Below are 141,862 nucleotides of genomic sequence, written 5' to 3' on the forward strand. Positions count from 1 at the left end.
GAGTGAGGTGATGGTGAAGGTGGCAGTTGGTGTGAAACAATAAATGGTGAGATTGGTCGGGTGTTGAGAGTGGTCAAGGGGATAGGAAGTATTGAATATGCAGGTGGAATGAGGGTTATTTGTTGTGTAGTTGGGGGTGTTTGGTGATTCGGTGAGTGAGATTGAAAGACTGGATTGGTAATGTGGAGGAATGAGGTTTGCAATGTTGGGGTGATGGATGACATAAGGCTGGGTGATGATCATGTGGGTGAGACTGAGGGGTTAGGGAGATAGATGAGAGAGGGATGATATTGGGGATATGGAGTAACTTAGTTTGAGAAACTTGGTCAACATGGGTGTATTGTACTGAAGAATTTGTTTCCATGCTGTATGACTATGTTAAACATGTGGATGCCGGGATGTGAGTGCTGTTGGGGTGGATTACGTGAATCAGGTTAAGTGGGTGAGTGTGGGAGGAGGCTGGGATTTGGGATGATGAAAGGGGGCTAAGGTGGCTGTGGTTGAGTTGGGTGATAGAATGAGGTGTGTTTTGGGTTTGGGTGGGCTGTTTGAGGGAAGTGGGCATGTGGGTGGGCTGGATGTAGTGGAGAGGACTTGGGCTGTGTAAGGGGAAATAGAGGGGTAGCTTTGAGGTTGTAGGCATGAAATGATGGTGCTGTGGGGTATGTTGGTTTGTGTAAAGTGGGGAGTGGGATATTTGAGTGATGGGGAGAGGAGAGGCGGTTTAAGGGCCCTGGGTTATTGGGGATGGGTGTGAGTGGATTTAGAAGTCTGTTTGAGGGTGTTAGAGGACATGAGGAGTGGGAGTGTGAGGGGTCTGTGGGGGTTGGTGGGCTATGAGGAGTTAGGACGTGAGTGGTTGGAGTTGGTGGTGTGTGTCTAGGGAGTTTGGTGAAGTTTGAAGGGGTGTGAACTATGTGGGTGTGAGGGCACCAGTGGGTGTGAGGTGATGAAGTAGGTGGGTTGTGAAGAGATTGTTGGCATATGATAATAAGGGATGTGGGGGGACTGGGGTTGGAAGTGTGAGGGGGTGGGATAACAGGGGGTTAGTGGGGTGATAATAGATGTTGCTGTTGGGGTAGGTGTGGGCTGGTGGTAAGGTTGTTGCGGTGGTTAACATTGTGGAGTGGGAGTGCAGGAAGGTGGGTATATGTGAGGGTAGACAGTTACTGGTCTGTGAGGGGGTTGGTGGTAATAGAGTGCTGGATAGTGGATGTAAGGGGGAGGAGGAGGGGTGGAGATGGGGGTTATAAAGGCATTGGGGGTTGGAAGTGGTGATGGTGGGGACGGTGGTTATGATCTGAGGATGTGGTGATGGTGGGTCCAGGGCTGGGGATAATAGAGTGAGTGTGGAAATGGTGATGCTGGGGGTTAAGGGTGAGGATTGGAGATGGTGGGGATGAGGGTGGGGAGGGGACAGGGTGGTGAGAGTGAGGGTTGGCATGGAGCAGGGTGGTGAGGGTGAGGGTGGGCATGGGACAGGGTGGTGGGGTTGAGGATGGGGCAGGGTGGTGGGGGTGAGGATGGGGATTGGACAGGGTGGTGGGGGTGAGGGTGGGGATGGGACAGGGTGGTGGGGATGAGGGTGGGCATGGGGCAGGGTGGTGGGGGTGAGGGTGGGGATGGGACAGGGTGGTAGGGGTGAGGGTGGGCATGGGGATGGGGCAAGATGATGGGGGTGAGGGTGGGGATGGGGCAAGATGGTGGGGGTGAGGGTAGGCATGGGGCAGGGTGGTTGGGGCGAGAGTGGGGATGGGACAGGGTGGTGGGGCTGAGGGTGGGGATGGGGTTGGGGCAGGGCTGAGGATAATAGGGTGAGTGTGGGAATGGTGATGGTGGGGGTTAAGGGTGAGGATTGGGGATGGTGGGGGTGAGGGTGGGGATGGGACAGGGTGATGGGGGTGAAGCGGGGATGGGGCAGGGTTGTGGGGGTGAGGGTGGTGATGGGGCAGGGTGGGGGGGTGAGGGTGGGGATGGGGAAGGGTGGTTATGGGGCAGGGTGGTGAGGGAGAGGGTGGGGATGGGGCAGGGAGGGGGGTGAGGGTGGGGATGGGGCAGGGTGGGGGGGTGAGGGTGGGGATGGGGAAGGGTGGTGATGGGGCAGGGTGGTGAGGGAGAGGGTGGGGATGGGGCAGGGAGGGGGGTGAGGGTGGGGATGGGGCAGGGTGGGGGGGTGAGGGTGGGGATGGGGCAGGGTGGGGGGGTGAGGGTGGGGATGGGGAAGGCTGGTGATGGGGCAGGGTGGTGAGGGAGAGGGTGGGGATGGGGCAGGGAGGGGGGTGAGGGTGGGGATGGGGCAGGGAGGGGGGTGAGGGTGGGGATGGGGCAGGGTGGGGGGGTGAGGGTGGGGATGGGGAAGGCTGGTGATGGGGCAGGGTGGTGAGGGAGAGGGTGGGGATGGGGCAGGGTGGTGGGGTGGGGCTGAGGGTGGGCATACTGCGTGTGGGAGGGAAGATTGGGTTTGTGGGTGTCGGGGTAAATTTCTCCCGCCCACTCACTTAGCGCCGCTCTCCTGTGGATTACGGCATCGCTTCTTGCTGGCGATGACGTCACCACAGGTCCGGGCGCAATGACGTTTCTGCGTGCGTCACGACGCTGTGTGCACTACGTCAGCGCTGCGGGGGAGTTGCGGCTCTCGCTGGGTTTCTCGGGCCGCTGCCGAGCGATCGATTCCCGAACCCGCGCCTACCGGCCCTTTCGCTGCCCGGCTCCCCGCCGAGTAGGCTCAGCCAAGGCCCGGCCTCGCTTCGCTTCTTCTCATCCGCCCGGCGCGTGCTGCGCAGCGGTTGTTCCCAGGGTTTTGAATCGCGCCGGGGGCGAGTGCGCGCTCCCGAGCCGTGGCCGCCATGAGTGTGGACGCGTACGGGCCGAGCTCTCAGACTCTCACCTTCCTAGACACGGAGGAGGCCGAGCTGCTTGGGGCCGATACGCAGGGCTCCGAGTTCGAGTTCACCGACTTCACTTTACCGTCACAAACACAAACACAAGGCCAGAGCCAAGGGCCCATCGAAGGCCAGGTAAGGAGCGACGGGGCTTCCCGCACTTCCCCCCCCCCCCCCGCAAGGAAAACACGCCAGTCCCAGGCCGCGCGGCCTAAACACAGGATGTACGAACTAGCCCCCTTCCCCACTCGAGCCTACTTTTCCGTGCGGGCTCTGAGTGTAGTCCCTCGTTGCTGCTTCAGCTTCGGCTGTCGGGTTTGTCGGCTAGGACCCACATGGAGGGCAGGAAGCGGAGGCGAGAGGTGGCGAAGGCTGGGCCTTCAAAGGCCCGATTTTTTTTGTGGTGGGTGGGTGTGGGGGTAGTCACTCTTGCTGTCTCCCTGTGTCCCTTCCCTTTCCCCCCACCCGAGCCACACTACCTTCACTCCCGACAGACCTGATATGTCCTTCCTCTTCTCCCCACCCTGTGCAGTACCCCGATGGCACTTAATGCTAGTGGAAGCTGTAATAGATACGATGGGAATATACGGAGTGAGGAGCTGTTGAAGTGTTGGTTGGAGGGAGTAGTGCAAGTGGGCTGCTGGTCTGAGAGAAGGTTGTTGGAATTAAGGGAATGAGGCTGGAGCTCCCTGATATGCTAGATCGATTTTTGTGTTTTGTGTGTAAGTGCTGATGTGAAAATACACAGGATTCTCCACATTCTGATTTCCCTGCTGCTGCTTCTCAACTTCATGAAAATAAGCCCCAATTCAACTGAACTCCTGTTGCCAGCTCCATTGGGTTCATTTTAGTTGACATATGCAACCTGAGGCTTTGGGACAATGATAATTTGGTGAAGTGAAGACCCTCCACCTAACCACCCAAAAGCAGATATCAGGTTGCCACTGTTTTGGAAGTGAGAGAAAACTTGCAAAATACCTGTTCTTGTTTAAAAGTGACAGTTGGTTGCATCAGCAGCAGGAATAAGTGCAATAAAATTCCATGTAAAGATTCTGAGTGACCCACCTTTGGTATTAGAGTATTACTACTCTACAGTGGCCTGAGAGAATAGGCATTGTATAATCCAGAGACGATGAAAATTGCAATAAGTGCAGGTAGGAAGACAAGTTAGATGTTTTGACTTCAACAAGAATTATTGGACTTGTGGGTGAATCATGTATTTGTAGTTTAGTTGTTTTGGCCATTAGAACTTGTGAAGTTGTTGAGGTCAGAGTAAGTCCCCATATACTCGGTCCTCAAAACATCAGGGGTAAAACAACTGAGGGAACAGTTGTGTGGATTTCTAGCGTGGGGTATATTTAGAATTCTTAAAGTTCAGTTGAAGTGGTCGTATGTTTCTCAAAGCTCATGAAAACACCACACTACATTTTATAAGCTAAGTATTTATTTGAACATTATAGTTGAGCCAAAATTACAGTTTGAACCATTTCAATATTGTATTGATGTACCGTGATGCTGGGGTAGTAAATAATGGGCTTGGATTTGAGGCAAGTACTGAATGCTGTTTGTTGTTCTGATGTACTGTCATACCTGTCAAACATTTAATCTCACTGGAAAAATAGCATGTTGAAGGAGCTATGACTTGCATTTAACCACACACCTAAGACAGAGGGTAATGACCAGCATTGCAGCTGTGTGTATTTGTATGTAAATGTACAATATAGAACAGTATAACAGAGGAACAGGCTCTCTGGCCCACAATATTCTGCCAACCATGCTGCTGTCATTAACAAATCCCATCTGCCTGCACAAAGTTCATATTCTGTTATTCATGTGACTGCCTAAATGGTGCTTAAATGTTGCTATCGCATATCCTTCTGTTACCTACTTTGGCAGCGCATTTTGGGTACCTGCCACCTTTTTATAAAAACATTTATTTCGCACCTATCCTTTTAAACTTTCCTCCCTCACCTTAAACCTGTGCGTCCCAGTATTTGACATCCGAATCCTGGGGAAAAAAGACTCTGAGGATTCACTCTATCCATGACTTTCTAATTTTTATATACTTTTATCAAGCCATTGTTTTCCCCCTTCCTACAAAAACTTCGATCCTAACAAAAACAGTTTGTCCTGACCCGAAACGTCAACTTTCCTCTTCTCTGATAATGCTTAGCCTGCTGTGTTCCTCCAGCTCCAAACTGTTATCTCTTGACTTCAGTATCTGCAGTTCTTACTATCTCTGAGTTAAGTTTGGCCAGTCTCTCCTTATACCTAATATACACCAGTCCAGGCAACATCCTGGTAAACCCCTTTTTGCATACTTTCCAAATTCTCAACAGCAATCCTTTTGTGTGGTGACTAAAATTGTGCGCAGTACTCTAAATGTGTGTGTAAGAAGCAGTATAATGCTTCATTAGAAACTTTTTAATTTTGATTCTATGGTTGCAGTTTAGGTTAAGGTGTGCTTATGGACATGTTTTATGTTTGACTGGCAATATGGCAGGGGGCACGTAACCATGTCCAATGAATTATTGTGGGGGGAAAAAAAACTCAGGTTGGTTGTGATGCTTCAAGCTGTTTAAGATATATTCTGTCAGCACAGTCCTGACTCAAAACGTCAACGTTTGTACTACTCTTTTGCCTGGCCTGCTGTGTTCCTCCAGTTCTAAACTGTTGTTATCTCTATCCAGTAACATGGTGTTTTTGGTGACCTCTGCTGGTCAAGGTTAAGGATATTAGTGCGAGAGATTAGAACAAACTTTTAAAACTGCCCATTACTCATCAATCTGGATCTCTTGATCCTCCATTCCAATACTTGTGGCTTCTTGGTGATGCTGTCAATTTGTGTTCAGCTATCATGCGTAAGTCCAATGATTTCAACCAACAGACAGACCATCTGTAAAGGCTGGATTCATTCCCGAGAACAAAGAAGTGGAATGTCTGTGGCCAATTCAACCATTTTGCAGGATGAAGTTTGAGTCATTGCACAGTTAGATTTGGTCAGTTGAAGCTGCTAAACTCTTAACTGGCTGAGAAATGGAGAAAGTGGGCAGGCCTCAAATAACTTATTGCAATTCAAGACTTTACTGACTCGTCAGATGCACATTTTCAGGGAGTTGAACAAGAAATATTGTAAGAAATGTTGAATTTGGAGCAAATTGTTATTGAATTTGCTCAAGATCATCTGTAGCAAATGCGATGGATGTAAATGTGCTGATGCCATAACTGGAGGTTTGCTTTACATGTTTTCTCCAATCTGGTTGTTGATCCTGTCCTGAGCTCTTCATCTTAGTGACATAGTGTGCTCCCACTGATCCCAGGTGTCATGGTTTTAATCTCCTCAAGCCAATATGTCAGTATGTAACTGTGCTGTCATGTAGCTTTTTCATGGGGCTTTGGTAACTGATTAGCACTTCTGAATGACATCTGTTAGTCGGAATATTTTGTTGAAATATCGGTCACCCCCGACGTGGCTGATTTGTTCCATAGCACCTTAGTTGGTTCTTGTTAATTTGTACACTGTATAATATATAAAGTCTTCTTTGTAGATCCACTACATATCATTTTAAAATAATGAATCTCAAATCTTACCTTTTTGTTCTTTCAAATACTTGTAAACTGTTCAAGCTGCACTGCTGCAGTTTGACTTTGAACTGTGAGATAAGGCCCCTACTTTCACTGTCCAGTTGTTACTTGTTTCTCTTGTTTCATCTATAAAATACCTAATTTAACACATTTCTTTGCTCTTTCTGTCCATCATGTACAACACTCAATACAAAGAATGTACAGGGCTCCTGTTCACCAATTACATTTGTGAAAAGATATTCTTCAATAACGTTGCATCAGTGCTTCCCCTACCAAATAGCCATGTGCCTAATATCAGTTTGTTTTTTCCAGTTCTCTTCATCTCTCTCCCATCCCCATTGGCTTTCTTGTTCACGTGGATGAAACATTTTTTTGAGGTTTCATTGTGTTTGGAATTCCCTTGCTCAAAAGTTAGTCATATTATATTCAATGTTAACTCTGTTTCTTTCTCCACAGATGTTGCCAGACCTGTTGGTGTTTCTCCAGCATTCTGTGTTTGTAACTGAAATAAAATCTTTCCTTCAAACCCCAAAGACTAGATGGCAAGGTATATTTGAGAACATGTTTGCCAAGATATGCTTAATGTCGTAATATGTAACAGTTTGCAAAATGAAATCTGTAACGTGTATTGCTGGACAGATTCCAAAAGTAAAGTTTCCAAAAAAACTGAAGATGTTTGACAATAGCAATGTTGTAAAAAGACCATCAATCCTATTTAGCAGCTTGTCTGAAGGGTAATCACTACAGATTGTTTACTTCAGAGTTCAGAATAGCAGTGTGGCGAGGCTGATTGACACTTGCCACAAGCACAGTGATATTGTATGGTTTACTTTTGGCATAGTGTGTAGTTGGTGAGAGTCAAATGATTTTAATTATCTAAAGGGACCTAAAGAAATGAATTGTATTACTTGGCTCTGCGATGGATATGGGGAAATTTAGTCAGTGTTTAAAATGGTGAGGACTTTTCATGGGATAAATAACAAGAAACTATTTCTTATGACAGGTGGACAGTAACAAGATTGACAGAATTGACACACAACCAACCAGTGAGATGTATGTTTTTGCACAAGTTGTTATCCTGAATGTGTTGTCTAATAATGATTAAAGCAAATATTTTAGGAACTTTCAAAACTAAATTGAATGTACTTCCAATTGAAATATGTAGGGCTATGGGTGTAGACAGGTGAGTGGGACTCACTTGATAGCGCTTTCAGAGATGCTGCAGGCACAGTGGATTGAATAGCCTTTCACTTATGCTTCATAATTCTGTTTCCTATACTCTTCATCTTAGTCTAGAAATTATAAGGACTGGCAGATGCCATAAAGTTGTAGCCATTTCTACTCCTGATTCTTTACTGGAATGATATTTCAAAAATAACCAAATCCAGATATAGTTTAAAACAATTCAAAATATAATGTATTTCCTCAATTTTGCATGTAAACAATGCCATGAGGTCACAGCAGTTTTCATTTAGTCAAAAACTTCAGTATCTGAGGGGACCTCACTGAGCTAGCCATTCTGCTTTTATTCAGCAGTCATGGTATTTTACCAATTTATATTTGTAAATAGTTGAAGTTTAGAATATGAAGTGGACAATGTAAGGTGTGCATTGTAAAGATTTGCAATCTCATTTAACTTACTTTAGTTCCATTTTAGTTCTCACCTGCTACCATTGTGAGATGATTTCATGTGCTCCATATTCTCCTGTTGAGTAAATCGTTAGCAGTAGGTAGGTTCATTAACCTATCTGTCTGACTTTTATTGATAAGGTAACTATCATTCATTGCTCGTTGCACTGAGAGTGTTGCTTGACTCAACAAGTGTGCTTTGGAGTTGGCTGAAAACAGGGAGTAGCTGAAGCTGAAAGATTGAGTGAGGTGTTCACTCTCAGTTTGGACAGGCCAGAAAGCGTCATGGTCTCAACAGAAACCGCCAATTGGCAAGTGATACCTGCAGAGTATTTTTCTTAGTTTTTAAAGCATAATATGTTAGCTTAAGTAAAGGTAGGGATTTGTGATTTTAATAGAACTCTTTCATGTGAAGGAATTAATTAAATTCTCTTAAAGGGAGTAATTAGATTCTTGTAGAGGGAAGTAAAGACCAACGTTGAGCTCCTCTTGTGCGATGTGGGAAGTAAGGGATGTTTCAGTTGTCCCTGACAACTAAGTGTGCCAGAACTGTGTCCAGCTACAGCTACTGGCTAACTGCGTTTTGGAGCCGAAGCAGCAGGTGGACTCACTCACTGACAGCATTGTGATGTTCAGAATGTTGTGGACACCACATTTAGTGAAGTGGTCACAATGCAGTTGAGGGATTACACAAGCAGAAAGGGAATGGGTGACCATCACACAGTAAAAGGCTTAGGAAGGAAGTGCAGCAGTTCCTGTGGCCATCCCTTCTCAAACAGATATACAACTTCAGATACTGTTTCGGGGGTTGTGGGTGCCCTCTTGGGGAGCGTGGAAAGCAGCATTGGCCAAGTTCATGGTACCACGGGTGGCTCTGTTGCACAGAAGAGGCCGCAAATATCAGGAGGATGATAACGGTAGAGAATTTAACTATAAAGGATACAGGCAGGCACTAATTTGACTGCAGACGTGATTCAGGATGGTATGGTGCCTCCCAGGTGCCAGGGTCGGGGGGGTGTCATAGCAGTTTGCAGTATGTTCTGGATCAGGAGTCTGAACACGCAATGGCTGTGGTACACACAGGTACCAACAGCAAATGTAAGTACAGGGATAAGGACCTGAAAGATGAATGTAAAGGCAGGACCTCAAATGTATTACTCCCAGTGCCACATGCTGGTGAGAGCAGGAATAAGAGAATAGATCAGATGGAATGCATGACTGGAGAAGTGATGTACCAGTGAGGGATTTAGATTCTGGAGGCATTAGGACCATTTCTGGAGAAGATGGAACCTGTACAAGTCTTAACAGGTTGTACCTGGGCAGAGCCCTCAATCTGGCCTGTGCTAGATCTGTTGGTGAAATTTCAAACTAGTATGGTAGGGGAATGGGAATCCATTTAGGGTCTGATTCAGACCAGGAAACAGGAGGTAAAACATCAGTTAGTGGTGTATTCAGCAACTTGGAAACACAAAAGAAACCTGAATTAAAATGTAACAAAGCGTGAAGCTGGATGAACACAGCAGGCCAAGCAGCGTCTCGGTAGCACAAAAGCTGACGTTTCGGGCCTAGACCCTTCATGATGAATTCTGTAATTGTAATTGTAACTGTAATTCCATTAATTAGCCAATACTGCTACCCATCACCTATTTTTAAAATTGCCCATTCAAACCTGCCTGAAAACACTACCTCCAGGGATACTGAGCTGCCAAATCTGTGCCTCCTTTAGCTAGGTTTCTGTTATAGCAAAGACATCATATTGCCAAGTGTCTATCTGTGCCCTTAGTTCATCTGCCTTGCTTGTAATACTTGCTGCATTGAAGCTCAATCCCATCAATTTTCTTTACTGGGCACATTTTAATCCTAGGATAATGGGAACTGCAGATGCTGGAGAATCCAAGATAACAAAGCGTGAAGCTGGATGAACACAGCAGGCCAAGCAGCGTCTCGGTAGCACAAAAGCTGACGTTTCGGGCCTAGACCCTTCATGATGAAGGGTCTAGGCCCGAAATGTCAGCTATTGTGCTTCCGAGACGCTGCTTGGCCTGCTGTGTTCATCCAGCTTCACGCTTTGTTATCTTGGATTCTCCAGCATCTGCAGTTCCCATTATCCTAGGATTAAAATGTGCCCAGTAAAGAAAATTGATGGGATTGAGCTTCAATGCAGCAAGTATTACAAGCAAGGCAGATGAACTAAGGGCACAGATAGACACTTGGCAATATGATGTCTTTGTTATAACAGAAACCTAGCTAAAGGAGGCACAGATTTGGCAGCTCAGTATCCCTGGAGGTAGTGTTTTCAGGCAGGTTTGAATGGGCAATTTTAAAAATAGGTGATGGGTAGCAGTATTGGCTAATTAATGGAATTACAGTTGTAAGAAGGTTTTTGACTTGCTTGCCGAGTTGCCTTGTTTTTGTTCAGATGTATCATCACTGGAGCCTCCGATGAAGCTCCAATGAAATCCTTGCAGAGTAGAATGACATCACTTCACTGAAGGCCTGGCTGATGATGTCACCCAGCTTGGTGATGAAACGTCTGAACGAAAAGAAGCCAACTTGGCGAGCAAATCAAAACCTTCTCACCAGCGATAGGAGGAACTGCAGATGCTGGAGAATCTGAGATAACAAGGCGTAGCGCTGGATGAGCACAGCAGGCCCAGCAACATCAGAGGAGCAGGAAGGCTGACATTTTGGGCCTAGGCCCTTCTTCAGAAAAGAAGGATCTAGGCCCGAAACATCAGCCTTCCTCCTCCTCTGATGCTTCTTGGCCTGCTGTGTTCATCCAGCTCCACGCCTTGTTCTCTCTAACCTTCTCACAACCCAAGCTGCAAGTCTTTGCTAGATCTTTAAAGTTGAGATAACATGATGCACTAAATTGGTTAACAGATGAGGCTTTATGGGTTGAATTTAAGAATTAAAAAAGGTTAATTATACTACTAGAAATGTACTACAGGTCCCCAAACAGTGGGAAAGAGCTAGAAGAATATATATGTGGGCAAATTTCTGCCTGTAGGAATAAAGGAATATTCTTAAGGGGACAGGAAGAAGTTTAAAAAATGACATGAAGGGCAATTTTTTCTTTTAACACAATGGTTCACATGTGGAATGAACTTACGGAGTAAGTGGTGGATGTGAGTATCGTTCGTGATAAAAGATGTTTAAATAAGTACGGGAATAAAATAATCTTTGGAGTGGTATGGGCCAAGTGCAGGCAGAAGGGAGTAGTTTAGTTTGGGATTATGGTTGGCATGGACTTGTTGGACGGAAGGTTCTATTTCTGTGCTATATGACAGAGAGGTCAATAATAGTAGACTTTAACTATCCCAATATCAATTGGGTTTCAAGCAATATAAGAGCCAGTGAGGTTGAAAAATTCAAGAACTGTGTCCAGGTATTTGTTTTTCCAAAAATAAATTGTCAAGCCCAACAAGAAGAGACAGTTTTCAGGATTTAGTTTGGAAAATGAAGATGGCCAAGTGGGTAAAGTGACAGAGGACCAACATATCAGGGATAGTGACCACATTTTGGTTAGATTTTCCATTATTATGGAGAAGGACAGAGATAAATTAGTGCAAAAGCTTTTAACTGAAGAAATATGAATTTTACACTATATTGAAAAGTGGTTTGGATGAGGAGGAACAGAAATAGAAGTTGCCGGAAGCTCAACAGGTCTGGCCGTTCGAGTTAACATTTCAGGCCTGGTGACCCTTTCTCAGAGTTCTGAAAAAGGGCAACTGGACCCAAAACATTAACTCTGATTTTTTTTTTCTCCACAGGAGCTGCCAAACATGCTGAGCTTCCAGCAACATCAGTTTTTTTTCTTGATTTATAGCACCTGCAGTTAGTTATTTTTTCTAATTGGATGAGGTGGATTGGACAGGACTGCTAAAGGATAAATCAGTGGTAAACCAGTGGAAAGCACTTAAAAGTGAGATCCTTGAGCCACAAAGCAGACATGTCCCTTCCAAAAAGAAGGACCACACTCCCAAATCTAGACTCCCATGGTTGTCGAGAAAAATGCAGGAGATGATTTAAACAGAAGAAGAAAGCTTACAATAGTCACAAAAAACTCAACATTGCAGATCTCCTAGAGGAGAACTGAAAATACAGGGATCAAGTTTAAAATGTAGAAATAAGGGAATTAAGAAGAGGGAATGAAAAATGTTAGTAACAAGATAAAGGAAAACCCAAAAAATGTTTTACCAGGAAATAAAGAGCAAAAGAATAGTTAAGGAAAACAAGGGACATAGCAGTGAGGAAGAAGGGAACTCGTGTGAAGATGCACAGGATATGGGAAAAATTTTAAATGACTTTTTTGTTTCCATATTCACAAAGGGAAAGAATGATGTGGATATAGCAGCCACACATAGCAATATGCAATAATGGACAAAATAGCCATAATGAGAGGGGAAGTGTTAGAGAAGACGGAATCCTTGAAATTGGACAAGGTACCAGGGCTGGATGCATTGTTCCCTAGGATGCTGAATAAGGTCAAGGAGGAAATAATACATGCTTTGAGGATTGTTTTCCAGTTTTCAGTAGACCTATGTGTGATATTAGAGGACAGCAAATGTTGTTTTAGAAAGATTACGAAGGAAACAGTTGTAAGCCAGATAGTCGTCTTTCAGTGTTGGGCAAATTGTCGCAGTCAATCCTGAGAGAGAGCGAGGCAGCACAATGGTTAGTATCGTGCCAGGAATGGAGTTTGCATATTTTTGTTCTGTCTGCGTGGGTTTCCTCCTGTAGTCCGATGACGTGCCCATGCTTATTTTCCCTGTACTGTCCAGGGATGTGCAGATTTGCTGGATTACCCATGGTAAATGCCCGATTATGGAAGTGGGTTTGGCTGGGATGCTATTCAGAGGTTTGGTGCAGACCTGTTGGGTCAAATGACCTCCAGGTACACTTTAGGGATTCTGTGAGATTGGATAAACTGTCATTTAGAAAAGCATGTACTAGTGAGAGATAGCCAGCATGGCTTAGTTAAGGGACAGTGCCTTACAAATTTGATTGAGTTCTTTTGAGGAAGTGACGAGAAAGATTGATGTTAGTCCACTGGATATTAGCTGTATGGATTTTAGTAAGGTATTTGACAAGGTCCCACATGGCAGACTGGTCAAAAAAGTAAAAGCCCATTGGATACCAGATAATGCATTGAATTAGGTCCAAAGTTGGCTTAGTAACAGGAAACAAAGGGTAATGGTCAATGATTGTTGCAAATGGAAAGTTGTCTCAAGTGGTGGTCCACAGGACTTGGTTTTGGACCCCTGGTGTTTGCTTTATACTTTAATGATTTGGACTTGAAAATGGGGTGCGCAATTGGAAAATTTGCAGACAACACAAAAATTGGCTCTGTAGAGAATTGCTGTAAGCTCAAAATGATATAGACGCGATGGTAGAATGGGCAGGTAAGTGGAAGGTTGTGTTTAACTATGTGACGTAATGCATTTGGGGAAGTCAAACAGTAGAAGGGAATAAATGCAAATATGCAGAGAGGGGTAGAGGAAGTGAGAGATCTTAGCTTGCAAGTGCACAGGTCCTGAAAAGTAGAAGTAAGGGTAGATAATGTTGTAAAGAATCCTGCCCTTCATTCGCAGAATATAAAAGTAGCGAAAGATATACCGTATCTGACCACAAGACCACAACTGTAGTATTGTGTGCAGCTCTGGTCATCACATTACAGGAAAGGCGTAATTGCTCTGAAGATGATAAATCTCTGCACTGGCGGCAGCCGGGGGCTCAGTGATTAGCACTGCTGCCTCAGCGCCAGGGACGTCGGTTCGATTCCACCCTCAGGCTGTGTGAAGTTTGTGCATTCTCCCTGCGTTTGCATGGGTTTCCACCGGGTGCTCTGGTTTTTCCCCACTGTCCAAAGATGTGCAGGCTAGATGGATTGGCCATGAGAAATGGGCCCATAGTGTTCAGGGAGGTGTGGGTTTTTGGGAGATTGGGTCTGGGTGGGATATCTGAGGGTTGGTGTGGATTTGTTCAGCTGAAGGGCCTGTTTCCACACTGTTGTGAAGGGTAGAGATCAAGTCGACAGGAGGAACTGGTTTTCCTTGGCGGAGAGTTCAAAAACCAGCGGTCACAAATCCAAGCAAGTGGCAGAAGGATTAGTGGGGTCGTGAGGAAAACTTTTTACACAGAGGCTGGTTGATACCTGGAATTCGCTACCTGAGTTGGTTATGCAGGCAGCGACCCTAAAACTCTTATTTTTAAAAAGTACCTGTAATCTACTTCCCAAATGCTGTAAGCTGCAGCACTGTTGGCCCATCCGCAGGATGAGGGGATTAAAATGGCATCTAGGTGTCTTTGTATCATTTTAATTTGAAAACTTTGCTGTAGGCATCAGATTGACATCTTCCCTGGCTGCTTTCTCTAAAGCTATTTCTGCTTGTTTCCCAAATTAATTTTGTGGATTACTTTGATTAGTTGAGCAGACTGGGAATTAATTTCATCTCTATGTTGGCAGTCTTCTGGTTCATCCTGATAAAGCATTACATACTGTCATAAATCTAATCTTTTAACATACCAAAAGCAGCAACAAATCAAGATGCATGTTTACGAAGTCTGAGATAATGGGAACTGCAGATGCTGGAGAACTCCAAGATAATAAAATGTGAGGCTGGATGAACACAGCAGGCCAAGCAGCATCTCAGGAGCACAAAAGCTGACATTTCGGGCCTAGACCCTTCATCAGAGAGCTTTTTTTTTCTGATGAAGGGTCTAGGCCCGAAACGTCAGCTTTTGTGCTCCTGAGATGCTGCTTGGCCTGCTGTGTTATTCTAGTCTCACATTTTATTATCTTGTTTACGAAGTCTATCATGTTACTACTCTCCTATGGTGTTACCTGAGAGGAGTCAAAGCTTCAGTGAAGTTTTCTGGGAAGTTAAGCTAAAAGCTAGGTGGTAAGTAGACTGTGTATGTGGAATTTTGTTCGGACAAGTATTATCTGCTTATTTTTGTCATTCCATGTCACAACCCATTTTGAGGTGTCCTAATACTCCAGTCCAACACCTGGGATCATTACGAAAGTTAGGACCAGACTATTCAGGGGAGATGCTAGGTATGGTAGATGTTTGGAACTCTTCCGCAAATGGCAATTGATGCTAGACCAGTTGTTGGTTTAAAACCTGAGATAAATGTTTGTAAAAGATATGGGGCAAAGACGTGTATCTAGAGTTGAGCTACAAATCAACCATGATTCCATTGAATGAGAGCAGAGCAGGCTCGAGGAATTGAATGGCCTGCACCTGTTTCTATGTTCTCAAGTCACTGGTTAGAAGCAACAGCTTACAGCAAATGATAGGTGTGAAAATAACTCATTATCTCCCAGATTTTGGTTATTTCGTTGCAGAGAGAGAGAGAGATCCTTCAGTTTGGAGGCTTCTGTCTTGTATCATAAACACATCTTCCCGGGAACCAGAGATTTGTTATGCTGATAACTTCTGACATCTGTGGAAGGACAAATGTGCTGACACCAATGTCCTTGAAGCAGCAAATAGCACCAGCATTGAAGCCACGATCACCTGTGCCAGCCACATGCTTTGGATGCTGAAGTTCCTAAGCAAATAATCTTTCACAACTCAAGCAAGGTACTTGAAAGAGAGGAGGCAAAGGAAGTGTTTCAAAGATCCCTTGAGCTTTCCTTGAAATGCAGCATAGATGTCAAAGTGTGGGAGACACTCAGAAGAAACTGACTTAACGGAAGCTGCTGTGTGAAGGTTACAATTGTTCAAGAACACCTGTCAGTAGGAGGAACCAGAAAAAGGAATACCAACAGTTTGATGCCAAGGACTCTTCCACCTCGCAAAAACACTGTGCAAATGTTAGGGGCAGCACGATGGCTCAGTGGTTAGCACTGCAGCCTCACAGCACCAAGGGACCCAGGTTCAATTCCAGCCTCATGCACCTGTCTGTGTGGAGTTTGCACATTCTCCCAGTGTCTGTGTGGGTTTCTTCCGGGTGCTCCGGTTTCCTCCCACAGTCCAAAGATGTGCAGGCTAGGTGGATTAGCCATGCTAAATTGCCCATAGTGTTCAGGGGTATGTGGGTTATAGGGGGATGGGTCTGGGTCTGGGTGGGATGTTTCAAGGGCAGTGTGGACTTGTTGGGCTGAAGGGCCTGTTTCCACACTGTAGGAAATCTTTTTTTAAAAAAAGTGCAGTCAGAATGTGGCTCTAAGATTGAGCTGATGACTACACAAGGACACACTAAACCCAAGTGCGCTGACATGGAATGTTCTAGGTAAACAATCATGCTGTGACTAGTAACACAATCTACACACAAAAACTCATTGTTTTTGCACTGAAGAGATTCTTAGCCAGTAACTTGACAATGTAAATGGAATATAATTAACACTATTCATTGTCTGTTCATGAGTTCTTCAAGAAGGTAGCTCACTGTTCTCAAGGGGTAAGTCAGGACAGACAGTGAATGCAGGTCTCACAGTGACGCATTCATCCCATGACTAATTGAGGGGAAACTATGGAAGGATCATAGGGATTAGGAAACAGGGATCAGCCATTCAGCACTTTGATCCTGCTGCACTATTATATTTTCTTTCTATTCATTCCTGAGATGAGAAGCATCACTGGCTAGCCAGCATTTATTGACCAGAGGGCAGTTGAGAGTTGACCACATTGCTATGAGCCTGGAGTCACACATAGGCCAGACCAGGCAAGTTTGACAGTTTCCTTCCCTAAAGGACGTTAGTGAGCCAGATGAGTTTTCTCCAACAATCAACAATGGAGTCATGGTCATCGTTAGACTCTAAATTCCAGATTTTTATTGAATTCAAATTTCACTATTTTCCTTAGCAGGATTCAAACCTAGGTACACAGAACATTACTTGGGTCTCTGGATTAACAGTCCAGCGATAATACCACTAGACTGTCATCTTCCCTCCTCCAGAATGCTGATCATTCTACTGCATTGAGTTTATAATTGTACAGCACTGAAGGTAGCCATTTGGCATCTCATTCTTTCTGACTCTGAAATGTTATTCTTTGGAGGAATTCTTGTATTTTTTATCCTTATTTTTCCTTCCAGTAAATCTCTCTCCATTTCCCTTTCAGAAACAGTTGGGGATTTTGTCTCCTCTATAGTATCTAGTCAGTTATTCAGTAATCACTTGTATTGTTATAATGTCTTTGCGAAATAAAATCGGTATGTGCTTCACAAAAACTAAATGGAAAAAATGTTCTGATGTGATTCATTTTACCAGTTAAGATAATCTTGAATTTGTGCTCATTGACCAATGCAGATACTGTTCTACTATGGTGGGCAGCTTATTTAAATTGCATTATTTGGGGAGGTATCTAGTGTAGGGCCGCCTGTGATTACACTTTTTTTCACTTTTAAGCTGTGCACTTGCTGTGATAGATTTAATCAAGAGCCTATGTGCTGCTGCACAGACTGTTTTATGTCCATACTGTATGGCCTGACTACATCTACACGGGCAAAATGTATTTTTTATGTTAGAATTATTATCACTATTTGCATTTCTCTCAGGATAAACCCATTTCATGTGTGCTCTGTGACAACAGATGGAAGCTAGTGGATTAAAATTTTTACTACTGATAGTCACAGCTACACCAGGTGTGAGCACTGGATAATGCAGACTCCTGACATTTGCACGTAAGAATAAAAGTGACATAATGTCCTCTCAAAAATAGGAGGAGTTAAACCTACCTTTATTAATAATGGCTTTTACTTCTAAGAAATCTTGTGATGGCATTAGAGTAATTTTTCAGAAAATAACATATTTGTTCCAGATAAGTTGTGCAAGGTATCATTTTTGCCATCATGGCTAAGCTCCAGTGACATCAAAACACCTGCAGATCTGAAACTGTAGCAGTTGAATCGTATCTTGTAGCCTGTTCTCCGTCTATTATTTAAATTCCTATTATTTGAACAACAGGATTTTTTAAACCATATTGGAAAAAGCGATGTCCTTTAGATTTATCAATGTACTCTTGTACATTTGTACAGAAAGCTATTACCTGAACGAACAGTAGTTTTCTTATCTAGGCTACCTCGTTTTGTAGTATTTGACCTTTGGAACCACACTTTACACACATTATTTATGTTGTTATTCCAGCAAGCAGTATGTTTTAAGGTTGGTACTCGGTTGACATTTTGAAGACCAAAACACGCTCCACATAATTCAGATTGTCTTATAGCTCCTTTACATTTGACTGTGTAGTTGCTTTTAGATTTATACTGACTATTTGGTTTGATGATTCGTATCTTGTGTACATACCTTTCAAGTGTGCATTCTTATCATGTGACATGGACCAAATGCAACCAATTCCGACAAAGACTTCTTTGCTCAGAACTCATGAGGGGTGGTGATACTTGTGCAGAACAAGTATTTGCTTTTCATGCACTTGAAGGCTACAGCAAGGAGACTGTGATATTCTGCTGTATTATAACACTCTGAATATTATAGTTTGCTTCTATGTTGTAACGTAAAAAGAGTCTAGACCTTTTAGGTGCTAGGAACATATGAACATATAAGTTGGAAGAATGATAATTAAAATGAATGGGTGTACATCTGATAGGTGTGGGAATGATTTTCAGTTTGGTTGGATTTTACAGATGCCTCAAATATAGACTGGGGATTATACTGCCATTCTGTATGAGCCATGTACAGTAATGAACATGTTCTTGTAAAACAATCTTCAATTTAGTTACAAATTCAAAGGATTTTTCTTTGACCAACATCATCTGCAGTCTTATTACATGAAGCATTGCAACTGACTCACATGTCTATTGACAGAGTAGCACAGGGACAAAATCCCTCTTGTTCGTAATGAACTTTGGATAGTAGCGATGTGCCACGTTTTGGTTGTGCCTGTAGCATTGTTTGGCACTGGAAGAACAGTGTTATTCTATTTAAATGACAGTGCAATGAGAGGTTTCCAGTAAGTGCAAGCAAGCTTGGCTTACATGTTTGCAAGCGATGACCAACCACAGAAATTCAGTGACACAGGAATGAAATGACATTTGTGGGAGAGAGCACAAACCAGTAGAGAGTTATGTCTCTGAAAAAAAATTCATGTTTTTGCCAGTATAAACGTGCACTAATTGTGAGCAATAAATGCAGAATGAATAGTTTTTAAAAATGTTATGATTCCAGTGACAGCTGTCTAACCACTAGGTGACTGATTTGATGACGAAAGTGTGTTAGCTTCCTGTGTGATGTCAGCAACTGCCGTTGGATTTTGATTGAGGTATTGTTAGCTAACAATGCTCCACTAATTCAAGCCACCAATAGAACCTTGGACTGTGACACTGCTTGTATGATTATTGTTTGTTTGGAATTGCCTTCCTTTCTCAAGAACAGTTTCTGGATTTTTTTTTTGTAATGCCCAGGGTTTTGGTGTTTGAGATTTGTGCAAATCAGAAATGTTTTCTTTCTGTGCTGGTAACCGTAGTCATTATGGGCCAGCAGGAAAGATCATCTTTAATGGATTAGTTGGGTTAGAAATAACATAATGCATATAATCATGTGTTGAGGGTTTGATATGAAATAAGCAAGCCCTATTTTGAATTTGTTGTGCTGTTACATCCTTGAGATGTTACATTTTCAAAACATACTGTGTATTGTGGAAATTGAACAACAGAATCTGGTAGCGTGGACTTATTGAAAATCTTTTACTGAAAATATTCCATTGGGTTCATTTGTTTTCGTGTACATTCGACATTGTCCATTTGATTGTAGTAAATGTATAAACACATGAATCAGGAGAAGGCCATTGATCCTTTTATACCTGCTTCACCATTTGATAAGATCATGACTGTGCCCTCGACACACACAGTCAAGGAAATGAAAGGGGATAGAGTAGATAATGAGGAAACTATCTAATTCAGCTTTTTAAAAACATTCGTTAACACTTCCTCCACTAAGACTCTCAACTTGGAGAAAAACCTTCTTTTCACCTGTCTTAAATGGGAGACCCCTATTTTAAAACTGCATCCCTAGTCTTCTCTCCATTTGTGGAAAACCATCTTTTTGGCATCCACGCTGTCAAATCTGTTCCCAATCTTCAATGTTTTAATCAGATAACCACTTGTTCTAAACTGTAAGCGATAAGGGTCCACCCTTTCCTCAAAAAATCAGCCACTTCATTCCCGGGAATCATTGAAGTGAACCTTAGAAAAGTGTTTCTAATGCAGTTAATTATCTTTAGAAGAAGGAGACCAAAACTCTGCACAGAACTAATGGTGTTAAATATGACAACCTAGGTAAAGATAGGCCAGGCTGGACGATATTAAAGGTCACTGGATCTTTTCATGCAGACGGAAATCACTCAGCCTGTCTTTCTCTGCTGGCTTTCTGAAATAAAATTCTGGTAACCTCTTCCTGTAGCACATACATTCTTCCCTTTTTTCGTGTAATCTAATTCCTGCTTGAATACCTCAATGAATCTGCATCTGCTACACACTCCAGTAGTGCATTTAGTCCTTACCAACTCTGTAAAAGAAATGTAATTTCCGCATATCACAATTCCTCCTTGTCCTGTTGTGGGAACAGGTCCTCTGCATTTACTGTCCAGACCATGAAAGATAGGAGTAGAATTAGGCCATTCAAGCCATTGAGTCTACTTTGTTGTTCAATCTCAACCCCATTCTCCTCCCTTCTCCCCATAACCTTTAATCCCTTTACTAATCAATAACTTAATCTGTCTGTATTGAATATACACAATGACTGGCCCCCACAGCTTTCTGCAACAATGAGTTCTATAAATGCGTCACCCTCTGGCTGAAGAAATTGCTCATCTCATTTTGAATAGGTAGTCCCTCCATTCTGAGGTTGTGCCGTCCAGTTCCAAACACTCGTACGAATGGCAACATCATCTCCCATGTACACACTGTCCAGGCCCCTCAGTATTCTAAGTTTCAATCAGACCCTTCCTCGTCCTTCTAAACTCTGTCAAGTACACATCCTGCATCCTCAACTGCTGCTCATGTGACAAGGCCTTCATCTCTGGGATCGCTCTTTATAGACCTCCTCTACTCTCCAACACCATGTCCTTAAACACAGGGTCCAAAATTGCTCTCAGTATTCTGAATGTGGCCTGCCCAGAGTGTCTCTACCTAGGATGTAGAAGGCTGATCTTAAATTCTAGCCCTGTTAAAATGAATACTAACGCTGAAATTTCCTGACTACCAACTGTACCTGCATATTAATATTAAGACAATCCTGAACTAGGACTCCCAAACCCCTGGGCTTCAGATTTCTGAAGGCTTTCCCCATTTAGAAAATAGTCTACATCTCCTCTTCTTCCTACCAAACCACACAGCCTCACACTTGCTCCCATTGTATTCCATCTCCCATTGATTTGCTCACTCTCATAGCCTGCCCAAGTCCTTCTGCAGCCTCCAAACCTCTCAACATTCTTTCTATCCGCCTATGTTTGTGTCATCTGCAAACTTAGCAGCAATGCCCTCAGTTCCTTTGTATAGAATGTTAATATATTAACGTGAACACTTGTGATCCTAACATGATCTCTGCAGACCTCCATAGTCACCAGATGCCATCTGAAAAAGTCTCCTTTATCCCCACACCCTACCTTCTGCCAGTCTGCCAATCCTCGAGCCATGTCAGTACCTTGCCCCTAATGCCATTGGCTCTTGTCTTATTTAGGAGCCTCCTGTGTAGCACTTTTATCAGATACTTTCTGGAAATGCAAATACATCATGCCCACCAGCTCTCCTCTGTCTAATTTGCTCGTTACCTCCTGAAAGAATTGTCATGCATAACCTCTCCTTGATAAAACTGTGCTGACTCATCTCTATTTTACTATGTACCTTAAAAATTGACTCCAAAATCTTAGCAACAATTGAGATTGGGCTAACCAGCCTATAATTTCCTGTCATCTGCCTCCTTTGCTTCTTAAATAGGAATGTTATGTTAACTGTTTTCCATTCCACTGGGGCCCTCGCTGTCAGCAGTGGTCCGTGAAAGATCACTACCAATGCCTCTACAATATCCTCAGCTATCTCCTTCACAACACGTGGATGCTGTCCATCCAGAGCAGGCGATTCACTCACCACCTAGACCTTTCAGCTCCCCTGCACTATCTCCATGGTGATGGCCACTGCACTCACCTCTGCCCCTTTGACCTTATTCCTTTTTTTAGTTTTCCTCTGGCTTTTAAAGGCTTCCTAATCCTCTGGCTTCCCATTAATCGTTACCGTGTTGTGTGCTTTTTCATTTCTGTTAATACTGTCCCTGACTCCTCTTGTGAACCATAATTGCCTTATCCTCCTTTACTATGTTTCTTCTTCATTGGGATGAATTTCTGATATGCCTCCTGGATTAGCCCAAAAACTCCCACCATTTTTGCTCCATCGTCTTTCTTGTTAACCACGCCCCCCGCCCCTGCTTTGAATCAACTCTGTCAAGCTTTTCCAGCATTCCTTTGTAATTACCCTTAATCAATTGTAATATAGTTCATTGGATTTAAACTTCTCCCCTTAAAACTGCAGGGTGATTTCCATTATATTATGGTCACTGCTTCCTAGGGGTTTCTTCACCTCCAGCTCTCTAATCAAGTCTGTTTCATTACAAGACACCAAGTCCAGAATTGTCCGTTCCTTGCTGGGCTCTACAACACAGTGCTCTGCGTGACCATCTCCTTGACATTCCATGAGTTCCTTTTTTTGGGATCTGCGACAAACTTGAGTTTCCTTGTCCACTTGCATATTGAAGTTCCTGATGATTAATGTAATAGTGCCACACTGATATAGTATCCAGCCAATGCATTAATTAGACGAATCAGGCAGAGTCATCATGGCTTCATGAAAGGGAAATCACGTCTGATCAATTTATTGGATTTCTTTTTGAGGGGATCTCAACCCAAGTGGATAGAGGGGAATCCTTTGTCGGTTGTATTGTTTGTATGTAGTGTGTTGCATTTGACAAAGTACCTCACAAAGGTTTAAGTTGAGAGAAAGTAGCCCATAGTATTGGAGGTGCAGAATTGGCAAATAGGCAGGCGATAGCTAGTGGAGATAGAGGGTTCATTTTTGGGTTAGTGGTATGTAACCAGTGACGTTCCTCAGGAATCAGTTGTGGGACTAAATGTATTAGAAGGAAGCAAATGTTGTGCAGCCAGATTTTGCAGATGACACAAATAGCTGGAAAGGCACTCTGGGAGGGATACAAACTATTATCAACAAGATATTGATAGATATATTGAGAGAGGGAGAACAAAAGAAAAATATTATTTAAATGGAGATAAATTGCACCACTAAAGGACATGGGGGTGCTTGTGCACAAAACAAAGTTAGCACACTGGCAACAGGTAATCAGGGAGACAAATTGAATGTTGGCCTTTATTTCAAGGGGGTTGAAATATCAGAGCAAAGTATAAGTCTCTGTGAAACCATACAAGGTGCTGGTGAGACCATACCTGGAGTACTGGGAGCAAAGATTTGTCAAAGATCAGGAACATCAACTAGCAGCAAAACAGCACGAAGCGTTCTCCTCAATATCGGTACACACGGACAGTGAAGGCTGTCAATTTAACTGGGCCAAGGTAACCATAGTAGCCCAAGCCAAACATAGACATGCATGGGAATTCCTAGTTGCATGGTTCTCCACCTGTAATGCAATCAACAAACACATAGAATTGGACCCCATATACAAACCTGTGCAGATCAAAACCAGAAATGACACTACTCACCATAACAGACCAAATAGTATAAATTCCAAGCTGGAGTAGAATAACGTTGCTTCATCAGAGGCTCCACTGATGATATCTAACATGGTGACATGTTCTAAATGAGAACAAGACAGCTTGGTGATCAAATCAACAACCTCACAGTACTGGGAGCAGTTTTGGTCCCCTTATTTAAGGAAAGTTATTTCTTTAGAGGCAGTTCAGAGAAGGTTCGTTAGGATGATCCAAAGTATGGATTGTCTTAATGAGCAAATACCCAACAGATTGGGATGCTACTCATTGACATTTAAAAGAATGAAATTGGCACCCCTTTATTCTGAGTCAGATGAAGAATTTCCTCTGAAGGTTGAGGTTTTTTTGGACCTCTTTGGAATCCGTATATTTAAAATTGGGATATGTTTTTGAGTGGAATCTAGGGCTTCAGAGAAAGGGTAGGAAAGTGGACATGAGCAATGTCGTCCAGATTTGTCCCTATTGAATGTCAGAGCAGTCTCGAATGGCCAAGCAGCCTATTCTTCTTCTGGTTTCTTGTGATTATCTGCTTTTGTGATTTCTGTCAAATACACTCGAATGAAGTGTGTGATTCCTTCCTGTCCAGAGGTTAAAATAAATCCCAGTAGGGACTAATCATTCATGATTTAGGGCAATTGGGTGGTTATGGTATAGATGTTTAAAATAAAAAAAACTGGAAGTGAGAGAAATAAAAGTGAACAATACACTGGAAATGAAACAGGGAAATATTGGGGTTTCAGTGCGAAGCTCTGTTAAACTGATGCCACAGTAATGCAATGTTGAAAAAGGCAAATGAAATCTTAGGATATACAGTTAAAGGATGGAACTGAAGTCTGAGTGTTCTAGTTTGTTTGAATATTAGCTTGACTATTGTGTTCAGTTCTGTGGATAGCGATTTGAAGGAAATATTGTAGCGTTGATGGGAGTACTGACTGGAATAACTAATAGTTAGTGAAAAGCTTGTTTCCTACTGAGCTGCTGACCTTGCCCTGCCTTTTCCTGGCCTTTGTACTCTGTATATTAAATGTTCCCTTGCGTACAAGCCTAACCTTCTTTAAAAAGAGTGCCATCTTCACTCTGGTCTATTTTTTTAAAACTCCTTATCCTGGTGTCCTTACAAGTTACTGCTATTGAATACTGGAATAACTCTAGTCATTCAGCTTCTAGAAGGAGAAGCATTAGTGTTACAAGTATAGACCGTTCACCTGAGGTTTTCTCTGAAATGCATGCCAGATTTGAAATCTTAACTGTTGGTTATCACCCAGGTATTTGCCACATTTTTTTTATTTCACAGAGTCAGTCATTGAATCCAGCAGACTGAGATTTGAACTTGGACCCTTGAGGTTAATGGTCATTCATGCTGTTCCTGTCATTTTTATTTCACAAAAGAACTTTTCTAAAAATGTTCTCACCTTTTCTTTTCATCCCATCTGATCTAGTAAATGTGCTGCTCGGAGGGAATTCCAGAGGCAAACAGCAATTTGTGAACACCTTATGAACTTCAAGGGATTTAGCAGCATCTGCTCAATAACGTTTGGGTCAGGATCTGTATTTCGGGCCCATTCTTCCCCTCCTGCAGTTTTAATTTTTTTTAATCATATAGTCATAGGAAACAGATCTACAAGATTAATGTGATAACAAGAAATAGAGCCAGATGAACACAGCAGGCCAGTCAGCATAGGAGAAGCAGGAAGGCTGCCGTTTTGGACCTAGATCCTCCTTCAGAGAAATTTTTCTGAAGGGCCTCGGCCCGAAATGTCAGCCATCCTACTCCTCTGATGCTGTTTTGGCCTGCGGTGTTCGTCCAACTCTACACCTTGTTGTCTCAGATTCTCTAGCATCTGCAGTTTCTGCTATCTCTGATACAAGATTAATGCTAATAAAATTAGAGCAAGATATGGAAATGTACTGAATCTGTCAGCACATGAAAGAAAAGTATGACCGACACTCTCCTCCGCCTAGCTGAACTCGTCCTCACCCTCAACAACTTCTCTTTTGACTCCTCCCACTTCCTACAGACTAAGGGGGTGGCCATGGGCACCCGCATGGGCCCCAGCTATGCCTGCCTCTTTGTAGGTTACGTGGAACAGTCCCTCTTCCGCACCTACACAGGCCCCAAACCCCACCTCTTCCTCCGGTACATTGATGACTGTATCGGCACCGCCTCCTGCTCCCCAGAGGAGCTTGAACAGTTCATCCACTTCACCAACACCTTCCACCCCAACCTTCAGTTCACCTGGGCCATCTCCAGCACATCCCTCACCTTCCTGGACCTCTCAGTCTCCATCTCAGGCAACCAGCTTGTAACTGATGTCCATTTCAAGCCCACCGACTCCCACAGCTACCTAGAATACACCTCCTCCCACCCACCCTCCTGCAAAAATTCCATTCCCTATTCCCAATTCCTCCGCCTCCGCCGCATCTGCTCCCACGATAAGACATTCCACTCCCGCACATCCCAGATGTCCAAGTTCTTCAAGGATTGCAATTTTCCCCCCACAGTGATCGAGAACGCCCTTGACCGCGTCTCCCGTATTTCCCGCAACACATCCCTCACACCCCGCCCCCGCCACAACCGCCCCAAAAGGATCCCCCTCGTTCTCACACACCACCCTACCAACCTCCGGATACAACGCATCATCCTCCGACACTTTCGCCATTTACAATCCGACCCCACCACCCAAGACATTTTTCCATCCCCACCCCTGTCTGCTTTCCGGAGAGACCACTCTCTCCGTGACTCCCTTGTTCGCTCCACACTGCCCTCCAACCCCACCACACCCGGCACCTTCCCCTGCAACCGCAGGAAATGCTACACTTGCCCCCACACCTCCTCCCTCACCCCTATCCCAGGCCCCAAGATGACATTCCACATTTAGCAGAGGTTCACCTGCACATCTGCCAATGTGGTATACTGCATCCACTGTACCCGGTGTGGCATCCTCTACATTGGGGAAACCAAGCGGAGACTTGGAGACCGCTTTGCAGAACACCTCCGCTCAGTTCGCAACAGACAACTGCACCTCCCAGTCGCAAACAATTTCCACTCCCCCTCCCATTCTCTAGATGACATGTTCAGCATGGGCCTCCTGCACTGCCACAATGATGCCACCCGAAGGTTGCAGGAACAGCAACTCATATTCCGCCTGGGAACCCTGCAGCCATATGGATCCTACTGCATCCCTAAACCAGCCCAGTTCGTCTCGTCCCCTCCCCCCACTGCACCACACAACCAGCCCAGCTCTTTCCCCCCCCCCCCCCCCAACCCACCCAACCCACCCACTGCATCCCAAAACCAGTCCAACCTGTCTCTGCCTCCCTAACCAGTTCTTCCTCTCACCCATCCCTTCCTCCCACCCCAAGCCGCACCCCCATCTACCTACTAACCTCATCCCACCTCCTTGACCTGTCCGTCTTCCCTGGACTGACCTATCCCCTCCCTACCTCCCCACCTATACTCTCTCCACCTATCTTCTTTACTCTCCATCTTCGGTCCGCCCCCCCCCCCCCCCCTCCCTATTTATTCCAGTTCCCTCTCCCCATCCCCCTCTCTGATGAAGGGTCTAGGCCCGAAACGTCAGCTTTTGTGCTCCTGAGATGCTGCTTGGCCTGCTGTGTTCATCCAGCCTCACATTTTATTATCTTGGAATTCTCCAGCATCTGCCATTCCCATTATCTCTGAAAAGTATGATCAGTTTGTATGACAGGTGAGTCCCCATTGTTCGTAAAAAGCTAATTGAAATTTTACATTTCATCTAATAAACTAGACTGACAGGTGAGATGTTGCTTCTGCTATACACAATGCTCTGTGGGTTTCCTCAGTCTTAACTCAAGGCTGCATAATATGTATGTTTCCTATCTTCCATGGTAGTTGGGAGGGAAAAAGTGTAATTTTGATGCAAGACTGTAGGATAGATACAAGTGGAGAAGGTTGATTCCTGCATGTTAACTCATTCACCCTGAGTAAAAAATAAAGTTTCATTTCCTAATTACAACATCCAACTTGATGCTTAAAAGATTCCTGGAATTTGCTTTCACATTTATTTCATTTCAAATATTGATTCCAAATATTCAAACCTTAGTTAGGTTCACAAATTTTTGTTTCTAAAGAAGAAATCTGAAATCTTGTAGTTACTAAAAGAATAAAGCAACATTCCATGGTTGAAAACAAATAATTTTTCATATTCAGTAGTCAAAACAACTATTAGATTCTATCTTGAGTAAGCACCAATACTCTGAAATCCAGAGTCAGTATAAATTCAGCATCAATTGGGAAAATTGTTTATTTTAATAAACAATAAGCAAGTGTCAAGTACAACTAAGATAAGTATTACACATTCCCTCCAAAGTTCGAGCATACGTCACCCATCTCAGCCATAAAGTCCTTCAGAGCTCCTGTCTTCCTCAAATGAATTTCAGCTCCTCTTCTAGAATATATTTTGTAGATGACAGTAGCACCCAAGCTGAGTTGTGCAGCTAGGGTGTTGACTAAAACTGGTAAACACCTGCAAAACCTCCCCAGCTCAGTTTAGAACGGTCTGAATGCATGGATACATCAGAGTTACCTTTTAAGTAATAGTTGTCATGACAGTATATTTGTTTGTTCTTAGAATCTGGATCTGTAATCCTTAACTCATGTGAACTACACCATTGTGATTAGCACTTGAGCTTTTATATAGTTTTAATTTATTTGCCTCAAAGGAGGGTTGGAGGTTGAGGGCTGACATTCTAGAGGTTAATATAATCGTGAGGGGCATGAAAGATCATCACCAATGCATCCATAATCTTAGATATGTGAAAGTTAAGAGAGGCAAGAGTTGACATTGGACTGCTGGAAGATGAGGCAGAAGTAGTAGTAATGGGGAAACAAAGAAATGGTGGAGGAACTGAATGGGCACTTTGCATCAGTCTTCATGGTGGATGACTCCAGTGCCATACTAGAACTTCAAGAGAGTGGGGCAGCATAGGTGAATGCAGTGGCCATCACTAAGGGGTAGGTGCTGTGGAGTCTGAAGGTGGATAAATTGCCTAGAGCAGATGGACCACACCCCAGAGTTGTGAGGGGGATAGCTGAGGAGATTGGAGGCATTGGTGGTGATCTTTGAGAAATCACTGGAGTCAGGGAGAGTCACAGAGAACTGGAAAATAGATAATATGACATTCCTCTTTAAAAAGGAAGTGCAGCAGAAGGCAGGAAACTATAGCCTGACCTAAGTTAGTGGTAATATTTTAGAGTCCATTATTAAGGTTGAGATTGTAGAGTACTTGGAAGTGTGTGGTAAATATGGCTAAGCCAGCACAGCTTTGTAAAGGGTAGTTCATGCCTGATAAATCTGTTACTCTTTAACCTTCTCAAAGAAGGTTAGTTAGATAAAGGACAGCCATTGGCCATGGCTTATTGGATTTCCAGAAGACATTTGACAAGTTGCCACACAGCTGCAAAATAAAATGAGCCCATGGCATTAGTCATGGTAATGGCATGGTTGGGGATTGGTTTACTGGCAGAAGTCAGAGTGTGGATAAAGATATCTTTTCAGGATGGCAACTGGTGACTAGTAGAGTTCCGTAGGGGTCAGTTGTTGGGACCACAACTAAACACGATGTATTTTAATGATGTAGTCGAAGAAGCTAAGGATATTGTTACTAAGTTTGTAGATGACACAAATGTGGTGGGGCTGGTATTGCTGAGGAAGTGGCCAAGTTGCAGAAGGATTTGGACAGGCTCAGAAAGTAAATCACATCAACACTACACTCACCAACATATTTAGTCACCTTTTTAAAATCAATTAGTCAGATAGGATTGCCCACAAACAAATTTGTGGTGACTATTTCTGATTAAACCCCTGCCTTTCCAAGTACAGGTTGATTAATCCTGTCCTGCAGAATTTTTTCCAATAATTTCCCTACCACTGGCATCAAACTGATCTGTAATTACTGGCCTGTCTCTGATACCCTCCTTGATCAAAGAAACCATGTTAGCTGTCCTCCAGTCATTTGGCAGTTCACCTGTGGTTAGTGAAGTATTAAGTACCAGCATCTGCAGTTCCCGTTATCTCTGATCTCTATTAAGTATCTCTGCCAGGGCCCCAGCAATCTCCTTGCACACTGTTGCAGTCTGGAATGCATCTCAAGAAGCCTTTGGGGGGGTTGTGTATCTGTTTGCCCGTTTAAAATATTTAGTGCCGCCTCCTTACCAATCTTAGTGTGTTCTACAACCTTACTGTCCCAAGTGAAATCCTCCCCTGTAAAGCCTTCCTTCTGTGTGAATTAAGATAAGCATTGATCTAAGAGATGACCCATGTTAACTGGCTCCACGCACAAGTTGGTGCTTAGACTCTGACAGGCCCCAACCTTACCCTTGTGATTCCCTTACTCTTAAATATACTTTTAAAAATCCTTGGTTTTTCTTGATTCCATCTGACAAAGATATTTTGTGGACTTATTTGCCCTCCTAATTTCCCTTTAAAGCAACTTCAGATACATTGTGTACTCTTGAAGCACCTGCCCTATTGTTAATACTCTGTACCTGACAGAAGATCCCTCCTTTTTCTTCACAAAACTTTGATATACCTTGATGCCCAGAGTACCCTGAACCGCTGCCTTTCTCCTTTACTCTTTGAGAATTCAGGCCCGGTATGTTTCTCAATGTATTTTTAAAATACATCTTCCAAATGTAGACTTACTTGCAAGTAGCTGCTTTCAGTCTGTTTGTTAGATTCTGATACTATTGAAATTGTCCTTCAAGTTGCCTGTTTAAACACATGATTTCTGCACTAACCTTACTGCTTTCCATAATAACTTTGAAGCAGTATGTTATGGCCAGTACCCCCAAAATGCTCACCCTTTGAAACTTCAATCCCGACTACTGTTCTCTCGAATTAGGTCTTACTTGCTGCATCTCCAGCAGGGCTATCTACATACAGTGGATGTTATTAACTTGTCTGGTATGGGTCCTTCCTGTCCCCTGTATCTAGGTCAATTTGATGATCAAGGCTCAACAGGGAAGTAATACAGACTTTTTTTAAAGAATATTTTTCATGTTTGAAATGTCTTAATGTTTTGCATTCATTCATGGCAAGAGGGCATCGCTGGCTATTTGCATTTGGGCTAGATGAGGTAAGGATGGTAGTTTCCTTCATTAAAGGTCATCAGTGAACCAGATGGGTTTTTACTGACAGTCAACAATGGAGTCATAATCATCATTAGACTTTTTTAATTTCAGATTTATTTTGTGATTTCAGCATTTTGCTTTATAAAAAGCAAAACACTACCTATAAGTTGCCCCAGTTCCAAATACAATAGAGACAGCCCCTGCATCTTCCCTAAATTTGCACTTAGAACATAGAACATAGAAAAATACAGCACAGTACAGGCCCTTCGGCCCACGATGTTGTGCCGTGGAGTAATCCTAATCCAAAAGTAAAATAACCTAACCTACATTCCCCTCAATTCACTGCTGTCCATGTGCATGTCCAGCAGTCGCTTAAATGTCACTAATGACTCCGCTTCCATGACTACCACTGGTAGACTGTTCCACGCGCTCACAACTCTCTGGGTGAAGAACCTCCCTCTGACGTCTCCTCTATACCTTCCTCCTAACACCTTAAAACTATGATCCCTCGTGGCAGTCAATCCTGCCCTGGGGAAAAGTCTCTGGCTATTGACTCTATCCATGCCTCTCATTAACTTGTACACCTCGATCAGGTCACCTCCCTTCCTCCTTCTCTCCAGAGAGAAAAATTCGAGCTCAGTCAACCTCTCCTCGTAAGACAAGCCCTCCAGTCCAGGCAGCATCCTGGTAAACCTCCTTTGCACCCTCTCCAAAGCCTCCCCATCTTTCCTATAATAGGGCGACCAGAACTGGACACAATATTCCAAGTGTGGTCTCACCAGAGTTTTGTACAGCTGCAGCATAACCTCGCAACTCTTAAACTCGATCCCCCTGTTAATGAAAGCCAAAACACCATATGCTTTCTTAACCTTATCCACCTGGGTGGCAACTTTGAGGGAGCTATGCACTTGAAACCCAAGATCCCGCTGTTCCTCCACACTGCCGAGAATCCTGCCTTTAATCCTATATTCAGGATTTAAGTTCGACCTTCCAAAATGCATCACTTCACATTTATCCAGGTTGAACTCCATCTGCCATTTCTCAGCCCAGTTCTGCATTCTGTCAATGTCACTTTTTAACTCATTGCCCAGACGTTAGCATGTGTTTTCTGTATGGATGTTTTTGTTGCTGCTGATGTGTTATCCTGAGAAGATGCATTAGAATGCCCCATATTCGCTGCAGACAGGTGCATAATTCTTAAGTCCCAAATGGTGATTGAATTGCTAATTACAAGTTGGATGGATATCTTTTGAATATTGCATATAAGCAACTGTTTGTTACCATAACCCTGCATGAATAGAATGTCTGAATAAGGTGGTGAATCTGTATAAATTAGTCATTTACCTTTCAGGATCCTTGTGGACCAGCAAAGAGAAATTGGAGCAATTGCTTTCATTGCAATGAGGAACCACCTTCAAATTGTTTCTGATCACTGATTTGCAGAATTGCATCTCAAATCATTTTAGTTATGTTGATAATTTGACTCCCATTCAAATTACCAAAAGCAGTTCATCAGTTACAAATTTTTTTTGCATTTAAATTGACTAAATCACGATATTTAAGGCTCATAAAGTTGTACATGCGCTCTTTTAAAAGGTTATGGGATATTTTTGATTCACCATTTGGTTTCAGGGAGAGACAGTGGTGCAACGTAATGTCAGGTAATGCAGAGCCCAGACTAGAGCCCTAGTGGAGTTAAATTCACTTAATAAATCTGGAAATGAAAGCTAGTCTCAGTAATGTTAATCACTAATGCCCTGTAGGGAAGGAAATCTGCCATCCTTACCCATTCTGGCCAACATCGGACTCTAGACCCACATCAATATGGTTGACTGACTCTTAACTGTCCTCTTTAAGCTCTTCTGTTGTAGGGAATTAGGGAGTTACTCAATTACCAGTGATACTCGTTTCCAAAAAAGAATTTTTGAAAGCTGATTCACTTGGGCTGTCTTGTAAATGTGGTTGGAAAGATCACCGATGTGAAATTAGCTTTTCCAGAGCTGCGAGAGATCCTGATGAGGGAATAGTAGAATGGGTGTTGTTGGCTTAGGCTAGCATTCACTGCCCAACTGTATTACTCAAAGGAAGTTGAGAGTCAAACACATTACTTTGGGTCTGGAGTCAAGTATAATCGAAACCAAGTAAGGACAGCAGCTTAGGGTCATTCGATTGGCAATGGTTTTTAGACATCAATAGACTTTTAATTCCATATTATTTTAATTGAATTCAAATTCTACCATCTGCCATAAAGAGATTCAAATCAGCATCCCAAGAACATTACCTGGGCCTCTTAATTAATAGTCTAGCAACAATACCACTAAGCCATAGCTTCCCTGATGTAGAAATCCCAGGACTGTGACCTAATGATTATACTTCTCCAGAGCTGTGATTTTTACTTGATGTGGTGGAAAAAAAAGCTTGGTTAACTGATGGGCAAAATTAAATACTGCAGAAATAGTGCGCAGGGCCTTGGCTGCTATCATTTTCAATTGCACCTTCTATTTCCTGTTCATAGTATACTGTGTTGGTAGAAACTAATGCTCTTCTTGAACAACTGTTACTACATAAAAGCTGGAAGCACTTACTTCCCATCCTGTTTGGAAGGATCACCAGACCCGAAATATTAACTCTGATTTTCCTTTGCAGATGCTGCCAGACCTGGTTAGCTTTCCCAGCAACTTCTGTTTTTGTTCCTGATTTACAGCATCAGCAGTTTTTCCTACTTCCCACCTATTGACTTCCTCTAATGTGAAAAGACGGAATAATGAAAGCCGTTCCATACTGGTTCACTGTATATTACCCTTGCCTTATCCAAATATTGTTCAGGGAAAGTACTACAAAAGAAAACAGAAAAAAAAGTACAGAAAAAGACAGTGATCCCCTTTTTGCTTTGAATTTAGGAGGGCTGTAGATCATTGTGAACAAATTCTCTATATGATGAGAAGGTAATTACTTTCATTCGTCCTTTTCTGTGTGCTGACAGTAATTCTTGATATTCTCACAGGTGAATGGACCAGATGGAGTTCTCCAGAATGGAACAATTGATGATGCTGTTGCCAAAGCAAGTCAATTATTACCGGAACTTAACTTTGAAGAGGATGAAGAGGATACTTACTACACAAAGGATCTTCCTTTGCATGCCTGCAGGTACCATAGCCTGATTACCCATTTAATCTTGTAAAAAAAAGAAGTTGGAAGAAGCAGGGAAGCTAAATCTCTTGGGGACAAAGTGTAGAAAAAGTGGAAGACCATGGGCTGCATGTCCATTGGTCCTTGAAAGAGGCAGGACAAAGAAAAGCTGGATAGATACCAGGAATTCATTACCCAGTTTGGTGTCTGAAGCAGGAATTCTCAACTCATTTTAAAAGGAACCTGGATTCTCACCTGAATGTCTAACCTGCAAGGCTGCAAACCGGATGCTGCAAGGTTGAATTTAATGGGTGGCTAGTGTTTTTTTTCAACTGGGGAAGAGGTGATAGGTGGAATTGCCTTTTTGCATGCTGGATCTTTCTCTGGTTGTCGGTTTGATCTGCTTTTTGTCCTTTCCTCTGCCATTTAACTCTACAGTTGCAGAAATAGTCAAATTCCAATTCATTGAGCAGTCTGCTCTACTTTCAGAATATGAAGTGTAGAAGGGGCAAATAGCACTTTTGTCTCCTGATTAATCAGGACCTCTAGACTTGACAATTCTAACACCGTTTTTGCTGATCTCCCATATCCTTTTATTCTTAGGCACAAGACCATTCAAACTCTGCCTGTGTATTAACTGACTGCAAATCCCGTTTGCCTGTAATCCATCTGCTCACAAATCTACCTTGGCTCACATTGAAGCAATGTCATGATTCCAAAATTATTCTTGTTTTCTGAAGACTCCAATATCTAGATTATCTTCTAGCCCCACAGCCCTCTTAGGTATACCTGCTTCTCTTGACTCTGGCATCTTGATCCTCACAGATTATAATGGCATCACTGTAGGTCTGACCTTTTGATGTCCTAGGTCATTTGCTTTGAAATTCAGCCCGTACATCTTTGCACCTCTGGATCTCACATTCCTATTTTAGGACATCTTTAAAACATACAGTTTTGAGAAAGCTTTTGGTCTTTTAAACTCATGAACCAAAGTTTGATAGACCTCACCTTCGATACCCACAACTTCCATCAGGGGAGCAAATATATGGGGTCATTACCATTGGAAGTTCCCCTCCAAGCCACTCACTATCCTGTCTTGAAAATATATCACCATTTCTTCAGTGTTGCTGATATTGGCATTGTGGATCAACCTTTGGAATGTGAACCGCAGTGATTCAAGAAAGCAGCTCGCCACCATTTTCTCAAAGGCAACTGACAGCCGATAAATGCTGTCCCAGCCAGTGAGGCCCACATTCTGTAAGTGAATTTGGAAAAAAAAACCCTGCCCCTCTTGCATTAGTCCTCTGGCTTTAAAAGATTGCTCCCCTAAATTAGCACATGATTGCCCATCTTTGCACATCAAAATATTTTTGTAATGTTTTTAGACCAGCACAGAGTACATCATGTGCTGCCTTCAGAGCTTCAAGAGGTCAAAGTAACCAGCATGTATTTCTAGTAATATACCCCCACATATTACATGGTGCAGTGGTTTTGTTTCACATGATGCATGAGTATCTTGTTAACAGGTTTGTGTTCAGTGGCAACATTTGGCCAATAACTAGTAATTGCACTTCAAACCACTTCCATTTCTAATTTTGCTACACTGCAAACCTTAACCATGAATAATGTATTTGTAAATAAGCACCCCCCCCCCCCTCCGTTAAGTATGCTTAAGGTATTGGAGGGCGAATTATATTTGTCCTGCACAAGTCATCTTTGCCTTTTTAACCTGAAATTAATCCCTTGTTGGAAAAAGCTGCTTGAGCGACACCCCTAATGAATGATTTTTATCTGCTGCTGAATTTGTGTTCCTAGTCCTTTCCTCCATTTCCTTTTTGTAGAAAGTATTGTTCCAGTGGGAACTAGTTGGCTAGACCATTGTGCTTAGTAATGCCTCCGCTCAGGTTCATTCCCCATATCAATTGATAGATATAGGGAGCTGCATTGCCTCTTGCCTGTTGCGATCTGATGGCATTGAAAAGTGTGGAGAGCTGTGATTACCAAACATCAGACGACAAGGGTGCTACATGACAAGGTTCTCCCCAAATCTGGTTTTACCTGCCGGAATACAAGTCAGTGAAATTCTGGATCTATTGGTGAAAGTTGTTAGCTCAACTCATTCTATTCGCTTTGCAGTTATTGTGGAATTCATGATCCAGCCTGTGTCGTTTACTGCAACACCAGCAAGAAGTGGTTCTGTAATGGCCGTGGAAACACCTCTGGCAGGTAAGTGAGTGCTGTGATGATCAAATTATGCCCTTTGAACCATTCTAACCCTGAAGAATTTCTCAGTTGGCCACACTCTTAACAGAGTTTGAAGTTTGTGGGATACTTCTGTATGTTGGATGTGAACCTTCAAACTGAAGCTCCACTTGCTTACTCTGATATCAAAGATCCCACATCATCCTTTGTAAAGGAGAATGCAGTTCCCAGGTGCATTTGGTAATATGCGTCTCTAAACATTCACAATCACCCCTACACCCGTGGTGCCTTCCCCTCCAACCTACCCACGGGGTGAATTTGCATTTGCAGAGACATTCTATTTTGTTTCAAAAGCGCACAGTTTGTAGATAGTCAATATGGAATTTTATAAATTCCTACTTTAGAAACAAGACCAGTCCGACTCCAAGTTAAGATACAGACGAATTGTAAACGAGGCCTCACACCTCACCCCTGTCTGCCCTGAGATGTCACCTAAGAAGTACTGATAATGTGTTTAGTTATCTTGGGGCACTGACTTGAAAGAAATTCCGCGACTTGCATGTTAATCTGTTGAACATAAGAACTAGGTGCCGGAGGAGGCCATCTGGTCCCTCGAGCCTGCCCTGCCATTTAATAAGATCATGGCTGATCTTTTTGAGACTCAGCTCCAATTACCCGCCCACTCGCCATAACCCTTAATTCCTTTACTGTTCAAAAATTCACCTAGCCTTGCCTTAAAAAAATTCAGTGAGGTAGCTTCAGCCGCATCACTGGGCAGGGAATTCCACAGATTCACAACCCTTTGGGTGAAGAAGTTCCTCCTGACCTCAGTCCTACATCTACTTCCCTTTATTTTGAGGCAATGCCCTCCAACCCTAGTTTCATCTGTTTGCGGAAACAACCTCCCTGCCTCCACCTTATCTATTCCCTTCATAATCTGATATGTTTCTCTAAGATCGCCTCATATTCTTCTGAATTCCAATGAGTATAAACCCAGTCTACTCAGTCTCTCCTCATAATCCAACCCTCTCAACACTGGCATCAATTGAGTGAATCTCCTTTGTATCCCTTCCAGTGCAATTATATCTCTTCTCAAATAAGGAGACCAAAACTGCTCACAGTACTCCAGGTGTGGCCTCACCAGGACCCTATACAGCTGCAGCATAGCCCCCCTGTTTTTAAACTCCATCCCTCTATCAATGGCAGACAAAATTTCATTTGCCTTTTTAATCACCTGCTGCACCTGCAATCCGACTTCTGGTGATTCATGCAGAAGGACACCCAAGTCCCTCTGCACAGCAGCATGCTACAGTATTTTACCATTTAAAACGTTGTCCATTTTGCTGTTGTTCCTACCAAGATGGGTGACCTTACACTCATCAACATTGTACTCTATCTGCCAGACCTTTGCCCACTCATTTAGACTATCTATATCCCTCTGCAGACCCATGTTTTCTGCACACTTTGGTCTGCCCTCACCTTAGTGTCATCTGCGAATTTTGACACGCCACATTTAGTCCCCAACTCCAAATCATCTTTGTAAATTGTAAACAACTGAGGTCACAACATTGACCCCTGAGGCACACCACTAGCCACTGGCTGCCAACCATGAAAAACACCCATTTACCCCTACTCTTTGCTTTCTACTGGTCAACCATTCCTCTATCTATGCCAATAAATTACCTGTAATACTGTGCAACTTCCCTCTGATGAAGGGTCTAGGCCCGAAACGTCAGCTTTTGTGCTCCTGAGATGCTGCTTGGCCTGCTGTGTTCATCCAGCCTCTCATTTTTTTTATCTTGTGTAGCAGCCTTTGGTATGGCACCTTGTCAAATGCCTTCTGGAAATCCAGATACACCACATCCACAGGTTCCCCATGTGCAAGTAATGTCCTCAAAGAATGCCACCAGATTAGTTAAACATGACCTACCCTTCATGAACCCATGCTGGGTATTCCTAGTGGCACAACTTATATGCAGATGTCTTGCTTTTTCTTCCTTAATGATAAATTCAAGTATTTTCCACTCTACTGAAGTTAAGCTAACTGGCCTATAGTTACCTCCTTTTTGTCTATTCCCTTTTTAAAAAGTGGCGTCACATTAGCTGTTTCCCAATCTGCGGGAACCACCCCAGAGCCCAGTGAATTTTGGTTAAATAACTACTAGCGCATTTGCTATTACCCCCTGCCCCCCCACCACCTCTTTTGGTCCCCTGGGATGCATTTCATCAGAGCCAGGAGACTTGTCTACCTTTTAGCCCCATTAGCTTGCCCAGCACTGCCTCCTTAGTGATAATTTCTAGTTCCTCACCTGCTATAACTTTCTTGCTGTTATTTTTCGGCGTGTTATTTGTGTCTTCCACTGTGAAGACCGACACGAAATAACTGTTTAATGTCTCAGCTATTTCCTCATTCTCAGTTAGTAAATTGGCCTTCTCATCCTCTAAAGGACCAGTGTTTACCTTCGCCACTCTTTTACGATTTACATATTGATAGAAACTTTTGCTGCCTGTTTTTATATTCTGAGCTAGTTTGCTCTCATGATCTACCTTACTTTTCTTTATAACGTTTTTTGTGGCTTTTTGTTGGCCTTTAAAAATTTCCCAGCTTACTAGTTTCCCACTGTGCTTTGCTTTTATTTTGTATGTGTTTTTCTTCAATCCGATAACTAATTGCCTTTATTTCCTTAGACATCCATGGCTGGCTCTCTCTTTTCCTACAGTTCTTCCTTATCCGTGGAATATACTTCTACTGAGCACTGTGAAAAATTGTTTTGAAAGTCCTCCTCTGTTCCTGAATTGACCCACCATAAAGCTTTTGCTTCCATTCTACCTTAGCTAACTCCTCCCTCAAACCTTCATAGTCTCCTTTGTCTAAGCACAGGACACAGGTACTGGATTTAACTTTCTCACACTCCATCTGTATTTTAAATTCAACCGTACTGTGATCGCTCTTTCCGAGAGGATCCCTAACTATGAGATCATTAATTATTCCTGTGTCATTACACAGGACTAGATCTAGGATTGCTTGCTCCCTCGTAGGTTCCATTACACATTGTTCAAAGAAGTTATCGCGGATGCCTTCTATGAGCCCCTCCTCAAGGTTCCCATGACTGACTTGGTTTGACCAATTGATATATCGATTAAAATTCCCTCATGACAGTTTCTGTACCATTTTTTTCACATGCATTAGCTATTTCTATGTTTATTGCCTGCCCCACCACGATGTCGTTATTTGGTGGCCTATAGACCACACCTATCAGTGACGACTTCTCCCTGCTATTCCTAATTTCCACCCAAATGGATTCAAAGTTTTGTTCAGTAGAACCTATATCATCTCTCACTGCCACCCTGATATCATTCCTAAAAATCAGAGCAACCTCCCTTACCATCCTGTCTGTCCTTCTGAACAGTGTGATATACCCCTGGATATGTAACTCCCCGGCATGACCATCCTGTAGCCATGTCTCTGGCCACTAAATCGTACCCGTTTACCACGATTTGCACAGTCGACTGATCCACCTTGTTTTGAATGCTCCGATCAGATAAAGTGCCCGTATGCCAGTTTTTACACCTTTTTGGGTTCTGTTACCTCCATTACTAACAGTTCTTGAGTTCTCCTTCTCTTAACTTTTTTTCCTAATTTTCAATGGAGTTGAAGTTACCTCGCCACCTGCTATCCTGCTGCTTTTCCTTACAGTAATTGTTCTCTCTCTACGCTCACTTCTCTCGGGCATCTCCTTTCTAACTTATTTAAGCAACCACTGTAGGTTTGTTCAATACATTTGCATCAGTCCTATGATCCTTGATCTTTTGTTTATAAATTCTGGGCCTGATGCCATCTCTCTCTCTAACACCTGAGGAATGAGATTTTGAAAGCTTGTGTTTTCAAATAAACCTCTTGGACTTTCACCTGGTGCTGTGACTTCTGACCTAAACTAGAAACAGGTTATGTGGCCACTCCATCCACTGCTGCTTGTGGACAGATTGACTGTTTTGATTGCACTTACCGTAGTAACTGAGAATTAAATTAATAGAAATAGTGCTAGACTTGGTTTCGTGACACCCGTGATGCACTATTGAAATACTTCAACTTAAATCCGTTCTCTCATAGACTTGTTAACCTCACCACACTATTGTCAATTTTTATTCAGCGATATGGGAATTTGGAAGTGAATTTTTGGAACACTAGCCTCGCTGTAAAAACTAGACTCTTCAATGCCATATTTAACACCATCTTTGCATGTTGAATTTTAACGTTTGAGGTTCTATTTATTTGTGTCCCTGCCTCTAATATTCCTTTGCATTGAATAAAGAGTAAACTTAAACGTATTTAACTTCTTTATTTCTAACAAATAAAACTATTCATCTTCAAGTAAATTTTCATTTTGATAAAAGCCCTAGTATTTATATAGTGCCTTACACCAAACTTGCAATGCTTTACACTAATTTAGTCCGTTTTCGTACTGTAGATGCTGTTGTAATATTCAAAGCGAATGCTACCAATTTGTGTAATACACACTCTCTCATAAATAAATGTGTTAAGTCCATTTTTATGATTTTGTATCAGAGAAATATTGACAAGGTCGTTTTAGAACTAACTAAACTGGTACTTTTTTGAAATCATGCATAGAATCTTTTATGCAAAACTGAAAAAGCAAACAGCTTCAGTTTAAATTCTGGTCCAAGAAATGGCACTGTCAGTAATGCATTGGAACGTCGGCCTTGATTTATCTGCCTTGGAAGGGGACTTGAACCGACATCTTGTGACTCTGAGACAAGACCATTACCAACTGAACTGTTGCTAACTCTTCTGGGTGAATTAGCAGCTCAATTTATTTATAATGTGCAGTGCTACTAAAAATGTTGGAAGGTTATTTATTTTGACAGATTCTGAGAATCAGTGAGTTATAGATTGCGGTTGCAAAAGTGGGCATAGTAGAATTAAATATTAAAGACTCACTTTGTTTTCATTAGTCAAAACTTCCTCTTAATGCTAGTGAAATAACAAAGTGAGAAATTAAGTCTTATTCTATACATCCTACAGCTGCAGTATTATTGTCATGCAATGCTGCTAAGCATTGAGTAATTGGCTAAACTCTGTGTCAAGCCTATTATACCAAGTATCATGTATCTTTTTAAATGTTAGTGAAATGTACCTGAAATGTCTTTTCATGTCACTCTGCCTCTGACAGAATTCTTAAGACTTAAAATACGTGAGGTGAAGCTGTCTTCTCAATGGGTATCCAGGCTGACGTTTCAGTGCAGTAATGAGGAATGCTGCTCTGTCTGGGGCGCTGTTACTCTGAAGAGCTGCTAAATATCCTGCCAATTCAGATGAATGTAAATAATACTCTGACTGTCTTGGAAGATAGTTTTCCCTAGTATTCTGAACAATATTTGTCCATCCACATAATCAGAAGTGGTTTTTAACTCATTAAAATATTTATTTGCAATTTGGCCTCAAAACGAAGACCATAAGAATAAAGGACCTGAAATTAGGCCATTCAGCCCATCGAGTCTGCTCTGCCATTCAATCATGGCTGATAAGTTCCTCAACCCCATTCTCCTGATTTCTCCCCATAACCCTTGATCCCCATGACCATCAAGAACCTATCTATCTTAGTCTTAATGACCTGGCCTCCCCAGCCTTCTATGGCAGTGAATCCCATGAACTCACCACTCTCTGGCTGAAGAAGTTTCTCCTTATCTCCGTTCTAAAACGTCTTCCCTTTACTCTAAGGCTATGCCCTCAAATCCTAGTCTTTCATACCAGTGGAAACATTTTCCCTACATCCACTCTGTCCAGGCCAATCAGTATTCTGCAAGTTTCAATTAGATATTCCTTCATCCTTCTAAACTTCAAGTATAGACCCAGACTCCTCAAACATTCCTCATATGTTAAACTTTTCATTCCTGGGGCCATTTTCATTAACCTGGCCCCAGGGCCAGTACAATCTTTCCTGCGATTATGGGGCCCAGAACTATGCACAATACTCCAAATGTGGCCTTTTATAGCCTCAGAATTGCATCCCACCTTTTTATATTCCAAGTCCCCTCAAAATAAATGCTAAAGTTGCATTTGCCTTCCTTACTACTGACTTGACCTGCAATGCTACCAGCCCTCGAGAGAATCATGGACTCCATCTCCCAAGTCTGTTTGCACCTCAGATATCTGAATTTACTCCCAATTTAGAAAATAGTCCATCCCTCTCTTCTTACGAAAGTGCATGACCTCATACTTTCCCATGTCGTACTCCATCTGCCACTTCTTTGCCCACTTTCCTAACCTGTCCAAATCCTTCCGCAGCCTCCCAGCATCCTCGACACTTCCTGTCCCTCTACGTAGCTTTGTATTATCTGCAAACTTGGCCAGAATGCACTCAGTTCCTTCATCAGGATTTTGGTTCCAACAGTGACCCTTATGGAACACCACTTATCACCAGCTGCCATCCTAAGAAAGACCATTTTAATCCTGCTTGCTGTCTTGCACAAAGCAATCTTCTTTCCATGGTAGCACCTTGCCTCTTTAAGCTATGGGCCCTTATCTTACTCAGCAACCTCCTGTGCAGCACCCTTATCAAAGGTCTTCTTGACGTCCAGGTGATAACATCCATTGGCTGTCCATGGTCTAACCTGCTCGCTACTTCCTCAAAGAATTCTAACAGATTTGTCAGGTGTGACCTCCCCTTGATGAAGCCATGTTGACTTCCCTGTTTTACCATGCACTTCCAAGTACTCAAAAATATCATCCTTCACAATGGGCTGTCAGATCTTACCCATGACCGAGGTTAGGCTAACCAGCCTGTAGTTTTCAGTCGTTTGCTTTACTCCCTTTTTAAACAGGGGTGTCACATTCATGATTTTCCAGCCCTCTGGCACTCTCTCTGACTCAACAATTCCTGAAAGATCACCGCTAATACCTTCACTATCTGTTCAGATATCTCCTTAGGAACTCCTAGGGTGTAGTCCATCTGGTCTGGGTAATTTCTCCACCTTCAGGCCATTCAGTTTTTCTAGCACCTTCTCCTTGGTGATGGCCGTCGTACTCAGCTCTGCCCCTGAATCTTGAATTTTTGGGATATTACTTGTGTCTTCCACCGTGAAGACTGACGCAAAGGAATTATTAGTTCCTCAACCGTCTCCTTGTTCCCCACTACTATCTCCATCATTTCCCAGCTGTCCAATGTCCTCTTTTGCCCTTTATATTTCTAAAGAAACTCTTACAGTCCTTCTTTTATAATACTGGCTGGCTTATCCTCATATTTAATCTTAGACTGTAGAGCATTCGGCCCTTCAAGCCAGCACCACCATTCGTTACGATCGTGGCTGATCTCCCTCTATTTTTTTTTGTTGTCCTCTGTTGGTCTTCATAGCTATCGTATATTTCAGAAGTCTTTAGGGATGCCCTGAGACATGAAAGACATGATATTTGTTCAAATTAATTTCCTTTGTCCAGGTTAAGTGCCAGAATTAGCTTTTTTAACTGTCAGCTGGGTGAGGGCTCATCTTTGATTTTCAAGTAGCCTCGATTTCCTTTGGTTTGATCTTGCAGCCATATTGTAAATCACCTGGTGAGAGCCAAGTGCAAGGAAGTGACTCTTCACAAAGATGGGCCATTGGGAGAGACGGTCCTGGAGTGTTACAATTGTGGTTGCAGGAATGTGTTCCTCCTGGGTTTCATCCCTGCCAAGGCTGATTCTGTGGTGGTGCTGCTGTGCAGGTGAGTGAATTTTGTCTGAAGCTGCAAAGACTTATGGCTAAACTACAGAGACAGAGGAAGATTGAGAGAGAGTTGAGTTAGGAATGACATTGGAAGAACATCTTAGAGCAGATATTAACACATTTTAATTTTTTAAAGGAGAAATATGCAAATACCTAATAAAATTGAGGAATAAAACCTTCTTGTCAGGATGATCATATCACAACTGTCAAAATAGTACAAAGGGAAAAAATGAGGCACTCTTGCACATGCTAAATGTAGTAGGAAAATGTGTAATGTTAGAGGACTGGTGTATACCTAATCTATAATTCAAGAGAGAATGTGCCCAGAGAAAGATATGGCCCACAGTTTAGTATTGGCAGTGGAAAAAGTAATGAAATAAATTCTAAAGTTTTTAATTTAGAAAAGGAGCACATGTTAGAAGCCAAAAATGCAATTTGTACTTGCCACGGATTTCGGAAGGGGCAGTATTGCTTAACCAACTTTATTGGATGAGATAGTAGAGAATGGAAGGGCATTTTTTTTTTCAGTAATTCCAAAATGTTTAGGTTACCACATAATAGATTAGTGAATGTGAAGATGTATGCAGTTAGGGATTGAATAGTTAAGTGCATAACTAATTGGCTAATGAGCCAATGTAGAACGTAGAGTGTATTCTGTACCAGAAAGTTAGAGGGTATCCGACAGTATCAGTGCTGAGCCATTGTTAATGAAGAAAACAGTTTCTAAATAGAGGCTAATGGCTAATACTGAGGAGGAATGCAATAAATTTCAAGGCATGAATAGACTTGGCAAATAGGGATTAGCGAATGTGTTTCAATACTTGCTGGTATTTCAAAAGCAAAATTCAGGTGCTAGAAATATGCAGCAGGGCTAGTAAAACGTGCATCTGTTAAAGGAATAACGATAACACTTCAGATTGATGTTATTTTAATCAGATCTAAATCAGTTAAAAGTTTACTGGGTTTTTGAAAAATTCCCAGCTAGGAAAAGGGGAAGAGAACTAAAAAGGTTGTAAACGGGAAGAGAGGTGAAATGATGAAAAGGGGTGAGAGTGAAAAGCAATGAGATCATAATTAGACAAGTACAGAAACAAAATATGCTTCCAATGAATGGGGAAATGGGGGGGAAATAAAATCTCTAGCTGTCCAAAACAAAACAAGACCAAAAAAAAGGGAGACAGATTCTGAAAAAGGGTCCAGACCTGGAACGTCAGCTTTCCTGCTCCTCTGATGCTGCTTGGCCTGCTTTGTTCATAAAGCTTTACAACTTTGTATCCTAAAACAAATAATGGGATAGATGTTATGATGCAAAATTGTTCAGCTTGAATCTGGAAGACCTGCCAAGTCTCTTGTTGATAGATGCCCATGTTGAGTTCCAGTGAAATAGTGTAAGAGGCTGAGGACATAAGTGGGAGTGGGACAGAGGATTAAGATGACAGGCTGCCAGGGCTCAGGGTAGAAGTTGCAGACTGAAAAGAGGTATTTTATAAAACAGTTACACAAACTGTTTGATCTCCCCAGCAGAAACTGCACTGTATGTAATGCTTGCAGTGTGTTAATACTAAATAGCTGTTTCACCTGGCCTCTTCTGCCCTGCCATTCAGTTATGGTTACAAGTCAGTTGTACAATCCACATCTCCAGAATTAAAATCTTTCTGCTGTCAGTTTTTTTTTGTCAAACATGTGCATTTCTGTGACTAGGTTGTGGAAGCTTGTTAGTGGAGGGGAGGAGATACATGCAAAGCAAATTTCCTCATCTTTGGAAATAAACAAACATAACTTCCAACGCAGGATGCAAATACTTTATTCTCCATTTGCAAACAATGAAATTTGAGTGAATTAAGAGACAAACACCATGTTTTAGATTTTGTTTTTTAATCAATCTGTTATGATATATTACCATACATGTCTGGAACATATATCACTTGAATCCAAACATTCTGGTCATGTTGGGATGCTATCACTGCTCCAGAAGAGTATCTACCACTATTGTAATACAGTTGGCTCAAGCAACATTTGATACTGTGGTTACACAAACTCACTATCTCATCTGAACCATTAATGTTGTAATAATTTTGGGAAATAGAGTTCCTTTTAACCCCATTTGTGCAAGAGGAACTAATGGAACAGTAGGTGAAACATGTGCTGTCAACTTAGAATTTGAGCAGTCAGTGAATGTCAAAGCAGTAAAACCAACAACAGTGTTAGTTTAATATTAAAGCAATAAATTTAAATTTTGGCCACAATGAAAATCTGCTTTGATTTAATTCAACCCACTTCTATTGAGAACTGTAATGTGACTCTCCTTCCTCTGTGCCTTTTAATTTTCTCCCACAGACAGCCATGTGCCAGTCAGAGCAGCCTGAAAGATATCAACTGGGATAGCTCTCAGTGGCAACCACTAATCCAGGACCGTTGCTTTCTGTCTTGGTTGGTAAAGATACCTTCAGAGCAGGAGCAACTGCGAGCCCGACAGATCACAGCACAACAGATCAACAAGCTGGAGGAGCTCTGGAAGGTATGTATTGCGTAACGGGCAAGTTAATACCAACTGGCTCCAATCTAGTGCAAGAGGGAATGTAAGATATTAGAACCAGAGCAGTCAGGTGAAATGCTATCACCCCTAGAAAGTTGCTCAGCTGTTAAACTTGTCATTATAGCTTTGGCCCATGGTCTTGCATGTGGGAAGGCCTGACAACCTTCTGGAGACTGGTATGCCTATTTCCAAGTCAGTTGAATGTTAGTGATAGTGTCCCCCCTGTACTGTACACTGTTTAGTAGTAGAACTGTGTCCAAAGGCAGTAACTAGGTCTTCTCTCTTACCGAATTTTGTTAGAATGGCAGAGTAATTTGGATATAGACTGTGCTCGTTGTGCATTGCATTTTTCGCCTCTAGTGCTCAGGGTGAGAATCGAGGAGGATGCGTGTGCATTAATTTTCTGTGCAACAAGCTGATGGTATATGTAACATTCAGGGTTTTTTCCCTTTAATTATTGTAGATCTTGCTGCATTAGAATATTGCTAATAAACATTTTTTTGAAGACTTTCACCTACTTGTTGGGACAGTGTGCAACAAATACCAAAGTAAGTGGTTAGCAGCATTTAAACTGCACGAGAGGAGAATGCTGATTGTATCAGTGATAATGGGAACTGCAGATGCTGGAGAATCCAAGGTAATAAAATGTGAGGCTGGATGAACACAGCAGGCCCAGCAGCATCTCAGGTGCACAAAAGCTGACGTTCTGGGCCAAGACCCTTCATCAGAGAGGGGGACGGGGTGAGGGTTCTGGAATAAATAGGGAGAGAGGGGGAGGCGGACTGAAGGTGGAGAGGAGCGTATAGGTGGGGAGGTAGGGAGGGGATAGGTCAGTCCAGGGAAGACGGACAGGTCAAGGACGTGGGATGAGGTTAGTAGGTAGGAGATGAAGGTGTGGCTTGGGGTGGGAGGAAGAGGTGGGTGAGAAGAAGAACTGGTTAGGGAGGCAGAGACAGGCTGAACTGATTTTGGGATGCAGTGGGTGGAGAGGAAGAGCTGGGATGGTTGTGTGGTGCAGTGGGGGGAGGGGACGAACTGGGCTGGTTTTGGGATGCGGTGGTGGAAGGGGGGATTTTGAAGCTGGTGTTCTTCCTCTCACCCATCCCTTCCTCCCACCCCAAGCCGCACCTCCATCTCCTACCTACTAACCTCATCCCACCTCCTTGACCTGTCCGTCTTCCCTGGACTGACCTATCCCCTCCCTACCTCCCCACCTATACTCTCCTCTCCACCTATCTTCTTTTCTCTCCATCTTCGGTCCGCCTCCCCCTCTCTCCCTATTTACTCCAGAACCCTCACTCTATCCCCCTCTCTGATGAAGGGTCTCGGCCCGAAACGTCAGCTTTTGTGCTCCTGAGATGCTGCTGGGCCTGCTGTGTTCATCGAGCCTCACATTTTATTATCAAGGAGAATGCTGATTAGTTGGCAAATAAACTCTGGTAAAGGCTTTGTCATGAAGAATGCTCCAGTTAATGATGGTTTGAGTTAACTGCCAACCTTTGTTTAAGATTTAAACAAAGCTTGGCATTTAACAATGCAAGTTGACAGTGACTGGTCAAAACGCCACCTTGAGAAATCAATGTGTATGGCTGTCTCACATGTTGAGGTTGAAACTGGTGCAGTGTGTAAGTATTCTTTCATCTGCAAAAAATAGGGCCCTCCAAACCAATATATGTAGCTCTCAATACGCATGATTGCATGCCCGTTATAGATCTGAAATCGGTTGTCAGTATAATTCTTTGAGCAGTCAGGATAACGTAGCAGATGCTCTCCAGTTGTAGAATCGCATCTAAATTTGCATAATGAGTTTTTTGCAAATGCTGGTTGGGTGTGGTCAGTATATTGTTTGTTGCAAACAACCAAAGGGATATGCTATTTGAAATGCCTTGAAGACTAATGGTTGATACAGCTGACACACTAGCATCTTACCAGGACTGAGATTCATATGCTGCTTTATTTTCAGCAATACTCAATTTCTGTACCACTAAACGACTGGGAATATTTTGCAGATCAACACAATATTATGTCAGTGCGCCATTACTCAATGTTGATCACAGATTTATTATGTTTAAAATACTTAGTTTGATTAGAAATTGAAATGCAAAAATCTAAAATGAGGTGGGTAATACTTCCAATCCCCTCAGTATTACGTTGTAATGTAGTTTATGTTAAGGAGACTCCCTGTCTGTTTTAGGATAATCCTTCTGCCACTCTTGAGGACCTGGAGAAACCTGGAGTGGATGAAGAGCCTCAGCACGTACTACTTCGTTACGAGGATGCTTATCAATACCAGAACATCTTCGGTCCACTGGTCAAGCTGGAGGCTGACTATGACAAAAAGCTAAAGGAATCACAGGTATTGTGCAGAGTGAACATCTGCTCTCAGTGTAGCTTTTGCATACGTTTCTGATATCTTTAACAGTACTACACTTCGATCCTTTCAGGACTCTGAGAGAAATCTGGAAAATGCTCCTTTCCATGCACGTTGAATTGACCCAGTGAATTGTTGAACCCAACAGATCAGTGGCTTTTGTGATTTTCTTACTCACAAAACTACCTGCAACTGCTGTGTCCCTTTTGGCCGCGCAGCGTCCCTTAGCTTTGTCCTGCCGTCAAGTGTAACTCATAACGCCCTTGTCTACATGACTGTAGAAATAATAAAGCACAGTAGTCCATTTGGCTCTTCTTGTCCATGCCAATCCAAAGACACCCAGATGCCATTTCTCATCTCCTCTTCCTGCATGCAGCCCATGCCCCTACAACCAACAGCATTCAAGGTGCAGGTTCAGGTACTTTTCTAAAAGAAAAGAGTTTAGGATCACTGTTTCCACCACCATCTCAAGCAGTGAATTCCAGACACCCGTTACCCTTTGCATTTTTAAGAAAAGGTCGCACTACTCTCTACTACAGTCTATTTTTGTCATCTGCAAGTTTCCCAATTGTGCCCCCCCCCCCCAATGTTTGAGTCCAAATTATTAATGTATAAAACAAACAGGATCTGAATGCTGAGCCTTGTAGAACACCACTTGAAACAGCTTTCTATTTGTGAGGAGAGCCATCACCCATTACCCTTTGTTTTCTGTTAATAAACCAACATTCGATCCAATTCTACACATTACTCAGTTTCCCATGGGCTTTACTTTATTATCCAGTCTGCCACATGTGATCTTGTCAAATACTTTTCTGAAATCCATGTAGACAACATCCATTGTACTACCCTCATCGGTCCTCCTGGCCACTTCCTCAAAGAATTCAGTCAAATTTGTAAGTCATAACCTCCCCTTTATAAAACCATGCTGCCTGTTCCTGACTATCCCACGCCTGTCTAAGTGACAGTTAATTCCAATCTCAGGATTGATTTGAACAATTTGTCCACCACTGAAATAACACTAACTGGCCTGCAATTGTTTGGCATTTTCTTTTCATATGCTTTTTAAACAATGGAACCACATTCGCATTTCTCCATTCCTTTGGCACCCCATCCGTGTCCAGTGAAGATTGGAAAATAATCCTTGAAACATCTGCTGTTTCCTCCCTGACCTCCCTTGACATCCTAGGGAACAACCCTCTAGCCCTGGTGACTTATCAGCTTTCAAGGATTCCAAACCCCCCTAGCACTTCACCTCTCGTGTGATTATTTTGACCAAGATTTCACAATGCTACTCTTGGATTACTACACCCACATCATTCCTTTTCTTCGTGAATGCAAAAGCAAAAACTTTATTTAAAATTCTTCCCGTAAGCTCTGGATCTTCACACAAGAACCCTTCTTCATCTCTAATAGGTCCTACTTTTTCCTTAACTATAGTTTTGCTCTTTATTTCCTGATAAAAACATCTTTGGGTTTTTTAAATCTATCTTGTTAATTTTATTTTCATGCCGTCTCTTTGGTTTCCTTTTATTTTTAATTTGATCCCTGTATTTTCAATGCTCCTCTAAGCTATCTGCAATGTTGAGTTTTTTGTGACTGTCATAAGCTTCCTTTTTTCTGTTCAACCGACCCCTGTATTTTTCTCAACAGCCATGGGAGTCTAGATTTGGCAGCATCCTCCCCATTTTTGGAAGGGACACGTCTGCTTTATGCCTCAAGGATCTCACTTTTTTAAGTACCTCCCACTGGTTTACCACTGGTTCACCCTTTAACAGTCCTGTCCAATCCACCTCATCCAAATCACTTCTCAGTTTTGTAAAATTTGCATTTCCACAGTTAAAAGCTTTTACTCCTAATCTATCTTTGTCCTTTTCCATAAAATGCTAAATCTGACCAAATTGTGCTTACTGTCGATGATATGGTCATCCACTGTCACTTGACCCACTTGCCCATCTTCATTTCCCGAAACTAAGCTAGAATTGTGGCTCCTCTTGTTTTTAAAAAGAAAAAAATTCTTAATACGTGAATCTTTCACTGTCATTGTCCCTTATGTTGTTTGAAACCCAGTTGATATTAGGATCGTTAAAGCCGCCTGCTATTAGTGCCCTCTTACTGGGTGGCATGGTGGCTGTGGTTAGCACTGCTGCCTCACAGTGCCAGGGACCCAGGTTTGATTCCAGCCTTGGGTGACTGGGGTTTACATGTTTCTCCATGTCTGCATGGGTTTCTGTCAGGTTCTCTGGGTACCTCCACCACCACCCCCCCAAAAAAAAAAACCAGAGATATGCAGGTTAGATGGATTGGCCATGCTAAATTGTACGTAGTGTTTAGGAATGTGCAGGCTAGGTAGATTAGCCATGATAAAAGCAGGGTTATGGAAATGGGGTAGGGGACCAAGTCTGGTTGGGATACTGTTGGGAGGTAAGTGCAGACTTGATTGGCCCAATTTGTCTACACTTACATTCTTCTGTCTCCGTCCCACTATGGGTATTCATTTCTCTAGATTAATCTCCTTAAACTCCATTGGAGTTTTTGTTTCAATATGATCACCTCTCCATCTAAACCCAAATGATTAAAGGCCCGACCAGCTCAACTTTTTCCAAAAAGACAAACTTCTTCACATCAAATATCAGCCTTGTTAAGCCACTCAAACCACTTTCAATCCAAGTATGTCCTTTTTTTAAAATTCATTCACAGGATGATGGTGACACTGACTAGGCCAGCACTTATTGACCATCCATAACAGTCCAAAGGGCATTTAAGTATCAATCACGTTGCTGTGGGTCTAGATCAGACCAAATAAGGATGGCAGTTTCCTTCCCTTAAGGACATTAGTGAACCAGATGGGTTTTTCTGACAATCGGCAATAAATTCACAGTCATCATTAGACTCTTGGAATTTAATTCAAAAAAGGAATTAAATTCCACTATCTGCTGTGGAGGGATCAGAGATAATGTGAACTGCAGATGCTGGAGAATCAGAGATAACAAAGTGTGGAGCTGGATGAACACAGCAGGCCCAGCAGCATCTCAGGAGCAAAAAGCTGACGTTTCGGGCCCAGACCCTTCGTCTAGTTTTAGTACTCCAGGTGTGGCTCACCAATGCAGTTGTAACTTTTCCCAAATTTTATATTCATTTTTAGGATTCACCTTTGCTCCCTAGTCAGATGGACTGCATTATCTTCACCAGTTTTCTGAGTAACTTGCTAGTAATTAAACAGAACAATATCCATTTGATAGGCTTACCAGCACTTAGAATAGCCACTTCTCTTTTTTCTCTTTCCTATAATCTTGCCCTTTCACCATATTGTTTCAAATAAATTAGTGATATTTTTAGTCTTTTTTTTAAACTAGGAATTTTTTTCATCCCCCTTATTTGTGTGCTCCTGGAACCCAAGAATTCTGATGCACTTTAATTTGAGCTTGTGCAGACGGTGTACACTGTTAATGAGGCCTGAATAGACTTCATTACATTAGTGTTACTGTGCAGGGGGATACTTACGGTTGACCAGTGCAGATGTGATAATACTGAGCTGCTTATAACAGTACTGGTACCAAAATGGAAGCACCAACTTGTGGTGTACTCGGACTTATCCAGTGTATTTAACCTTGCCTTTTTCAAACCAAGACAATTGGTTCTACGTTCATTGTGTGATATTAATTTTCACTTAAGTGGAATAGCGATTACTTCCCTTGTACGTATTTCCCTGCAACCCCGATGCCATTCTGCTTCTATAAAACAATAGCTACAGTGTAGAAACAGGCTCTTTGGCCTAAACAGTCCACACTGCCTTTTGAGGATCCCTCCCAGACCCATCCCCCTAATCTACACATCCCAGGCAATTTAGCATGGCCAGTCCACCTAGCCTGCACACCTTTGGACTGTGGGAGGAAACCAGAGCACCCAGAGGAAGCCCACATAGACATGAGGAAAATGCAAACTCCACACGCAGTCGCCCGTTGGTAGAATAGAACCAGGTCCTAGGTGCTGTGAGGCAGCGGTGCTAGTCACTGAGCCACCACACCACCCTACAATTGTCCCTTGAATCCTGAAATAGCTGACTTCTACAGCCTGTAACCACCCAACTGTGTGTACAAATTTTTAAAAATGTAGTGTGAAAATTAGAGAGCATGTGTTCAGGGCTTTTTGTTGATTTCTTTGTACTTAAGTATAATTGGAGGTCTCTTCATTATCAACTGAGTGAATAATCTAGCTACCTCTTCTTCTGTTTTGTAATCCAGCTAAGTTATCTTGCTTGAGCCAATGAATGTGTTTAATTGTGTTTATAATTTTAGACTCAGGACAATATCACTGTAAGATGGGATCTGGGTCTGAACAAGAAAAGGATTGCATACTTCACTTTGCCTAAGACGGACTCTGGTAAGTGGCACCAGTTTATATTACTTAAAATTAAAAGTGTGGTTTGGTACATTGGCACAACAATGTCAGATTTGATTGAAGGTGGTGAGAAAGGAATGCAAGGTGTAGTGCTATCTACTTCAGGAGTTGGTAAGCCTCAATAGATCAAGTGACAACCTGTTAAATTGGTTATCACTAGCTGGTAAATCTATATCACAATCCAGTTGTCATTCTCTTTGAACAGAAACAAAATACCAGATTCAGTAAACGAAGTGTAGTAGATGTATTGTGGAAAGATTTTTCATTGTGTGCATAAACAGGTTTTACAGCAGACAGCTACAAAGCCTAATCTTTTGTATCCTTTTAAGAGTGACACTGCCTGACAACAAATAGCTCAACCTAAGAACAATGGAAAGGAACAAGTAGGATTTGTAGAATTAGTCACACAGTACCTCATTTTTGATTCACCCAAGAATGCATTCATTATCTGACAAAAATATTTCAGAGAGTAGGTGCCAAGCAGGGTACTGTGAGCACTGTGGACACTACACTATCGACAGTGGCTCACTTGATGTGAACTGTCGGCATGACTGTTTGCAATATGAGTAGTCATTCGCTATTACTTTCAAAGGCAAGTCCACTTTTCCCACAGTCTCCCTGGATAAAGTGAACTGATGCCAGATCTGTACCTTCAAAAGTGTTGCATTTAGTACTTCGGGAGAGAAGTAATTCTGCCCTAAAACCTACTGTTTGTCATTAAAGTTGTATCAGTTGCCCAGATGAATTTCTGATTGTGAAGTCTTTAGTGTTGAGCTTAATTTACTAATTGAGCCGTGCAGACCATAATGATGAGTTGATTAGCTCTGATTTGGAGCAGCATGTGAATAGATTATGGCCAGATTGAAAATCTATTATTGTGCTGTATACCGTGGTCGTCATTTGGCTATTCTTATTCTTGTTCTTCAGACATGCGCCTGATGCAGGGTGATGAGATCTGTCTGCGCTACAAGGGTGACCTGGCACCTCTTTGGAAAGGAATTGGCCACGTGATCAAAGTCCCGGACAGTATCCTTTGTATCTTGCTAATTAAACAAATGGCAGTTGTACAGCTGAAGAGCTTCCAGTGTTTTTATATAAATGATAAGTTTAGCTTTTGCTGTGCAAATGTTGCACTCTTAGATGTTTTCTTCTGCATGTGATGTTAGACAGAGGCCCTGTTACTTCTCATGGGCACAAAAGCTCTATGGTAGTCGAAGCAGATTCAATTTAGAAAAGGAATTTGACGTATACAAGTTCATGAATATTAAAGGCTTTGGCAGATTTGATAAAAGACAGTTTGTAGAGTTTTTAGCAGGAAATGATTAAATGACTTTCAAAGAGCCAGTACAGACGACATTGACTGAATAACCATGTTATGTATCAAAAGACTTCCTGGAGAATGGGGATGTGGAATTTTCCCCTAACTCAAAAGTCTCCTGAATAATACCATTATGACTAAAGCAGCTTTTTTTTAAATATATAATAATGCTATTTTAGGGACCTTTTTGCATAAGTAGCCTGCATTATTTCTCTCTTTTTTTGAAAAGGTCATTTGAATGCTTTAGGCTATAGAAAGGTCTTAAAAATGTACGTTCTTTACTTGCTTTGAATGTCAAGCATCAGTGCTCAACATTACCATCTGTCATGCATGAGGTGATAGGTGACATTTAGTAATTAGTATGAGTTCCTGTCCTAGTTCATTCTAACATTGGAACTGCACACTGGAAATGAACCCACACCAAGCACATTGTGTAGGTGTTTATCAGCTTTGTGAATGCTTTGGTGAATCCTTGTTCCCAAATCCTGTTAGTTTGGTGCATCTAACCTGTTCTTATATGCTAACATGGTCTCAATTTCAGTTAGTAACTCAACAACTCTGATCTTTAAAATCCCATAGCTCATAGGTTTAGTTTCATACGGCTGTCCCTCTGAAGGGTTGGAAATAGTCCTTTTTCTCTCCATTTTATCAAAGATTTTGCCTGATACATGTCGAGACTGACACAAAAATATCACATTTCAGGAGAACTTATTCCTTAGTCACCCTGCCTTTTCTAAATATAAAATACAAGCTTGAAGTGGTAACTTCCCTTGTGCATGCACCATGACAAGGCACTGACTGGTCAGAGTTCACTTAATAAGCACCCTGTTCTCGTGATATAAAATTTGTTCTTTTGGTATTCTTGCATCTGTCCTGATGAGTATAAGATGAATAGATTTGGCAACATGCCTCTGTTTCAAACCATAATTGACTGACATTGCTTGTCATCTGCTTTTTCGCCCAGTCCATCATTTCGTCAGTATTCTCCTTCAGTTTCCTTTGATCAGTTTTAAAAATTCAGTAGAACATTATTTTGGTATTGATTGCAAATTGGCCCACTCCTAGCCCTGTGTCAGAATCTCAGATGTAAACAGAGCACTAAAGTAGCCCCAGAACAGAATTCTTAGGGGACCAAGGCCCACTCTTGATAACCTTGAGGACTGTGCCTCACCTTACTCTTTCCTCCTTTCTAACCTATTCTTTTTCCTTCACTCATGGTACTTAGGTGCCGTAGGCTGGCCAGCATTAATTGCGCTTCCCAGTTGCCTTTGGGAAGGAGATGGTGAGCTTCTTCCTTGAACCGCCACAATCCACATGCTGTCATTTGACCCATAATACCCCTAAGGAGGGAAGTCCAGGATTTTAATCCAGTGACCATGTAAGAACAACAATGTTTCCAGGCCAAGATGAATGGCTTGGCAGGGAACTTGCAGTTGGCAATGCTCCCATTTATCTGCCATTGTCCTTTGAGATGGTTGTAGGCTTGGAAAGTCTTCTGAGGATCCTTGGTGATTTTCTGCATTGTGCCTTAAATATAGCACACACTGCTGCCGCTGCTACTGAGTGGTCAGTAGTGGAGGGTTTTTTAGTGTTTTGTTGATGTAGTGCCAGTCAAGCAGACTGCTTTGCCCTGGATGGTCTAGAAGTTCCTGAGTGGTGTTGGGGTTGCACCTATCCGGGCAGGCAGGAAGTATTCCATAACGCTCCTGACTTGTGCCTTGTTATTGGAGGAGAGGTTTCGGAAGTCAGTTGAGTTAATTAGCCTAGTGTTCCTAGTCTCTAATCTCCTCTTGTAGCTACTGTAGTAATATGGTGAGTCCAGTTGAATTGATAGGTCAATGATAGCCCCAAGGGTGTTTTTATTGAGGGGGTTGGGGAGGAGGTATTCAATGATAGTAACACCACAGAGTGGTGGGGAGTTTTGAGAACCAGATGGATCCAACACACCACGCTTCTACGGACTACCAAAAATTCACAAACCAGAAGCCCCCCTCAGGCCCATAGTGTCGCTACCTAGAACACCAACCTACAGATTAGCCAAGGAACTACACCAAAGACTAAAACAACTAGTAGAAGACTCCCACCACTCCAATCGCTCCACCCAAGAATTCCTGAACGCCATCAAAGACACCAAGATAGAAGAGGATGAAATAATGGTCTCCTTTGACATAACAGCCCTGTTCAGATCCATCAACATCAACCTGGCCAAAGAAACACTGACTACACTATTAGAAGAACCGAAGACACATACACCAGACACCACCAACCTCATCAGCAAGGACAACATCATCAAGCTAGTGGGCCCATGCCTCACCACCCACTTCACTTTCAATAACAAAACCTACAGACAAACCAACAGTACACCCATGGGATCTCCGATATCAGGGTTCTTAGCAGAGGCAGTAATGCAGAGACTCGAACAAACAGCTCTGCCAATCATCCAACCCAAACTTTTGGTCCGCTATGTGGATGACACCTTTGTCATCACTAAACAAAACAAATTAGAGGAAACCTTCAAGACCATCAATAATACCCTTTACTGGCATAACATTCTCAAAAGAGGAGGAAAACAACAGCAAACTGCCATTCCTAGATGTCACAGTAGAGCGAACAGTCAATGGGGAACTTCAAACCAGCGTCTACAGGAAAACAACACATACGGACCAAATACTGAACTACAGGAGCAACCATCCCAACACCCACAAACAAAGCTGCATTAGAACATTATTCCAATGAGCCACCACACACTGCAGCACAGAGGAACTACGCAGCACAGAGGAAAATCACCTATACAGCGTATTCAAAAAGAACGGGTACCCTATGAACACAGACCGTCAATTCCTCAGCAATAAACCCAAACAAACAGACAAAACGGGCCCAGAAACCGTAACCACTCTCCCCTACATCAAAGACATTTCCGAAATGACTGCCAGACTACTCGGACCCCTTGGCTTCAGGGTAGCCCACAAACACACCAACACACTAAAACAGCAGCTAATGAACTTAAAAGACCCTATACAGACAACAAATAAAACGAACGTCATTTACAAAATACCTTGCAAGAACTGTGACAAACACTACATTGGACAAACTGGCAGAAAGCTAGCCACCAGGATACATGAACATCAACTAGCCACAAAACGACATGACCCACTATCACTCGTATCCTTACATACAGATGAGGAAGGACACCACTTTGATTGGGACAACACATCCATCCTAGGATAAGCCAAACAGAGACATGCACGAGAATTCCTAGAAGCATGGCATTCCAACTGGAACTCCATCAACAAACACATTGATTTGGAGCCAATCTACCATCCCCTGAGAAAAAGAACAGGAAATGACATCACCAACGCAGGAAATGACATCACCAACCCAAGGAAACCTAACCAGATAAATAGAAAGCGGGACATAACACCAGCGCTTCGTCGGAGGCTCGCTGATGATGTTACCTAGAATGGTGACGAAACGTCTGAAAACGAACCTTCCAACTCAGCGAGCAAACTCACATCCAGAACCACAGAGTGGTAGTTGGTTGGTTGGTTTGTTTGTTACTGGAGATGGTCATTGTCTGGCAGTTGTATTGAGAATGTTACTTGCCACTTGTCAACCCAAGCTTGTATATTGTCCAGGTCTTCTTGTATTTGAAAGTGATATTTCAATATCTGAGGAGTCACGAATGGTGACTAACATTATGCAATCATCAATGAGCATCCCTACTTCTGGTCTTATGAAGGGAAGATTGAAGCAACTGAAGGTGGTTGGGCCTAGGACGCAACTCAAGAAATCCTGCAAAGATGTCCTGGAGCTGAGATGACTGACCTTCACCAACTTTATTGGGCAGCACAGTGGCTCAGTGGTTAGCACTGCTACCTCACAAAACCAGGAACCCGCTTTCAGTCCCACCCTCGGGCGACTGTGAAGTTTGCACATTCTCTGTTAGTCCAAAGATGTGCAGGCTAGGTGGATTGGCCATGCCAAATTGCCGAGTGTTCGGAGATGTGTCGACTAGGTGGCTTATAGGGGGAATGGGCCTGGGTACAATGCTCAGTCAGTGTAGACTTGTTGGGTCGAAGGGCCTGTTTCCACATGGTAGGGATTCTATGATCTATGATTCTGTAATTTGCGAACCACAGTACTCTTCCTATGTGCCACGTGTAACTCCAACAAATGAAGAGTTTAGCCCCAGGGCTCCCCAGTTTTGCTAGGACTTGTTTATTCCACACTCAGTCAAATGCAGCCTCGATGTCAAGGGCTGTCACTCCCACCTCACTTCTAGAATTAAACTCTTGTCCATGTTTGAACCAAGGCTGTAAGAGGTTAGCAGTTGTATCCTTGGTGGAACTCGAACTTTTTTTATAGAACATTACAGCACAGTACAGGCCCTTTGGCCCTCGATGTTGTGCCGACCTGTCATACCGATCTCAAGCCCATCTAACCTATACTATTCCATGTATGCCCATATGCTTGTCCAATGATAACTTAAATGTACCCAAAGTTGGCGGATCTACTACCGTTGCAGGCAAAGCGTTCCATTCCGTTACTACTCTCTGAGTAAAGAAACTACCTCTGGCATCTGTCCTATATCTTTCACCCCTCAATTTAAAGCTATGCCCCCTCGTGCTCACCGTCACCATCCTAGGAAAAAGGCTGTCCCTATCCACCCTATCTCACCCGCTGATTATTTTATGTGTTTCAATTAAGTCACCTCTCAACCTTCTTCTCTCTAACGAAAACAGCCTCAAGTCCCTCAGCCTTTCCTCGTAAGACCTTCCCTCCATACCAGGCAACATCCTAGTAAATCTCCTCTACACCCTTTCCAAAGCTTCCACATCCTCCTTATAATGCGGTGACCAGAACTGTACGCAATACTCCAAGTTCGGCTGCACCAGAGTTTTGTACAGCTGCAGCATAACCTCTTGGTTCCGGGACTCGATCCCTCTATTAATAAAAGCTAAAACACTGTATGCCTTCTTAACAGCCCTGTCAACCTGGGTGGCAACTTTCAAGGATCTGTGTACATGGACACCGAACTGGGCATCATTTGAGCAGGTGCTGTTTGATAGCATTGTCGATTGCACCTTCCATCATTTTACTGATGATAGAGTAGACTGGGGCTCCAGTTGGCCAGGTTAGATTTGCCCTGCTTTTTTTGTACAAGAGATAGTTGAGCAATTTTCCACATTGTTGGGTAGGTGCCTGGGTTGCAACTGCGCTTGATGTGGAGAGTGGTAAGATCTGAAACATAAGTCTTCGGTACTCCTGAAATGTTATCAGAAACCATGACCGTTGCAGTATTCAGCATCTCCAACCATTTCTTAATACCACATTGAGTGAGTCGAACTGGCTGAGGGTGTATCTGTAATGCTGGGGGTTACTGGAGGAGACAGTTGGATCATCCACTTGGCACTTCTAGTTGAAGATTGCTATGAATTATTCAGTCTTACCTTTTTGCATTGATGTACTGGGCTCTTGCATCGTTGAGGATTGGGATATTTGTGGACCCTGCTCCTCCAGCGAGTTGTTCAATTGTTCACCACCATTTACGACTGGATGTGGCAGGAATGCAGAGCTTAGATCTGTTTGTTGTTGGATCATCTAACTGTCTACCACATGCTGTTTATGCAGTTTGTCTGGAGTGAATGTTGAGGACTTTCTCAGGGCGACTTCCTCCCTGTGTATACCACTGTGTTGCCTAAATCTGCCCTGCCAGCGGGGCAGGACATAACCAGGAATGGTGCTGATGGTGTCTAAGTTTTTAGCCTATTCTTCTAAATAATTCCTTTGTTCTTTCCCCTTAAGCTTGCAATATTTTTCCTTGTCTCAAGTAGTTACTCAATTTTCACTTGAAAGACATAATTGAATCTGCTTCCACTGCCCTTCAAGGCTGCACTGCCCAAATTGTAACACTGGTGGTGGAAATTTCCTCCATGGTTTATGTTGCCACTTTTCTTAAATCTGTGCCGCTTGACTACAGACCTTCGTACCAATAATAACACCACCTTGTTTTTAATTTCCCAACACCTTTTGTATTTATGGTACATATTAGGTCGCTCCTTAACTTTCTTTGCTCCACATTAGCAATCTCAATTTTCCAGTCTCTCAACATAACATTATTTACCAAAGGTAATGCTCTCCCTTTTAAAATCAGATGTTTGGTCACCTTCCAGTCCTTTGGCATACGCTGATTCTTAGCACCTTGAGGTATCATTTTCCGGGCCTTCGTTGTCTCTTCTCCCTATTGCTGTCCTCGTACAGAATCAAAATTGCTGCTTTTTCCTTGGGGAAATATGACTGCATTTGTCCTCATTTAGTTTTACTGACTTCTCTAGTCCATTGATCAATATATTCCATGTTGCATTTAAACAGTTTATAGCATAGCTTCTTAATTTATTTTGCCATCATTGTGTCAGATTGAAGAACAGGCCTGACTATCCTTTAGATAACAAAGTGTGGAGCTGGATGAACACAGCAGGCCAAGCAGCATCTCGGGAGCACAAAAGCTGATGTTTCGGGCCTAGACCCTTCATCAGAGAGGGTCTAGGCCTGAAACGTCAGCTTTTGTGCTCCTGAGATGCTGCTTGGCCTGCTGTGTTCATCCAGCTCCACACTTTGTTATCTTGGATTCTCCAGCATCTGCAGTTCCCATTATCACTGACTATCTTTTAGAACGGGTTTGAGGGATGCAGAGATGAGAGATGACCCTCCTTTCTAAATATACTTAAATTTACAAGTCGTTCTTAAACTTAACACAAGACAAGCTTGAAAATGCAGCTTGAGTGCAGCTAGTTCTCTGTGCTGCTGTGACAGTTTTAGGTGCAGTATATATTTGTTTAAGGCATGATTTAGATACCTCTCGAGTGTTTGAGGTCACCTGTAGTTTGTGTATACAATTGTAGAGCCTGACTCAGTCAGGCTAAGCGTTGTGTCTCTAACTGACCTGTGTAGATTATGGGGATGAGATCGCTATTGAACTACGCAGCAGTGTTGGAGCTCCAGTTGAAGTAACTCACAACTTCCAGGTGGATTTTGTCTGGAAATCAACTTCATTTGACAGGTAAGCTACTAATTTGTCCAACTTTTCCCTTTTTAATTTGTAGCTTTATCAGCCTTTTATTTTCTGTCTAAATAATGTTGGTAGTGTTGACAGTGCCAGGTCCCATCCTTTTTTAGAAAGAAAAGTTCCCAATTGGGAAATCCAGGTTGGTACATATTGATCAATCCACTAATTCCATTTCACGTTCCCAGCAATCCAGGACATTGTAATGTTAGTTGATACAATAATTTCTCCGCATGGGGCTTGTTTCTAGAAAGGGATTTAGCTGTTTGTAACATACGTCAAAATTAAATGTTGCAGGGGACGGTCTTCACCTGAACCAATCTGGAATCAGTGTTTTAGCTAAAAGGATAAATAGGGTGGTCAGTAGGATTTTAAACCTCTGAGTCGGAGGGGGAAAGTGAAAGAGACGGAGTATGGAGTTAAATGGAAAGATAAGCAACAGGATAGCATGTGTACAGGTGGGTTTAAGCTCGAGGCAGACTAGGAATACAGCAAAAAGGAAGGATAGCTTAAGACATCTTAGGATTTCCAATCTCTCTCATAATGATAAGAAAGTCAGCATTAAGGCATTTTATCTAAATGCTCGTATTCGCAACAAAGTAGATGAACTAACAGCACAAATCCTCTTGAATGATTATGATGTGGTAGGCATCACAGACATGGTTGCAGGGAGTTCAGGACTGGCAGTTAAACATCCAAGGATTCACAACATATCGAAAAGACAGGGAGGTGGGCAGAGGGGGCAGGGTTGCCTTGTTAGTTAAGAATGAAATTAAATCTATGGCACTGAATGACATAGGGTCAGAAGATGTGGAGTCTGTGTGGGTGGAGTTGAGGAACCACAAAGGCAAAAAAACCATAATGGGAGTTACGTACAAACCTCTTAACAGTGATCAGGAGCAGGGGCGCAAGATGCACCGAGAAATAGATAGGGCATGTCAGAAAGGCAAGGTCACGGTGATCATGGGGGACTTCAATATGCAAGTGGATTGGGTGAATAATGTTGCTGGCGGATCCAAAGAAAGAGAATTCATGGAATGTTTGCAGGATGGCTTTTTGGAACAGCTTGTGATGGAGCCCACAAGGGAGCAGGCTATTCTGGACTTTGTGCTATGTAATGAGCCAGACTTTATAAAAGACCTCAAAGTAAGGGAACACTTAGGAGGCAGTGATCATAATATGGTAGCGTTCAGTCTGCAGTTTGAAAGAGAGAAGGCAAAATCGGATGTAATGGTGTTACAGTTAAATAAAGGTAATTACAGGGGCGTGAGAGAGGAATTGACGAAAATTGACTGGAAGCAGAGCCCAGCGGGGATGACAATAGAGCAACAATGGCAGGAGTTTCTGGGTGTAATTGAGGACACAGTACAGAGGTTCATCCCAAAGAAAAGAAAGATTATCCGGGGTGGGATTAGACAGCCATGGCTGACAAAGGAAGTCAGGAAATATATCAAAGAAAAAGAGAGAGCCTATAAAGTGGCCAAGAGCACTGGGAAATCAGAAGATTGGGAAGCCTACAAAAACAAACAGAGGATAACAAAAAGAGCAATAAGGAAGGAGAGGATCAAATATGAAGGTAGACTAGCTAGTAATATTAGAAATGACAGTAAAAGCTTCTTTCAATATAAACAAACGAGAGGAAAAAGTAGATATTGGGCCACTCCAAATTGATGCTGGAAGGCTAGTGATGGGAGATAAGGAAGTAGCTGAAGAACTGAATAAGTACTTTTGTGTCAGTCTTCACAGTGGAAGACATGAGTAGTATGCCAACAATTAGGGAGAGTCAGGGGGCAGAGTTGAGTATGGTAGGCATTACAAAAGAGCAAGTGCTAGAAAAGCTAAAAGGTCTAAAAATTGATAAATCTCCTGGCCCCGACGGGCTATATCCTAGAGTTCTGAGGGAAGTGGCTGAGGAAATAGAGGCTTTGGTTGTGATCTTTCAAAAGTCACGAGTCAGGGAAAGTCCCAGATGATTGGAAAGTTGCTGTTGTAACCCACTTGTTTAAGAAAGGATCAAGACAAAAGATGGAAAATTATAGGCCGATTAGCCTAACCTTGGTAGTTGGTAAAAATCTTGAATCCATTGTCAAGGATGAGATTTCTAAATTCCTGGAAGTGCAGGGTCAGATTAGAACAAGTCAGCATGGATTTAGTCAGGGGAGGTCATGCCTGACAAACCTGTTAGAATTCTTTGAAGAGGTAACAAGTAGGTTAGACCAGGGAAACCCAGTAGATGTTATCTATCTCGACTTACAAAAGGCCTTTGATACGGTGCCTCACGGGAGGCTGCTGAGCAAAGTGAGGGCCCATGGTGTTCGAGGTGAGATACTGGCTTGGATTGAGGATTGGCTGTCTGACAGAAGGCAGAGAGTTGGGATAAAAGGCTCTTTTTCGGAATGGCAACTGGTGACGAGTGGTGTCCCGCAGGATTCAGTGTTGGGGCCGCAGCTGTTCACCTTGTATATTAATGATCTGGATGAAGGGACCGGGGGCATTCTGGCGAAGTTTGCCTTTGATACAAAGATAGGTGGACAGGTAGGTAGTACTGAGGAGGTGGGGAAGGTGCAGAAAGATTTAGACAGTTTAGGAGAGTGGTCTAGGAAATGGCTGATGAAATTCAATGTGAGTAAATGTGAGGTTTTGCACTTTGGAAGAAACAATACAGGCATGGACTATTTTCTAAATGGTGAGAAAATTCGCAAAGCAGAAGTACAAAGGGATCTGGGAGTGTTGGTCCAGGATTGTCTGAAGGTTAACTTGCAGGTATAGTCCGTGATTAAGAAAACGAGTGTAATGTTGTCGTTTATCTCAAGAGGGTTGGAATATAAAAGCAGCCATGTGCTTCTGAGGCTTTATAAAGCTCTAGTTAGGCCCCATTTAGAATACTGTATCCAATTTTGGGCCCCACACCTCAGGAAGGACATACTGGCCCTGGAGCGTGTCCAGCGGAGATTCACACGGGTGATCCCTGGAATGATAGGTTTAACATATGAACGGCTAAGGATCCTGGGATTGTATTCATTAGAGTTTAGAAGGTTGAGGGGAGATGTGATAGAAACTTACAACATAATGTATGGCTTAGAAGGGGTGGACACTGGGAAGTTGTTTCCGTTAGGCAGGGAGAATAGGACCCGTGGGCACAGCCTTAAAATTAGAGGGGGTAAATTTAAAACTGAAATGAGACAACATTTCTTCAGCCAGAGAGTGGTGGGCTTGTGGGATTCATTGCCACGGAGTGCAGTGGAGGCCGGGACGTTGGATGCCTTCAAGGCAGAGATCGACAAATTCTTGATCTCTGAAGGAATCAAGGGCTATGGGGAGAGTGCAGGGAAGTGGAGTTGAAATGCCCATCAGCCATGATTTAAATGGCAGAGTGGACTTGATGGGCCGAATGGCCTTACTTCCACCTCTATGTCTTATGGTCTTATCGTCTTATTCTGCAGCATAAGACGAGGCTATTTTACCTATCCAGCTTGTTTGTGAGCTACAAATTGATCTAACTTTTTGTAGGCCTGCAAATTTCCTATTTTTTTTTTTAAGTACTCCAGTGTCCTAATTTTCAAAAGAAGTACAAATAGGAGTGATTCTCAAGAATTCAGGTGCTAATGATTGCAGAAATTGAACGTAATGTCAGTGCTTCTGATATTTTGTGAAAAATGTCTCTAGTTGCACAAATGTAACATTTTGAGTGTATGATAAATTTGAAACTGCTAGCAAAAGTGAACAGAAGTAGAACAATCCAGGGATTAAGCAGTAGTTATGCTCCATGGCATGGCTTAACTGAAATACATGCTGGATCCACACATGGTATCAGAATCTGTAAGCTCAGCTGCGATTTAGAACATAGAACAGTACAGCACAGAACAGGCCCTTCAGCCCACAATGTTGTGCCGACCATTGATCCTCATGTATGCACCCTCAAATTTCTGTGACCATATGCATGTCCAGCAGTCTCTTAAATGACCCCAATGACCTTGCTTCCACAACTGCTGGCAACGCATTCCATGCTCCCTCAACTCTCTGTGTAAAGAACCCGCCTCTGACATCCCCTCTATACTTTCCTCCAACCAGCTTAAAACTATGACCCCTCGTGTTAGCCTTTTCTGCCCTGGGAAATAGCCTCTGGCTATCAACTCTATCTATGCCTCTCATTATCTTGTATACCTCAATTAGGACCCCTCTCCTCCTCCTTTTCTCCAATGAAAAGAGACCGAGCTCAGTCAACCTCTCTTCATAAGATAAGCCCTCCAGTCCAGGCAGCATCCTGGTAAACCTCCTCTGAACCGTCTCCAAAGCATCCACATATTTCCTATAATAGAGCGACCAGAACTGGACGCAGTATTCCAAGTGCGGTCCAACCAAAGTTTTATAGAGCTGCAACAAGATCCTACAACTCTCAAACTCAATCCCCCTGTTAATGAAAGCCAAAACACCGTATGCTTTCTTAACAACCCTGTCCACTTGGGTGGCCATTTTAAGGGATCTATGTATCTGCACACCAAGATCCCTCTGTTCCTCCACACTGCCCAGAATCCTATCCTTAATCCTGTACTCAGCTTTCAAATTCGACCTTCCAAAATGCATCACCTCACATTTATCCAGGTTGAACTCCATCTGCCACCTCTCAGCCCATCTCTGCATCCTGTCAATGTCCCGCTGCAGCCTACAACAGCCCTCTATACTGTCAACGACACCTCCAACCTTTGTGTCGTCTGCAAACTTGCTGACCCATCCTTCAATTCTCTCATCCAAGTCGTTAATAAAAATTACAAACAGTAGAGGCCCAAGGACAGAGCCCTGTGGAACTCCACTCACCACTGACTTCCAGGCAGAATATTTTCCTTCTACGACCACTCGCTGTCTTCTGTTGGCCAGCCAATTCTGTATCCAGACAGCTAAGCTCCCCTGTATCCCATTCCTCCTGACCTTCTGAATGAGCCTACCATGGGGAACTTTATCAAATGCCTTGCTTTTTGAACTCCTTGTTTGGGGTTTATTCCAGTCGCAGGAAAATGTATACATAATAACCCCTAAGATTTTCCAACTTACCAGAATTTAAACAATATCTGTTAGCCATCCTGATCTTTTCCATTGTCTGTGAAAAATATCCTCCCTTTCAGATGCTTACCATCATTTTTGCCTTTCTGTGACCTGAGCAATTCGTCTGTGGTAGAAATGGAATTTCACTAGAATGCCTTCTCCTCTTGCCTCCTTCCAACAACAAATTGCATTCAAAAATATTTACTGTTGTTGAAGAACTGTTAGTGAAGAAATTTTGAAATGTATTGAAAATGAAGATTGTTCAAAGATGTTAGGCACTGACGAGCATTGTGGTGGCCATTCATCTTTTACTTTTGGAAAAACAGACCTTTTATTTTCAGGCAAAATTAACGATTTGAAGTTTTGCAGAAGTGGCATGTGTAGAAAAGTCAAATGCACCAAGAACCTAGGCAATGACACTTCTTTCTCAGAACAGTTCTGTATCACTTTGACATGATCTCCGAAGCATTGTGTGGTGTTTCCACAGGATCTGCAATGATTTGCTTGTGAACCAAGAACCTCCCCTGATTGTTGCTCCACTGTAGAACTCTTGCGTCTGAATCAGGCAGATTCTGTAGGCATTTTAGATATAGAGCATTTTTGCTCTTAGAAATGGCATGAATTTCTTTTGTCCATTTGGGTTATAGAGTCCTATGGCACAAACAGAACATTTGGTCTGACTCATCCGTGCTGACCAGATACCCTAATGCCAGCATTTGGCCCATACCCTTCTAAACCCTTTGTATTCATGTACTCATCCAGACGCCTTTTTAAACGTTGAAATTCTACCAGCCTCCTCCACTTCCTCTGGCAGTTCATTCCATGTACGCACTGCCCTCTGCATGAAAAAGTTGCCCCCTAGGTCCCTTTTAAATGCTGCATAGCTCACTGTAAACCTATGCTGTCCAGTTTTAGATTCCCCTACCCTGGGGGAAAGGCCTTGGCTTTTCACCTATCCATGCTCCTCGTGATTTTAAAGCTTCTATAAGGCCATTCCTTGGCCTCTGCTCCAGGAAAAGTAGCCCCAGTCTATTCTGCCTATTCCTATAGTTCAAACCCTCCAACCCGGAACCCTTTCTAGTTTCACTACAGCCTTCCTATTGCAGGGAAACCAGAATTTAATGCAGTATTCCAAAAGTGGCCTAACCAATGCCCTGTACAGCAGCGGCATGACCTCCCAACTCTTGTACTCAATGCACCGACCAGTAAAGGCAAGCATACCAAATGCAGCCTTCATTCTCCTGTCTGCCTGCAACTCCACTTTCAAGGAACTATTGACACCAATAAAAGCTTATCCTAGTCTATCTGATTAAGATATTCCTGCAGGAGCAGAAATCCTAACTGTTTGTTATCTCCACCCTATGTACTGAGGCCACTCTGAGCAGCCTTGCTGTCCACACGAAGATCTGCTAATTCAACACAAGTTAGGGGTTCAACTTAAAGCATCAGGAGCAGGACTACATGCACACAATGACTGTTCTACTGGTTTCTGTGCACCAAGTGAATGCTAGTGAGGGACTAAAGTGAAACCGGAAGAAATACAATGAATACTTGTTGGCATATCACCATCAGTTCTCTCTTATTAGAGGCAAATAACAGGTTTGTGGTTGGGTGTGCGTGGGCTGATGTAACCAAGGTAGTGCCATGAGACTTGACCAATGTGATATTGACATGGTTGCTCCACTCCTCACTGCAGTGCACATTTTGACCCATTCTGATATGTTAACAAGAAGTTCCTTTTTTCAACTTCCAGAATGCAGAGTGCTTTAAAAACCTTTGCTGTGGATGAGACTTCTGTGTCTGGCTACATATACCACAAACTGCTTGGCCATGAGGTGGAGGATGTGATTATTAAATGCCAGCTGCCCAAACGCTTCACTGCCCATGGTTTGCCTGACCTTAATCACTCTCAGGTAGGCAATTTTGAGCGACATAGTGTGGATGTGAGTTGGCTCACTGAGCTGGAAGGTTCATTTTCAGACGTTTTGTCACCATTCTAGGTAACATCATCAGTGAGCCTCCGATGAAGTGTTGGTGTTATGTCCTGCTTTCTATTTATCTGGTTAGGTTTCCTTGTGTTGGTGATGCCATTTCCTTGTGTTGGTGATGCCATTTCCTTGTGTTGGTGATGCCATTTCCTGTTCCTTTTCTCAGGGGATGGTAAATTGATTTTGGAGCCTATCTACCATCCTCTGAGAAAAAGAACAGGAAATGACATCAACCCAAGGAAACCTAACCAGATAAAGAGAAAGCGGGACATAACACCAGCGCTTCACCGCAGGCTCACCGATGTTACCTAGAATGGTGACGAAACGTCTGAAAACGAACCTTCCAGCTCAGCGAGCAAACACATCCAGAATCTCAACCTGAGCTACAAATCTTCTCAAAACTTGCTAGTGACATAGTGTGTTAACATTTGTCTGATTTTTCACCAGTGACCTTATTCTCAAGTAAGCAGCAACTGTACATATTCTGTCAATGCTGTCTTCAATGCCTTTATCAAATCCAGCCTGTTGGCTTTCACTTGTACTTGGTGCAGGCCGTGCAAGTAAACCTAATCCTCAGTAAGTTACACCATATACAGTTAAGCATAGAGCTATGAGACATAAGAACCCAGGTGCTCATTTCAATCACTCTCTCTTGTAACCTGCTCTGCTGTATTTCGAATACGCTCAGTATTGTATGAGCAACATCCTTTTAAATGCAAAGCAGATCATTAAACAAGGGAAGCAGCAAGTTTTAGGCAAATTGTAATGTTAGTTGCCTGTTGCTGCAGCCTCAGCCTGGATCAAAACAGGGTGCAAAAATGAGACTTTCAAGAGAAACTGCCTTGTTAGTGTCTTAAACCACAAGGTGGCAGCCTGTAGTACTGATATTGTTGCCCCTGCCTCTGTTTGGGCCCTTTCACCTCTGAAGGCAGCAATGGCATATTATTTCATACTTTCACCACAGAAAACTGCTATAATCAATAGTACTGTAGCAAATTGTTGCATTGCCTGGGATTAATAAATCTGCACATCAGTTCAGATCTGCCAGCATTGAAACAGCTGTTTTTTTATATATCTGACTTTTTCATGGATGTGGCAGTTGTATGGCCAAAATGTTGTGCTGATGGGACAATATGGATACAGTGGTTTTCCACACTACTTCACATTACAGACTTTAATCTGTTGATTACTCTGAACCAATTTCGATATTGCTTACAAACTGCTTAGATTCCAAAAGCTTTGAAGCTTTACTTATGTCAACAGAAGTACTGAAAGAAGGGCAGTTGTTGGTTACACTACTGTGAAGTGCATGACATAATTAAAACCATCATAACATCGCTATCCGTGATTGATAAGGTGAGGTTTCAATCTTTCCAATAGGTTTATGCTGTGAAGACTGTCCTCCAGCGTCCCCTCAGTCTGATCCAAGGCCCGCCAGGCACTGGGAAAACTGTCACTTCTGCTACTATAGTTTATCATCTGGCCAGGCAAGGCAATGGGTAAGCAGCTCCTTCTTTCATACTTAAAAGTAGCCCTCCTCATGATTTTATATACTTCTACAAAGTCACCCCCACAGCCACTGATGCTCCAGGGAAAACATTCCCAGCCTGTTCAGCCTCTCCCTGTAGCTCAAACCCTCCAAACCTGGCAACATCTTCAAATCTCTTCTGAATCCTTTTTAGTTTCATAATATCCTCCTCTAGGAGAGAGACCAGAATTGCATGCAGTACTCCACATATGATCAAAACAGCTACAACATGACCTCCCAACTCCTATACTTAATGCACAGACCAAACACCCTCTTCACTATCCCGTCTACCTGCAACTCCACCACTCTTATTTTTTAAAAAGAGATTTGCCCTTCATTTCTCTTTTCGATTTACCTCTCGCACCTTAAATACATGCCCCCCTATATTAGACATTTCAACTCTGAGGACAAAGATTCTGGCAATCAACCACATCTGTGTCTCATAATTTTATCAAGTCTTCTATCACGTCTCCCCTCAATCTCTGTACTTAAGAGAAAACCCAAGTGTTTTGTTTTAAGCCTCTCCTTCTCGCTCATACTCTCTAATCCTGGCAGCATTCTGGTAAGCGTCTTCTGCACCCTCTCCAAAGCCTCCACATTCTTCCTGTAATGTGACCAGAATTGAACGCAATACTCTAAATGTGGCCTAACCAAAGTCGTATAAAGCTGCAATATGATACTCTGACTCTTCGTACTCAATTCGCTGGCCAAAGAGGTAACATGCCATACACCACCTTTACCATACTGTCTACTTGTGTGGCCAGTTCCAGAGGGCTATGGGCTTGAACATCAACGTTATTCAGAGTCCTGCCTCTGTCTACTTTTCAATCACATTTGATCTTCTAAAGTGCAACAACACCTTATATTTAGTTGAATTAATCTCCATCTGCCATTTTTCCATTGATCTAAATCTCGCTGTATCCTTTGACAACCTCCTACATGATCCACAACTCCCCTGATCTTCTTATCATCTGCAAATTTACTAACCCACCCGTTTTCACCTAAATAATTTTATATATCACAAACAGCAGAGATCCCAGTACGGATTCCTGTGGGACACCAATAGTCACGGACTTCCAGCCTGAAAAACACCCTTCCACCACTACCCTCTGTCTTCCTATGGGCAAGCCAATTCTGAAAGCATGTGGCCAAGTCACCGTGGATCCCGTGCATCTGAATCTTCTGGATGAGCCTACCATGAGGACCTTGTAGAAAGCCTTACTAAAATTCATGTAGACAACATCCACTGCTCTACCCTCATGGATCACTTTTGTCACCTCCTCAAAAGATTCAATTAAGTTAGTAAGACATAACCAGCCCCACACAAAGCCATACTGACTAACCCTAATTAGACCATGCTTTTCCAAATGTGCATAAATCCTATCCCTCAATCTCTCCGATAGCTCCATAACCACTGATGTGAGACTCACCAGCCTATAGTTTCCTGGATTAACCCTGTTTCCCTTCTTGAACAAAGTAAAACATTAGGTATTAGCCATTCCTCCAGGACCTCTCCAGTGGCTAGCGAAGCTACAAAGATCTTTGTCAAGGCCCCAGCAATCTCCTCTCTTGCCTCTCTCAGTAAGTTGGTGTAGATACCCTCAGGCCCAGAGGACTTATCCATCTTCATGTTCTTCAAGGGATCCAACACCATTTCTTTCCTGATCTCAATATATTAGCATAGCTACACAAATCTCACTATCGTATCCTCCTGGGTGAATACTGATGCAAGTACTCATTTAGGATCTCACCCACGTCATCTGCTTCCAAGCATAAGTTCCTCAAGACCATCTGCTCATGCCCGGTGACCTTCTGAACTGCTTCCAAAACATTTTTCTGTCCTTAAGTAAGATGAGTATGCATGGTATGACAGATGTAGTCTCACTAATCTACTATATGACTAAAGCAAACCACCTCCTTTTGTATTCCATTCCCACCTCAAAATAATAGTAACATTGTATTAACTTTTCTGATTACTTGCATACAAGCCTTTTACAGTTCATGCACGAGGACACTCAGATTCCTTTGCATCTCTTACTGTTCAGATAGTACAAGGATTCCTGTGACATACTGTACTTGCTATGTTGAAAATATCCCTTTGTACCTATTGTTTCCTGTTAGCTCATCGATATTGTTTCCATCCAAATGTGCTATGCCTTGTGCTATGAGCTTTTATTTTCTGCAGTAGCCTTTGATGTGGACTCTTAGCAAATGCCTTCTAATGATGAGTACAGTATATCCATCTTTAGCCACGGCACATGGTACCTCTTCAAAGAACTCCAGAATGATCAAACGTCAAACTTTGCTGATTCTGCCTGATTACTTTAAACTTATCCAAGTATTCTACTGTAACTTATTTAGTAACTTCTTATGCTAATGCAAGTGTTAAGCTAGCTGACCTATAGTTTTTTTGTTTTCTGTTTCACTTTCTTTGTGAAGAAAGCAATTACACTTGCTGTCTCCCAATCTAATGGGACTCTCCCTGAATCAAGGGACCTTTGAAAAATTAAAACCAATGCATCTACTACCTCACCAGCCATTTCATTTAAGACCCTAGGATGAAGTCCATCAGGAACCTGGCACTTGTCAGCCCATAGCGATTGTGATTTCCAACCCCACCTCCCTTCCATTTCTTGATTTATTAATGCTTCTGGGATGTTACTTGTATGTTCTGTCAAGAAGATCAATCTGAAATACCTGTTCAATTCATCTGCCATTTTGTTACTTTCTGTTATTAATTCTTCAGTCTGACTACTTAGAACCAAGACTCATTTTTCTGCAATTTTTTGAATATTGTTTAAGTAATTCAGAATAATTGTAGAAATTTATACTAGATCCGGGAAATAAAACAGATTAATGTACCATAATCTTTTAATTTACCAACTTGGACACTTGTATGTCTTTTCTGAATCGATTTGATTTATTGTTGTCACATTCACTAAGAACAGTGAAAAGTTTTTTTCTTAAGAGCAGTACCGGCAGATCATAGCAAACAAGGACATACAGAACATAGAATGCTTAGGCAGAGTGAGGCATACGAGGTTATGACTGCATTATAAATTCACAAAATCAAGGTCAGTGTTAGATTTGAAATTAGAGAGGTCCATTCAGCAGCCTGATAACAGGAGGGAGGAAGGTATTGTTCAGCCTCTTGGTGCGTGTGTTCAAGCACTTTAAGTTTGGTACTATCTTTAATGTTTTTAGTTAACCGTGGATGGTGGATTGGTCCTTGGAATGCATTCTGTATAATCTGAACTATTCCCTTAAATATCTGCCACTGTGTGTCTCTATTCACCTATCCTTAACTTGGTTTGCCAGTTCACTTTAACCATGTTGCTTTTATGCTGTCACTAAGGAGGAGGTTCTGCATCACCAATATGATTACATTAGATTAAATTAAAATCTCCTGTACTTCCCTTGTTATGCAGTTAACAAGAATACTGGACCAGGTGGATACCATGTCATTGTTTCAGATTCCACACTCAACTGAATTGCTGCTAAAGCCCCACAAACTGGAATCCATTTCTCCCACACTATTCTTTGAACTATGCATCAATCTCTGGTTTGCCCATTTGCCACTTGCACGTGACTCTGGTTTAAAACCTTTGTTTTGTATAATTTAATGCCAGGTCTTCATACTGGCTATGCAGCACCACCTCATTTTTCTTGCCTACGTTACTCATACCTACATGCTCCATTAGACCTGGCCCCTCCCACTGTAAGTCCATAACCTTGCAACAGGGCAGGTAACACAGCTACCTAACTCTCACTTTATTATCAAGACCAGTGTTTATCCCCTAATTCATTTATACTCAGCCATACAGTGAAATATTCAGACAGGTGACCAAAAGCTTGGTCAGAGGTAGGTTTAAAGAAGCATCGTAAAAGAGGTGGTGACATATAGAGGGGAAATTCCAGAGCTTGGCCACTCAGCAGCTGAATGTTATCAGTTAGAGAGCAATGAATATCAGGATTGTGCAACAGCTGTAAATTGAGTTAGCTCATTTTCTAGCATGGTTGAGGTCCTGTGTTCATACCTCCATACTTAAACCCGTTTCTGCTTCTGATCATAAATCTCTGTGTAATGATTAATATTTCCTGTGTCATATGCATATTTTCCTACTATCAGTGAATCTGCTTTAGTAATGTCCCGCCGTCATCAAAACACTAAAAAGGATAACGCTCACTGTTCTTGGGTGACATAAGAATTTTCATTGATACACCTTGGAATCTTGGTTTGTGAGACAGGCAACACTTTTGAGCAGTTAGGATGACTAACTGACTATCTCATCTGTTTTGTGATTTCTTGACCTGTGTTCAAATTGGTGAAGCAATTGGTTGAGCTTATTGAAACTAACCTTGTGTTAAAGCTGTCTGTGTGGGATATTCTGGTTGTATGAAGTCATTCTGGGCTGAAATTTAAAATAGGTTTAAAATAAATTATTGCCGTACTGGGTGAGCAGCTGTTGCAGGGATCTAATCTGCTTTCCTTTTTAATTGTAGCCCTGTCCTGGTGTGTGCTCCAAGTAATATTGCAGTCGACCAGTTGACTGAGAAGATCCATCATACAGGTCTGAAGGTGGTGCGCCTCTGTGCCAAGAGTCGTGAGGCCATTGATTCACCAGTCTCTTTCCTAGCTCTACACAATCAGATCCGTAACATGGATAGGTAAGAAGCCACTTTTAGTTGGTGGCCCTTCTAGTAGAAGTCCAGAAGTCAGCATCCACAGATATCCCGTGTCTGCTTTGAACTAAAACATGGTCTTGTGATAGGGTGCAGTGAGCAGAAAATTGATTGTTTCAGGGTTTCATCTATCATGACCTCAGTGTCCCAGAGTGCTTCAAGAACACCACATTAAAAGAACAGTTAATTTTTCTGGTGGTTACTGTAACTGAGGTCTATGGGAGAGCTCCTCTTAGAGCATAGAACAGTACAGCACATTACAGGCCCTTTAGCCTACGATGTTGTGCCGACTTATTATCCTACTCTTAAGATCAAATTAACCCGTATACCCTTCATTAAACTATCATCCGTGTGCCCACCCAAGAATCATTTAAATGTCCCTAATGTATCTGATTTTACTATCACTGCTGGCAGTGCATTCTACACACCTACCACTCTGTGTGAAGCACTTGACATCTCCCTTATACTTTCCTCATGATTCTCCCCTGGGAAAAAGTCTCTGACTATCCACTCTATCTATGCCTCACATCATCTTGTACAACTCTATCAAGTCACCTCTCATCCTTCTTCGCTAGTGCCCTCAAACTTGCCTCATAAGACCTACCCTCTAGGCAGCATCCTGGTAAATCTCTTCTGTACCCTCTAAAGCTTCCACATCTTTCCTATAATGAGGTGCCCAGAAGTGAACATACTATTCCAAGTGTGGTCTAACCAGAGTTTTATAGAGCTGCAGCATAACCTCACTGCTCTTAAACTCAATTCACCTGCTAACGAAAGCCAACACACCATCTGCCTCCTTAACAACCCTATTAACTTGGAAGGATCTGTGGAAGTGAACCCCAAGATACCTCCGTTCCTCTACACCGCCAAGAATCCTACCATGAACCCTGTACTCTGCATTCAAATTCAACCTTCCAAAATGAATCACATCCAGACTTCTTGGGTTGAATGCTATCTGCCACTACTTTGCCCAGCTCTGCACCCTGTCAATGACTTTTTGCAACCTACAACAGCCCTCTACACTGTCCGTAGCTCCTCCAACCTTCATGTCATCGGCAAACTTATTAATCCACCCTTCTGCTTCCTTATCCAAGTCATTTATACCAGGTAACCTTGGGTATATCCTGTCTGACCCAGGGGACTATCTATCCTCATTGATTTCAATTTCTAGCACATCCTCTTTCCTAACATCAAGTATTTAATTGGGGGAGGGAGAATTACAATGCAAATTGGCAGAAACTGTGGAGCATATCTGCCGGTTCTGTGCAGTCCTCACAAACATGAAGCTCCCTCTGTGGTGACTACCGAAGCAAAATATTCATTAAGAACCTCCCCTACCACCTTTGTCTCAGCGCACTAGTTCCCTCCACTATCCATGATTGGCCCTTCCCTCACTCTGTCCATCTTCTTGTTCCTCACATAAGCATAGGACACCTTGGTTTTCCTTAATGCTACCCGCCAAACCTTTTTCATGCCTCCTTCTAGCCATCTGAAGTCCATTCTTCAGTTTCTTCCAGGTTACCTTGTAACCCTCTAGAGCCCTGTCCAATCCTTGCTTCCTTCACCCTCTCGAGTACATGTTCCACATGTCTTGTCACCCAAGGTTCTTTCATCTTACCATCCTTTGCTTGCCTCAGTGGGACAAAACTTTCCAGCACCTGCAGCAAGGACATTTCCCTGAACATCTGTTCCCAATTTATGCTCCGCAGTTTCTGCCAATTTGCATTGTAATTCTCCCTCCCCCAATTAAATACTTTCCCATACTGTTTGCTCCTATCCCCCTGTATGACTACAGTAAAGGTCAGGGAGTTGTGATCAGTATCACAGAAATGCTCTCCCTCCGAGATTTATCACCTGACCTGGTTCATTGCCAAGCACTGAATCCAATATGGCCTCCCATCTAGTTGGCCTAGCTACATATTTAGTCAGAAATCCTTCCTGGACACCTGAGAAAATCTGCACCATCCAGTTTGCACTTAAGTTCTTTATTAGGGAAGCTGAAGTCACTCACGACCACAACCCTATTACTTCTACACCTTTCCAAAATCTACCTCCCAATCTGTGTCTCAGTGTCTCTGTTGCTATTGGGGGGGCCTGTAGAAAATTCGCAATAAAGTGACTGCTCCATTCCTGTTTCTGACTTATACCTATACTGACTCAGACCACCCCTCCTCAACAACCTCCCTTTCTGCAGCTGTGATGCCATCCCTGATTAGCAATGTCACTCCCCCACCTCTTTTACCTCCCTTCCTATTTCTTTTGAAAGAAGTAAACCCTAGAACATCCAACAACCATTCCTGCCCCTGTGTTATCCAAGTCTCTGGAATGACCACAACATCGTAATTCTGAGTACTGATCCATGCTCTAAGCTCATCACTCTCTTATTTCTGACACTTCTTGCTTTAAAGTAAATGCACTTCAGTCCATCACACTGGCTGCAGCTTCACCCTATCAACATGCTACCAGTCCTCACGGACACTCTGCGTGCTGTCTGTGCGCCAGCTACCCCATCCTCTGATCTGTAACTCCAGTTCCCATCTTATATACAGCATTTCATGATTACGTTACTCTGTAGTCTGCAGACTACAATCACTCCTATTTCGGGCGGCACAGTGGCTCACTGATTTACAGGTTTGATTCCAGCCTCGAGTGCCTGTCTGTCTATGTGGAGTTTGTGTATTCTCTGAGTCTGTGTGGGTTCCCTCCTATGGTCCAGAGATGTACAGGTTAGGTAGATTGGCCATGCTAAATTGTCCTTGATGTCCAGGGTGTTCACATTGGTGGACTGTTCATGGGAAATACAGGGTTATAAAGTCATGGCTGCGTCTAGTTGGGATGCTGTTTAGAGTATCAGTGTTGACTCGAAGGGCCAAGTGTTCTGTTTGTGATGGATTGGCCCCAAATACATTTTTTCACCAATTAATAGCTTAGTGCTTTACATTAGGATGGGCAAGTGCTAAAACAATTAATGAAAATGCAAGAATCTGCATAAAATCCAAGCCTAAGATAGTAATCTCTAAGTCAAAGATCATTTAGGGGACTGGAATTGCACATAACTAAGACAAAGTTGTAATTGGTGGATGTGATGACATTCTCTAATGCTGAGCTCTCTACCTGGTATCTCTGAAGGATGTGGCTCCACACTGGCATTGAAGCCATTCATTTTGACTGGTGTACTTTACCAAATAAGCATCATTGCTCATCCCTTCCCTTTCCCAAAATATATGGATGGTAATCAGGAATGACAGCTTTGTCTAAATTTTTTTTAAACCCTTGCTTGATAGAGTTTGAGCAATTATTCCTGGTTTTTTTTGCTTTTCGCTCTCTAGACTTGTAATTCTTTTACTTTTCACATGCAGTGCAGGCTTAAGTAGCAGATCTGTCATAGAATACTAAGCTGTTCTTGAATGTGGGTTATGCTTCATCAAGGTGATCCTAATCTACGTATTTGGAAGCTGCTCCCAACAGAGTACAAGTATGAGTGTGTGACTAGTTCTGGCTGAGTTGTAGTTACCACCTTGTTGAAGGCCATCAGTAACTGCAGGGGCAAGATATGTTGCGTTTGTCCATTGCTGTATCGTGTAGTTAATGCACAAATTCATATAAATGGCAATGCAGTCTCGAGTATAGCTCAAATTATCCTAATTTGTGTGTCTTTGATAACTAGTATTCACATCGTATAACATGTTTGCCCTGTTTGACAGTATGCCTGAACTGCAAAAGTTGCAGCAGTTAAAGGATGAGACTGGCGAGTTGTCATCTGCAGATGAGAAACGCTACCGTGCTCTTAAAAGGACAGCTGAGCGGGAACTGCTGATGGTAAGAAATCTGTCACAATCCTGACTTCCATTTCATAAACTGTATGCTGCATAACTCCCGAGTGTAAGTGCTGGGTTTTAGCGTGAAGTTCCTATTGACAGTGCTGAGACCTAAGGGGTGGGGTGCGGTGAGGTGCGGTGCAGTTGTGGGGTGGTGATGTGGTTGTCAGCCATCTGTCCTAGGGAGAGTGACTGAAAAATTTTGAAGTTGTAGATAAGTAGAGTTTCAAGAAGCAGACCAGGAAAACCTGCTTTGAGGGTTTGGGAAAGGGCCTCTCTCCTTTAATGGATTGGAGAGAGATTTATTCACAGGATGTGGGGGTGACTGTCAAAGCCAGCATTTTTGAATCCATTCCAAATTACCCTTGGGAAAGTGATAATGGGCTCCCTATGTGAACAGCTGCAGCTCTTGGGATGTACGTAGTCCCATGGTGCTGTTCAGATTCCAGTTGCACGATTTTGACTTCATAACAGTGAAGGAATGGTGGTGTATTTCCAAGTCACGATGGTGACTGACTTGGAGGGGAACTTGCAGGTGGCGGTTTTACTCATTACTACTGGCCCTGTACTTCAAGGTAGAGATTATAAATTTGGATGGTGCTGTCAAGGTACCATGGCAGTTTGTGAAGGGAGTGAAGGTTGCAGGTGATATGAAAGGGGCGGGGGCAGAAAGAGGTAGCTGGTGACCAGGTTGGATTTGTCCCTATTCATTGTGTAGACTTGACGTCCGTGGGCAATTTTGCACCTTGCTGGTTGGACATCAGTGTTGTAACTGTGCTGCAACAGCTTGGCTGAGGGCACAGTTGGTTCTAGGGCGCAAGTCTTGAATACTATTGCCAGAATGTTTTCAGAGCCCAAAGGCTTTGTGGTATCTGGGTTCCTTCAGATATTTCTCAATATCACCTGGAATGAATCAATTTGGTTGAAGATTGGCTTCTATGATACTGTGGACCCCATGGGTGAGATTAGACAGTTGATCATCCATTCAAATGTGGTTGAAGACTGATGTAAATGCTTCAGCCTTGTGTTTCGCACTGACATGTTGGGCTCCCCATTACTGAGGATGGGAAAATTTTTGGAACTTCCACCTTAGTTAGTTTAATTATCCATGTTGGAGGGCTGCAGATGTTTGAAATGTCTTGATTGTGGGATCGGTTGGCTCTGTCAATGGCTTGCTGTTATGCCATTTGCCACCCAGGTAAATCCTGCATGGTAGCTTTACCAAATTAATGACTCATTTTAGGCATATCTGGCCCTTCTCCTGGTATGCTGTCCTTCTCCTTTGAACTACGGTCGGTTCTCCATCTTTGGTAACAGGATGGTGAGGGATATCCTGGGCTGAGGTATTACAGATGAGGCTGAACATTGCAACAGTTATGTTTGAAAAGTTTTTGTGAGTTTTAGACTGAGTTCTTGTCTGCTAAATCTGTTTGTTTTTTTTTCCAGAATGCAGATGTTATTTGCTGTACCTGTGTAGGAGCTGGTGACCCACGCCTGGCTAAGATGCAGTTCCGTTCTATTCTCATTGATGAGAGCACACAGGCCACAGAGCCTGAATGTATGGTCCCTGTGGTGCTGGGAGCAAAGCAGGTATATCAACCAGTGTTGCAAGTAATGTAACTGGGCTTTATGTTCTGAAGACAAGGGCTGTTTTTACTGTGTGCATCTAGTGTACAGATGTCAGAAATTCTGAATAATTGGGAGTTGGTACAAGGAGGTGATGGTCGAGTGGTATTATTGAACATAGAACAGTACAGCGTAGTGCAGGCCCTTCAGCCTATGATATTGTGCTGACCTATTATCATAAGACCATAAGACGTAGGAGTGGAAGTAAGGCCATTCAACCCATCAAGTTCACTACGCCATTTATCCTCCTAAGATCAATCTACCCTGCATACCCTACATTTTACTATTCTCCATATGCCTGTCCAAGAGTCGCTTGAAAGTCTCTTGCAGTATCCGACTCCACTAGTACTGCTGGCAGCGCATTCCATTCCACCACTGTGTGAAGCTACTACTGACATCTCCCCATACCTTCCTCCAATCACCTTAAAGTTATGCACCCTTGTGATTTTCCCCTGGGAAAATGTCTCTGACTATCCACTGTATCTATGCCTGTCATCAACTTGTACATCTCTATCAAGTCACCTCCCATCCTCCTTCGCTCCACTGAGAAAAGCCCGAGCTCCCTCAACCTTTCCTCATAAGACCTACCCTGGGCAGCATCCTGGTAAATCTTCTCTGCGCACTCTTCCACATGTTTCCTGTAATGAGGTGACCAGAATTGAACACAATATTCCAAGTGTGGTCTGACCAGAGTTTTGCCCAGCTACAGCATAACCTCACTGCTCTCAAACACAGTTCACCTGCCAATGCAAACCAACACACCATACACCACCTTTACAACTCTTTCAACTAATGTAGCAACTTTGAGGGGTCTGTGGACATGGACCCCAAGATCCCGGTGTTCCTCCCCACTGCCGAGAATCCTGCAGTTAATCCTGTATCCTGCATTCAAATTCGACCTTCCACACTTTTCTGGGTTGAATTCCATCTTTCGCTTCTTTGCCCAGCTGTGCATTCTGACAATGTCCTGTTGCAACCTACAACAGCCCTCCATGCTGTCCACAACGCCACCAACCTTTTTGTGTCATCGGCAAACTTACTAACCCACCCTTCCACTTCCTCATCCAAGTCATTTATAAAGATCACAAAGAGCTGAGGGCCCAGAACAAATCCGTGCGGAACCCCACTGGTCACCGAGCTCCAGGCTGAATACTTCCAATCTCCTACCACCCTCTGTCTTCTATTGGACAGCCAGTTATGTATCCGGACAGTCAAATTTCCCTGAATCCCATGCCTCCCATTGCTGGACTATTAATCCAGAGACCCTAGTAATGTTCCCTGGGCCTGGCTTAGAATCCTATCATGGGGCAGTTGGTTGAACTTGAATTCAGTAAATGTCTGGAATGAAGACCATAAGCCCATTGTAGGTTGTCAGAAAACATATCTGGTTGACCAAAGTCTTTGAGGGAAGGAAACTCTGATTCCCAAAAATATGCATGGACTTATCCACTGTGATTTGCTGTATAAACTGAATTGGGATTAATCTAGTTGGAGCTAATTAATTAGTTAGAGCTGTGAATATGTGGATGGATTTGTCCAATGTATGCTTTTACAATACGAGGTGATGTTTCATTGAGACCCCTACAGTAAGGGGAGAGGGTTTTGATCCCATTGTGGATTGAATTCAGACTTTGTACAAGAGGAACTAACTTCATAGTTTGTACTCGGTCAGATGACTCAGCATTATTCAAAGATTTTCTTTTGACCGAGACATGAGAATGAGGTTAGCAGCTAGTACATGAGTATAACAGTGAACCAGAGCTGTGTGTGTCTTTCTCTTACAGCTGATCCTAGTGGGTGACCATTGTCAGCTTGGCCCAGTGGTAATGTGCAAGAAAGCTGCTAAAGCTGGTCTATCTCAATCGCTGTTTGAGCGTCTGGTTGTCCTCGGGATCCGACCAATTCGTTTGCAGGTTCAATACCGGATGCATCCAGCTCTCAGTGCCTTTCCATCCAATATCTTTTATGAGGGCTCACTGCAAAATGGTGTCACAGCAGGTATGTATATTAGAAGTGGGGTAATTTGCAAATTTATCCTTAAATCCTCATTTGCAAACAGATCCCTAAATATATCCTTTATGCAATGAAGTTTCTGTTTACCTGTTAAGATTCTGTATCTGCTGAAGATTAATTTTGCTTCTCTTGTGCACTAGCAACCATTTCCTACAGTCACATTGGCTGGTTTTTTTTTGGGGGGGGGCAATGTGGGCATTTGATTTAGGGGCCCCATTGAGTGTGACTATTTGTGGATGAACCCCTTCCCTAGTTATAAAACTTGAAATTATAATGGATCTGTTTTTTTACCCACTTGCTGGAATATTGGCTGAGTTTGCCATTCCGGTGTCATTGTGACTGGTGGAGAAACTGGTGACAAGTAGGAGCCCTATTTCCCAAACTAAAATACATCACCCAAAAATAGGTACGCAGCACATCCTCAGAATGTAGAGTGATCAGCACCTATTTTATTTCTAAGTAAACCCAACCAAAACTCTACATTGAATTACATTTAAAGCTACAAAAACATCATTTTGTTTTTAATCAACAAAGTGGTTAGTAATTCTGGCAACTCAGTCCCCATCACCTTATTTTTGTCATCAAGTTTAGCAACCTAACTGGATTGTAAATTTGATTTGGGAGGTTCTTAAGTGTCTTATTGCTGTAACAGTAGATTTAACGGTGCAAGAAGTCTTGCTGGGTGAGTGTATGGACAAGGCAAGTGGATGGACTTGTCATTGTCGTTCTGATGATCTTTTGATTTCACAGCGGATCGTGTTAAGAAAGGCTTCGATTTCCAGTGGCCACAGCCAGACAAACCAATGTTCTTCTATGTAACCCAGGGCCAGGAGGAAATTGCTAGTTCAGGGACCTCCTACCTCAATAGGTATGTTTATGCTTAACAGATCCTAATCCTTTTGAGCTCAGAAGCTACTTGAAAGATAATGTGTATTTTTAATCAAACGTTTTCCAGGATAATAAAGCAAGTTGTCATTCCTTCGCTCTCTGGGAGAGGTGCAAGGAATCTTATTTTTCAAATGATGCACACTTTGTCTCCCACTTCATGATCTGTGAAATACTTTCAAAATGCAGCAGCCAGTTTTGAGCGCAGTAAGATTTTTTTAACCTATAGTTGGGTTCAGATTACAATGGAAAGTTGTTTGTTAAAATCACCAGATTTTATAATATTGAAGTGAGATTGAAACTTACTCCATTTTCAGGACTGAGGCAGCCAATGTAGAGAAGATCACCACCAAATTACTGAAGGCAGGTGCTAAGCCAGATCAAATCGGCATCATCACACCATATGAAGGACAGCGATCCTACCTGGTGCAGTACATGCAGTTCAGTGGCTCCCTTCACACCAAACTCTATCAGGTAGCATTATAAGTATCTGGATGCTTTTCAAGCGAGCTGTCAAGGTTTGGTTGCTGTATTTGATTATGCTTTTTCTGAGACCCTAATAATAATGACAGGAGTATAGTTGTGGTATTTTGGTGTTTTCTAATGATTGCTTAGTGTGTGACAATCAAATGGTTGGAAGATTTAAAATTCTTGTTTGTGCTCATGATTCAGGAGGTAGAAATTGCCAGTGTTGATGCATTCCAAGGCCGAGAGAAGGACTTCATCATCCTATCGTGTGTCCGAGCCAATGAGCATCAAGGCATTGGATTTCTCAATGACCCACGGCGACTGAATGTTGCCCTCACAAGAGCGAGGTGACTGGATGCAAAAGAGTATGAGGGGGAGATGGTACAGAACAAAGTGAAGATTTAGAGGTTGCAGCATGGTACAAGATGAGGTCCTAAATGTTATCTCCCTATATCTCATGTCGCTGGGAATGGCATATTAGTCCTTGATCTTGAGTGAATCTCATCTCATCTTATCAGAGGCAACACTTTGAGAGTAAAGTGACAAGTGTTTGTGGATGGCTGTGGCTTGTAGCATGGTATCACATTGTAACAGATCACTGTTACTAGTACAGCTACTATCCCTGTGTTCTGTCAGTGGAAACAGTATTTATCCCTATTCTGTGATTTGTAAAGGACTAGATGCTTCTTGTTTTGTGTATCTGCTTCTTTGCCCTGTTGATTAGTCCTTTCTGTTCTTATCCTTGAATCAGACGCTTGCATTTCCATGAACAAACTGTTACTTCTCTTTTTAGAAAATGTGAATTGATTTTCTCTATGACTGGGAGAATATATCCTATGGGTGGGTGGTATTTGAACTACTCGTTAGTAGTTCAATTACCTGGAATTGAAATGTCAAGATTCCTGTTTGGGACAGTGTACAGGAGCCACTGTTCCTTGTGTGGCCACTTTTTTGTTACACCCATGTCAAGTGTTGTAGCTGTATGATGTGGGAGCTGGCTGATTCCATTGTGAACAGCAGTGACCACATCTGCAGCAAGTGTTGGTTGCTGGAAGAACTCCAGATCAGAGTAAATGATCTGGAATCTGAGCTTCAAACACTGGCACATCTGGGAGGGGGGGAGTTACCTGGACGATACGTTTTAGGAGGCAGTCACACCCGATAGATTAAGTAATTCAAATTCAGTTAGTGATCAGGGGCAACAGGGTGTGACTGCGAGTGAGGCAGGTGGGGGGATCCTGAGTTCAGGAGTGGAGGACCCTCAGCTTTTGACCTTATCCAACAGGTACGGGATACTTGCTCCCTGTGGGGATGAGGAAAAGGGCTTGAGGTAGATGAGCCAGCTCACCACAGCACCATGGTGTAGAAAGCCACTCAAGAGGGGGGAACAAAAAGATGAGTGGTAGTTATAGGGGATTCTATAGTTAGGAGGATAGATAGTATCCTTTGCAAGCCGGATTGGGAGTCCTGCACGATGTGTTGCCTGCCCAGTGCCAGGATGGAGGACATCTCTGACCTGCTTGAGAGGATATTGGAGCGGGAGGGGGAGGATCCAGTTGTGGTCCACGCTGGGGCTAACAACACAGGCAAGGCTAGGATGGGCGACTTGTTTGGTGATTATCAAGCACTAGGAACGAAATAAGGAACTGGTCCTTGAGGGTCATAATCTCTGGATTACTGCCTGAGCCACGTGAAAATTGGCATAGGGATAAGAAAATTAGGGAAGTAAACATGTGGCTAAGGGATTGGTGTGGGAAAGAGGGATTCCATTTTCTGGGGCATTGGCATCAGTTTTGGAACCAGGGGGATCTGTACCGTTGGGACGGTCTCCACCTGAACCGATCCGGAACTAGTGTTCTCACGAAAAGGATAAATAGGGTGGTCACTAGGACTTTAAACTAATGAGTCGGGGGGGAAGGGAAAGGGAAAATGACAGGGAGTATGATGGTAAATAAAAAGATTAGTAGCAGGTTACATGTGTGCAAGAGGGTTTAAGTTCAAGGCAGACTGTGAATGAAGCAAAAAGGAAGGATAACTCGGGTGATATTATATGATGTTGGAAATCATGAGGTTAAGAAAGCTAACATAAAGACACTTTACCTGAATGCTCGTAGCATTCGTAACAAGTTTGAGTTAATGGCACAAATCATCGTGAATTACTATGATTTGGTAGCCATTACGAGACTTGGTTACAGGATGGTCACGACTGGGAGTTAAATATCCACAGGTACCAGACTATTTGGAAGGACAGGAAGGTAAGGGAGGTGGTGTACTCTGATAGTCAAGGACGACATCAGGGCAGTGCTGAGACTTGATGTAGGTTCTGTGCAGACTGAGGTTGAATCCATTTGGGTGGAAATTAGAAATTCTAAGAGGAGAAAGTCACTGATAGGCATAGTCTATGGACCACCAAATAATAACATTACATTGGGGCAGGCAATAAACAAAGAAATAACTAATGCCTGTAAAAATGGTACGACAGTTATCATGGGGGATTTTAATCTACATGTAGATTGGTCGAACCAGCTCGGCCAGGGTATCCTTGAGGAGGAGTTCATTGAGTGTATCTGTGACAGTTTTCTTGACCAGTATGTAATGGAACCAACGAGGGAGCAAGCTATCCTAGATCTGGCCCTGTGTAATGAGACGGGAATAATTAATGACCTCAGAGTTAGGGATCCTCTTGGAAGGAGTGATCACAGTATGATTGAATTTAAAATTCAGATGGAGATTGTGAAGATAAAACCCAATACCAGGGTCCTATGCTTGAACAAGGGGGACTACAATAGAATGAGGGAGGACTTGGCTAAAGTAGACTGGAAACAAAGATTTTATGGTGGGATAGTTGACAATCAGTGGAGGACTTTCAAAACAATTTTTCAAAGTGCTCAGCAAAAGTATATTCCAAAGAAATGGAAGGACTGTAAGAAAAAGGGTAATCTGCCATGGGTGTCTATCAAAATATTTATACACTTGAGTTTAGAAGGATGAGAGGGGATCTGATTGAGACGTATAAGATTATTAAGGGATTAGACACTCTGGAGGCAGGAAGCATGTTTCCGCTGATGGGTGAGTCCAGAACCAGAGGACACAGTTTAAAAATAAGGGGTAGGCCATTTAGAACAGAGTTGAGGAAAAACTTCTTCACCCAGAGAGTGGTGGATATATGGAATGCTCTGCCCCAGAAGGCAGTGGAGACCAAGTCTCTGGATACTTTCAAGAAAGAGATGGATAGAGCTCTTAAAGATAGTGGAATCAAGGGTTATGGGGATAAGGCAGGAACAGGATACTGATTGTGGATGATCAGCCATGATCATAATGAATGGTGGTGCTGACTCGAAGGGCCGAATGGCCTACTCCAGCACTTATTGTCTAATGTCTAAATTGAAAGAGAAGGCATACAAAGTGGCCAAAAACAGCATGAAACTAGAAGATTGGGAAACTTTAAAGGTCAACAGAAAACCACAAAAAGAGCTATAAAGAAAAGCAAGATAGAACATGAGGAAAAAACTAGTACAGAATATAAAGACAGATAGCAAAAGTTTCTATAAATACATAAAACGCAAGAGTGGCTAAGTAAATGTTGGCCCCTTAGAGGATGAGCAGGGGAATTTAGTTATGGGATATGAAGAAAAGGCTGCAGCATTGAACAGATTTTATGTCTGTCTTCACAGTGGAGGACACTAATAACATGCCAGTAATTGGCAGAGATGAAGGTAGGTGAGGACCTGGAAACAATCATTATTATGGAAGAGGTAGTGTTGGGCAAGCTAAGGATTGATAAGTCACCTGGCCCTGATGGAATGCATCCCAGGGTACTAAAAGGGATGGCAGTAGAAATAGCAGGTACATTGGCGGTAATTTTCAAAAACTTGCTAGACTCTGGAGCAATCCCAGCAGATTGGAAAACAGCAAATGTGACGCCACTGTTTAAAAAGGGAGGTAGACAAAAGATGGGGAATTATAGACCGGTTAGCTTAACCTCTGTACTGGGGAAGATGCTTGAGTCTATTATCAAGGAAGAAATAGCAAGGCATCTCGATTTTAAGAAAAAAATTTGTCCTGTTGGGCAGACGCAGCATGGATTCATGAAGGGCAAGTCATGCTTGACAAATCTTTTGGAATTCTATGAAGACATTACGAGCAAGGTGAACAATGGGCACCCAGTAGATGTGGTGTACCTAGATTTCCAAAAGGCCTTCGACAAGGTGCCACACAAGAGGCTGCTGCATAAGATAAGGATGCATGGTGTTAGGGGTAACGTATTAGCACGGATTGGTTGACTAACAGGAAGCAAAGGGTGGGGATAAATGAGTGCTGTTCTGGCTGGCAATCAGTGACTAGTGTTGTGCCTCAGGGATCGGTGTTGGAACCGCAATTATTTACAATTTATACAGATTATTTGGAGTTGGGGACCACGTGTATGATGTCAAAGTTTGTGGATGACACTGAGTTGAGTGGCAGAACAAAGTGTGCAGAGGACTGTGAAACTTTGCAGAGGAGCAAGATACATTGAGTGAGTGGGCAAAGGTCTGGCAGATGGAATACAATGTAAATAAATGTGAAGTCATACATTTTTATACGAGTAATAGTAAAAAGGATTATTACTTGAATGGTTAAAAAGTTGCAGCATGCTGCTATGCAGAGGGACCTGATCACAGAAGGTTGGTCTGCAGGTACAACAAGTAATTAAGAAGGCAAATGGAATTTTGTCCTTCATTGCTAAGGGGATTGAGTTCAAGAGCAGAGAGGTTATTGTTGCAGCTGTACAAGGTGCTGGTGAGGAGTAGTGTGTGCAGTTTTAGTCTCCTTACTTGAGGAAGGATGTAGTGGCACTGGAGGGGGTGCAGTGGAGGTTCACTGGGTTGATTCCGGAGTTGAGGGGGTTGATTTATGAGGAGAGACGGAGTAGTTTGGGATTATATTCATTGGCGTTCAGAAGATTGAGGGGGTGTCTTATAGAAACATAAAATTATGAAGGGAATAGATAGAAGTAGAGAGGATGTTCCCACTAGCAGGTGAAGCTGGGACAAGTGGGCATATCTTCAAGATTAGAGGGAGCAGATTTAGGACTGAATTGAGAAGGAACTTCTTCACCTAGAGGGTTAATCTGTGGAATTCCTTGCCCAGTGAAGTCATTGACGCTACTTCAGTAAACGTTTTTAAAGCTAAGGTAGACTTTTTTGAACAATGAAGTAATTAAAGGATACACTGAGAGCGCGGGTAAGTGGATCTGAGTCCATGAAAAGATCAGCCATGATCTTATTGAATGGCGGAGCAGGGTCGAAGGGCCAAATGGCCTGCTTCTGCTCCTAGTTCTTATGTTCTATGTTCACTCTGAGGTGAATCCTGGAGAATCTTGGATCTATGATTTGGATTAAGCTGTTAAATTAGGCCAGTAGCACATTTGGATTTTCCCCTTTGATTCAAGCTGCAAGTTGCTGATGTGTTGTATCGATTCTGTTTGGCAGATATGGTGTGATTATTGTGGGAAATCCAAAGGCTCTGTCCAAACAGCCACTGTGGAATCACCTGCTGAATTACTACAAAGAGCAGAAAGTGCTGGTGGAGGGACCACTGAACAATCTCCGTGAGAGTCTAATGCAGTTCAGCAAACCACGGAAGCTTGTCAACACCATTAATCCGGTGAGCAAACTATCCAGCTAATGTTCAACTGCTGGCTCCAACTCACCAACTGTTGGTAGTAGATTAGCTGGTTGCCTGTTGGGCAAACTGTAATAGTAGCCAAGGTTAGCCTCATGTGTGCAGACCAGCAAGTTTATGGCATGTTCTAGATACCCACACTTCATCTGTAAAATTTGTAAACTTGCTTGCATGATGTAGTGAAAAGTAATTAACTTATTTCAGAACAGTTTGTTTGGATGAGGGTCCTCCCTACGTTTACAATGGGAACACCATCAACTGCAAAATCCCTTACAAGCCACTCACCGTCCTGTCTTGGAAATATATTGCCATTCCTTTAGTTTCACTGGGTCAAAATCCTGGAATTACCCCCAAGGGCACTGTGGGTCCACCTACAACCCATGGACTGCAGCAGTTCAAGAAGGCAGCTCACTACCACCTTCTCAAGGAGAACTAAGAATGGGTAATAATTCTGGCCCAGCCAGTGACATTCACATCCCAGGAGTGATTAAAACAAGAACAGATATGACACCTACTGTGTTTCAAGTCAGACTTCTGGTGCAGTACAGGGTTTCTTACTTTCGTCTCTTGGTTGAAGCTAGAAAAGCAGAGAGCCATCTTCACAATTAACCTTTTTAGTAGGAATGGTTCTAACTTATTTTAGTGTGTTCTCTGATGCATGGCCTGAGATCTCAGTGGGAAGCTGGCTGCTTACAACTGACATACTCTTCCTCCTCTGCTAAATGATAGCTTTACTTTGCTATGTTAACCTGACTCCTGTTTGAAAGGGCAGTATTCTAGTGTCTGCATAGCATTGGTTTTTGTTACATGGGATTTGGGCATTGTTGGCAAGGAATTGTGTGAGAGCCAAATCATGTAAGGAAAGCAGTTTCTCTTCCCTAGGTATCCAGATAGGTGTTTTTTTTTTACAAAAATTGACCATGATTAAATGGTCACCTTTTTAGACTAGATTAGAGCATGCTTTGACTTGGCTCTATTGTACTTCTCTCATTGCAGATTTTAATAGTTTTGTTGGGCTTCAGCTAATTGACTGGTACTAAATATTCAAAAAGTTTCTTGTCAGTAAGAGGCCTATACTTGTATAGCAGAGATGCTGTAATCAATATTGTTGTGTTTTAGGGAGCCCGGTTCATGACTACAGCGATGTACGATGCTCGAGAAGCTATCATCCCAGGCTCTGTATATGACAGGAGTGGCCAGGGTAAGATTGCATTTGATCTCGGTTTTGAATTTTAAATAGTTTAGTCCAACAGAATGTTTCGTCCGTTTATGCCCTAACGTTGCGCTATTATGGGCTTGTCGTCTTAAATCAGTTGTGATACTGTGGTAACAAAGTGTGAAGCTGGATGAACACAGCAGGCCAAGCAGCATCTTAGGAGCATAAAAGCTGACGTTTCAGGCCTAGACCCTTCATCAGAGAGGGGGTTGGGGAGAGGGTTCTGAAATAAATAGGGAGAGAGGGGGAGGTGGACCGAAGTTGATAGAGGAGAAGAAAGGTGGAGCGGAGAGTATAGGTGGGGAGGTAGGGAGGGGATAGGTTAGTCCTGGGAGGACGGACAGGTCAAGGAGGCGGGATGAGGTTAGCAGGTAGGAAATGGAGGTGCGGCTTGAGGTGGGAGGAGGGAATAGGTGAGAGGGGGTTAGGGAAGCGGGAACGAGCTGGGCTGGTTTTGGGATGCAGTGGGGGGAGGGGAGATTTTGAAGCTTGTGAAGTCCACATTGATACCATTGGGCTGCAGGGTTCCCAAATGGAATATGAATTGCCGTTCCTGCAACCTTCAGGTGGCATCATTGTGGCACTGCAGGAGGCCCAGGATGGATATGTCATCTAAGGAATGGGAAGGGAAGTTAAAATGGTTCGTGACTGGGAGATGCAGTTGTTTATTGCGAACCGAGCAGCCCAACAGTATCAATGTGGGGTTCACCAGCTTCAAAATCTCCCCTTCCCCCACTGCATCCCCAAACTGACCCAACTTGTTCCTGCCTCCCTAACCAGTTCTTCCTCTCACCTATTCCCTCCTCCCACCTCAAGCCGCACCTCCATTTCCCACCTACTAACCTCATCCCGCCTCCTTGACCTGTTCATCCTCCCCGGACTGACCTATCCCCTCCCTATCTCCCCACCTATACTCTCCTCTCCAGCTATCTTCTCCTCTATCCATCTTCATTTGGCCTCCCCCTCTCTCCCTATTTATTTCAGAACCCTCTCCCCATGCCCCTCTCTGATGAAGGGTCTAGGCCCGAAACGTCAGCTTTTGTGCTCCTGAGATGCTGCTGGGCCTGCTGTGTTCATCTAGTCTCACACTTTGTTATCTCGGATTTTCCAGCATCTGCAGTTCCCAATATATCTGTGATACTGTGGTGTTATTTCTCACTGTGTCTGGTTCCATAGATGTTCATTGAAATTTTTATCTTGTTACTGAGAACATTAGGGAGCACTTATGGAAAAAAAGAGGAAAAGGGAATTAACCCTAATGAAACAAGCCTACTTGTACCCCCACTGCCTTGCATGAAAATTGTCACTGTTGTCCCCTGTGTCCCAGTATAATGTTGTGCTGGGTGACTGTTGGGTTCCTCGGGCAAATTTCTCCTAATATTTTGCACTACTTCCTCCTTCAGCAGGTCGTCCATCCAACATGTATTTTCAGACCCATGACCAGATTGGAATGATTGGAGCCAGCCCCAGTCATGTTGCTGCAATGAACATCCCCATTCCCTTTAACCTGATGATGCCCCCAATGCCACCACCTGGATACTTTGGACAAGCAAATGGACCAGCAGCAGGTGAGCACTGAGAGATGGATGTATCAGGGCTTGTGTAATGTCCTAGCGTAGGATGCTGAATGAACTGGAGCCAATATACAGGATACTCGGGTTGTAAGGGCATTGATATTTTATGCAGAAGTTACAATTCTGAAATTAGTGACCCCCAAAGGGTTTTAATTTTCAAACCTAAATTGCTAGTGTTCAGTATTCCCTGTCACATCAAGTCGTAATGAATTTTAATGGTGGGTGTATTCTGATCCATCGTGCCTAATTCGTCTTGGAAGGGAAAAGTGAAGCATTTGCAGCTTGGCCTGCTGGTGTCTGTGGCTGGCTTCTTGAGCACTTCGGGCGCTCACCAGCCCTGTCCTAGGTCACTGTGTAATTATTTGTGGTGGTAATGCTGAATTCAGAATCCTGAACCTTTCAGGGTCTTTATTTTGTGCAGTGGTGTTCTGCAGTGCTGGAAAAGCAACAGATCCTGCTGTCCTCTGTTTGTATCAGGTTAGGATCGTTTGGGTCATAGCCAGGCAGGTTCAAAGCAAGTTTCTTCTTTCAAGGTCGTGGAATCGCAAAAGGAAAAGTGGGCCGTGGGGCTCGTCAACGAAACCGTGGCATGGGCAATCAGCTGAACAGCCAGTCGAATCTGCCCAACAGCCAGGCCAGTCAGGATGTGGCGTCCCAACCATTCTCTCAGGGGCCTCTGACCCAGGGATACATCTCAATGAGCCAGCCCTCTCAAATGAGCCAGCCTGGCCTTTCTCAGCCAGAACTCTCTCAGGTAATTCTTTGTGCTGTTCTCACTTACACCTGTCCAGCACTTTAAAAAAAATCATGTGCTGTTGAGTTCTTTGCTTATGTGCTGAGGTTTTTGAGAACTGCAACATTATCCCAAAGTTGAGCTTTGAATTGCCCCCTCAGCCATAGAGTCTGTCTGATTTCACCTCTAACGTTACCCAGCTCTGCCTCTCCAACAACTTCTGAAGTGCTGTCTATTGGCTGTCCTCCTTTCCCGTCCATTTTGTTTCATTGTTTTGTCTTCTGTACCTAGTGAGTGTGCTATATAACATCCTGACTATCTGATCTTATTGAAAATTCTATCATTCAACCTAAATCTGCTTTTGTCAAATAATTGGATTTTGGAATATGTTCTCTTTTTAATTCCAGGATAGTTACCTGGGAGATGAGTTCAAGTCTCAGATTGACGTGGCCTTGTCGCAGGATTCCACTTACCAGGGCGAACGTGCATATCAACATGGGGTGACTGGGCTGTCACAGTACTAGAACGTAAGCAAGTTTCTCGCTGCCATTCACCAGATTTAGTTAGTGTGGCTACACACAGCAAGTGCAGAGGGGTATTCACCCCCAAACACACTTTCATTTGCAGCTAACTCGGACTGTTTGGGGAGTGAGCGGTTGAAGATTGAAGGTTGGGAGAGTGGGAACAGAGCGATACTGGAAGAGCGTGTTGGTGGGGGCTGGGGGTAGTGTCTGGGCAATTGTACCTCTTCCTTGTAATTAACACTTTATAGCAATTATTCTAGTGTCAAAATGGTAAAAATAGGGGTTGTTTTTTCTTTGTTTGACATACCCCCCACCTCCTTGTTTGTCCAGGTTAAGGAGAGGAGAGCTAGGCTTGGGTCAAGCTTAGTTCAACAGTAATTCAATCTGGGGAATAAAAACAAAAATGGATACCTGTTTCCACTGCGACTACCGAGGCATCAACTGTGAGAGAGCAACAGGAGAGAGAAAAACCAACCAAACGGGAGGAAGAGAGGAGAAAAAGGAGAAAGGAGGAGAGAGAAAGACCACTGCTAGCAGATTGAGACGAGGAGATTGACTGGAGGAACGAAGAAATAGAGGGCACTTGTGCGCCTTGTCAGCCAGGCCAGGCCTGGTCTCACACATCTACTAAACTGTATTGCTGTTACCACGCAACTTGCCCTTGGAAAGAAACCACATGCTGCTGAGACCCTGCTCCCGGCTCATCAAACAAGGGAGAGAGGAGGGGCTCGTGCTAAACTAACAGTTACCTGCTACATCTGGACTACCCGTTTCCTGGAGAACGTGGGAGACCTTCTTGGTTTTGGGAATAAAAGGGAATGTTATCTCTCAGTTGTGCTCTGGACGCTACAATTAGCGATTATACTGTAAATTTCAGCAGTTAGACCGTCGAGAAGCAAAGATTAATTTCTGGCAAAACCCAGTTGACACAGAGCTGCCTTGTGCCTCCACCCCTTCATTCACTTCAAAGTCGTGAGTTGATCTCAAGATTCAGGCTTTCTGCCCAGTGCTACTGTTTCATGTTGCTTTCTCAAATCTTCTGCAGTAACTGGTGTTCCAAGTTGGGGTTCATGAAGGGTTAACTGTGGACTGTCTGTCAGATCCCAGCACTGGGCTGTGGGAGAATTCTGCTCAGTTATCTGTTTTGCAAGTTTTACATTTATTAGAAATGCACAGAATGACAGGAAAAGCTGATGTTGGCCACTGCTCCTCAGGCAAGAACAATCAGTCAGATCGTTGTTGGTTAGTCCGAGGAAGAGGTTTTTTTTAAACCCACTGTAATCAGCTGATTGTGGATATTTTTCCCATCATATTCTGTTTTAAGATGATCTGCTTTCAAATAGGTTTTTTAGCTTCTAGCTTTGAGAGTGATGAGATCAGCAAAGGGATTTCAGCAGAGTAGCAGTCCCTGCTTCAGAATCACCCCAGCCCAAAATGAATCAGGAAGGCAGGCAAGTGACTGCAGCATTGTCTTTGTTGGGCAAGCAGTGTTTACATTGCCATTGAGAGCTTTAGTGAAGCACCCAGTGCCAGGAGTGTTACCAAAATGTTTTCACATGGGAGTGACGTGCTGGCTTTGGGCTCAGCATGCTGACTGGATCAAACTAAGAGAAGTAGGAACACATGAAGAATTGTCTGGGCAGCTGTTAAATTTTTGTCTGAACATCGAAATGAATCACTTGGTAACAGGTTAAATCAGAAATCAGAGTGAAACTTTTAAAGTATGAAGCTTAATTTGTTCCGTTAATTTCAGTGTCATTTACATTTATTACTGAATTATTTTAAACAAGTACCTTTATAACAGCTTTGTGCATGTAGTTATGCCAGTGCAAAGATTTGTATTGTGCGGAGACTGGCAGGATTCCTGTTTGGCCCTAACCTAATTAAAACTACCTGTTTTAGAAAACCTAAGCTGTTTTTGAAAGTAAAGAACTTTCCATCATTGGCAAGAAGCAAACATAACCTTGTACAATTATCTCTTGCATCCATGTTGAAGTTCAGGACGACAGTCTTGAACACCAAATAATGAAGGCCAGGGTTTTCACCTAGAATGAGGTTTTGGGTTTTGTCTGTAATACTATGTATTACACTTTGCCATAATTTCTGTTGTGCAGAGAGAATCTGGCTTTCTCTGGTTTATGAAGTCTGTCATTTTCCAACTGAATTTTTCACTACCAGGCAGGGTAGGGCAAGTCCAACTAGCTACAATACAGAACAACAGCTTCTCTGAATTGTGTTGCCCATTACAGAATATTAGAAAACCCTTGCAGCTGTCCAGAAATTCAATTAAAACAAAAGGCACAGTATTTGTGTGCAAGGTGAACGTCACTCCAGGCCTTGACTTCCAACTGTTGACTCCCATTTTAAAACATCTCGTCCTTGAGTGGAGTCTCGTTTGCTTGAAGGTACAAAGATGCACAGGGAATATGCTTGTTCCACTTGCAGCTTCACCTTTCACTGCCCAACTTCTTTTTGCTGATGTCAATCCCATTCATTAATTCTGTAGTAACAATTGGATTGATTTGAAGAATTGGGCCATGTTGCTGAGGAACATTGGGTTAGCCTGTTGTCTCTCTAATGGCTGTACATATAATGTATAGCTTTGAGCAACTGTGCTTCCTCCATGCAATGGTCTCTCTTATTCAGCAATGCCAATCCTACTGGTGGCCAGCGGTCTGACAGGCAGCTGCTGTGGATTTCAGGTGGGTGTGAACTCTTTAAGCCCTCCTGTCAAGTGGTCGAGATGTTTTCGGGCACGGGATCAGGCTGAGGGGGCCTCTCCTTTTATGAAACTTGTTTTTTTGTTTGTTTTGGCTTCCTGGCGGAATTGTTAGACGTTCAATAGTTGCATTTGTTTATGGTAGTTCATCATTTTTCAGCTGTGAGCCCTCTGTAAAAGATATAATCCATTGGAGATCACCTTCATTCACCCCCCCTCCACTGATTGACTTACGCTTTGTGCTTTGTTTTACTTTGTGTAGCAGGAAGAGGAAATTGATTTTAAAATCCACGACGATTCTGGTGCTGGTTCTGCATCTGTTGAGTGGAAATGTATTTTTCCAATCTGTCTAAATTGTTTTATTTTAAACCAATTTGTCTGTAACATGAACCATTAATAAAATTAGCTCTGCATAACCCTTGGTCAGTTTTAAATTCTTACGCTTGAATGTGCTGCATCTTTGATCTCCACCCCAGTCTTTGTTCCATAGCTGTTTATTCTAATTGAATACTAGCTGCTGTTTGTTGGTTTCCCTACAGACTGATGTTTCACTTGATATTGAAAATACATAAAATGCCTGGAACAGAAGCAGATTACAGTAAAAGTACTGTAGTTGTTTTAATTCAGATCTCCAAAATACTGAAAAATACTCAGCAAGTCTGGCACCATCAGTGGAGTTTCTCCTGCATTTTGTTTTTGAGAAAACTAGTCTCCCATCCCTACCATTTACAAACCTTGATCTCTACAACATGTTGACAGAGAACTTGTAGACCCAGCTCCTTTCATTTGTTTATGGCTATGTGACCTCAACAGCATGGAAGGAGAATCTTCAACTGTTCCTGTCTGTCCCAGATAGCAAACGTCCAGCTGTTCTAATCCTAGTTTTCCAGCTCTTGCCCTGTTGTCTTCTATGCTATGTTGTGCTTCAAATGTTCCCCTAAAATGTATTTGTTGTTCCTGCCTCTATCAGCCTGTTAGGTAGGGTTGTAGATAACCCAACCATTGGTGAATAATATTTTTAATCAAATCCTCTCTAAACCTCCACCTGTTCCTGATTATCTGAGGGCAAGTTTCAACCCAGTATATGCCATTCAAACTTTGTAGATTTCATTCAGATCCTTCCTTCAGCTTTCTCTGCTCTAAAGGTAAACTGACAGACTGTGTAGTCTGTCTTCCAAGCTGAATTATTCCACCCTGGTGAATCTTTCAGTGCAATCACATCTTCCTCAATCATGGTCAGTGTGACTGGCTTCATTTCTGCATGTAGGCACAAGGGGGTGGGTTGTTCCAACAATATTGATTCAACTTGCTGAGTCAATACACACATGAAAAGGCACCACAGGGAGTTTGAATAGGACAATAGGCAGATTAACTTACCTAAGATAAATGGAATGCAATAGTTTCATGCCCTTGCTGTTAAATAAATAGAAACATTCAGCTTGGATTTTTTAAAAAATCCTCTCTCAATATCTATCCAGAACACAAGCAAATGGCTAACTACTGAAGCTTATCTACTAGCCCAAAGCTGCTCCCATTCCCTCTGTAGCACCCCAAATGTGAAATTTCTAGCAAGGTGTGCTGATTAGCAAAATGCTAACATCCTTATATAAAACAAGACAATGAAGAGAAACATAGCTATGTACAATGGATATATTTAACACCACATTGAAATTAGGACATGATTCAGTTCTCCACTGCAGCAGACACTGTTAGAAAATAGTCACTAAAGGGCAGCTTGTGACGTGGTTACGGGTTTAAGACTTTTGTCCATGGATGAGATTCCAGCTCCACTCTGAAGTTGTTCTCTTCTCTTTGCTTGTTTTCTTTTCCTCTTCAGCAGCTTGTGTTTGAGTCGAGTTGCTGTCTGTCTCTCTAAAGTCTCGTGTATTCTCTGTTGAAATTTCCTCTTTCCTTCTTTTATTTTTTCCAACTCCTTTCTTCTCTTTAGCTCCATATCAGGATCCTTTAAAGAGAATAAAATCAATGTGAGAGAGATAATGGGAACTGCAGGTGCTGGAGAATCCAAGATAACAAAGTGTGAAGCTGGATGATGCTGGTTGGCCTGCTGTGTTCATCCAGCTTCACACTTAATCTAAAACCAGTGTAAGTTTTTTTTGGTGGTGGCTGACATGAGATGTTTGCCATTACATCCAATGAGGCCCTATCAGGCCACTCTTGACAATCCCTTCCGTTGTTTTGCTGTTTATTGACAAACCAACTGACACCTGCTCTTAAAAAACATGTCAGTGCTGAGTTTAAATTCTGGCAGAGTTACTCAAATTGTTAAAGCCGTGATCTAAACAAGCACAGCATGACTGCTCCTGACTCCAAAGCAGCATTTTACTAAAGGAGCCTTGGCAAAAGCTCTTGGTGGAGTCATACCTAGCAAATGAAAATTGTTGCATGTTCTCCTCAGGCGCAAGCACCTTCAACTGCTTCATCAATGACCTGCCCTCCCTATGGTCAGAATGGGCTTGTTTGCCAATAACTGCACAATGTTGAGCACCATTTGCAGCAGCCGGTGTCCAACCACTGCAAGACCTGAACTCAAGTGGCAAGTAACATTCATTCCACACAATGACCATTGCCATCTGATAGGCATCCTGGAGATTACCACTGGACAAACACCATATAAATACTGAAGCTGAGTCGGCTCACCATCTGACTGCCCACACTATCCACTGTCTACATGGCACAAGTCAGTAGTAGGATGGAATACTTGCCTGTATGGGTGCAACTTCATCATTACTCAAGCAGCTCAACACCATCCAGAACAAAACAGCCACTTTGACATGCCCCAGCACAGGCATAACTGTGTCTATAATTTGCAGCAACTTCAACTGATCACCATCATCTTTTTCAAAGTGTGCTCACTAGTGACACCCACATCCTGTCAAAGAATAAATAGAATTGCTGGCAAGACCAGCATGTTTTAAGATCCAATGCTATAATATATATTTTTAAAAATGGTTCTTACCCTATTGCCCAATCATGGAAAAGGCTGAACTGAGATAGACACTATTTCTGAGCAACTGCGCTGTTTGGAGTTGACAGATTGGAGAAATCTAAATGTACCTTTCCTTCCAAAATCATCTGCTTCCTTTTGTTGATTTCCTTCTTTTCATCAAAGTCAGTTGACTCAAGCTCCTGGGATAAGAGAGTCATTATCAGCGTTGCCAAAATTACCATCTGATTACATTTGAGAAGCTAGTATGCAGGTAACAGGAAGAATTTTGGCATCCTATGGAACCACAGGAGATGGGACAAGGTCCACAATGAATATTCCTTCTATGTGTTTACCATGGAGAAAGACAAAGACATGGGAACTAGGGGAAGTTAGTCACGATATCTTAGGGATAGTACATATCACAATACAGGAGACATTGGAAGTATTCGAATGTATGAAGGTGGATAAGTCTCCTAGTTCTGATCAGATATATCCAAGAATCCTTCAAGAGGTTACAGAAGAAATGGCGGGAGCCTGGCTATGTATTTGTATCATTAGCAAAGGGTGAGGTCCTGGAAGACTGGAGAGTAGCGAATGTTGTGCCCTTATTCAAGAAGGGATGCAAAGAAAAACCTGGGAATTATAGACCAGTAAGTCTAATATCTGTTGTAGGTAAGTTACTTGAGAAGATTCTGATGGATAAGATATACATGCATTTAGAAAGACAGGGTTTGATTAGGAGTAGACAGCATAGCTTCATGTGTGGAAGATCATGCCTCACAAAGTTAAGAGTTCTTTGATGAAGGGACCAGGAGGTTGGTGAAGCATTAGACATAGTCTGTATGGATTTCAGTAAGGCCTCTGCTCTGGAAGTTTAGATCGCATGGATTCCAGGGAGACACAGCACATTGGATACACAGTTGGCTTGATGGCAGGAAGCAGAAGGTAATAATGGAAGGATGCTTGTCTCACTGGAGGCCTGTAACTAGTGGTATGCCTCAGGGGTCAGTGCTGGGCCCATTGCTGTTTGTAATCTATATCAATGATTGGGATGAGAATATACAAGGCATGCTTAGTAAGTTTGCGGAAGACACTAAAATAGGCAGTATTATGGACAGTGGGGAAGGTAGTCAGAAACTGCAGCAGGATCTCGATTCGCTGGAGAAGTGGGCTGAGAAATAATGGGAGTTTGATATAGATAAATGTAAGGTGTTGTATTTTGGAAAGTCAAATCCAGGTAGGAGTTTCATGATGAATGGTAGGCTTTAAAGACTATAGTGGAAGAGACAGTCTGTGGAGTTCAGGTGCATAGGTCTCTGAAAATGGAGTTACAGGTAGACAGGGCAGTGAAGGTGGCTTTTGGTGCACTGGCCTTCATCAGTCAAGGCACTGAGTACAGAAGTTGGGAATTTATGATGCAGTTGTACAGGACATTGGTGAGGCCACACTTGGAGTATTATGTTCAGTTTTGGTCGCGTTGCTATAAAACTGAAAAGAGTGCGGAAGAAAGTTACAGGCATGTTGCCAGGACTCAAGGGGCTGAGTTACACGGAGCGGCTGGACAAGCTAGGGCATTTTCTTTAGAGCGTAGGAGACTGAGGGGTATCTTACAGAAGTGAACGAGATCATGAGAGGCATAGATAGGTTGAATGCACACAGTCTTTCCCAGGATTTGTGAATCAAGGACTTAAGGGGGGGAACCTGAGGGGCAACTTTTTTTTTTTTTTTACAGAGGGTGGTATGCATATGGAACGAGCTGCCAGTGGAAGTGGTTGGGGTGGGTACATTAACAACATCCAAAAGGTATTTGGACAAATACATGGATAGGAAAGGTTTAGAAGGATATGGGCCAAGTGCAGGGAAATGGGATTAGCGTAGTTGGACGTTTTGGTCAACAAGGATCAGTTTGGGCAAAAGGTCCTGTCCCCATGCTGTATGACTCTATTCCTTTAGCAATAAATAGAGTATAAAAGCAGGGAAGTGCTACTGTGACTGTACAAGGCATTAGTGAAACTGCACCTGGAGTATTGTGTACAGTTTTGGTCTTCTCACTTGAAAAGGGATATAGTTGTGCCGGAGACCCTTCAGAGGAAGTTCACTAGATTGATCCCATAAAAGAGGGGTTTCTCTTAAGAGAAATTGAGCAGTTTAAGCCGATACTCTCAAGTTTAAAAGGATGAGAGGAGATGTAATTGAAGTATATAAAGATGATAAAGGGGGTTGACAGTAGATGTAGACAGGATGTTTCCTCATGCGGGGAAACCTAGAAATGACAGCTCATTGTTTAAGGATGAGGGGAACAGATTTAGCTTTATCAGGGATTCAGGCTAAGTACAAGTTACTTACAATCTCGCACTCTCGCCGAGTCACATTCACATGTGTTAGAATCTTGAGCACATTCTCCTCATCTACAGAAAACTCCTTCAGTTTCATTTCTGTTGAGATAAATTAGATATTTCAAGCACTAAAGCATCAATGCTGAAAACTCCACAGATAGTTAGGGATGCCCATGCACACGCTGCACTGCCGTGAAGACAGCACCCCAACCCAAATGATACTCACTTGTTTCCTGCTCAATTGCATGAACCAGGTGAATGTCGTACTGAGTGACCAGAGTGATTGAGATGCCATGACGACCTAAAGAACAGAAACATTAAAACAGTTTCATCACTGACCACAGGAGAAGACTCTGAAAATATTGAGTGAAGGACAGAGGTCAGAGAGAAGGCAAAAAGCTGCAACTGCTGTGTGTTTGACTACCTGCTCGGGCTGTACGACCAACACGGTGGATGTAGAGTTTTGGCAGCCCAGGTGTGTTGTGATTGATGACCACATGGACTGTGGGAATATCGAGACCCCTGTGGAGAAAAAGTCCAAGTTAAGATATTAGTCACTGGTGGAGGGGAATAGTCAAGCAGTCAATGCAGAACATTTCTCCCTGGCCCCACAAGGCATTGTGTCTGTCGTTCAGTACCGAGAAGCAACATCTGTGGCCACAAGGATCTTGAAAATGCTTGACTTGAACTTTGCCAGTGTGGTAAACCGCTGCTTCTGTAGAGAGAGAAAACAGTTAATCAGCACAGTGCAGAGCAAGCTCATTCACCCTTCCCAGGGTAATATCCCAGACCTGGGAGTGTTTGATGGGGACAGAGTACACAGAACCCCCTGAATTGATGACATTAATGCTTGCTGTACTCTTTTTAAAGTAAAAGTCAAGCTTTCTCTGCTCTTTTAAAACTGAAAGAAAACAGAAAATAAAGATCAATAGACAACAGGTGCAGGAGTAGGTCATTCGGCCCTTCAAGCCAGCACCACCATTCATTATGATCATGGCTGATCATCCACAATCAGTATCCTGTTCCTGCCTTATCCCCATAACCCTTGATTCCACTATCTTTAAGAGCTCTATCCATCTCTTTCTTGAAAGTATCCAGAGACTTGGCCTCCACTGCTTTCTGGGGCAGAGCATTCCATAAATCCTGTGATATCATCCCATTCAAACACTCCTGGGACATGGGCAGCATGAGGTTAGATAAGAGCAAAGCTTGCCCCACTCTTTGAATTAAAAGTAAACTGAAAGTGAACATCTGTCGACTCTTTTACACAAAGTACATTCTGTCAACGCCATCTCCTTCCCAGTGTTGGGACAGCACATGGTTAGATTTAGTGTAAATACAGTATCCCCTTCAAACACTCTCAAGATGGAAACAGCACGGGGTTAGATACAGGGTAAAGCTCCCTCTACACTGGCCCCATCAAACACTCCCAGGACACAGCACAAGGCTGGATATGAGAATAAAACTCACACTAACACTGTGCTGTGTCTCCTGGGGTCTCTGGCCTAGTCACTTGTAAAATGAATTGGATTTAAATGTTCAATGATGACTACACATTAACAGCAGGTCACTGATCTTAGCTTTCATTTCAACATTGTTAAAGAATGACTGAGAACAGTAGAGTAACGTTGGTGTAATTCCAGGCTGCACTCGGTCACCACTCACCTGTTTCATCATTGAGTGCAGGGCTCCACATGGAAGGTTGAACCTCCGCAACATCATGTTCAAAATCTGACACATTCTGCAAAGCAAAGTGGAAATGAGATCCAGAACCAACTGCAGGGATGTGGTGAGTCATTGATCCCATGTGTTCCACACATCTTTACATTCTTCTATTGTGATGCACAATCTCATATACAGATGGTCACACAAATATGCTTGGATGCTCAAATATGGTTTACTCAGTGCTCTCACATATTTTAAAGGAACTCACTTGCATGTGTTTGTGAAAATGACAATGGACCAATCCTCATGTTCATCCTGAAACTTCTGGATAATCTCCACGAGGAAAGCTTCTTTAACCCGTTCGGGAACCAGAAGGTAACGCTGATCCAACTCTGCCACCGTGCGAACTCTATGTACAAACAAACAGATCAGATCACTTCAAACACACTCTGCAAAGCCACACCTCCCACAACAATGTTACGCCCTTTAATATTAGCATTAACAATATTATAGGGAACTCATCACCATCAAATCTCACAATTCTCAGACCAGAGTTTAACGGAGAGTACCACAGCAAATTCCACAAAAGTCATTACATACAGTGTTCCTATTTCAGAGGACAGTGTAGAGGGAGCTTTACTCTGTTTCTAACCCTGTGCTGTCCCTGTCCTGGGAGTGTTTGATGGGGACAGTGTAGAGAGAGCTTTACTCTGTTTCTCTGTATCTAACCCCATGTGTATTTTTAGTTACTCTGTCTTTGATTCCCAGAAGAAAGGCTTGTTCATGGCAATCTTCTTCAGCTCCTGTAATGTGTCAGTGAGGGTCGCGCTGAACAGTAGAGTTTGTCGTTGGGCTGGGACAGCACTGAAAATCAATTCCAGATCCGTTGTGAAATCTGTGCAGCCTTGCTCCAGCAACCTATCAGCTTCATCCAACACCTAGGTAAAAGAGCAAACGTTAACAGCAAAATTGAGTCTTATTCTATTAGAAACTGGAAGTCACACAACCAGAAAAATGTGAATGGTCTCAAGCTGCCATGATGTATGTGAGTGAGTGAGTGATAATTCAGATACAGAACAGGCACCGTCACAATCCCTGCCCCCTTGCTTTTATGTAATCATTTACTCAGGTGTAGGTGTCACTGTCACTGCAAGGCTGGCATTTATTACCTGTTCTTAATTTACCTGAAATGAAGTAGCACGGTCATTTCAGAGGGTAGTTAGGAGCCAAGCGCATTGGTCTGGGTGTGGGGTCACACAGTTGTACAGTACAAACAGCACAGAAACAGGCTCTTGAGTAAAACTCGTCCATGTCGACCAGATATCCCAAATTAACCTAGTCCCATTTGGCCCATATCCCTCTAAACCCTTCCTATTCACAACACCATCCAAATGTCTTTTAAAATGTTATAATTGTACCAGCCTCCACCACTTCCTCTGGGAGCTCATTCCATACACACACCACTCTCTGTGTGAAAAAGTTGCCCCTTAGACCCTTTTTAGATCTTTCCCCCTCACTTTAACCCTATGCCCCTCCAGTTTTGGACTCCCTCCACCCCAGCATAAAGACCTTTCCTATTCACCCTATCCATGCCCTCATGATTTTATAAGCCTCTATAAGGTCACCCGTCAGCCTCCAACACACCGCGGAAAATAGCTCCAGCCTATTCAGCTTCTCCCTGTAACTCAAACCTTCCAGCCCTGGCAACATCCTTGTAAATCTTTTCTGAACCCTTTCTAGTTTCACAACATCCTGCCTGTAGGAGGGAGACCAGAATTGCACACAAGTATTCCAAAAATAACTGAGCAACGTCCTGTACAGCTGTAAAATGAATTCCCAACTCCTACACGCAATGCACTGACCAATGAAGGCAGGCATATCAAAATCCTTCTTCACTCCCCTGTCCACCTGTGACTCCACTTCCAGAGAATAGTATAACTTGCACTTTGTTCAGCAACACTCCCCAGGAAACAGAAACAGAAGAGAGGGTTAGGAGGAGGCCATTTGGCCCTTTGAGAGAGTGCTCCACTATTCTTCACGATCATAGTTGATCAACTCAACAGCCTAATGCTAATCCTGCTTTCTCCCCATAACCTTTGATACCATTCACCACCAAGTGATATTTCTAGCTGCCTCTTGAATATATACAGTGTTTTGACATCAACTACTTTCTGTGGATGAATTCCACAGGATCACCACTCTTTCGGTGAAGAAATGGACATATTTACCATCAGGAACATCCTCCCTGCATCTACCCTGTCCAGTCCTGTTAGATTTCATAAGTGTCTAAGAGGTTCCCCCCTCATTCGTTTGAAGTCCAACAAAAACAATCCCAAGCCAATCAATCTCACCATCTCCAGAATCAGCCTGGTAAACCTTCGCTGCAGTCCCTCGAGAGCAAGAGCATCATTCCTGAGAAAAGGAGACCAAAACTACACACAATATTCTCACCAAGGCCCAGTATAACTACATCAACACGTCCCTGCTCCTCTACTCAAAACCTCTCACAATGAAGGCCAACATACCATTTGCCTTCTTTACCACCTGCTGCACCTGCATGCTTACCTTCAGTGACTGGTGCACAAGGACACCCAGGGCCTGCTGCACACTCCCCCTCTCCCAATTTACAGCCAGTCCGGTTATAATCTGCCTTCTTGTTTTTGTTTCCAAAGGGAATAAGGACCTTACCGTTAAGTGTATAAATTTGCCTTTCCAAAATGCATCACCTCATTTTGATCTAAATTAAACTCCGTCTGCCACTCCTTGGCTGATTGGACCATCTAATCAAGATGCCATGGTGCTCTGAGATAACATTCTTCACTTTCCACTACACCTCCAATTTTGGTGTCATCTGCAAACTTACTAACCATAACCTCCTCCAGTCTGAAAAGCAACCCTCCACCGCCACATTCAGTTTTCTTCCTTTGAGTCAGTTCTGTGTCCAGATGGCTAGTTCCCCCTGTATTCCAGGTGATAATTCAATGGTTTTTACAACAAACAACAGCGGTTTCCTGGTTACCGCTAGAGCTGCTTGGTTCCACATGTATTAACTGAATTCAAACTCCATAGCCTGGGTCACCAGATTACTGATTCAGCAACAATATCATCCTAACTCTTTCCCAGTCATGCAAAGAAAGGAAGTTGCAATTGATGACATCAGCCCATTTCTCAGGGAACACGAAATGAGTCAGCTAGCTGGGAGAGTGAACAGTCTGCTTTGACAAGGTCTCACACAGGAGGCTGCTAAATAAGTGCCCGTGGTGTTGGGGAAAGCTGCTGGCATGCTTAGAGGATTGGCAGACTGGCAGAAAAGAGAATGGGGATGAAGGGGTCTTTTTCAGGATGACAGGTGATGACTGCTGGACTTCTGCAGGGGTCAGTGTTGAGATCACAACAATTCATGTTATAAATTAACTATTTCCCTGAAAGAACTGAAGACATTGTTGCTAAGCTTATAGATGACACAAACTTAGGTGAAGGGACAGGGATTGTTAAGGGAGCAGAGAGGCTGCAGAAGAACTTGGACAGGCTTGGAGAGTGGGCAAAGAAGTGGCAGTTGGAATACAATGTGAGAACGTGTGAGGTCATGCTCTTGGGTATGGAGAATAGAGGGGTAGCTGATTTTCTAAACGCTTCAGAAATTTGAAACATAAAGGAACTTGGGAGTCCTCCTTCAGAATTCTCTTGAAGTTAAAACGTGGATTCAGTTCACAGTTGAGAAGGCAACTGCAATGTTGCCTTTCATTTGAAGAGGGCTACAATAAAAGAGATGTACTGTTTAGGCTGTCAGGCTGCATTTGGAATATTGAGCAGTTTTAGGCCCTTTTATTCCTTTACTCACTCACAGGCTGAGGGCATTACTGAACATGCAAATAAGAATCAAACCCATTGCTGAGGGTCTGGAGTCACATGTAGGCCACACCAGGTAAAGATGGCAGTTTCCTTCCATAAAGGACATTAGTGAACCAGATGGTTTTTCCAACAATCAACAATGGATTCAAGGTCATTGTTAGATTATTAATTCCAGGTTTTTTTTAAAATTCGAATTCCACCACCTTTCTCAGCAGAATTTGAACCCGGGTCCCAGAACGTTATCTGGGTTTCTGGATTAACAGTCCGGTGATAATACCACTACGCCATTGCCTCTCCTCAGGGAAAGGAGGAAAGACGTGCTGGCATTCGATAGGAATGATCCCACAGGTGAAGGGCTTGTTATATAAAGAGCTGTTATGGACTCCAGGGTTTTACTTGGGATGGAGTTTAGAACAATGGGGGAGCATCTAATTGAAACTTACAGAATACTGAGAGGCCTAGATAGTGTAGACGCGGAGAAGATGTTTCCACCAGCAGGAGAGACTAGGACCCGAGGTCTCAGCCTCAGAGTAAAGGGATGACCCTTTACAACTGAGATGAGGAGGAATTTCTTCAGGCAGAGGGTAGAATTCATTGCTGCAGAGGGCTGTGATGCCAAATGTTTGTGTATTTAAGACTGAGATGGATAGATTCTTGATTAGTATGGGGATGAAGGTTATGGGGAGAAGGTAACATAACGGATTGAGAAACATATCAGCCATAAGGGAATTGCAGAGCAAACTCAATGAGCCAAATGGCCTAATTCTACTCCTATATATTATGGTTTTATGGAAATAATTAAGGGTTTTGACGAGCATGACCTGCAAAGAGTATTGTCTCTTGTAGTAGTGTCAGCAATCTTAAATTTGCCATTAAAAGAATGAAAGGATTAGTTTGGGGGTTGATGAAGGGCCAGTAGGGTAGTGGGATTAGTTTGGGATTGATACAGGGCTACAGGGAGACAGCAGGGCAGTGGGACTAGTTTAAATGGAGACAGACATTAACCGAATTTGATGCTGCTCTAACCCCGTCCCCTCCTGTGGCCGTGACTCCAGAGTTGTTAAATGTTTGCCAAAGTGTAAAATATGAGACACATTAAAGTACTGAATCTTTACAAATTCTCTCCTACCAGAAACTTTATTTTCTTCAAGTTGAAAGTGTTGTTACTCTGGATATGGTCAGCCAGACGCCCTGGAGTTGCAATGACAACATGAGGTTTTCTGGAGAGTTCCAGAGCCTGTGTGACCATGTCTGCAGAAGGAAACAGTTAGAGAATAAACAGGCCTTAGGGGCTAAGGGCATTGAAACAGTAGGCCATGGAACAGCAGACAGAGACTTACCGATTCCACCAACAACAACACAATCCTTCAAACCCAGTGGTTTCCCAAGGACTCGAAACTGTTCAGCAATCTGATAGGCCAACTCCCTGAAAAGAAAAATCTCACAGTTCCTGTTTCAGCTCAATTTGGGATCTGCTCACTCTGTCAGACTCAACCTCACAGTGACAATAATTTATATTCCAAAGTTCACAAACAATGAAAGCAAGATAACAGAGAGCACACTGTCATGAGATGGAGTGTCAAATCATTCAGACTGAGGTCTGACATCAGTGAACTTACCCCAGAAAGAAAATGCCGATTGTACTCAGGAGTACAGAAAAGAACCAGAACTATAAGTAAAGGGAGATAGCACTGGAACATGGTGAGACTGTCAAAGAGAAAGTGCTGAAGATAGGTTAAAGGAGCACAGGTCAAAATGTGATCTAATACAAAAGTGTCACACTGTCACCATCATTCTTAACAGGGTCACAAGTGAAAGCTATAGCCTGGCATAAAGGCTTCAGTTAGGTGAAAAGTCTCAAACGCTCAAGCAATTTTCCATCAAGGCCATGATGTTGAAGCAATCACCTACAATGAGTTAATGATCAAGTTTCAACAAATGAACATTGTGTAGAGAGATATGGAGTGACCAATAAGAACTAATCCCCTATTTGGAACGGTCACATTTTCTGATTTCTCTCATACAATCATACCCTTCAGTCCAACTAGTCCAGGCCAAACATAATCCCAAACTAAACTAGTGCCACCTGCCTGCGCTTGGTCCATATCCCTCTAAACATTTATTATACACATACTTATCTAAATGTTTTTTAGGTGTTGTAACTATGCCCACATCCATCACATCCTCTGAAATTTCATGCCACATACAAAGCACTCTGAGTCAAACAAATTTACCCTGATGTCATTTGTAAATCTATCTCCTCTCACCTTAAAACTATGCTCCCTAGTCTTGAAATCCTCCACCCTAGGGAAAAGACCCTTGCCTTTCACCTTATGTCTACCCCTCATTATTTTATAAACCTTTATAAGGACACCTCTCAACCTCCTGTGCTCCATGAAAAAAATTCCCAGCTTATCCAACTTCTCCTTATAACTCAAACCCTCCATTCCCAGCAACATCCTGGTAAATCTCTTCTGAACCCTCTCCAGCTTAGTAATATTAACAGAGAGACCAGAACTGGACACCATACTCCAGAATAGGCCTCACCAACATCTTGTAGAACTCAACGTAACACCCCAACTCCTGTACTCAAAGGACTGCGTAATGAAGCTAAGCATGCTAAAAACCTCCTTAACCACCCTACCTATGTGTGGTGCAAATTTCAAAAGACAATGTATCTGAAACCCTCAGTCTCTCTGCTTTACAGCACTACCCAAGGCCTTGTATTTAATTGTTTAAATCTTGCCTTTGTTTGTTTCAACAAATGCAATACCTCGCATTTATCCATCTGCCATCCTTCACCCCACTGATTCAACTGATCAGGATCCCTCTGTAATCTGAGGCAACCTTTTTCACCATCCACTACATCAATCTTGGTGTCATCCGCAAACTTACTATCGATGCCTTTTATATTCTCATCTAAATCATTTGTATAAATGACAAACAAAAGTGGACCCAGGACCAATCCCTGTGGAACACCTTTGATCACAGGCCTCCACTCTGAAAAAAACCACCCTCCACCATCACTGTCTGTTTCCTGCAGTTAAGCCAATTTTGTATCCAGTTGGCAAGCTCACCCTGAATCCCATGTGATCTGACTTTACTAATTACTCTACTGTGCCAAACCTTGTCAAGGCTTTACTAAAGTCCAAGAAAACAATGCCTACTACTCTGCCCTCAATCCTCTTAGTTACTTATTCAAAAACCTCAATCAAATTTCCTCGCACAAAACCATGCTGACTGTCTCTAATCATTCCTTGCCGCTCCAAATGCTTATAAATCCTATCTTTCAGAATCATTTCCAACTACTTACTCATCACTGAAGTCAGATTCACAGGTCTATATTTACATATTCCTTACATCCCTTCTTAAACAAAGGCACAGCATTAGCCATTCTCTCAGTCATTCACCACCTGTGAACTGTTTTCAAAATATTAATGTGTATTTCCAATCTACAACGGATTGCAGAAAGGAGCAGCTAAAAGAATTGATAGAAAAAGGGATGTGAGTGATGGCACTGAGAGCTCAATCCTGCTCAAAGTTCAGTCACCTGGTTGGAGCCAGCACCAAGCAGAATATTCCGTACGGATCCTCTGACAGTTTCTGAAGGATGGGGAGGACAAATGCTGCTGTTTTCCCGCTGCCAGTTTGGGCACAGCCCAAACAGTCTTGTCCTGTGAAAGAGAACAATTAATATGCTGAGCAACGAAAGGGTTAAACATGAGAAGGAAAGAGCCAGGCCCCAGGGTCACAGTCTGAAGCCATGTTTTGGGGCTCAGGAGTCACTGCAAGGAGTCAGGGTCAGGGGTCAGAGCTAGGAGCCTGGGTCACAAGGAGTCCGGGCCAGGGTTGGGTGCAGTGTGAAGGTCCGGGGCTCGGCCTGGGGCCTAGTATTTCGCGGGTGCCGGGTCCGAGCGGCGTCTCTTACCCCGGAGAATGGCCGGGATGCAGTGCTGCTGCACGGGGGTCGGTTGCCGGATCCCGAGCCGTTCGCTCTGTTCCGAAAGCCAGGCCCCGATGCCGAGCTCTCCAAAGTCCCCCGCCATGCTGTTCAACCGTCATCCAGCAGCGCCCGGCATTCCCTGATGGCGTCACTGCGCACATGAGTGATGCCATCTTTGATGCTGGCGGAAGTCTGGTGAAATGTGAGGGGCGCGGGGGGGGCGGGGCGCTGCGCGGGGGGGGGGGGGGGCGGGGCGCTGCGCGGGGGGGGGGGGGGCGGGGCGCTGCGCGGGGGGGGGGCGGGGCGCTGCGCGGGGGGGGGGCGGGGCGCTGCGCGGGGGGGGGGCGGGGCGCTGCGCGGGGGGGGGGGGGCGGGGCGCTGCGCGGGGGGGGGGGCGGGGCGCTGCGCGGGGGGGGGGGGGGGCGGGGGCGCTGCGCGGGGGGGGGGCGGGGCGCTGCGCGGCGCGGGGCGGGCGCTGCGCGGGGGGGAGGGGGGAAGGAAGGGGGGGAGGAAGGGGGGAAGGGAGGGAAGTGGGGGGGAGGAGGGGAGGGGGGGGGGGAGGAGGGGAGGGGGGGAAGGGGGGGGGGAGGAGGGGAAGGGGGGGGGAGGAGGGGAAGGGGGGGGAGGGGAGGAGGGGAAGGGGGGGGGAGGGGAGGAGGGGAAGGGGGGGGGAGGGGAGGAGGGGAAGGGGGGGGGAGGGGAGGAGGGGGGGAGGGGAGGGAGGGGGGGAGGGGAGGAGGGGGGGAGGGGGGGGGGGGGGGGGAGGGGGGGGGGGGGGGAGGGGGGGGGGGAGGGGGGGGGGGAGGAGGGGGGGGGGGGAGGGAGGGGGGGGGGGGAAGGGGAGGGGGGGAAGGGGAGGGGGGGAAGGGAAGGGGGGGGGGAGGGGGGGAAGGGGGGGGGGAGGGGGGGAAGGGGGGGGGGAGGGGGGAAGGGGAGGGGGGGGGGAGGGGGGGGAAGGGGGAGGGGGGGGGGAAGGGGGGGAGGGAAGGGGGGGAAGGGGAGGGGGGGAGGGGGGGAAGGGGGGGGGAAGGGGAGGGGGGGGGGGGGGGGAAGGGGAGGGAGGGGGGGGGAAGGGGAGGGGAGGGGGGAAGGGGAGGGGGGGGGGGAGGGAGGGGGGGGGGGAGGGAGGGGAGGGGGGGGGGGAAGGGGGGGGGGGGAGGGGGGGGAAGGGGAGGGGGGGAGGGGGGGAGGGGGGGAGAGGGAGGGGGGGAGGGGGGGAAGGGGAGGGGGGGAGGGGGGGGAAGGGAGGGGGGGGAGGGGGGAGGGGGGGAAGGGGAGGGGGGAGGGGGGGAAGGGGAGGGGGGAGGGGGGGGAAGGGGAGGGGGGAGGGGGGGAGGGGGGGAAGGGGAGGGGGGAAGGGGAGGGGGGGAGGGGGGAAGGGGAGGGGGGAGGGGGGAAGGGGAGGGGGGAGGGGGGAAGGGGAGGGGGGGAGGGGAGGGGGGGAGGGGGGAAGGGGAGGGGGGGAGGGGGAAGGGGAGGGGGGGAGGGGGAGGGGGGGAGGGGGGAAGGGGAGGGGGGGGAGGGGGGAAGGGGAGGGGGGGAGGGGGGAAGGGGAGGGGGGGGGAGGGGGGGAGGGGGGGGGGAGGGGGGAGGGGGGAAGGGGAGGGGATGGGGGGGGGAAGGGAGGGGATGGGGGAGGGGATGGGGGGGGAAGGGAGGGGATGGGGGAGGGAAGGGAGGGAAGGGGAAGGGAGGGAAGGGGAAGGGAGGGAAGGGGCAAGGGAAGGGAAGGGGGAGGGAAGGGGAGGGGAGGGAAGGGAGGGAAGGGGGAGGGGAGGGAAGGGAGGGAAGGGGGAGGGGAGGGAAGGGAAGGGAGGGAAGGGGGAGGGAAGGGAAGGGGGGGGAAAGGGGGGAAGGGGGGAAAGGGGGGAAGGGGGGGAAAGGGGGGAAGGGGGGGGGAAAGGGGGAAGGGGGGGAAAGGGGGGAAGGGGGAGGGAGGGGGGGGAAGGGGGGAAGGGGAAGGGGAAGGGGGGGAAGGGGGGGAAGGGGGGAAGGGGGGGAAGGGGGGGGAAGGGGGGAAGGGGGGGGGAAGGGGGGAAGGGGGGGGAAGGGGGAGGGAAGGGGGGGAAAGGGGGGGAAGGGAAGGGGGGGGAAAGGGGGGGAAGGGAAGGGGGGGGAAAGGGGGGGAAGGGAAGGGGGGGAGAGGGGGGAAGGGTGGGGGGGAGGAAGAGTGGGGGGGAGGAAGGGGGAAGGGTGGGGCGGGAGGAAGGGGGGAAGGGTGGGGGGGAGAGGGGAAGGGGGAGGGGGGGAAGGGTGGGGGGGGAGGGGGGGGGAGGGAGGGAGGGGGGGAAGGGTGGGGGGGGAGGGGGGGGAGGAGGGAGGGGGGGGAAGGGGTGGAAGAAGGGTGGGGGGGGAGGGTGGGGGGATAATACTGTGCATGCCTGTAATGTAACTTTCTTTTCTTCATTTCTCTATTCTGTAACTAAGGGTTGTATCTTGGTAAGTTTGTACCTAAGATGGAACTTTAAATAGCAACGTATAAACTTTTCACTGCTCTCGAATACATGTGACAATAAAGCTAATTCAATTCAGGGGCAACATTTTCCTGTGGAGGGTGGTGCGTCTATGGAAAGAACTGCCAGAGGAAGTGGTGGATCCTGGTACAGTTACAATATTTAAAAGGATCTGAATGTTACATAAATAGGAAGAGTTTAGAGGGATATAGACCGAATGCTGGTAAATGGGACTGGCTCATTTTAGGATACCTGGTTGGCACAGATGAATTGGACTGAGAGGTCTGTTTCCATGCTGCACATTTCTATGACTCTATCTACAGAAGGTACTGCAGCAATTTATGATGGATCCTTCCAAACGCATGACCTCTGACACTCATAAGTACATGAACAGCAGATGCTTGGGAACACCAGCATCCTGCAGGTCCTCTCCAAGCCACTCACCATCCTGACTTAAAGAACAGAGAACAAAGAAAGTTACAGCACAGGAACAGGCCCTTCGACCCTCCAAGCCTGCACCGATCCAGATTCTCTATCTAAACTTGTCACCTATTTTCCAAGGATCTATATCCCTCTATTCCCTGCCCATTCATGTATCTGTCCAGATACATCTTAAATGATGCTATCGTGCCTGCGTAAAGAACTTTCCACACGTATCTCCCTTCAACTTTCCTCCTCTCACCTTGAAATCGTGACCCCGAGTAATTGAGTCCCCCACTCTGGGAAACAGCTTTTTGCTATCCACCCTGTCTATATCTCTCATGATTTTGTAGACGTCAGTCAGGTCCCCCCTCAACCTCTGTCTTTCTAATGTAAATAACCCTAATCTACTCAAATTTTCTTCATAGCTAGCACCCTCCATACCAGGCAACATCCTGGTGAACCTCCTCTGCACCCTCTCCAAAGCATCCACATCCTTTTGGTAATGTGGCGACCAGAACTGTACACAGTACTCTAAACGTGGCTGAACCAAAGTCCTATACAACTGCAACATGACCTGCCAACTCTTGTACTCAATACCCCATCCGATGAAAGAGAGCATGCCGTATGCCTTCTTGACCGCTGTATCAACCTGCGTTGCCACCTACAGGGTACAGTGGCCCTGAACACCCAGATCTCTCTGTGCATCAATTTTCCCCAGGGTTTTTCCATTTACCGTATTTTTCGTTCTTGAATTGGATCTTCCAAAGTGCATCATCTCGCATTTGCCTGGATTGAAATCCATCTGCAATTTCTCTGCCCAACTCTCCAATCTATCTATATTCTGCTGCATTCTCCGACAGTCCCCTTCACTATCTGCTACTCCACCAATCTTAGTTTCATCTGCAAACTTGCTAATCAGACATTCTCCACCTTCCTCCAGATCATTTACATATATCACAGACAACAATTGTCCCAACACAGATCCCTGTGGAACACCACTGGTCACAGGTCTCCAATTTGAGAAACACCCTTCCACTACAACTCTGTCTCTTGTTGCCCAGCCTGTTCTCTATCCATCTAGCTAGCACACCCTGGATCCCATGTGACTTCACTTTCTCCATCAGCCTGCCATGAGGAACCTTCTCAAACGCCTTACCGAAGTCCATGTATATGACATCTATAGCCCTTCCCTCATCTATCAACTTTGTCGCTTCCTCAAAGAATTCTAACAAGTTGGTAAGACATGACTTTCTCTGCACAAAACCATCCTGGCTATCACTAATAAGCCTGTTTTCTTCCAAATGTATATAGATCCTATCCCTTAGTATCTTCTCCAGCAGCTTTCCCACCACTGACGTCAGGCTCACCAGTCTATAATTACTTGGATTATCCTTGCTACCCTTCTTAAACAAGGGGACAACATTAGCAATTCTCCAGTCCTCTGGGACCTCACCCGTGCTCAAAGATGCTGCAAAGATATCTGTTAAGGTCCCAGCTATTTCCTGTCTCACTTCCCTCAGTAACCAGGGATAGATCCCATCCGGACCTGGAGATTTGTCCAACCTAATGCCTTTAAGGATACCCGACACTTCCTCCCTCCTCCTGCCAACTTGACCTAGAGTAATCAAACATCTATCCCTAACCTCAACATCCATCATGTCCCTCTCCTGAGTGAATACCGAAGCAAAGTACTCATTAAGAATCTCACTTGGAAATGTATGCCGTTATCACATTGTGAGCTCCTACATCAAGAGGACTGCAGCAGCTCGAGATGGCAGCTCAAGCCCAACTCTGGATGGGTGATAAATACTAGCCTAATCAGTGATCCTACACCCCATGAGTGCATAAAAATAGTCACACTTACTGGCCCACCCCAGAATCTTTCCATTGCCTCGATGCTGTAAGACCGATTATTCAATGTCTACTTGTATCACCATAGGAGAAGAAATTGGTCATTTGGCCCATCAAGCCTGCCCAATCATTAATCCAATCACAGCTGATCATTTACCTCAACTTTTCATTCAGAGAACTGCTGGAGATCAGGCACCTGCTCAGCCTCAGGCAGGAGATGAACCCATGCTCCTGGCCATTAACAACTTGGTCAAAAAGTACCAACAAGCTCAAAAATATTATGCAGCTTTGTCAGATGAACTCTGCCAGCTGGATCGATGAAGGGATCCACCAACATCACCAGCAATGAGCTGGCTCAGGCATGACTGTGTCTGGGTATCTCCATGGACAGGCTGCCTACCAACTTGGAGAGCCAGGCCTGGCACAGTCAGGGTCTGCTGTTTATGCCCATGGACTCCATCGTTCTAGCCATAGGTGCTCAGCAGCACTAGGAAAGCGAGAGAGGACTGAAAAGATTGTGTCCCTGACCGGGAGACAGCATAGTGCCAGCCTCGCCCATAGGGAGCAGGAGCCACATGGCTGGGGCCTTGTTTCTTCTTTTTTGCATCAACTGTTGAGCTGTGTTTGAGACAAGAGTCTACCTGCAGTTGAGGGAGTGAAGGAACTTGTTCATCAGTAGTATTAGCATAGAGATCATCCTGCTGTTGTTGGGAAACAAAATCTATTGAATCTTTTACTGCAGCTGTTCCAGCACTTTCATCTGGAGTTTCTGTGTATATTGCTCTTGATACTGCAGCACCTTTTTCTGCTATTTCTGCTTCTGTGTTTCCTTCACTGTCATGTCACCCTGGTTCACACTTTCCTGCAGCTGGTTCCGTGAATTAGGTGTTTAGCCTCTGTGATAAAAAGGGTGAGCTAGTGTGACACTGATGGCATAAGCACCATCAGACCAGATATAACTGTTCGATCGGAAGTTTCTTTAATGGCTGTTAAGCCAGCAATTATCTCTGCAAACCGTAAAATGTGTCTAGTACAGTGCCTCTTAATGACTTTTCCTGGCAATACATAGTGACAAGGCCAACCACATCTACATCCGGAATATTGAGCCCAATTCTGCTTGCCAAGTTATAGGAAGGATATTATTAAACTGGAAAGGGTTGAAAAGAGATTTACCAGGTATGGAAGGGTTTGAGTGATATGGATAGGCTGGGACTTTCTCCACAGGAGCGTAGGAAGTTGAAAGGTGACCCGATAGAAGTTTATAAAATAGTGAGAGGTGTAGATAGAGTTGATGGTAGTTGTCCTTTCCCTAAGACGGGGAATTTCAAAACTAGGGGGGCACATTTTTAAGGTGAGATGAGAGAGATTTTAAAAAAGACATGAGACAAATCTTTTGCACAGAGGGTGGTCTGTATGCAGAAAGAACTTCCTGAGGAAGTGGTAGGTGCGAGTACAATAACAATGTTTAAAAGATATTTGGATGGATACATGAGGGAAAAATTTGGAGGGATAAGGGTCAGGAGGAGGTATGTGGGACTAGTTTAGTTTGGGATTATGTTGGGTCTGGACTGGTTGGACCAAAGGGCCTGTTTCCATGCTGTATGATTCTCTGACTACTGCATCCCTGATTGGTTCTTTCATAACTGGATGTGATTCAAAGTAAATCAGAGATAACAGACTTTCATAAGGATCTCCCTTATTAGTAATTAAGTGTGGCAGTCTGTTGCTGTTTTTGCAGTATCAATATAAGTACATAGGAAACAGGAACAGGAATAGGCCAGCTGGCACTTTCAGCCTGCTCCACCATTCAATAAGATCATGGCTGATCTTTTCATGGATGTAGTTTCACATACCCACCCTCTTTCCATAACCCTTAATTCCTTTACTGTTCAAAAAATTATCTTTCTTAGCTTTTAAAACATTGAACGTGGTAACCTTAACTGCTTCACTGGGCAGGGAATTCCACAGATTTGCACCCCTTTGGGTGAAGATGTTCCTCCTCAACTCAGCCCTAAATCTGCTCCCCCATATTTTGAGGCTATGCCCCCAAGTTCTAGTTTCACCTGCTGGCGCAAACAACTTTCCTGCTTCTAGCTTATCTATTCCCTTCATAATTCTATGTTTCTATAAGATGCCCCCCTCATTCTTCTAAATTCCAATGAATATATCCCAGTCTACTCAGTTTCCTCCCATAAGCCAATTCTCTCAATTCCAGAATCAATCTCATGAAGCTCCTCTGCATCCCTTCCAGTGCCAGTACATCCTTTCTCAAAAGAGGAAACCAAAATTGTACACAGTACCCCAGGTGTGGCCTAACCTGCCCCCGCTACAGCTGCAGCATAACCTCCCTGTTTTTAAACTCCATTCCTCTGGCAATGAAGGACAGTATTCCAATTGCCTTCTTAATTATCTGTAGTGACATTCATACCACACAAATACCAGGCTATGACCATCATCAATAAAAGACAATCTATCCACCACCCCTTGACATTCAATGGTGTGACCATCACTGAATCCCCCACTATAATCATCCTGGAGGTTATCATTGACCAGAAACCACATAAACAGTGGCTACAAGAGCAGATCAGAAGCTGGGAATACTGCGGCGAGTAACTCACCTCCTGACCCCCCATAGCGTGCCCACCACCTACAAGGCACAAGTCAGGAGTGTGATGGAATACTCCACACTTTCCTGGATGAGTGCAGCACCAGCAACACTCAAGAAGCTTGACACCATCCAGGACAAAGCAGCTTACTCGACTGGCACCACATCCACAAGCATCCACTCCGTCCACCGACGCTCAGTAGCAGCAGTGTGTACTATCTACAAGACACACTGCAGAAATTCACCAAAATCATCAGACAGCACCTTCCAAACCCACAACCACTTCCATCGGGAAGGACAAGGGCAGCAGGTACATGGGAACACCACCCCCTGCAAGTTCTCCTCCAAGCCACTCACCATCCTGACTTGGAAATATATCGGCATTCCTTCACTGTTGCTGGGTCAAAATCCTAGAATTCCCTCCCTAATGGCATTGTGGGTCAACCCACAGCAGGTGGGCTGCAGCTGTTTAAGAAAGCTGTTCAGCACTACCTTCTCAAGGGGCAACTAGGGACGGGGCAATAAATGCTAGGCCCAGCCAGCGACACCCACACCCCACAAATGAAAAAAAAAACAAAGCCAACTTTCTACAATTCATGCACAAGGACTCCCAGGTCCCTCTGCACAGTAGCATGTTGCAAATTTTTTACTGATCAAATAATAGTCATTTAAACTGTTATTCCGACCAAAATGGGTTACTTCACATTTATCAACTTCACATTGTACTCCATCTGCCAGACCTTCACCTACTTATTTAAAGTATCTATATCCCTCTGCATACATTTACAGTCTTCATCCACACTTTGCTCCACCACTCATCTTCATGTCATCCACAAACTTTGACACACTACATGTGGTCCCAACTCCAAATCATCAATGTAAATTGTAAATAATTGCGGTCCCAGCACAGATCCCTGAGGCACACCACTAGTCACTGATCGCCACCAAAATAGCACTCATTTATCCCCACTCTTTGCTTCCTGTTGGCTAACCAATCCTCTATGCATGCTAATACGTCGCCCGTGACACCATGCCCCTTTCTGTTACGCAGCAGCCTTTTGTGTGCCACCTTGACAAGTGCCTTTTAGAAATCTAGATACACCACATCTACTGGGTCTCTGATATCCATTGTGCTCATAATGTCTTCGTAGAATTCCAGTAAATTAGTTAAACATGACCTGCCCTTAATAAACCCATGTTGTATCTGCCCAATGAGGCAAGTTATATCTAGATGTTATGCTATTTCTTCCCTGATGATAGATTCATGCATTTTCCCCTGTATAGGAGGTAAGATAACTGGCCTATAATTCCCATTTTTGTCCACCTTTTTTATACACAGTGGTGTCACATTTGCTGTTTTCTAACCTGCTAGAACTGCCCCAGAAGACAGTGAAATTTGGAAAATTACCTCGCAACAGCCTAATGGTAGCATTGCTAGACTATAGATCCAGAAACTCAGCTAATGTTCAGGGGACCTGGGTTCAAATCGTGCCATGGCACATGGCAGAATTTTAATTCAATTTTTAAAAATCTGGAAATCAGAAATCTACTAATTACCATGAAATCATTGTCAATTGTCAGAAAAACGCATCTGGTTCACTAATGTCTTTCAGGGGAGGAAATCTGGTCTGGCCTACATGTGACTCCAGACCCACAGCAATGTGGGTGAGGCCTAGCAAGCCACTCAGTTGTACCAATTGCTACAAACTCCCAAAGAAATAAAATCAGACAGATCACTTTACATCGACCTACACGCCAAAAAAGTGGCAGAAACAGCCCTGTTGACCCTACAAAGTCCTCCTCACTAACATCTGGGAGTTAGTGCCAAAATTGGGAGGCTGCCTCACAGACTAGATAACCAACAGGCTGACATAGTCATACTGGCAGAATCATACCTTACAGGCAATGTTCCAGACACCATTATCACCATCCCTGGATATGCCCTGTCCCACCGGCAGGACAGACCCAGCAGAGGGGGTGGTATACAGTCAGGACGGTGTTGCTGTAGGAGTCCTCAACATTGACTCTGGACCCCATGGAGTCTCAGGGTTTCAAGTTAAACATGGGCAAGGAAACCTCCTGCTGATTACCACATACTGTCCTCCCTCAGCTGATGGATCGGTATTCCTCAATGTTGAACAACGCTTAGAGGAAACACTGAGGATGACAAGGGCATCAAGGGTGGGGGATTTCAATGTCCACCACCAAGAGTGGCTCGGCAGCTGTACTACTGATCGAGCTGGTCGGGTCCTAAAGGACATAACTGCTAGATTGTGTCTGCAGCAGGTGGTGAGGGAACCAACAAGAGGGAAAAAACACACATGACTCCATCCTTACCAATCTGGCAGCTGCAGTTGTATCTGTCCATGACAGTATTGGTAAGAGTGACCATCACATAGTCCTTGTGGAGACAAAGTCCCACCTTCACATTGAGAATAATTTCCATCGTGTTGTGTGGCACTAAGACTGTACTAAATGAGACAGATTTTGCACAGATCTAGCCATTTTAAGACTGGGTATCCATGAGGCGCTGTGAGCCATCAACAGCAGCAGATTTGTACTCCAGCACAATCTGCAACCTCATGGCCCGGCATATCTCCCACTCAATCATCACCATCAAGCCAGGGGATCGACCCTGGTTCAATGGAGAGAGCAGGAGGGCATGCCAGGAGCAGCACCGGGCATACCTGAAAATGAGGTGAAAATCTGGTGAAGCCACCAAACAGGACTACTTGCACACTAAACTGCGAAAGCCGCAAGTGATAGACAGAGCTAAGTGATCCCACAACCAACGGATCAGATCTAAGCTCTGCAGTCCTATCGTAACTCTGCATGAATGGTGGTGGTCAAATAAACAACTCACTGGAGGAGGAGGCTCCACAAATATCCCCATCCTCAGTGATGGAAGAGCCCAGCACATCAGTGCAAAAGAGGAGGATGAAGCATTCACAGCAATCTTCAGCCAGAATTGCCAAGTGGATGATGCATTTCGGCCTCCTCCAGTCGCCCCCAGCATCACAAATACCAGCCTCCAGCCAATTCGATTCACTCCACATGATATCAAGAAACAGCTAAAGACACTGTACACTGCAAAGGCTACGGGCCCTGACAATATTCTGGCATTAGTACTGAAGACTTGTGCTCCAGGACTTGTTGCTCCCCTAGCCAAGCTGTTCCAGTACAGTTACAACACTGGTATCTACCCGACAATGCAGAAAATTGCCCAAGTATATCCTGTACACAAAAAGCCGGACAAATCCAACCCAGACAATTACTGCCCCATCAGTCTCCTCTTGATCATCAGTAAAGTGATGGAAGGTGTCAGTAACAGTGCTATCAAGCAGCACCTGCTCAGCAACAACCTGCTCAGTGACGCTCAGTTTGGGTTCCGCCAGGGCCACTCAGCTCCGGACTTCATTACAGCCTTGGTTCAAACAGGGACAAAGGAGCTGAATTCCAGAGGGTGAGGTGAGACTGACAGCCCTTAATATCAAGGCTGCATTCAACCGAGTGTGGCATCAAGGAGCCCTGGCAAAACTGGAATCAATGGATATCAGGGGGCAAACCCTCTGATGCTTCAAGTCACACCTGACCCATAGGAAGATGGTTGTGGTTGTTGGAGGTCAATCAGCTCAGCTCCAGGACATCTCTGTATGAGTTCCTCAGGGTAGTGTCCTCGGCCCAACCATCTTCAGCTGTTTCATCAATGACCTTCCCTCCATCATAAGGTCAGAAGGGGGGATGTTCACCGATGACTACACAATGTTCAGTACCATTTGTGACTCCTCAGATAGTGAAGCAGTCCATGTGCAAATGCAACAAGATCTGGACAATATCCAGGTTTGAGCTGATAAGTGGTAAGTGACATTTGTACCACACAAATGTCAGGCAATTATTATCACCAATAAGAGACAATCTAAACAGCATCCCTTGACATTCAATGGTGTTACCATCACTGAAATCCCCACTATCAACATTCTGGGGGTTATCATTGATTAGAAACTCAACTGGACCCACCACATTAACACAGTGACTGCAAGAGCAGGTCAGAAGCTGGGAATACTGTGGAGAGTAACTCTCTTCCTGACTCCCCAAAGCGTGTCCACCATCTACAAGGCACAAGTCAGGAGTGTGATGGAACACTCCCCACTTGTCTGGATGGGTGCAGCTCCAACAACACTCAAGAAGCTTGATGCCATCCAAGACAAAGCAGCCACTTGATTGGCACCACATCCACAAACATCCACTCCCTCCAATACTTACACTCAGTGTGTACTACCCACAAGATTTACTACAGAAACTCACCAAAGATCCTCAGATAGCACCTTCCAAACCCATAATCACTTCTAACTTGAAGGACAAGAGCAGCAGATACATGGGAATGCCACCAACTTCAAGTTCCCCTCCAAGCTGCTCACCATCCTGACTTGGAAATATATCACCATTCCTTCACTGTCACTGGGTCAAAATCCTGGAATTCTCTCCCTAATGACGTTGTGGGTCAACCCACAGCAGGTGGACTGCAGTGAGTCAAAACAGCAGCTCACCCCCACTTTCTCAAGGCGGGCAATGCTGGGCCCAGTCAGTGACGCCCACATCCCACACATGAATTAAAAAACATATTTACTATTTCTCCCACCATCTCTTTTAGCACCCTGGGATGCATTCCATCAGGGCCAGGAAACTTGTCTATGTTTAGCTCCATTGGCTGCCAACACTACCTCTTTCGTGGTAGTGATTATTTCTAGTTCCTCACTCACCTTAGTCTCCTCATCATCAATAACTGGCATGTTATTTGTATCCTCCACTGAGAGGACTGATGCAAGATATCTGTTCAATGCCTTGGCTATTTCCTCATTTCCCATTATTAAATCCCCCTTCTCCTCCTCGAATGTTTACCTTAGCCACTCTTTTTTGTTTTACATATTTATAGAAACTTTTGCTATCTGTCTTTGTATTTGAGCTAGTTTACTCGCATAATTTATCTGATTTTTCTTCATAGCTTTTGTTTTGTGACTTTCTGCTGACCTTTAAAGAGTTCCCAATCTTTTAGTTTCCCACTCATCTTTACCACTTTCCATGCATTATCTTTCAGTTTGAAAGCCTCCCTTGTTTCCTTGGGCATTCATGGCTGATTACCCCTTTTCATACACTCCTTCCTTTTGACTGGTATATGCTTTTATGTATATATATCATTAGTTTATCAATAGCTTGGGTCCACTTTCTCCACGGTGGTCAAGAAACAACAGTGTCAAGGCTTCAACAGCAGCTTCAGTGGAGCGTATGTTAGTGCAGAATGATATGTAGTAAATCGGTGACGTGTGTAAAGTGTTGTACCACCCAAAACATTGCTGGCAGATGATGTTCACACACAAGACAGGAATCCTCCATCCCTTTAGGATGTGTGATACACACAATCAGCTACAGCCTTTCTAGAGAGCTCCCAGCAAAGTACAGCAGTTAAACTTGCTTTGTGGAATATTCCTATAGATGGACAGGGAGAATAGGATCCAGCACATTTAGAATTACAGCTGGCACAACTGTTTACAGTTGGCTGCAGTGTTGGACTATGACATGCTTTCCAATTGAGCTGAATGTTGTCCCTCTGGACTTTCAAATAAACTTTTCAAGCAATAAATCACAGATTTTTTAAAAATTAATTCATTGGATATGGGCATCAATGGCTGGGTTAGCATTTATTGTCAGTTCCTAATTTTTAAGGGTAAACCACATTGCTGTGTGTCTGGAGTCACATGTACACCAGACCAGGTAAGAACAGCAGTCTCCTTCCCTAAAGGACATTAGTGAACCAGGTGTGTTTTCCTGACAATCAACAATGAAAAATGATTTTGTGGTCTTCATCAGAATCTAAATTCTAATTTTTAAAAAAATTGAATTCAAATTCCACCATCTGCTGTGGCAGAATTCAAACCCAGGTCCCCAGAACATTACTGGTTCTCTGCATTAGTAATCTTGTGATAATACCACTTGGCTATCATTCACCTTTGACTACAGACTAAACTCCAAAATGCGCAAACACCTCCTCCCACCCACCCTCCTGCAAAAATTTCATCCCCTATTCCCAATTCCTCCGCCTCCGCCGCATCTGCTCCCACGATAAGACATTCCACTCCCGCACATCCCAGATGTCCAAGTTCTTTAAGGACCGCAACTTTCCCCCCACGGTGATCGAGAACGCCCTTGACCGCGTCTCCCGCATTTCCCGCGACACATCCCTCACACCCCGCCCCCGCCACAACCGCCCCAAGAGGATCCCCCTCGTTCTCACACACCACCCTACCAACCTCCGGATACAACACATTATCCTCCGACACTTCCGCCATTTACAATCCGACCCCACCACCCAAGACATTTTTCCATCCCCTCCCCTGTCTGCTTTCTGGAGAGACCACTCTCTCCGTGACTCCCTTGTTCGCTCCACACTGCCCTCCAACCCCACCACACCCGGCATCTTCCCCTGCAACCGCAGGAAATGCTACACTTGTCCCCACACCTCCTCCCTCACCCCCATCCCAGGCCCCAAGATGACATTCCACATTAAGCAGAGGTTCACCTGCACATCTGCCAATGTGGTATACTGCATCCACTGTACCCGGTGCGGCTTCCTCTACATTGGGGAAACCAAGCGGAGGCTTGGGGACCGCTTTGCAGAACACCTCCGCTCAGTTCGCAACAAACAACTGCACCTCCCAGTCGCAAACCATTTCCACTCCCCCTCCCATTCTCTTGATGACATGTCCATCATGGGCCTCCTGCACTGCCACAATGATGCCACCCGAAGGTTGCAGGAACAGCAACTCATATTCCGCCTGGGAACCCTGCAGCCATATGGTATCAATGTGGACTTCACCAGTTTCAAAATCTCCCCTTCCCCTACTGCATCCCTAAACCAGCCCAGTTCATCCCCTCCCCCCACTGCACCACACAACCAGCCCAGCTCTTCCCCCCCACCCACTGCATCCCAAAACCAGTCCAACCTGTCTCTGCCTCCCTAACCGGTTCTTCCTCTCACCCATCCCTTCCTCCCACCCCAAGCCGCACCCCCAGCTACCTACTAACCTCATCCCACCTCCTTGACCTGTCCGTCTTCCCTGGACTGACCTATCCCCTCCCTACCTCCCCACCTACACTCTCTCCACCTATCTTCTTTACTCTCCATCTTCGGTCCGCCTCCCCCTCTCTCCCTATTTATTCCAGTTCCCTCCCCCCATCCCCCTCTCTGATGAAGGGTCTAGGCCCGAAACGTCAGCTTTTGTGCTCCTGAGATGCTGCTTGGCCTGCTGTGTTCATCCAGCCTCACATTTTATTATCTGAGCAGAGAGCTGTCCTGGTTGTGGGAACCGGCAGTCATCAAATGACATCTCTTTTGTGAAACTCTCAAGAGCATTCACTGGGAGAGATATAGCAATGAAGAGAATTACAAAGGCAGGGATTAACAGGAACAGAGTATAGTTTTGCCCTGGCTAGTAAAGACAAGAATCACATATGAACTCTTTGCCACTTTATCCACCCGTTTTGTTACCTGAATGTATCAGTGACATGCACACCAAGGTCCCCCTGGTCCTGTGATTCCCAGGGTCATACCATTTATTACGTATTGTCTTGCCTTGTTTGTCCTGCTCATGTGCTTCACCTAACACAACATGATCTGATCTCTGTGCAACTCCACTACTCATTGGCTGCCATCCTGAAAAAGACCCCTTTATCTCCACTCTCTATCTCCTGCCAGTCAGCCAATCCTTTATCTATGTCAGTACTTTGCCCCTAACATCATGGGCTCTTATCTTATTTAGCAGCATCCCGCATTGCACCTAGACCCTTCAACAGAGAGGGGGATGGGGAGAGGGTTCTGAAATAAATAGTGAGAGAGGGAGAGGTGGACCGAAGATGGATAGAGGAGAAGATAGGTGGAGAGGAGAGTACAGGTGGGGAGGGGATAGGTCAGTCCGGGGAGGACGGACAGGTCAAGGAGGTGGGATGAGGTTGGTTGGTGGGAAATGGAGGTGTGGCTTGAGGTGGGAGGAGGGGATAGGTGAGAGGAAGAACAGGTTAGGGAGGCGGAGACGAGCTCAGCTGGTTGTGTGATGCAGTGGGGGGAGGGGAAGAACTGGGCTGGTTTTGGGATGCAGTGGGGGATGGGGAGATTTTGAAGATTGTGAAGTCCACACTGATAACATTGGGCTGCAGGGTTCCCAAATAGAATATGAGTTGCTGTTCCTGCAACCTTCGGGTAGCATCATTGTGGCACTGCAGGAGGCCCACGATGGACATGTTATCTGAAGAATGGGAAGGGGAGTTAAAATGGTTCGCGGCTGGGAGGTGCAGTTGTTTATTGCGAGCGGAGGTGTTCTGCAAAGCAGTCCCCAAGCCTCCGTTTGGTTTCCCCAATGTAGAGGAAGCCACACCAGGTACAGTGGATACAGTATACCACATTGGCAGATGGCAGATGTGCAGGTGAACATCTGCTTAATATGAAAAGTCATCTTGGGGCCTGGGATGGGGGTGAGGGAGGAGGTGTGGGGGCAAGTGTAGCATTTCCTGCAGTTGCAGGGGAAGGTGCCGGGAGTGGTGAGGTTTGAGGGGAGTGTGGAGCGGACAAGGGAGTCACGGAGAGAGTGGTCCCTCCAGAAGGCAGACAAGGGTGGGGATGGAAAAATGTCTTGCGTGGTGGGGTCGGATTGTAGATGGTGGAAGTGTCGGAGGATGATGCGTTGTATCCAGAGGTTGGTCGGGGGTTATGTGAGAACGAGGGGGATTCTCTTCAGGCGGATGTTGCGGGGGCGGGGTGTGAGGGATGTGTTGCAGGAAATGTGGGAGACATAGTCAAGGGTGTTCTCGACCACTGTTGGGGGGAAGTTGCCGTCCTTGAAGAACGCGGACATCTGGGTTGTGCGGGAGTGGAATGCCTCATCCTGGGAGCAGATGCGGCAGAGGTGAAGGAATTGGGAATAGGGGATGGAATTTTTGCAAGGGGAGTGGGTGGGAGGCGGTGTATTCTAGGTAGCTGTGAGAGTCCGTGGGCTTGAAGTGGACATCAGTTTCTAGCTGGTTGCCTGAGATGGAGACAGAGAGGTCCAGGAAGGTGAGGGATGTGCTGGAGATGGCCCAGGTGAACTGAAGGTTGGGGTGGAAGGTGTTGGTGAAGTGGATGAACTGTTCGAGCTCCTCTGGGGAGCAAGAGGCGGCGCCGATACAGTCATCAATGTACCGGAGGAAGACGTGGGGTTTGGGGCCTGTGTAGGTGCGGAAGAGGGACTGTTCCACGTAACCTACAAAGAGGCAGGCATAGCTGGGGCCCATGCGGGTACCCATGGCCACTCCCTTTGTCTGTAGGAAGTGGGAGGAATCGAAAGAGAAGTTGTTGAGGGTGAGGACGAGTTCGGCTAGGCGGATGAGGGTGTCAGTGGAGGGGGACTGGTCGGGCCTGTGGGACAGGAAGAAGCGGAGGGCCTTGAGGCCATCTGCATGCGGAATGCAGGTGTATAGGGACTGGACATCCATGGTGAAAATGAGGTGTTGGGGGCCAGGGAATTGGACGTTCTGGAGGAGGTGGAGGGCGTGGGTGGTGTCACGGACATAGGTGGGGAGTTCCTGGACCAAGGGGAGAGAAAATGGAGTCCAAATAGGGGAGATGAGTTCGGTGGGGCAGGAGCAGGTGGAGACAATAAGTCGACCAGGGCAGGCGGGTTTGTGGGTTTTGGGAAGGAGATAGAAGCGGGAGGTGCGGGGTTGGGGAACAGTGAGGTTGGAGGCTGTGGGTGGGAGGTCCCCTGAGGTGATGAGGTCATGGATGGTGTTGGAGATGATGCTTTGGTGCTCGGGTGTGGGGTCATGGTCAAGGAGGCGGTAGGAGGTGGTGTTGGAGAGTTGGTGTCTGGCCTTGGCGATGTAGAGGTCAGTGCGCCATACTACCACTGCGCCACCCTTGTCTGCGGGTTTGATGGTGAGGTTGGGGTTGGAGCGGAGGGAGCAGAGGGCTGCCCGTTCTGCGGGGGAGGGGTTGCAGTGGGTGAGAGGGGTGGAGTGGTTGAGGCAGTTAATGTCTCAACGGCAGTTGGAGATGAAGAGGTCGAGGGAGGATAGGAGGCCTGGGGGTTTTGTCCAGGAGGAGGACTTGTGTTGGAGGTGGGTGAAGGGGTCAGTGGAGGGAGGGTTAGGTTCCCAGTTAAAGAAGTAAGTGTGGAGGCGAAGGCAGCAGAAGAACTGCTCTATGCCCAAATGTGACTGGTATTCGTTGATGTGTGTGTGGAGGGGGACAAATGTGAGCCCCTTGCTTAGGACTGACCATTTGTCCCCAGTCAGTGGGAGGTCTGGGGGGATGGTGAAGATTCAGCTGGGCTCAGTGTGGCTGTCCTCTCTGGGGTTGCTGGCTGTGGAGGCTGTGGACGGAGCGATGTAGGCGTCAGCTGTGGGTGGGGTTCCATCGGTGATTGAGTGTAGGAGTTGGGAGGCCCTGTTGCAGCCGTACAGGACATTGGTTAGGCCACTTTTGGAATAATGTGTGCAATACTGTCTCCCTGCGATAGGAAGGATGTTGTGAAACTCGAAAGGATTCAGAAAAGATTTACAAGGATGTTGCCAGGATTGGAGGGTTTGAGTTATAGGGACAGGCGAGGAGTATTTTCTCTGGAGCACTGGACGCTGAGGGGTGACCTTACAGAGGAAATCATGAAGTGCATGGATAGTGTAAATAGACAAGGTCTTTTCCCTGGAGTAGGGAATTCTAAAACTAAGGGGCATAGGTTTAAGGTGAGAGGGAAAAGACATAAAAGGGTCTATGGGGAAACTTTTTCACGCAGAGGGTGGCGCGTGTATGGAATGAGCTGCCAGAGGAGGTATTGGAGGCTGGTATAATTACAACATTTAAAAGGTTTTGGATGGGCATATAAATAGGAAGGGTTTAGAGGGAGATGGACTAATTGCTGGCAAATGGGACTAGATTTATTTAGGATATCTGGTCAGCATGGACAAAATGGACCAACGGGCCTGTTTCCATGCTGTACAACTCTATGACTCTATTTTGATTACCCTGACAGTAGCAGGGCTCGGCTGCTAGCTCACTTTCCCAAGTGGTTTGTGACATGAGAGTTGTGGCTCTTACTGGGATTGTTTTGGAAAAAGATAACAAAGATTTGGATGTAGAGTTAATAGTGATAAAGGATTAAAGGAGACACTAGGTTTAGTTAAATTAAAAAAGGTACTGGAAAGTCTTCCTGCAGATGGCAGAGCTGTCCTTGACTAACTTAGCAGAGATTGCTAAAATCAGGTGAATTGAATTGGTAAGCAAGGACGAAGTGGAATTGCCAGCTAAGCTAAAAAGATCGAGATGTTTGAAGAGCTAAAATAACATTTGGGTTTATTGGCAATAAGAAGAAGGTCTTGATTCTCTGGACAGTGAAACATTGGAATCAATAAATATAAATATTCTGCTTAAAGCAGCCTGATCATGAAGCAAATAATATTGAAAAAGCTGGAGATGGAAAAGCAGGAAAGGGGCATAGAATTCCAAAGGGCATTAGAAAACAAACGCATGGAAATGGAATTTAAGAAACTGGAACTGCAAATGAAATAAATAAAGAAAGAGAGAGAAAGATAAATAATTTAGGATTAAAATGATGCAGTTAATAAAAAAAGAACTCAGAACTCTGTTAAGTTTCATTTTGGCAGCACACTGAAAATCAAGCTCCACTGCTGGACATGTCATCTAAGGAATGGGAGGGGGACTTGAAATGGTTCGCGACTGGGAGGTGCAGTTGTTTACTGCAAACCGAGCGTTCTGAAAAGCGGTCCCCAAGCCTCCGCTTGGTTTCCGCAATGTAGAGGAAGCCACACCGGGTACAGTGGATGCAGTATACCACATTGGCAGATGTGCAGGTGAACCTCTGCTTAATGTGGAATGTCATCTTGGGGCCCGGGATGGGGGTGAGGCAGGACGTGTGGGGGCAGGTTTAGCACTTCCTGCGGTTGCAGGGGAAAGTGCCGGGTGTGGTGGAGTTGGAGGGGAATGTGGAGCGGACAAGGAAGTCGCAGAGAGAGTGGTCTCTCTGGAAGACAGACAAGTGTGGTGTTGGAAAAATGTCTTGGGTGGCGGGGTCGGATTGTAGATGGCGGAAGTGTCGGAGGATGATGTGTTGTATCCAAAGGTTGGTGGGGTGGTATGTGAGGACTAGGGGGATTCTCTTTTGGCGGTTGTTGCGAGGACAGGGTGTGAGGAATGAGATGCGGGAAATGCTTGCTTTCATTGACTGATGTACAAGAACACCTAGATCTCGTTGTACTTCCCCTTTACCTAACTTGACTCCATTTAGATAGTATCAGAGATAATGGGAACTGCAGATGCTGGAGAATCCAAGATAATAAAATAATGAAGGGTCTAGGCCCAAAACGTCAGCTTTTGTGCTCCTGAGATGCTGCTTGGCCTGCTGTGTTCATCCAGCCTCACATTTTATTATCTTCCATTTAGATAGTAATCTGCCTTCCTGTTCTTGCCACCAAAGTGGATAACCTCACATTTATCCACATTAAACTGCATCTGCCATGCACCCGTCCACTCACCTAGCCTGTCTAAGTCACCCTGTATTCTCATAACATCCTCCTCACATTTCACACTGCCACCCAGCTTTGTGTCATCAGCAAATTCTCATCTATATCATTAATATATATCGTAAACAGCTGCAGTCCCAGCACCGAACCTTGTGGTACCCCACTGGTCACTGCCTGCCATTCCGAAAGGGACCCGTTTATCACTACTCTTTGCTTCCTGTCAGACAGCCAATTTTCATTCCAAGTCAGTATTTTGCCCCCAATACCATGTGCCCTAATTTTGTTCACCAATCTCCTATGCGGGACTTCATCAAAGGCTTTCTGAAAGTTCAGGTACACTACATCCACTGGTTCTCCCTTGTCCATCTTCATAGATACATCCTCAAAAAATTCCGAAGATTAGTCAAGCACAATTTCCCCTTTGTAAATCCATGCTGACTCTGACCTATTCTGTTACTGCTATCCAAATGAGGTGTAATTTCATCTTGTATAATTGACTCCAACATCTTTCCCACCACTGACGTTAGGCTAACCGGTCTGTAATTTCCTGTTTTCTCTCTCCCTCCTTTCTTGAAAAGTGGGACAACATTAGCCACCCTCCAGTCCGCAGGAACTGATCCTGAATCTATAGAACATTGGAAAATAATTACCAACGCATCCACGATTTGTAGAGCCACCTCCTTAAGTACCCCAGGATGCAGACCATCAGGTCCCGGAGACTTATTAGCCTTCAGACCTAACAGTCTATCCAACACCATTTCCTGCCTAATATAAATTCCCTTCATTACCATTACCCTAGGTCCTTCAGCCGCTATTACATCTGGGAGATTGCTTGTGTCTTCCCAAGTGAAGACAGATCCAAAGTACCTATTCAACTCTTCTGCCACTTCCTTGTTCCCCATAATAAATTCACCCGTTTCTGTCTTCAAGGGCCCAATTTTAGTCTTAACCATTTTTTAAAATAACAGATAACAATTAACAAAGTTACCAGCACCGACCCCTGTGGCACACCACTGGTCATAGTTCTCCTGTTCGAGGAACAACTTTCAACCATCCTCCTCTGTTTCCTACCATTGAGCCAATTTTTAATCTAATTTGCTCTGTCTCCCTGGATCCCATGTGACCAAACATTCATGACTAGCCTGCTGTGTGGGACCTTGTCAAAGACCTTACTAAAGTCCATATAGACAACACCCCCTGCCCTACCCTCATCTATCCTCTTCGAAAAACCCAAAAAGATTTGTCAGACATGACTTCCTGCACAAAAATCTATGCTGATTATCCCTAATCAGACCTTGACTATCCAAACGTTGGTTGATCCTGTCCCTCAGTATCCTCTCCAATAACTTGCTTACCACTGATGTCAAGCTCACTTGGCCTCTCGTTCTCGGGCTTGACTTTGCTTCCTTTCTTAAACAATGGAACAACATTAGCCAACTTCAATTAACCTTTGCAATTTCGCCCCTAGCCTCCCACAACATCCAAGGATGGATTTGGTCAGCACCAGGGGATTTATCCACCTTAATGCGATCAAAGGCTGCAAACACCTCCTCTTTGGAAAAATGCTGTTCAAAACATCCCCATTTGCTTTGCTAAGATAACAAGGTGTAGAGCTGGAGGCACACAGCAGGCCAGGCAGCAAGAGAGGAGCAGGAAGGCTGATGTTTAGGGTCTGGACTCTTATTCAGAAATGGGGGAGGAGTAGGGGTCTCTGAAATAAATCGGGAGGGAGGAGGCGATGATAGAAGGTGGATAGAGGAGCAGATAGGTGGAGAGAAGGTGCAGGTCAAGGACACAGGGATGAAACCAGTAAAGGTGAGTGTAGGTAGGGATTTGGGATGGGGGTTGATCAATTGGGATGGAGGGATGGGTAGATGGGAGGGAAGACAGGCAGGAAGAGGAGGCGGGGATGAGATGTGCTGGTCTTGAGACCATTGGGCTACAGGGTTCCCAAGTGGAATATGAGGTGCTGTTCCTACAGCTTTTGGGCGGCATCGTTGGGGCACAGGAGGTGGTTCAGGATGGACATGTTGTCCAAGGAGTGGGAGGGGGAGTTGAAGTGGTTCACAACTGGGAGGTGTTGTCATCTCAATGTGGACTTTACAAGCTTCAAAATTTCCCCACCCTCAACCTCATACCAACACCCGCCCATCTTGTCCCCACCTCCTTGACCTGTCCGCCTTTTCTCCCACCTTTCCGCTCCTCCCACCTCACTGATCAACCACCACCCCCACCTCCTACCTACTAGCATCATCCCTGCCTCCTTGACTTGTCCGGCTTCCACCCATCTACCTGCCCCTCCCTCCTCACTGACCAACCACCATCCCAACTCCTTACCTACACTCACCTTTACCGGCTTCAACTCCGCCTCCTTGACTTGTCTGTTTTCTCTCCACCTATCTGCTCCTCTATCCACCTTCTATCATCACCTCCCTCTCTCTCTCTATTTATTTCAGAGCCCTCATTCCCTTCCCCCATTTCTGAAGATGGGTTCAGACCCGAAAAGTCAGCTTTCCTGCTTGTCTGATGCTGCTTGGCTTGCTGTGTTCATCCAGTTCTACACCCAGTCATCTCAGATTCTCCAGCATCGGCAGTTCCTACTACCCCACTTGTTTCCCTTACTTCCTTAGCATTCATGATTCTCTCCTCAGTAAACAATGAGGAGAAATATTTAGAACATAGAACATAGAACAATACAGCGCAGAACAGGCCCTTCGGCCCTCGATGTTGCGCCAACCTGTGAACTAATCTAAGCCCGTCCCCCTACACTATCCCATCATTATCCATATGCTTATCCAAGGACTGTTTAAATGCCCCCAATGTGGCTGAGTTAACTACATTGGCAGGCAGGGCATTGCACGCCCTTACCACTCTCTGAGTAAAGAACCTGCCTCTGACATCTGGCTTAAATCTATCACCCTCAATTTGTAGCTATGTCCCCTCGTACAAGCTGAAGTCATCATCCTCGGAAAAAGACTCTCACTGTCCACCCTATCTAATCCTCTGATCATCTTGTATGTCTCTATTAAATCCACTCTTAGCCTCCTTCTCTCCAATGAGAACAGACCCAAGTCCCTCAGCCTTTCTTCATAGGCCCTGCGCTCCAGACCAGGCAACATCCTGCTAAATCTCCTCTGCACCTTTTCCAATGCTTCCACATCCTTCCTGTAATGTGGCGACAATGTGGCATAATGATGGGCTGAATGGCCTTACTTTCACTCCTGTGTCTTATGGTCTTATAGAAGGAATCAAGGGCTACGGGGAGAGTGCAGGGAAGTGGAGTTGAAATGCCCATCAGCCATGATTTAAATGGCGGAGTGGACTTGATGGGCTGAATGGCCTTACTTCCACTCCTATGTCTTATGATCTTATGGTCTTATAGATCTGCACGCAATATTCCAAGTGAGGCCACACTAGCATTTTGCACAGTTGCAGCATGACATCACAGCTGCTGAACTCAATCCCTCTATTAATAAAACCCAACACACCATAAGCCTTCTTAACAGCACTATCAACCTGGTGGCAACTTTCAGGGATCTATGTACATGCACTCCAAGATCCCTCTGCACATCTACACTACCAAGAATCTTTCCATTGACCCGGTATTCTGCCTTCCTATTATTCCTCCCAAAGTGAATCACCTCACATTTTTCCGTATTAAACTCCATTTGCCACCTTTCGTCCCAATTCTGCAGATTATCCAAGTCTTCCTGCAACCTGCAACATTCTTCCACACTGTCCACCGCTCCATCGACTTTACTGTCATCCGCAAACTTACTAACTGGAAGGAGTTTTAAATGCCTCCAGCAGAATAGCATGTCTAATATCCTCGTATGTCTTTTCTATCTAAAATGCTCTCGTCAATCTATCAAAGTTGCTCTGTTAATTCTTTCAAACCTGACTTAAATCTGACTAGTCTATATGATTCTGGTATCAATTTGTAGGCATTAAAAAGAGCCTGTTTTACTACTTCATATTCTGTTGCTACCTCCCCTGACAGCGCTACAAACACCTCACTATTCCTGCCTAGCAACTTGGTCTGAATTAAGATTATTCACAGTCTCTGGCCAGTTCATCTGTTTAGCCAATTTCTCAAAGGAAATGAAAAAGGCTTCTACATCTTTTTCATCAAATTTTGGTAATGTTTTGACATATTTGTATATACATGATGATGTGCAGACCCGACCAGGTCTTTCGCTACAGTGCGTCTGCTCATCATCACTCTCCTCCTCACAAAGCCTACCTCCTACCTTTATTTCCATCATTTTAAGTCAGTTATCCCGTTTAATTTGTAACTTGCAAAGTTCAAACTCTCTTTATTGTTTTGTCTTTCCTCTGCTTATAACTGTAATTCAAACAGTTTCAGTGTTAATGGGAACTGCAGATGCTGGAGAATCCCAGAGAACAAAGTGTGGAGCTGGATGAACACAGCAGGCCAAGCAGCATCTCAGGAGCACAAAAGCTGACGTTTCGGGCCTAGACTCTTCATCAGAAAAGGGGGATGGGGAGAGGGAACTGGAATAAATAGGGAGAGAGGGGGAGGCGGACCGAAGATGGAGAGAAATCAAGATAGAAGTGGAGAGCATAGGTGAGGAGGTAGGGAGGGGATAGGTCAGTCCAGGGAAGATGGACAGGTCAAGGAGGTGGGATGAGGTTAGGAGGTAGATGGGGGTGCGGCTTGGGGTGGGAGGAAGGGATGGGTGAGAGGAAGAACAGCTTAAGGAGGCAGAGACAGGTTGGACTGGTTTTGGGATGCAGTGGGTGGGGGGGAAGAGCTGGGCTGGTTGTGTGGTGCAGTGGGGGGAGGGGACGAACTGGGCTGGTTTAGGGATGCAGTGGGGGGAGGGTACGAGCTGGGCTGGTTTTGGGATGCTGTGGGGGGAGGGTACGAGCTGGGCTGGTTTTGGGATGCAGTGGGGGGAGGGTACGAGCTGGGTTGGTTTTGGGATGCAGTGGGTTTTGGGATGCAGTCCCCTTCCCCCACTGCATCCCAAAACCAGCCCAGTTCTTCCCCTCCCCCCACTGCATCACAAAACCAGCCCAGCTCGTCCCCTCTCCCCACTGCATCCCAAAACCAGCCCAGCCTGTCTCTGCTTCCCTAACCTGTTCTTCCTCTCACCCATCCCTTCCTCCCACCCCAAGCCGCACCTCCATTTCCTACCTACAAACCTCATCCCACCTCCTTGACCTGTCCGTCTTCCCTGGACTGACCTATCCCCTCCCTACCTCCTCACCTATACTCTCCTCTCTACCTATCTTGTTTTCTCTCCATCTTCGATCCGCCTCCCCCTCTCTCTCTATTTATTCCAGAACCCTCACCCCATCCACCTCTCTGATAAAGGGTCTAGGCCCGAAACGTCAGCTTTTGTGCTCCTGAGACGCCGCTTGGCCTGCTGTGTTCATCCAGTTCCACACTTTGTTATCTTCAAACAGTTTCAGTTCTCTTTCCTGTTCAAGCTGCTTCATCTGTAGTTGAATTCTAGCCATTTTCAAAGAATCTGATGGCATTTCCAGCAAATCGAAATGTTGAGCCATTGTTGTAATTATTTATTTTCTCTCTGACAAAAGCAACCCCAACCCCAGCTTGGAGATAGCAAGAACTGCGAGTGCTGGAGCCCGAGGTAACACAGTGTGGAGCTGGAGGAATGCAGCAGGCCAGACAGCTTCAGAGCAGCAAGAAAATTGATGTTTTGGGTCAGGATTCTTCTTCAGAAATAGGGAGGGGGAACGGATCTCAGAAATAAGTAGTGCAGAGGGGTGGACTTGGGGAGGGTAGATGGGATGGTGATAGGTTAGTGCAGGTGGGTAGTGGTGGAGATTGGTCAGTGAGGTGGGAGGGGCGGATAGGTGGGAGAGAAGACGGACAGGTTGTGTCAGGTCAAGAAGGTGGGGTTGAGAGGGAGGGTTGGACATGGGATGAGGCCAGGGGTGGGAAGATTTTAAAAGTGGTGAAATCTACATTTAGGCCATTGTGCTGGAGGCTCCCAAGGCAGAATATGAGGTGATGCTCCTCCAGTTTCTGGGTGGTGTCACTATGACACTGAAGAATTCCCAGGATGGACATGTCATCCAGGGAGTGGGAGGGAAAGTTAAAATGGTTGGCAACCAGAAGGTGTTGTCGTTTGCTCTACATAGTGGTCTCCAAGCCTCCGCTTGGAGCCTCACCGATGTAGAGGAGGTCACATTGGGAGCAGCAGATACAGAAGATAAACCACACCTACGTTCCCTAAGCTGCACCCCTCCTCTCTCTATTTATTTCTGAGTTGCCTTCCCCCTCTCCCATTTCTGAAGAAGCGTCCTAACCTGAAACATCAACGTTCCTGCTCCTCTGCTCCTGCCTGGCCTGCTGTGTTCCTCCAGCTCTACACTGTGTTATCTCTGCTCCTGCCTGGCCTGCTGTGCTCCTCCAGCTCCACACTGTGTTATCTCTGATGCTGCCTGGCCTGCTGTGTTCATCCAGCTCCACACTGTGTTATCTCTGATGCTGCCTGGCCTGCTGTGTTCCTCCAGCTCCACACTGTGTTATCTCTGATCCTGCCTGGCCTGCTGTGTTCCTCCAGCTCCACACTGTGTTATCTCTGATCCTGCCTGGTCTGCTGTGTTCTTCCAGCTCCACACTGTGTTATCTCTGATGCTGCCTGGCCTGCTGTGCTCCTCCAGCTCCACACTGTGTTATCTCTGCTCCTGCCTGGCCTGCTGTATTTCTCCAGCTCCACTCTGTGTCATCTCTGATCCTGTCTGGCCTGCTGTGTTCCTCCAGCTCCACACTGTGTTATCTCTGATCCTGCCTGGCCTGCTGTATTTCTCCAGCTCCACACTGTGTTATCTCTGATCTTGCCTGGCCTGCTGTGTTCCTCCAGCTCCACACTGTTTTATCCCTAGCTCCAGTTTGTCTGCCAATTTCAGCAGCGTTTCCTTGCTCACCTTTTGTAAAACATCCAAAGTCACTTCCTCCAACCCCAGTAAACTTGTAGTAACTGAAAGAGCCATTACCTCACTTTTGATTTAACCAACCACAAGCAACCAACATTAAACAGATTTTCTACTTCTCACCTAAGTTTTATTTAAAGACCTAGGACACTAGTCCCCAAATCTGCTGGCACCTTTCATACCCTAAATCTGTTCAAATCTGTCCAGATCTGTCCGAATCCTGGACCTGAGCTGGCCAGATCCTGCACGAGCCACCAATCTGTTTCAAAGCAAAGGTCAAACCTCCTCTGAAGGCCAAAACCAAAACTCCCAAAAAGGACCACTTCACTCTATAATCTTTTGAAAAAGGGATGTAACCTGTCTTTCAGCAACTTCTAGTGGTGAAATCAAATAAATCCCTGACACTTACTTTAAAATCAACAAGTGACATCATATTTATCTAACTCTAACAGTGAACAAACTAACTAAATGATTAACAAACCAAACAAATCCCTTCAAACTACTAACTTATCCCAAATAACACAAGATTCTAATGGTGTGCTGTTCCAATAAATACAAGTCCCGATTATATAACAGAACAATAGAATTTAGTCTCTCAAAATTACAGCCAAGTTACATCTTCCAGAATGTTCTGTGTCTTTTCTATCAATTCTTTGGTCATGAATACTTTCTCTGTCAGGAATGCTTTTTCTGTGAATTCTTCTGTCAGGAATCTTAGCTAAGAGTGCCATGATACCATTGTGAAAAGATCATGCTTTCACTAAAATTTTCCCTCTCCCACATTTCTGAAGAAGCTTTGCTGATTTTCCAGTGTCCCCTTCTTTTATACCCCTGATGACATATCAATTTCTTACAATTGGATGGTCCGAGGTTCTCTAAACCAGCAGATTCAAATTTGGCTGGTTTTTTTGGAATTTAAGTGCCTGGTTCAAATTGATTGGCCAAATTCAAAAACCTTTTGTCTTGGTAAAAATGCTGCTTGGCCTGTTAATTGTACAGCCTTTCAATACAAATGTTGCAATTTGGGTGATCTGTGTACTTGCAAACTTTCAGGCTGCTGCTCACAGACATCTCCAAATATTGAAAAAACACAATCTTTTAAAGGGACCATGTAATGCTTTCCCCCCTTAGCATTTTACCAGCACCAAATTCTAACATCCTGCCTCCCCATCCTCAAATGCTCTACCCAACTTGGCAACAAGTATTTCATATTAATTACAGAAATACTTGAGTTCATTTCTGTCAACCTGTGTTCATCATACAGGAAAATCAAGGAGTTGTTTCATCTTTAATTTTGTGGACAATCAATGGAGTAGTGAACCTCAAGTATAAGCTCACAGAAAAATGAAGAAAGCTGAAAGGAAATAATTCTAAAACAAGTAAATATCTTGGTTGACTGGTCATAAGACCATAAGAATATAAGAAATAAGAGCAGAGGTTCAAGACTGGCAGAGTTGCAGAAGGTGAGGAGGATTGTCAAAGATACAATTAAATATAGTTTGCAGATTTGAGCAGAGAAATGACAAATGGAGATCAACCCAGGTAAGTGTAAGGTGACGCATTTTAGAAGATCAAATTCAGGAGCAAATTACACAATAAATAGCAGAAACACAGATCCCTGAAAGTGGCAAGAGAGGTGGATAAGGTGGTCAACGATGCCTACGGCACACTTGTCTCATCTGCCAGGGCATTGAAGGTAAAACTTGGCAAATTATGTTACAGCTGTACAAAACGTTGGTTGTACCATATTTGCAATATTGTGTGCAGTTCTGATCACCACACCACGAGAAGGACAAGGACGCTTTGGAGAGGGTGCACACCACGAGAAGGACAAGGACGCTTTGGAGAGGGTGCACAACACGAGAAGGATAACGACGCTTTGGAGAGGGTGCACACCACGAGAAGGATAACGACGCTTTGGAGAGGGTGCACACCACGAGAAGGACAAGGACGCTTTGGAGAGGGTGCACACCACGAGAAGGGCAAGGATGCTTTGGAGAGGGTGCACACCATGAGAAGGACAAGGACGCTTTGGAGAGGGTGCACACCACGAGAAGGACAAGGACACTTTGGAGAGGGTGCACACCACGAGAAGGACAAGGATGCTTTGGAGAGGGTGCACACCACGAGAAGGACAAGGACGCTTTGGAGAGGGTGCACACCACGAGAAGGATAACGACGCTTTGGAGAGGGTGCACACCACGAGAAGGATAACGACGCTTTGGAGAGGGTGCACACCACGAGAAGGACAAGGACGCTTTGGAACGGGTGCACACCACGAGAAGGACAAGGATGCTTTGGAGAGGGTGCACACCACGAGAAGGATAACGACGCTTTGGAGAGGGTGCACACCACGAGAAGGACAAGGACGCTTTGGAACGGGTGCACACCACGAGAAGGACAAGGATGCTTTGGAGAGGGTGCACACCACGAGAAGGACAAGGACGCTTTGGAGAGGGTGCACACCACGAGAAGGACAAGGACGCTTTGGAGAGGGTACACACCACGAGAAGGACAAGGATGCTTTGGAGAGGGTGCACACCACGAGAAGGACAAGGATGCTTTGGAGAGGGTGCACCAGGGTGTTGCCTGGAAGGTTTTAGTTATGAGGACAGGTTGGAAAGACTGAGGGAGCGACCTGATAGAGGTCTACAAAACTATGAGATGCATAAATACAGTGGTTAGTCAGAGATTTTTCCCCCAGGGTAGAAAGGTCCACTCCAAGTGTGGGGAAAATGTTTTACACAGAGGGTAGTGGGTGCTTGGACTGCACCAGGTGTGGAGGTAGTGGAAGCAGGCCCATTAGCAACATTTAAGGCGTACCATTATAGATAAGTGAATGGGAGTTCAGAGGGATAGAAAGCACGCACGGGGAATAAGTGAATTGATTTAGCTTTATTGTCACATGTACTCAAATGAGTACAGTGAAAGATTTATAAGTTGCCACTTACAGAGCCATCTTGGGTACAAAGGTACCAAGGTACAGTTTCTTTAGTTACAAGATTAGTTACAGTGTGATAATGTCACCAAGACACAGCGCGATCTTAGGTACACAGTACCCTCGGTACAATTCTTAGTTACTCAACAGAGAAATGAAGGAAAGAAGTTACATTACCACTATACACAGTATAGGCATAAGTGATTAAAACAAGGAGCAATTGCCTTTGTTCATCAGAGCAATGAGTTAGGAGTTGAGAGGGTACAGGGCATTGGTTAGGGCCACTTTTGGAATAATGCGTGTAATTCTGGTCTCCCTGCTCTAAGAAGGATGTTGTGAAACTTGAAAGGGTTCAGAAAAGATTTACAATATGTTGTCAGGGTTGGAGGGTTTGAGCATCAGGGAGAAACTGAATAGGCTGGGGCTATTTTCCCTGCCGTGTCGGAGGCTGAGGGGTGACCTTATCGAGGTTTATAAACTCATGAGGGCATGGATAGGGTGAATAAGCAAGGTTGTTTCCCTAGGGTGGAGAAGTCCAAAACTTGAGGGCATAGGTTTAAGGTGAGAAGGGATTTAAAGGGGAGTTAAGGGCCAACTTTTTCATGTAGAGGGTGGTGAGTGTATGGTATGAACTGCCAGAGGAAGTGGTGAAGGCTGGTACAATTATAACATTTAAAAGGTATCTGGATAGCATATGAATTCGAAGGGCTTAGAGGGATATGGATCAAATGCTGGCAAATGGGTGTCGAGTTATCTAAGACATCAGATCAGCATGGACGATCTGGACCGAAAGGTCTGTTTGCATGCTGTATATCTCTATGATTCTATGTACACAAACTCAGTTCTCTGTAATGATTGGGATTCCAAACTCCTGTCCCTGGCAATATACAGCCTATCCGAAGCAACTAGTCTCTCCCTCAGGACTGCAACTACATTGTTCTCTTAGACTAGATACAATAATTCTCGATCCCTACTTTCAATAATTATCCTGGAATAACTCAGCCTTTTGAGATTCCCTTGTTAACAGCCAATTGGTTAATGGATTTGTCTACAATGTCTTAAACATGAAGACAATGTGGCAATTCATGATGTTCTCTCGATCTAAATTATACAAAGTTCCATTCATCATGGACATCGTTAATGGTCCAAGGACAGCCTAGAATGACTGTTTCGCTGCCTGATCTCTCCTCCCACCAGCAACTTGGCAGCATATTTTAAGGAGAACC

General features: G+C 44.4%; 3 protein-coding genes across 6 annotated transcripts in view; 2 read left to right on the forward strand and 1 right to left on the reverse strand.

The window, feature by feature from the left end:
* Positions 1–2,596: 2,596 nt before the first annotated feature.
* upf1 (UPF1 RNA helicase and ATPase) lies at positions 2,597–96,536 on the forward strand. 4 transcript variants are annotated; one of them, XM_059638602.1, is made up of 24 exons: positions 2,597–3,017; positions 33,916–34,058; positions 36,177–36,266; positions 43,795–43,962; positions 46,302–46,482; positions 48,695–48,856; positions 53,167–53,251; positions 54,197–54,304; positions 61,539–61,647; positions 68,444–68,603; positions 70,059–70,177; positions 74,710–74,874; positions 78,594–78,708; positions 80,154–80,297; positions 82,118–82,331; positions 83,097–83,214; positions 83,549–83,705; positions 83,904–84,046; positions 89,171–89,345; positions 90,483–90,564; positions 91,983–92,147; positions 92,687–92,907; positions 93,294–93,413; positions 93,741–96,536. In XM_059638602.1, the coding sequence occupies exons 1-23, from the start codon at positions 2,847–2,849 to the stop codon at positions 93,408–93,410; spliced, it is 3,312 nt and encodes a 1,103-aa protein (XP_059494585.1). In that variant the 5' UTR covers positions 2,597–2,846; the 3' UTR covers positions 93,411–93,413; positions 93,741–96,536. The 4 variants fall into 4 exon arrangements, with proteins under 4 accessions (XP_059494585.1, XP_059494586.1, XP_059494587.1 ...); XM_059638603.1 differs by having other exon boundaries at positions 91,986–92,147; XM_059638604.1 differs by having other exon boundaries at positions 54,197–54,295.
* Positions 96,537–97,765: 1,229 nt separating this feature from the next.
* Positions 97,766–111,023, reverse strand: ddx49 (DEAD (Asp-Glu-Ala-Asp) box polypeptide 49). Its single transcript, XM_048559454.2, has 13 exons — positions 110,858–111,023; positions 110,480–110,603; positions 108,270–108,355; positions 108,059–108,180; positions 103,828–104,015; positions 103,346–103,486; positions 103,078–103,153; positions 102,051–102,127; positions 101,837–101,934; positions 101,639–101,713; positions 101,423–101,511; positions 99,205–99,276; positions 97,766–98,092 (listed from the first exon to the last, which is right to left on the reverse strand). Exons 1-13 carry the CDS (start codon positions 110,973–110,975, stop codon positions 97,853–97,855), a joined length of 1,506 nt encoding a protein of 501 aa, XP_048415411.2. The 5' UTR covers positions 110,976–111,023; the 3' UTR covers positions 97,766–97,852.
* Positions 111,024–139,800: 28,777 nt separating this feature from the next.
* The window catches only part of LOC125465861 (homer protein homolog 3-like), an 85,963-nt gene continuing 83,901 nt past the window's right edge, over positions 139,801–141,862 (forward strand). Inside the window, exon 1 of the mRNA XM_059638420.1 lies at positions 139,801–140,194. Coding sequence (XP_059494403.1) covers positions 139,801–140,194 — 394 coding nt within the window. The remainder of the gene's footprint in view (positions 140,195–141,862) is intronic.

The sequence above is a fragment of the Stegostoma tigrinum genome, chromosome 30, assembly GCF_030684315.1.
Source record: "Stegostoma tigrinum isolate sSteTig4 chromosome 30, sSteTig4.hap1, whole genome shotgun sequence".
In the NCBI taxonomy this organism is placed as follows: domain Eukaryota; kingdom Metazoa; phylum Chordata; class Chondrichthyes; order Orectolobiformes; family Stegostomatidae; genus Stegostoma; species Stegostoma tigrinum.

What these genes read in the sequence shown, in the direction of transcription:
- ddx49 (XM_048559454.2), bottom strand. Translation starts at nt 110,975, where the DNA reads ATGGCGGGGGACTTTGGAGAGCTCGGCATCGGGGCCTGGCTTTCGGAA. An exon ending in CATCCCGGCCATTCTCCGGG is followed by an intron (nt 110,604 to 110,857) that starts GTAAGAGACGCC and finishes TCTCTTTCACAG; the next exon opens with GACAAGACTGTTTGGGCTGT. An exon ending in GCCACAGATGTTGCTTCTCG is followed by an intron (nt 101,935 to 102,050) that starts GTACTGAACGAC and finishes TTTTCTCCACAG; the next exon opens with GGGTCTCGATATTCCCACAG.
- upf1 (XM_059638602.1), top strand. Translation starts at nt 2,847, where the DNA reads ATGAGTGTGGACGCGTACGGGCCGAGCTCTCAGACTCTCACCTTCCTA. An exon ending in TTTGCCTAAGACGGACTCTG is followed by an intron (nt 53,252 to 54,196) that starts GTAAGTGGCACC and finishes CTTGTTCTTCAG; the next exon opens with ACATGCGCCTGATGCAGGGT. An exon ending in TTGTCAACACCATTAATCCG is followed by an intron (nt 89,346 to 90,482) that starts GTGAGCAAACTA and finishes GTTGTGTTTTAG; the next exon opens with GGAGCCCGGTTCATGACTAC.